This window comes from Ornithodoros turicata, chromosome 2 (assembly GCF_037126465.1).
Source record: "Ornithodoros turicata isolate Travis chromosome 2, ASM3712646v1, whole genome shotgun sequence".
Taxonomy (NCBI): domain Eukaryota; kingdom Metazoa; phylum Arthropoda; class Arachnida; order Ixodida; family Argasidae; genus Ornithodoros; species Ornithodoros turicata.
The window spans coordinates 134633377-134777555 of record NC_088202.1 but is presented as its reverse complement, the minus strand read 5'-3'; the positions used below and the strand labels follow the sequence as shown (position 1 = coordinate 134777555).

The 144179-nt window shown below is 45.7% G+C and overlaps 6 protein-coding genes, 1 long non-coding RNA gene and 1 other non-coding gene across 10 annotated transcripts; 6 read left to right on the top strand and 2 right to left on the bottom strand.

Moving 5' to 3' along the window:
• Positions 1-1991: 1991 nt before the first annotated feature.
• Positions 1992-2064, bottom strand: Trnat-ggu (transfer RNA threonine (anticodon GGU)). The gene has a single exon. It is a non-coding gene; the product is annotated as a tRNA-Thr (tRNA).
• Positions 2065-34666: 32602 nt separating this feature from the next.
• On the bottom strand, positions 34667-37285 carry LOC135386170 (uncharacterized). 2 transcript variants are annotated; one of them, XR_010420625.1, is made up of 4 exons: positions 37170-37285; positions 36870-37052; positions 35889-36017; positions 34667-34778 (listed from the first exon to the last, which is right to left on the bottom strand). It is a non-coding gene; the product is annotated as an uncharacterized LOC135386170 (long non-coding RNA). The 2 variants fall into 2 exon arrangements; XR_010420624.1 differs by lacking the exon at positions 36870-37052 and having other exon boundaries at positions 37170-37272.
• A 122-nt stretch (positions 37286-37407) lies between these two features.
• On the top strand, positions 37408-41538 carry LOC135386169 (protein canopy homolog 2-like). Its single transcript, XM_064615935.1, has 5 exons — positions 37408-37596; positions 37712-37827; positions 38152-38346; positions 39375-39483; positions 41304-41538. The coding sequence occupies exons 1-5, from the start codon at positions 37500-37502 to the stop codon at positions 41339-41341; spliced, it is 555 nt and encodes a 184-aa protein (XP_064472005.1). The 5' UTR covers positions 37408-37499; the 3' UTR covers positions 41342-41538.
• Positions 41539-43998: 2460 nt separating this feature from the next.
• LOC135384105 (putative ammonium transporter 3) lies at positions 43999-60997 on the top strand. Of its 2 annotated transcripts, XM_064613330.1 has the most exons (9): positions 43999-44223; positions 46978-47752; positions 51880-52100; positions 53121-53443; positions 56684-56755; positions 56821-56880; positions 57444-57520; positions 58567-58883; positions 60764-60997. In XM_064613330.1, exons 1-9 carry the CDS (start codon positions 44158-44160, stop codon positions 60938-60940), a joined length of 2088 nt encoding a protein of 695 aa, XP_064469400.1. In that variant the 5' UTR covers positions 43999-44157; the 3' UTR covers positions 60941-60997. The 2 variants fall into 2 exon arrangements, with proteins under 2 accessions (XP_064469400.1, XP_064469399.1); XM_064613329.1 differs by lacking the exons at positions 51880-52100; positions 53121-53443; positions 56684-56755; ... (2 more) ...; positions 58567-58883; positions 60764-60997 and having other exon boundaries at positions 46978-49157.
• Positions 60998-70000: 9003 nt separating this feature from the next.
• On the top strand, positions 70001-72939 carry LOC135385062 (putative ammonium transporter 3). Its single transcript, XM_064614237.1, has 7 exons — positions 70001-70085; positions 70147-70696; positions 71130-71201; positions 71304-71363; positions 71569-71642; positions 71717-72030; positions 72649-72939. The coding sequence occupies exons 1-7, from the start codon at positions 70001-70003 to the stop codon at positions 72937-72939; spliced, it is 1446 nt and encodes a 481-aa protein (XP_064470307.1).
• A 2535-nt stretch (positions 72940-75474) lies between these two features.
• Positions 75475-84150, top strand: LOC135385060 (putative ammonium transporter 3). Its single transcript, XM_064614236.1, has 7 exons — positions 75475-75598; positions 76234-76792; positions 76861-76932; positions 77010-77069; positions 77154-77252; positions 78068-78353; positions 83788-84150. Exons 1-7 carry the CDS (start codon positions 75475-75477, stop codon positions 84109-84111), a joined length of 1524 nt encoding a protein of 507 aa, XP_064470306.1. The 3' UTR covers positions 84112-84150.
• A 9969-nt stretch (positions 84151-94119) lies between these two features.
• On the top strand, positions 94120-94857 carry LOC135385059 (uncharacterized). The gene has a single exon (XM_064614235.1). The coding sequence runs from the start codon at positions 94120-94122 to the stop codon at positions 94855-94857; it is 738 nt and encodes a 245-aa protein (XP_064470305.1).
• Positions 94858-110418: 15561 nt separating this feature from the next.
• Positions 110419-121625, top strand: LOC135386452 (putative ammonium transporter 3). Its single transcript, XM_064616357.1, has 7 exons — positions 110419-110721; positions 113062-113605; positions 115173-115244; positions 115734-115793; positions 115856-115929; positions 119098-119423; positions 121305-121625. Exons 1-7 carry the CDS (start codon positions 110586-110588, stop codon positions 121623-121625), a joined length of 1533 nt encoding a protein of 510 aa, XP_064472427.1. The 5' UTR covers positions 110419-110585.
• The last annotated feature ends 22554 nt before the right edge of the window (positions 121626-144179 follow it).

The following is a 144179-nucleotide window of genomic DNA, read 5'->3' as shown; positions in this document are numbered from 1 at the left end:
TAGGCGGCGACATGCTTGAGAGTAACATCCACAGGCAGCTACTTACGCTGTATTGAAAGGCGTTTCAGGCGTTGTTCAAGATGCTGAACGCACGGCTGAACTGCTGAACGTATGTATCAAAAAGTCAACATCATGATTCCCACTGCAGCGCATGTTTTTTTCACGGCGTATTTTCTCCGTATCTCAATGTTCGTACATTTCTATAAGGGTTCGAAACAGAAGTCTGAGGAATAGTACGGGATAAGTCAAAGCACAGTCATTCAATACTCGTGAGTATTGAAGAGCATTGAAGTATTGAAGAGTATTGAAGAGTATTGAGTGACCGTGGTCAAAGTAATTCCATAGAGCCCAGCTCATACCCCGCAGTGACCCGCTTTCCGTTTATGAACCTGCAAATAAATGCTTTTCGATCCACTTTCCTCGACGTGGTAGGAGGATAGGTTACAAAAAGTCCGGTTACAAGAAGGCCGATAGGTTATAAGAAGGCGGATTTCAGAGACTAGTCGTGAGTCTATTAATGAGCATGCACTTAGGTTGCTATTTCAGAAAGGATGCTACGAGAACTCGATAGAACTACCTTCCATAGAGGCCTGGAAATAACAAGGATTTCCCCTTTAGCCACATAAACAGCTTTTCACATAGCAGATTTTTTTTCTCCCTTCTCTCTCTCTCTCTCTCTCACGCACACACACACTTGCCTATGGAAAGCGGTCAGGATGTCCACGTGACTAACGGGAAGGAGATTCTGTTTCCACTCCTTTCTGACTGTACAATCGCAATTTCCACAGTTTTCCAACTTGAAACTATTGAATGCAGGGGCTCGGCGCAATATTGTCTCGGGATACAATGGTATTACGGTGTATGGGAAATCGCATACTGCAGTCATTCCGACAGCGGCAATCGCTGCCGTTTCACTGCGTGTATTGAGAAACGAATCGTCGCGTTAGGTTGTCAACAGCGCATTTTCGCTGCGAAGTGATTTAATGGCCCACTTTGGCATTCATGAACTGCTGTCACCGAGAAGCAGGTGGGCGAGACTTTAAATAGGGGTACGATGACTACTCAAATACTCGACTGGACGTTTATCATATCAACACATTTGCAGCAGTCTATACTGTCAGTCTTTGCTCTTCTTCTTCTTCCTGTGTGTGCGTGTGTGCTCGTACAAATAATTGCGCCGCATCATGGCTTGAAATTAAAGCGACAGATCGGAATCAAAACGATAGCTACGATACTTCTGTTACGTTACTCCGTATTATGATCTATTTAAGTATTTCAGAAACATTTTGAGCCCTGTCGAGCAATTTGAGGTTTTCGCCGCGAGTGCTTCCAGACACCTGTCTCCTCTCTACCCTACCCTCTGCCTGCTTACCAGTGTGCTGTGCGTGTTTTATTGTGTGTTGTGTTTCTGCCTAGCGTTCTTTTGATATTGTCGCGCTGGCTCTACTTAGAGTCACTAAATAAGCTTCGCTTCATAGCATCGACACTGAGGTCCAAGGAAGCGCATGAGCGCCATCTTGTTTTCGCACACACGGGTACCATCCCCAGTTGAGGATCAAAGATGACTAACATAATGCTCGCTGTGGCATAGAGAAGCGTGTATAATTGTTGTGCGATGATCCATGTATTGTCCACCAGAGCATCGCCAAGATGTCAAGGTGAGCTCAAGGCCGTCAACTGCTGCTTGTAAACGAAAGGAACATTTCACCCGCGCACGATAGATGGCATGGTGCGCTAAAGGGCTCAGTGCGCGTGGGAAGCGTGGCGCGGAAACAAGATGGCGCATGCTCGCTCGTGGAACTCAGTGTCGATACTCTGAAGCGTAGCTTATTTAGTGACTCTAGCTCTACTGACTATGGACCCCTATTCAGCGTTGTTCATCAAGAGAGAACTGATGTTCTGAGGCTGGAACAAGATAGAAAGGCCAAATACATATAAAGCCTCAAATTGCCTAAGAAATTAACGATGAAAGATGAGTCACCGAAAAGGTTAGCCAGCTGTAGGACTCGAACCTACATCTTCTGGATTACCGGTCCAGGGCTCTACCAATTGAGCTAAGCCAACACACCTCCCCAGCGACTTCCAAGGGTGCGTCATCTGGAGGGACAAACCAGCCACTCTCTCTCACTCAACCTCCTTTCACTCTTACATTTTTGCTCACTCATACACATATCCATACGACGGGATCGACGCAAGCGGCAACTGTTCAATATGAGAGAACTGATGTTCTGAGGCTGGAACAACACAGAAAGTGATTTGTCCTTTGAAAGAAATTTGTCCTTGTGTTGCATTTTCTGTTAATCTTTTTCCAGGACGCAAGAGGCGACAGTGTGCTCTTTCACCCTCTCACACTGGGGGCAAGGGAAAGACTGGCTTGAAATAAAGAAAAAAATGGTGTTCCTTACCGAAGTTTTTGCGGACGATCTACCGAACGACTTTTTGCTCTAAAAACGGCTACGATATCAGGTCACCGAAATGAACAGATATTCTCATTGGGACAACTTCGTAGCTTTTATAATTAAAAAGTTAATTAACGATTTTTAGGCAATTAGTCATTTGATGGTCGAGCAACATATGGCCAAGAACGGCCGCCGGCCCAGAGATGATAGAATTGAAAACAGCATGTATATAGCCCTTTAGCTTTTTTTTAATGAAAAATCTGTATCGCCTAAAAAAATACACCCTGTATATACATACATGCTATAAGGGGTGAAAGAGATGGATGTCGTGCCCGTCCTTCGCTATACTACAAAAACCTCGCTGTAACTGATGACCGTACGCAAAGACAGTCACCATGCTATTCTCTGTCGAGATCCGTGTCTTACTTTCAGCAGTGTTAGATGTCCTTGCAACGTTGATTCACGGAGATACAATTCTCCCTTCGCATCACACAACATCGTAAGTAACACAGTCATCCGTGCTGTTTTATATGCGAAACGGAAGCCACCGATTGAATCAAGCAGATATTGCACATCGTCTTTGTTCTGACCGCCGATAAGGACATAGCATTCCACTCTACGCACCACCTGCTGTATCAAACTGAGATGGCCTCACTGATTGATGGTCGACGAACAACTTTATTTCGGTGGTCATGGCTGGGGTGCTTTCGCCAAGTCCCCCAAACTCACCTCGGAAAAGCGTGCAACGAAGAAGGCCGCCACTAGATACCCCACTGTTGCCGTTCCGGATCACTTCAGCGCGCTAAGTTTAGCGGCAAAATGTTTTTGTTGTTTCTGCGAATGAATCTAGTCTTTATATGTCCAAATAAAACGCGTATAACAACTTTCTGTGTCGTGTTTCACTTTTTGGTCCCGTTTTTAAACGTGTTGGGCGATCGGAAGGATCTAGTGCACGGCTGCGTGCATCACATAGCGTACCTGTCGTACCAGACGCCGCAGGCGCAGTCGTCCATTTCTCCTTCGGTGACTTGGCCTGGCTTGGATTGTGCTTCAACTGGATCTTTAGCGCGCTACAATGCAACGCAAGCCAACGTCTGGTAACAATGGGGTATCAAAGGGCGGCCTCCGGCATTGCACGCATCTGGATAGGAACAAATACATGGGAAAATGGCGACCTTGGGGGACCTGGCTTTCGCAGTCGAAGTTGGCAGCACTTGACGCGTCCACCTTTTGGAGTCATTAAAGTACTCGGACCGTGGCGCCCCCTGCCCTCCCCCCACCGTATCTATCCATAGGGTTCTTCGTTTTCGGGTTTTATGATTTTTCAAATTCGGGGAGTAAAAATCGGGTGCTATTTACGCACGAGAATTCGGGGAGAAATCGGGCGCTACGATCCCTGTTTTATATGTCATCGGCGAATTTTCTGGTGAAACCAAAGGCATGTGAAACAAGCCATTGCTGTGACGTCTTGGACGAGAAACAATAAACTTTATATTTCCGCTCGGAACTGGGGCAGTAAATGACCGCGGTATTCAAACACCTGCGCGAGCTCAACAAAAGTTCGTCTTTCGCTCCTGCAGAAGGGGATTATAAAAGGAGGACAAATAGGTGTCCAAATGCTCTCTTTGCCGGTATTATGATTCACTTTTCCGACCATTTAGCTAGAACGACAAGTTGAAGAACCATAAGAATTTCGGATAGATATCGGGTTAAACGATTTCAGAAATTGCACGGACGGCCCACCAGAGTGCCCCGTGTTGCGAAAGCCCCGCTGCACCTTGGGATCAGGGATGGGCAGTATTTAAATACATTGTAATTAAAATACTATTTAAAATATAAATACATGTATTTATATTTTGTATTTAAATACAGACTTGCAAAATGTATTTATAATTATACTTAAATGCCAATTTTCGGGTACTTACTCTTGTAAATACTTTATAAATACTCGTAAATACTGATACACGTATACTGACTCATATCTGAAAGTCGCCTTGCAATTGACCTTTCCGGAAGAAGGGCGAGTTTGGGGCGCAGTTATACCATGCACACTTAAAAATGAACTTCACCGCATAGCACGCTCCTAGTCAACCATCATCAAGAATGATATCGTTATCTGCCCTAATTTGTTGAAAACGGGAGGCGTACGCGTTTGCGCTAGCGTATGGGCATTCGAAAGACCATTTTAGATTGCAAGTTTTTCACTCTTGTTGCAGACAGCGGTCGCGACTACCCAATTACCTTGTTGTACGAAGCAGCTTCGTCAAATTTAATACAAGCATTTGTTCATCGGCACCTGTGGAGATGCTGTTCTCCTTTGTGAATCTGATTCTACGGCCGAACAGAAGATACCTAAAAGATGCAGTCTTCCAGAAACTCCTAATATTAAAATCGCCATGATAATCTAACAAATAAATGCTATATTGTTTCTTGCTGATTTGTTGTTATGATCATCGTTATTTCTGTAGTTCCAGATGACATTTTCCTCACAGTATTTATGGCAGTAGTTACGGTATTTAAATACTGTATTTATATTTTGTATTTAAATAGTCATGTTGAAAAGTATTTATGAAGAGTATTTCAATACCCCTGTCAGGAAAGTATGTTGTATTTATATTTAAATATTTAAAAAAATGTATTTATGCCCGTCCCTGCTTGGGATTTAGTTTTCATGAGTCAGAGAGAAGAAGAAGAGCGCAAACGGTTTCGGTTTTCTCTCTCCTGCACCTCCCGCACCATCGAGCAGCAGGCAGACGAGCACGAATGTAAACCATTTCCCACGACGCATTGCGCGATGCGCGTGACTTGGGCGACGGAGGGCCCCCGTGCGGAGCACAAGGGCAGTATCTGAAATCGCCTAAAACTTGTTCGGGGGGGAACTATCGTGAAAAATCGGGTTTACCCCGGAAACGAAGAACCCTGTATCCAGCGTTCGCCGCTATGGTTACATATTTCCGCGACCTTGAAGCGGACGAAGCGGGTTTGATGCACGGTGTCAGCTCAAATCGGTCGACGAAATATTACCACCCATGGGCACCCATACTCACAAGACGATTTCTTCACTTCTACACTCATTATGCTGCATCATCCCCACCCCAACCCCTGGGTGGTTGATATCAACCGCGCATTCTACAGACTAACTTCACTGCGTGACGTCATAACGATGCGGCGGCGCTGCTGTCCTGCTTGGTGGGCAGAAATCGCGTAATCATCGAGTCACTGGGAGTTTTCGGTCGTTATTAAAGGCATGCCGCAAAGTGGTGTAGCTATTGGACGGTGCTACGCTGTACAGAAAAGCCAAATATTCCGTATACACCATGCGGTTTTCTACTCCCTTCTGCCCACCAGCGGCGTCTGCTTTATGCGCATGCGCAGGTATGCGCTCTTGTTTACAAACAGAAGTGGGTATCCAGCCAGCCTCACACCCAGCGCTTTTGCAGCCAGCACAAGCCAGAGAGAAGGAAAGCCATACCAGGACACCAGGGAGGAAGCACACGGCACGTGTGCTTTCCTTCTCTCTGGCTTGAGCAGTAAACAGCTTCCAACGTGCTCCCCCGCCTAGACGGCGCTGCGCTTCCAGTATGGAGGCGTCCACGAGAAAACAGCATATTGCGGTACAAGTGCAGTGAAGTAGCCACTTCCATTTGTGGAGCCACAATCTCCATATTTCTCTTCAAATCCAATTCCATCAATCCAGACGTGAAATTCTATCCCATCGCTGGGGGTAATTTCATGAAAATAGAATGATGACACTCACAGTGAGGACCGAAGTACTTTTACGTTGTCCAGAGAAGCTAGGAAATATTTTAGGACAGAGCGTGGGTGGGATAGATTTGATCATGAACCAAGTAATTCGTGAGCTAATTAAGTCACATTGTGTCGCACCCAATGAATTAATACAACGTCCTAAATGATCGACGAGGTTCATTATCCGGTTCCCGTGTCTTTACATCTTTAATTCTTTCGTACCAGTTTCATAGCAAAATGTTCGTTTCAGAGCTTAATGTAAATCATTAAAGGCCTTGCGGGCTGTTCGAATGGAAAACGTCTCGTGCTAAGGCGACTGCGCACGAGAAAAAGAAAAAAAAAACATATGCTGGGGATCTTAATAGCTCTCAAAGTTGAGCATCGGCATCTCAATGTGTCAGGCATTCAATAGTAAAACACCCTTGAAATTATGGTAATACTTTAGGACAGGGATACGAGGATGTACGGGCGATAAACAATTGCTGACTGGATCATTTGGGTAACGTGTGGAAAAGTCTGACGTCACTTCCACGTCATGAAAGAAGAAGGGGGCAGTCTTCCCTGCGTTACCTCACTCTCAGTGACTGTCGTGGGAGGGATTTTGTGAAGAAATCTTACGTCTTCCGCCAATGTTAGTAATCCCCTTTTAACGCCCCCATTCCACCACCCACATTCCCTCGGTTCCTATTTGCTCGCTTCAATTTCGTCACAGCTTCGATCTGTAAAGAGTTTAATTAACGTTTCACCTTTTCTACAAATAAGCGCACATCCTCTCAGAGTCACTACCACCTCAAAATCTCTCATCCAGTGCACGACTGCCCTTATATTGGTACACAAAACCACGCTATCCTTTCGCAAACAGACGCTGCATGGGTGTCAGCGATCGATCCCAACCGTTGCGGTCAGCGCAGTGTGGGCCGCTCAAAGAAGAGATTCCGCAGCCCACATTAATCAACGAAGACAAACAAATTTCTCTGTTAACAAGACGGGCGAAAGTGACAAAATTTAATTTAAAACAGTGCACTTTCCAGTGCAGACATTGAGCTTCAAACACAATCTCCTACCCATGTGTTGGGCAAACAAGATCCCACGCGGTAATGAAGAGACGACAAACAATCCGGCGAGAGTGCAAAGGTGGAAATAAGCAGCTGCCGGTAACATCTGTTTTTTCTTTTTTCTTTTTTTTTTAGGGGGGGTGATTAAACCAGTTTGTTTGCTGATTCTGTTGTTCCAAATGAGTTTCAACAGAGGGCAAACATTGTAACGTGAATTGGGTGCACTCTTCTGAATGGCTTCATTCAATTTCCCGATATGCCGCATCAATGCGATCCGCACAGAGCAGAGATGAAAGGGTTTTCAAACTAAACAACAACTACATCAATGACGATGGGATGAGCATGTTTCACCGTTTTTCAAATAAAAATCTATAACGCCTCCGGAAATGTTATTAACGAAAGCCGCGATGAAAGTCGTGAAAAAAAAAAAAACCCGTGGGCTGCAGTGTCTCTATTTATACTGCCACAGAGTGTTGTACCCGCTACCGAAGCTCTATCAAGGCGAAACGCTGCCTCCAGTGAAAAGTAGCGCAATACTATAGGAACGAAGAAATGTACGGAATCGTTCCATCGAATAGAAGTAACGCAGTGAGGAGTTTTCGTAAATAGAAAGCACTATACGAAAACGATATGGTACGGGAAGCTGTCAAATCAAATATTAGAAAAATGACCTGAGCCACCTCAAAAGAATAAGGCGATTGATTTATCATCTTTACCGAACCACTATTATTTTCCGCGTTCCTCTTCTTTTTTTTTTTTTTTGACGGTACATAAGATGTGTGGAATTTCGGCATTCTAACATGATCGAACATCGTCGTGCTCTGCAGTACTTCCAGGGCCCCCGATCTTGAACATTCACATTGCGATCGTTATCGTTATATTTAAAGTTCGCGCGCTCTAACGCCGCTTTGGTAGGCTCGCGCAAGATCTCGTGGCGAATCACGGGCCGAAGTGATGCATTCTGGGATAACGACAAGTTGACGATCTTTCTCCGTGACATTGGTCTCCTCTCTATCCTATGATGTGCCTGCGTACCCCTGTGTGACGTGCGTTGTGTAGATGTTCACATGCTGAAGTCATGCACGCTGCACTGAGCCTGCATACCTCAAAGCCATCAGACAGCACAATCACGCACTGTGTCACTCACAACCAAGGTGAAGACTGACAAGAGCAGCCACTGCGGCCACGACGTTTTATCAGACAGCATAGGAAATTTTCTCAGACGCATGTCCTCAGTACGATAGTGCGTGAAAGAAACGATATCCCGAGAGGAACATTAGCTCAAGGTTATTCCCTCGCATGCAGCTCTGCAAAGTGAAGCGTCACACTGATAAGTCACCTGCCCACCGCCCCCATGAGCCTCCACTTTCAGTAGAAATTGTGCCGCTTGCGTCGAAGCAGAGTTCTGACCTCTGAGTACCGTATTTTCCAGTGTATAACGCGCGAGTTATACGGTAAAAAAGTGCTCTGAAGACGTCCTGCGCGTTATCTAACGGTGCGCGTTGTACACGGAAATGTTTCCTGCAGAGTTCATTTTCAGGTTGGTGACGTACGAATTCTAGCCTCCTCCAGAGTGTGCTATAGCTCTCTCCCGTATCTCTTAGGGTCATTTGACAAAACCGGAGAAAGGGCACTGGAGTTCAGAAAAGGTTAACGATGCTGCTTAAGGATGCTATTCAGGAGTCAATAATCTTGAATTTGTTTCAGAAGAATGGCGTGATTGAGAAGGGACGCGAGGAGACGAGGAGAAGAGAGGAGACTGAAGTATACTATGACACCAACGCTGTTGCATCGGAGTTTAACGGATTTGACTAAATGTGTTTCAAATATAGCATATGCATATATGATACACCGCGTTGGTTTATTGTGTATACTGGTGTTAGTACAGAAGCTTGTAGCACCATTGCGGTGCGCGTTATGCACCGGTGCGCGTTATACATCTAACATTTTCAAATTCGGCCCGTTTTTAGGGGTGCGCCGTGCGCGTTATACACCGGATAATACGGTATGCTTTCTCTCGTTTTTTTATTTTATATTTTTTCTCTTTGCTCGAAATATATTCGAACGTCTGTATCTGAACTCCAAAATGCGAGTTTAATAGCAGACATTGAAATTACGGCCCATTGCTGTAGCTATATTTATCAACCTTTAACCTGCTTACATAACGAACACGCGAAAGCATATTGTTAGCGGAGCACTTTCCTTTTGCCGGCCGGTTCTGCATAACACGAACAAAAATCACGGTGCATCTGCATCACGATGAGTGACATGACAGACCGCAATACAAGACTGTTTTTGTTTGACTACCGTCGACGCAATTCCGTAAAGTTATACGGAACTTCTGAACCGGCGAAACAAGTCAAATATGAACAAAAAAAAAAAAAAAAGAAACGCTTGCACCAAATTCTAAACATGCACAAATGACATACTTCTAAGATGGCATCCCAAAGGTGACACCGCCCCCCCCCCCTCACCCATAAAAAAAAAGTATAAATATTAGTTTCGGTTGCTGATCTGTGTCCTGCAACAAAAATATGAATGACGCAGCACTTCCACGGGAGTTTCCTTAATAACTATTTCCATCATCGGTTCACCCCTCTCCCACTTTCGTTCACTCTGCAGACCAACTCGTTCTCCGCTCCTTTTATTCCTTTTAATATACTGCGTCATATTAAGTGCCCCCCCCCCCCCCACCAGTTAATTGAGATGCTAAAATTATAGCACCATATCGTTCGCAATATGTTAGCTGCTCAGGTTTTAAAGCAATAACTTGCCTAACGTGTGTAGGTCCGTCCTGCGCTTTATAGGGACCACGTGATACTCCATGAGTACGTGACGCGGTCACGTGATATATCACTAATAACAATAATTGGGAGCAGATTTACACGTAAGGTGAGTCCGCCCACATTTATGTGGCTGCATGCTGCACGTGCCGAAGGTTAGGACTGTGGATAATTTCGACCACCTGGGGATCTTTTGACGCGCGCCAAAAACCTCCTACACACGGTGCTAGCAGTATAAATCTACCGCATTGAAACAATGTCAATATAACAAACAATATCCAAAGATGAGTCAATTCTTTACGCAGTATTTACGTTTACCTACCTCGACGGGCCACCAATCAAGGAATGACGGCGAACGAATCTGCGTACGCGTAACCTCTATCGACTATACGTGCCACGAAAATGTATCACACTTTACTTTAGCCCTGTTTAGATACACGCCATGCTTCGAGAACGGTCAGTGCCACAGCAGCGCTGTCATTCCCACGAAGGCGCTGCACCGAGAACCATTTCCTTCGTTGTGACGGCGGGGAGCCTTCTCACCAGGTGGGCCCCCAAAGGTTGAGGCCCCCTCCGTTCCCTAGAACCGTGGCGCCTTGGAAGGACGTCTCCCATATCGGCCTACGTTGTATAGTTTGATTTCATTCTCGGCAGGGGTGTCGTTCAACTTTCCACCAGAGTTGTACGCCCCCACAGACTTTCTCCTTCCGTCGTAAACAGCGGAGGCCCGTCGTCGGAACTTGTCGTTACTCTCTAGTTCTGTCGCACAGCAGAGTTGTTGGAAAGGAAGCGATACTCTGAAATACGGGGTATCCGAACCGATAAGGTGTAAAGTGGACAGACATGTACAAGATACTCAAAAATGTATTTAAGATAAGATAATAAATACTAATGTTAGAATGTAATTAAGATAGAGTATAAATACATGAAAATTAAAGTAATTAAGATAGAGTACAAAATACTTCAAAAAGTATTTGAAATACAATTAAGATACTATTTATCCTTGAACGCAAAAAGTCACTGGTCAATGCGGCAAGTCGCTGCTATGTCACATGAATAACCTAAACCCCGCGCACTACGCTAGCCGCCGCCGTGTGATAGGAGTCATCTAAACACAAGTCCCAGAAAGATGACAAAAAGATACCACATAAGACATAACTGCACTAACTATATGTGACCCAGAACAAAGCAAACTTCTAGCAGATCCCTGCTCAGCGAGGTCAGAATGGTCACCGCGTCAGGGCACTCATAATAAGAACCCTCACTGGCCAAGGATTAGCACACACGGGGCAAGATCTCTAAATGGAGTCTTCCAAGGAGGGCCAATGTCCGGGTCTAGAGCCACTATCCGGGTCATGTCCGAGGGACTCAGAAAATTTCCCCTGAACAAGCAAGATAATGGAAAGACGAGACACAAAGTTTGAGAGGGAGATCCAAAATATGTAATTAGAGTATTGAGTGGAAAATACCATAAAATGTATTTTAAATAGAGTACAAATACACAAAACAAAAAGTATTGATAGAGTACCAAAATACCGCAAATTGTATTTAAAATACAGTATTTTAAATACAATACTCCAAATACGTACAAGTCAAAGTGAATTTAGTGGGGCTTCTACTTCACAGGTAGTTTCTTTTATGTTGCAACGCTCCTTACGATTTTTTATAGAATGGTGCTGCGATAACCTTTAGATACCATTTTTGATACCGCATAAAATTAGGCTGTAGTGAGAGTGATGTTGTATTTGTATACTCCCAATTTTATAATTTTATGCGGTATTGTGTGTAGTATTTTGGTCCCGTGTGATAAAATGCGCCTACTGAGCGTTCCTAATAGTACATCAAGTAACACATACCCGGGATTTGATTAAAAATTCTCCGTGAACCGGAGATTAGGCCCGCCGGTCGGCCATCGAGTAGACTCTGGTGAAATGCGCTTCACGGCAGTATAACGCTGGGACAGTGGATCCAGTGGACAGTGATCCAGAATAGACGACTTAAGATGCCAGTGCTCTTTACGCAAGCATTGCATCCTGGGAGCTTGTTGAGCGGGGGAACGCTAAGAATAATCCTTCACATTTCGCTTTCGCTGACCTTGGCACGTCGTGCACAATGGACCGGTAGGGGAGAAATCGGGACAGTTTGGAGGCCACCTGTTTCTTTTGTATTAGTAAACTCCCACAGTTCAATGCGGCGCTAAGCACTCTGGGACTTTCTGAACTCGTCTATTGGCGAGCGAAGGTCCACGTGATCGACTTAAACCAGACGCCACTAAACCAATGGTTTATCTAAGTTGGTGAATAGGGCTGACTGAGTTTAAAGTCCTGCAAGACATCTTTTAGATTACAGTGTTTCTCAAACTGGTGTTCCGCGAGCCTTATCCTGAGGTTCCGCGAACAGGATACTGTTCAGCAGCCCACAATGCCCTAGCTGCGGGAAAGTATTGTGAAACAGTTGAATGAATCCGGCAAACCTAAAGCGACATCTTGTGACGAAAACAATAAACAATTAAGTAAATTATTATTAAATAATCACTTATAAAGAACAAAAATTTGCTACTTGTATACGACATCTAGTTCGCCTCACCCACTTCTACCCAGTTGCCCCAGTGTATAGTAGGTGCCTTGAGGTCGTGCTGGCATGATCAGGGGTTCCCTCGAATGACAAAACTTGAGAACTACTGCTCTAGAAAGACTATTAAGGCGGATTTACGCTGCTGCGTTTACGATTGCCACTTGCGTGTTACGTCCGCAGACAACGAATCATTGCAACGGAACATCCTTCCGGATGGAACGAAGGTACACGTAAGACGCTGTACGTAGTAGAGCCCTGCAGGGGCACGGGCCCCCGTCCCGGCCCGCGGGCCGGGCCGGGCTTGTTATTGGCTGTGTGCTCCAGGCCGGGCCGTTAAAACACGCCATCACCGCGTGCCGAGCCGGACCCGGGCCGACAAATATGTTTCCCAGGTTCAGGCCCGGCCGGGCCACGCAGCTAATTCCACACAATGGAGATGCATTAGTTCATATCATCATGCGCTTGCGTCATTCCCGTGCATATTTTGCAAAGACAAGCAAGGGACACTGCATTGTGCATATGATTCGACCCTCTAGAACATTCTCAAAGCCACTTTACAATGCTCCTGACTCCTCACGTATTTCACAATCACCTTGGCAAAGCTTGGTGAGAGGGGTGGGGACTGGGTGAAGGAGTTTGTTGACAGCATCCTCTGTCTCCGCAAAATCTTGACACTGTAACGATAACGCCCATGCCCGCGTGCGTTCTTGATTTAATTTGGCCTCGTGCGGTTACGGTGTTGAACCGCCATCACTTGTATGTTTGTCTTCTCTCCTTATAAATTTACTTATAAATTTGTTTGATAATCGCCAGAAACGCGTACGTCACGGCTGGAAATACTAGGCCGGGATCTACTCGCCGAGTCACCGGGCCGGGCCGAGCTCTACTCACTGGGCAACCGGGCCGGGCCGGGACGGGCCGCATACAAATATGAAGGTCCGGGCCCGGGTCGGGCCCGGACATTTTTCGATGCGCCCGGGCCGGGTCGGGCCCGGAAAAGTCCGCCCGTGCAGGGCTCTACTACGTAGCCGTAAACGCAGTAATGTGAATCAGCCTTTACACTGGTCACTGTTACAGTTACACAGCTTTCGCGTAATAACACTCGAAGGGGACGTGCGATACGGCTTGTTTGCGTTTCTAACGGTATGCTGAAGTTTCATCCTGTTCCCTTACCTAAAGTAAGACGCACTGCAAAAAAAGAAAACGCCGCGGTTTCGAGTTGCTCCTCGAAGTGACAAAACGCGCCCTGTACGTTAATCATTTACAACACAAGCTCGTGTCGCTAGACGGCAAACGAAAGTTATCAATAAGCGTGATTAAAACTGGCAAAGATATCAGGTCAAATTCTAGCATTTTACGAAGGCATTCAGACACCACTTAACGCAAGGAGCTGCAACCTGAAAATAGATCTCCTGTCGCTTTCTAATCTCTTGCAACCCAAGTTTTTTTATGTCTGCGTCAGCGCCAGAGCTACCCATTGAATGCAGTGAATGGGAAGTGGGATAAAAGCGACAACCGCACGTAAACAGATCAAATTAGAAATTACTGGAGGAGAGCATTAATTACGGGTCACGAAGTATCAACTTGGCGACGCGGAAATCGCGCCGATACCAAGGACCCCACTAAGCTCCCTTTAAAGCAAAGTTCCGAAAGCGGATGTTTTGAAGGCACCCACGCTGGCTGCAGGATAAATTTGGAAGTTCCATGTGTGGCAGAAGTCTATACGGACCACGAAATCGATCCCGAATTTGTTATTGAAACGCATATTTCATATGTGGAGAACCTCGACGCACGCGTAGTTTAATATGTGCCTTCCGATTTCAGAAAACGCGCGTGTGTGACATAATTTTGCCCATTTTATATTCCTGCTGCGCACTAGCTGATATTTTTGTAGGTAAACATGCGAGGACGCAAATAGCGAAGTCGCAAAAGAAAAATAACGGAAGCTTTCGCAATACCTAGCATTTTGAACTTTGAGAGTGCTGTATACAGAGTTTAAAAACTAATAATAATCATAATAAAGAGAGAGAGAAAATGATAGAGTGCGCACCTTACTCGTTTGGCAGCATGAGGTGACTTTGTCGCCGAAATAACTCCCCTAAGTGTCATATAAATATGGTTCTGCAAAGCCTCAACTGGAACTTCATTCAGACTTTACTATTTAGGGATCTGGAAAAGAATCTTAGGTGTATATTTTGTTTCCTTCTTTACTTTCTATCTTTTTTTAGCGGTTTCGGTCAGTATTGTCGGCCAATGGGGTTCAAACACTAATCTGTTATCGCTTATCTGTGCATCAGCAATATTTTTTTTGTGTGTTGCGTTATCTTGTCGGGCTGTTGTCTGTGTCGTTGCCACTATTTACACAAGTATTTTGTAAATTCCCACTCCGTTCTGTAATACCTTCAAGTGAGTGCCTTGAACGTACAATAAACAAAACAAAACAAAAACAAAACACAGACGTTGCTTAAATACAGGGTAGTCAAGCAACTGAGTAAAGGTATCAGAGCACCCGTGTCCTGATACTTTCTTGTGTATCGTGAGAAAAATATTAATACTATGTGCCTGTATGTAGTTACTTTTTTGCATAGCTTTCAACCCTATTTTTTTAGTGTTTTTTTCTTGAGATACTGAAGAAAAACGACAATCACCGACAATCAATATAAACGAATCAACATAATCAACATCGCCATTGAATGTTAAGAAATGAGTAAAAGCGTGGTAATGCAAATATAACTTTACTATGACCTGCCACAAAGCGACAGGCCTATAATCCATAGAACAAAAAAAAAAAAAAAAGAATTGCGTCTTTAACTGAGCATGGAAGGGCGTGAAACACTCTGAATTCCGACGAAGAGAAAGCGTTTTTATTATTATTATTCTTACTTTTTTTTTATCTGTCGAGTGCATCGTGTTCTCGCTTGAAACGTATTTATCGGGCATCTGTTAGTCATGCACATCAAGCTCGAGGTCACCAAGCTTTGAACTCTGCATTTCAAATTCCGATGTCCTCTGTTCCGCTACGTCCCTATTGGAATATAGTCCTATTGTATACGTAACCTCCATTTCCGTTACTGACATTTTTTCGTATGTTACATGCATGATGCATGGCAGAACACCGGCATTCGTGAGCCGTTGAAGAGCGACATCGTCATAGCGATCCAGTTGTACAGCTTGAAGCAGAGTTAACTGAAACGTGCCTCCGACCTGCGGAGGAGGGGGAGGCACATTGTATAGCCGTACTTTGAAGAAATAAAGGGAAAGAGCGTTTGGACTATCCCACTCGTGCTACAGGGCTGTCCGTCGTTAGCCAGGCGCTGTGAATGTCGAGATTACGAGTGTTATTGCCTTCAGCTGTGGATGAGCTGTGTTACGCTCCCTTATCTGGGAGTGGGACCAATGACGTAGCTCCGCGAGCAACACGGGAGAGAGTGAAACTGAGGAGCTGCGCAGACGATTGACCTACTTGAATGGAGTACTACATTACTAACCGAGAAGAATTGGGGGTAGGGTCACTGTACAAGTTCAAGGTAAGAGGCATGTGAAGGAATGCTAGTAGTTTCACACTCTAAGAAAAAGGAGTAAAAGACGGAGTAATTGCATCTTCTAGTCCCTTAGATTGCAATTACTCCTTATTTTAGTCCCCTAATTCCGACTTTACTCCCCAGGACTGCAAATTGTCACTGAACTTCGGAAATGGTCTTCCTAATGCAACAGACTATGTATATATATATGTGCTCTTGGTCAGTTCGATGGCATAACGCTGTATAACTAGGCCAACTTAGAGATTTTCCACCTACACAGAGTGAGAAACACTTAGGGCATCTTTCGTGGCAAATCGTGCCCGTGTATGTAGGAAGACTTTATATAGGAATACTTTATATATATAGGAAGACTGGATATATAACTGTTGACGGTTTGATCCGATGTATTTTCATGCATGCGCACTAATTACCTGGAACTGTTAGAACAGAGCGCTTAATGCAGTCTCCACTCTGTGACATTCATTTACTCCCCTACATTTACTCCCGAAAGGGACTATCTTTTGTGGCAATGCATTTAGTCCCCAAAAGGAGTAAAATTACTCATTTTTTCTTAGAGTGTAGTTATTCTTCCGTCGACAAAAGTATCCCAATAATTGGTCACTGAGATGCGTATATTCTACATGCATCTCAGCTCAGTGACCCATTATCGCTTTTTTTTATAAGTTGGAGTTTTTCGCGCAAATAAGGAATGCATTATTCAATACACCAGGTGACCCTAGAATATGTTTTCCATTTGGTGAACTTTTGGAGAGGAGTAAAGGAGAAAGCAGACGACAATGCTGGGTCACGTCACCGAATCCTCCTTCGGACGAACCACCGTATAGTATGGAGCTCTGTTTTCTGCTCTTCGCATTTCGATTTCGGTTTGCTATTCTGGAAAAATTCTGGCGTCTGAGGCTCATCAGCACCGTTGGTGGTGGATGTGTTAGTAGCTTACAACCTTGCCTACGAAGCAGGGCACAGGCTGGTTCTCCAATTGGTTCCAGCCCATTGCGATGTCGAAGGGAATGAACAGGCCGACAGCGCCACAGAAGCAGCTCTCTCGTCTCGGAGACGGACGCGTATTGCGCTGCAGAGAGAAGATCATCGGTCCGTACTTCGACACCTCGTGATGCCTCTGGCTACACGCCAGTAGACCGCTGACATTCTCCACCCAGCCATGCTGAGCAGAGTTGATCCAGCGCTCGCTTTACGCATGCCTCGATATACCTCTCGTCAAGATGCCGCGTTATAGTTCATCGAATGCGCCTCGATCTGGCTTTTAGAATGGCGTTACCCCTCGAGGCAAGTTGACTCTCCCCAATGCAGTCACTGCGTTGCTGTAGAAGATCTAGAACACATTCTCCATTGCCCACGCTACCAACCTTCCCGAACCGTACTCCCCGGGTCCCTTAACGAGCTAGACTCTCGCCCCCTCTCTCTCGCAAAATTGTTTGGTCCCTGGCCACATCCAGCCCATCAACGCTCTGCCCTCAAAGCTCTCTTCACCTTTCTGAATACCATAGGACTTCGATCCTTATTGCGAAGGGGCTCATTATTTTATTTCCCCGCATCACCACAAGCAATGGGGTAGAGTATCGCCCCTGATGATGAAGCTCCCCATTCACCATCTTGTAATAAAGTTGTTGTCATACAAAGCGCTGGTAGGCAATGACCCTGTTATTCGGTGAAGTTGACAAGGCTGACAAGGCTGCTATAATGGCAAAGGAGTATGTGTAACGAACAGAGTGCTTTAAAGACGGTTGTCCGCGCAGTTCCTCTGAAGTCGGTCATTCCTTGCTGCTGTTCTCTCGACATCTGTCTACGACTATACGCCCGTAGACCGCTCAATGCCAGTGTTGCTTCGAGGTCCTAACGCTTGCAAAATACCTCTCTAGTACACGAGTCACTGCACAGAAGACTTTAATCTGAAGTCGTGGCGACCGTCCTGTTACATTGTATTTGCCCAAAGAGAGGATTAATGCACCCGTTGACAGCAGTGCCTCCTGATCCTGTCTTCAAAACAACGTTCCACTAGGCGTTCCAAAGACGGAAATCCGTGTGCAAAGTCACATATTGCACAGCTATAGAACACCCCCATACCGTGCAAGCGTCTCAAGATTCCGCGCTCTTGAACTACAATGCTTGGTCAAGTTAATGTGGCCACCAATAAGAGTCCTCAAGAGACGCACAGTCGTCATAAAGGTAAAACGCGCTCTCACACATTCGACGAAATCCCCGGAACACGAAGAAAGAAAGAAAGAAAATTTCATTTTCTCCATCCTGACCACGTATGTCTGCGAAGTCGCAAAACAAGGCCCTCTCTCGCCTTCACTCTTACAACCGCCGGAGAGTTACACATTCCAGGCTAACACTTTTTCCCATTCGCCTGCACAATGCCCTTCCAAATCACCCTGAATAACGCTCTTGTACTTCGAGGCCATGCGGACCACTTGTGAGTTAAGCTTTCGGGCTCTCACCAGTTGGCGGTTTCATTGTTTCCATTCCCCCCACCGCCACGTTCGCCCTATCTCAGATCAGATAGAACAAAAGGAAGATGGCGCGTCGAACGGAAGGTCAAGAAATTAATCAGTCTATTGTTCTTGTGCGCCTTCGCCATTCATGTTGAGCCTGCTCGTGCAACATCTGCGTAGGTGGAGGAACTGAAAGTCTTGTCTCATCATATTGCTAATAAGGATCGAACAATAAAGCCGACCTAGTCGAGATGAATGAGGAGTCTGTGCTCGAGGAGTCTGTCGTGTAGCTTGATGTTTTTGACGAGAGGCGTTCGCATGAAGTTCTCTTTAGTAGGGTTCTATAGATGCATATTGAAATACTTGTACTTAGTAAGATTGAAGGAAGAGAGACCGCTTTTCAAAACTGGGGTGCATGGGCTTGGTGTGCGGTACGAGGAGGTCATACAGAGCAGGCACTTTAACAATATTTATTGAACATAGTCGATTATATATCATGAACTGTCTAAGAAAGTAATAACCTTCAACAGAGGTTGAATTTTATATTTTAGCAACGTTCTGTTTAATGAAAGGTGATCATGCATGGTTATCGGCGTTAAAACAACTCGCATACACTAGTTCTAAAATGCACCTGGATAAATTACACAGTTGTACATGTATAGGTTTTTCACAATAATATGCACGTTATACAGTATAATATGCATTATATTGCGCAATATAAGTAGGGTTCGGCGACTATTCGGTGTTTTCATTTGGCAATAGTAGGGGGATGTTCGCCGGAGATTTCGATTTCTGATGCCTTTCGGATAAACTCCGAAAAACTCCGAAATTGAGGGCCTCGATTTTTGCCAAGTGAAAACACCGAAAGGCCGGGTGATTAAGCTGCTCATACGTTTAGGTTGAAGCAGCTGATAGTGTGTAAGAGGGCGAATATTAACATAAAGTACGGTTGGGTGAACGCTTTTATGAGACCATGTGAGACGAAGGCTGGTCGTGGCATCACTCTGGGATGACGATGACGATTCGACATCGGTGGATGTGAAAAGGGGGCATGCAAACAGACGAGTTGACATTGATATCTGCATTATCGTCTTGATCCATTCCACGTTATCAGCCTATAGGTCTCTTGGACTGCTGGAAAGAGGATTAGTATGATGTTTTCAACTAATCAATGAGGTAATAATGGAGAGGAACACGTGAAAAGGCAACGTAACAGTGTAACTAAAGCGCACAGAAATAAAATCCTGCACGTCATTTCCAAGGCAACATCAGCTCGAAAACGGCATCGCCTGTGCTTTGCTTTGTAAGTGCATGCGTGGAGGTGTCGAGCAGCTGTGAGGCCAAAACCTTCGTGAGCACGTTTCTACACCCTTTCACACATCAGCCCTCGGTCAATGTGTCATAATATTCTCACCCTTAGGGGAGTACGACGCTATATTTGACCCATGGTGTGAATGAAAGACATTGGTCGGCGCACTCTCTGTGCTGTACTGAAGGAGTTTTCTCAGACGTCCTCATATTCGATGGGACCACAGAATACAAGCAATAAACAGTAAAAAAGTAAAACTGTTCAATGTACGCTTGGTTTTCCAACATCCTATATGATTTAGCTATTACCGTTATATTTAGCTACTCGATAAATGCGGTGAGCAGGCAACGGGGTAACTTCCTCAATCATCTTGGCTGTCACTGTGGTGCAGTATGGGGTGCTCGCATGTTTTCTGTGGTGGGTAGTCCTGCGAGACTACCCGAAACCCAGAGCAACAGGCACTGCTCACCACGCAAGGGGCGGCTGAAGGGGGGGGGGGGTTACTGTAGACCCCCTGAATTTGTCAAGAGGGCGCAAAATTCCCATGGAGGTGAGGCGCCAAAGTGTTATCTCAGGCGCCGCATGCGAATAAAATGCCATAAACCCTTTTCCTGAATCGATCAAATTGCCAGCATAGTCAAGGCTTTGTCGATGCATGCGGTAGAGCTCACGACGACATGACCTGAAAGTGGGTTCCACGGGTTCCAGGATGTTTTACACAACTCTCACCGGTGTGCCATGAGCTGTATAGAATCGAAAGCTGCACCACCCCACATTGCGGCGCATACAATTCCGGGCTCGCTGGTTCTCGTCCGCGATGACCGCCTTCCGAAAAGCCGCCACAGAAAAGACAGAGACACAAGAAAGAGTCGGATGCTGTAAGCACAGCTGCACTACGCCTAATCTTCGCCAGCACGGGCGGTCAAACGGTGAGGACATGAATTGGTGGTGGCGGTGGGGGGGATGAAAGGGGCGCCGGTTGGGATCTGCGGTCCCCCTGAATTTAGGACGTTGCGCCGCCCCTGTGTACCACCATCATCTTTCCTCTCCCTCTTTTACCCTTCCCCTTTGGCTCACCTAGCCGCCAATTACGGGCAGGGTAACAGCACCTCCCCGACACATCACCCACCCTCCTCGATAAATGATATGCACTTACTTCTAAAAAACGTTCCTACTATATCTGTGCAAAAAATCAGACCTGGGTAATAATAACTAATAACTGAGTTACGAGCAACAACAACAACAGATAAATTAATGATGATGATGTAACTGTAATTAGTTATTTTTGAGTAACGAGTTACTTTTCTGGGAAAGTAAGCTGCAACTAGTTAACAATTTCGCTTAAAATTACTGTAAAATGTAAACTAGTTACGACTCGGGTAGCGCCCTTTTTGTCATGCGTTTGCACGGTTTAAACTGCTTTATCATCGTGAAAATGATACAGGCGTTCTTTACAGCGCCCCTGTTGAACGGCTTGTTAGTGTGGGAAGGGATGTGTATGGACTGAAGCGATGGAAGCTTACTGGTGGTAACTCGCCAACTCGTAACTCGTCAAAGACTTAATAAATAATCGACACGTGATGCGGTTGGACAGTACAACGCTAAAATGAAGTTCTTTAGCGTTGCATTTACTCGTATTTCGTTCCATAAAAAGCTAGGAACTGTAACTGCAGTAGCTAAGTATATGGTGGTAACTGTAACCATAAATAGTTGCATTTCGAAAATAGTAACTGTAACTCAATTACTATCTTTACAAGCTAAATGTAACTTTGTTACCGTTTTAAAGTAATTTACCCATGACGGCCAAAAATACCCCACATTCAAAAGAAGAGAGAGAAAGACAAGACAGCGAACAAAGGTGGTCATGAAAAAAAATATATATAGTAATAACGCCATAATAGCGAAAATTATCACTGCTGTCCAGATGACACCGGACTTCGGTCTCCCCAAATATTTCCCGAAAACTGAACACATATGTGTCTTGATGATGGATGAAAACTGATAGATCTCGAATTACGTGATTACGAACCTCATTACGTGAAGTTGCTTGGGAAAAGCCGGATGGTTGCATAATGTGTACGACAGATGGCTCGTATGCCATTGTGTATAAATGGTAACTCGATAATAGAGTTTTAGCAAACCGTTGATAGCGTGACTTGCATCGAACCGTATCAACCGGAACCAATCAGTGGATAAGATTCTGAGTCACACATGGCTGCGATTGGCTCCGATAGGCACGATAACCTTACCAACGGTGTGCTAAAACTGCCTAATAGTGTTTCAAAGGTCCGCCATCCCGCAGATTGCCGAAGAGCTTGGCGCTCTTTGCCTAATCATGATTGCGTAATAACGTTCCGGTTTGGACTCGTGTCATGGACAGACCATGCGGTTGGAACGGATGTTTTGAAGGTATTGTAAAATAAGTTGTTTTTGGGTACGCAAGTAAAAGACATTGCCAACAAAAGGCATTTCAGCAGACCCTTTTGATTTTATGGTAAAAGACATTTCAACATCGTGTTTCAGCCCGTGTTCTCGACCGTTGGGAATTCGAATGGAACTGAGAAAATGTTTGATCCGAACATCCAAGAAGTTTCTCTGCTCTACATGAGCAAACAGGTACACAGTAATTTCTTCTTGAGCCCATACCTATTTACCCCACACAGTGCGTACACTATATCCTTACTGTACTCACCGCTCATACGACACCCACTCGCTGGGTGTAGATCCCGGGTGACGTTAAAGGCTGGGACAGCAATACTTCAGACGTGGGATGGAATCCGCCATCGGTATTGCTGTCTCATGCACTTTCCATTCAAATCTTGGTACATATTTGCTCCAGAAGTCTCCCGCACACCAATACCTCGATCCTGCATTCCTCTCTCCACCTGTCTGCACGAGCCCCAGGTGATTTGCGGCGCCTTCACATGGAATTCAAGACCAGTATTTCCTTTACTATACCGAAACACGGAAAGAGCGGCACATGTCGAAATCGTACTAAAATGGGGTATACTTGCGATTTGTAAGGTGTTTCTCATCTCGGTTCTTGACTTTACGAAACTCCTGTAGACGTTGAGCTCTACTGTCCAGGCGGACATTACAAAATCACAGGAGAGGCGGTAGCGGCTTTTGACCAGATACGTTGTAACCCTGAAGATGGATCACCCTACAATTCCCCTGACTTCAAGAAAGATGATGAAACTGGGAGAGAGCTCTTCACATCGCGCCAGTCAAATGGGCGGACTTTTAAAGGCTTTTTACATTGTGTTTACTCTATTTCTGCGGTATGAAGGGGGCAAAAAATAAGTTTATGGGAGCACCCTGTTGGTTCATCCACCTCCCAATTTCCGGAACCGTAGATCCATCGTTCCCTTGTAGCGATTAAGTTGTCACCCGTCACTTCGGCCGAAGATTCCAGAACTGCATAGCGATGATGAAGCTAATACTATATATGCTGGCTGAGAGGTTTGAGCACAATCGTGCAACTCCAGTATACGGCCACATCAGATCAAAATTAAAATATGTTATAGAGCAAATTTACAATTGTTATGTACGTTCGCTACCACCTCCAATACATATTTTTCGTTAAAGTTTTCGCTCTTCAAGCTCTGATGATCTATCCTCCTTCTGCATGGGTGTGCCTGGGTCAGAACCAGATTTAGCTGAGCGCGAGGCGTGAGCTGTTATAGCTGTTCTTCGTTCCTGTACGGAACATTCTGAGTTTTTATCTATTTTGTATTGTTTATTTTTCTTTATTTATCAGTCATTACGTTGATAAAGCAATATACCTGATTAGTGCCACAATTTATACAACGACGCGATGAAAGATGTGCAATGTCCGAAAGAGACAGAGAAAAAAAAAACAATGTCACCATGCACGGAAAAATCAAGAAACATACGTCATGAGGTCGTTAAAGTTTGTATCCTATTAATAACACCGCTAACGCATTCAAGGGACACAACAACTGGTGGGTAGCGCGTTCCATTCTTCGGTTGTTTAACAAGAAAACAAAACAAAATGAGTGCTCGAATATATCACCGCACGTAGGAAGGGATGAACTGCGTTCAGGTAATTGAGTCCGGCGTGAAGAAGGTGCGATGTCAGTGCCCATTAAATACAGCCATAGAGACGGCCATTAAATACAAATAATAATAACAATAATAATAATAATAATAATAACGTACATATTTTCCTCCTTACACTCACGGGTTCAAGGTTTGCTGGGAAAACCGGCGAACTCCGTGTCTGACGCCGCGGTTGGAGAGGGCACCGGGTTTGAATCCGCGCACAGATTGTGCTCTTTTGCTGCTTTCCCTATTTGCTTGTGTTTTCGGATGCTGTAAGGCAAATGTCGGCACAATTCCCTGTGAAGTCGGCCACGGACACAACATCACCCTGCCGCCACACCAGCAGGCAGATGGCTTGGCAATAACACGCCACCAAACCAAATCTGTGTGTGAGTCGTGTTTGTCTCATCTGCTTTCGTCGGCTCCTTCACCGTAAGGACTGTCGTTTTGCAGCTGGTGAGTCTTCTACTGCGAAGAGTCGGCGAGTCTTCTGCAATTTGCAAGATCAATATTGCAATAATGTTCGTTGGAGGTCAGGGCCACCACATCTAACTTCGGGCCTCAGGTGTTGACATGTCCCTACCCTCTACGTTGGTTTCTCTTGGTATTATGAGAGTTCAATGTTTGCGAGAGAGTTAAATAACGCTTCTGTCGTCGCAACTCTACGATGTTTGCTGTCAGATCTCAGGCTTCTTTTCGTCAGGAATTTATAGACCAGCTTCCCTGTATTTAGGTTATTTCATCTGACATCATAAGGACAGCTCAATCGGCTTTTTTAAACGCTCAAACTCAATAGGCAACACCGGCTCTTCTATGTTATATTGCACGGGTACGTGAGATTTGCGTTTCGCGAAGTGTGGGAAAATTCGCGAACCTCTGGGAACTTCGGCGAACTCGACAAGAAATTGCAAAGTTCGTCGAATCGTGCGAAATTATGGAGTTGTGAGCAAAGTCAGCGCGAGTCACGCAAGTCAGCGAGAGTTTGTCACAAGCATTTCGGCTTAGACGGGCCTGCTGTATTTCGAAATTGTACATAGTAGGGGGGAAATAAATTTATTATTATTATTATTATTATTAAAAAAAGTTGCGGTGCGACAAAAAATCACTACAAGCCAAAACTTCCCAAACACGTGTGCGGGCTCGTTTGGCTTTGCGCGTGTCTCACGCATTCCTGCACAGGCGCTGCCCTCTATGGAACATACCAGCAACTGCGCAAGACAGCACAAGACGTTTGCTCGCGCCCTCTCGCCGACGCGGAGTGCAGCACATATATTAGCGGGAAATTTACACGTGTTCATGGTATGTCAGTGGTTCTCAACACGATCTCAATGAACCTACTACACTGGTGCGACTGTGTAAAAGTTGATGAGGCGAACTAGAATGCCGATAACATGGTCGTCGGGGCAGTACCGCTTGCGGTGCTGTTCCGGGAAGATCTTTTCTTTATCTATCTCTAGCTTTTTTTGTGTGTGTGTGTATTTTTTAAAATAATTTATTTACTTTAATTGCGTACTGTTCGGTCGCAAGAAATACGTCGCTTCAGGTTAGCCGGATTCTTTCAAACGTTTCACAATACTTTCGCGCACATAACGCACTGTGGGTTGCTACTGATGACTGTAGTAAATCCAATTTCCATGTAGGGAGGAGAGTAGTTCCGACTTTCCAATTGCTTGTAATCCTTCCGAACATGTAATGCTTCCGAACATGTAATGCTTCCGAAACACAAGAGAAAAGCAAAAGTGGGGTGCGCCAAAATCGACGGATTGAATTACAGGTGGGGCCAGACTTGTACAAAATACTGGGCAAAAGTATTTAAAATAAGATACTAAATACTCTAAGGAAAAAGTATTTAAAATAGAGTACAAAATACTCAAAACTGAAAGTAATTTGAGTAGAGTATTAAATACTCTAAGAAGTATTTAAGATACTATTTAAAGTACTTTAGTATTAGCAGTAAGAGAAACACGTATTCTGAACGTGGCCTTACAAACGAAAGGAATAAACTTCATCAGCCATGCATATCTTTCATTTGCAACGTCTTGGTGTCAAGTAATGTTTGGTGAACTTTGGTGAACCCAAGTAAACTTTGTTGATATGTTCTGACCCAAAACTTCGTAATCCCTCCTGTATGTCGGTTCGGGTCTTTCAACCTCTGGCACGTGTTTATTGCTTTGATGACCAAGGAAATAAATGCCGGGATTATCTTGTACCTAATCCCCTGGTGATTCACCTGGCAATATGAATAGGAACGGTTTTCTGACGAAGCTGTCTATTGAGAAGCAAGGCCAGGCTTGGGACCAGCCTGGCGACCTAAATGACAGATTGGCGAATTCCCGAAAAAAAGAAAACGAAGAAAAAGGGGGTTAAATTCCAGTGAACTGAAAATCTCGGAACGGCGGGAAGCGTGCTGGATATGGCTTGACGAGGAAGGAAAGTATTTTGAGTACTGAGTAGCAAATACCGAAAAAAGAATTTTAAATACATTAAAAATACTTGTCGCAAGAAAGTATTGAGTAGAGTACCAAAATACTGGAAAAAGTATTTAAAATACTGTATTTTGAGTACGTACTCAAGATACGTACAAGTCTGGGTGGGGCCAACCTATGAAGACGACAGTTGCTGGCTCTACCCTTTGCAATGACCGTCTGCCGCGGCTACCTGGTCCTGCGATCTCAATGTCAATCCCGAGCACTGTCCGATAACTGTTCGAGAATGACCCTTAGTAGGCGGTCAAGTTCCACTCGCGGGTGCTGAACAGTATCCTGTTCGCGGAACTCCAGGACATTGACCATTGCTCGAGACCCCGTTTCATTGGTAACGCGGTTTATCAGAAGTCACCAATGCACAATATTTTCACTCCGCTGGGAGGTGGATGGTGACGATGAAGAGGCCGGATTAACAAACTTACTTTCTTAATGTACTTATCGTTTCCGTGGCCTTGCTCCGATAAGCGCCCGACTACCGGGAAACAGCGGAAACAGCAATGTACCGGTCGACCGCCACATTGGGGGTGGTCGGTTGCGGGTATATATGGTACCGTTTACTGACAACACCTGTAAGAACAACGGCCCAAGCGCAATGAAAGAAGCCCCAGGAAATCATTCAGGCAAGTCTCAGGTAAGCAGTCTTCTCTAATTATGCTTCAGTCGTTTCTTTTTCTTTCTTTCTTTTGTCACACGTGTTGTCAGCAAGTGATACCATGCCAGCACCCGGACGTCCCCACAATGACAACCGACCGGTCCAATGCCGTTTTCATCTTTCCCCGATTGTCGAGCGCTTATCGGAGCGAGGCCACGGAAACGGTAGATTGGTTAACAGTGGCCACGACAGTACATGTACTTATTTAATATGGCGGTACTGGTGTCCGCACGCCACAGCGCCAGGTGTACAACAACAGGGCTGGTGTCTACATTTAAAAAGCAATAAAAACCGGGCTGTTTGGTGGTACATCTAAAAGCGATAAAACCCCGGTGCAGGGGACACAAAGAGACAACACAGACGAAGCACTGTGTCCCCGTGCTTCGTCTGTGTTACGTGCTTCGTCTGTGTTGTCTCTTTGTGTCCCCTGCACCGGGGTTTTATCGCTTTTAGATGTACCACCAAACAGCCCGATTTTTATTGCTTTTTAAATGTAGACACCAGCCCCGAGGCTAGGTAACAACAGAAGCGCCGATGTATGCACGCGATGAGCGGCAGCACTACATACGCTCACATCCCGCTCAACTCGAAAGGACCAAGAGCCTTGGTATGGTAACAGCTGAAGAAACATGCTCCATTGGTTACAAACAGTACACAAATGGCCTAAAACATTTGCGTGGTTACATGACATAAATTGCAGAGTTCCATTTCGTCACTACTAACAGTCTTCGGATTTCTTGTTTGTTTGTTTGTTTAATACTAACGTGTCCCCCTAAGTAATGCATCACGTGAAGAATTGCAGGGTGCACTGAGTCTGGGGCTACTAAGGACATCGTCCTGAAGGAATATGGCGGTAAAGGAACTCGCTGACGAGGGTAAAAGGAGCTCGCCAGTCTTCTTCAGAGGCTTGCTCGAAGAAGTTGAGGCATTCAAGATCCTGACTCTGAAGATCTTCTAAGGACTGATTAGACTGTTTGACAGCACGTGATAAGTCTGACAGGCAGCCAGCAACCACACTTTGACGGTATTGGTAATTCTGAACGGCATGGGTAATGTCGTCCGTGTAATGACCTGTGTCATCTTTATGTTCCAAGAAGACCGGATCATGCGTTTCAAAGACTGGCTGAATTTCGGACTGTTGGCTGGTGGAAGCTCGCTGTAGACTGGAGTTGAGATAACAGCTGTGGACCGGGTTGAAGACGGTAAGTCGGCTTTAATATCCAGGTGAATGGCATACCAGGGAGGCTGCAGCTCGGAAGGCAGAGGATCCATTTGATGACAGTCTTTGAACTTGGGGACTTCAACAAGGGACAGGCAAGGCAAAACGTTTGTTGGCAGGTATACGTACGATCTTGTGATGCGCTCGGACACTGGCGCCGGAAAGGACATGGTGCAAGTAGGTTGGTTTACGTGATTCGAAAATCAAACGAGCTTTGGCTGCCTAAGTTTTCACCTATGATGTGCGGTAGAATGTTGTAAAGTGTTGCGACTTTGACTAAGGCACAGCTATTTCCGATGATGAGGTGCGCCGCCGGCGGGGAGGACTGAAGAGGAGAAGAGTAGTAGTGCGGAAGTAGTGAGTGGGAGGCATTAGATAACTGGAGCCTGCGTCTGGAAATGTGCCAGATTTGCTGACGCCAGAGATGGTTGCACCGAAGCAACAGTAAGCAACAGTTAAGGAACAGTGTAGCTGGCTACCATCAAGTATGGCTAGGGGGCTATGCAGTGCATCTGAAAGTGACTACCCAGCACGGCTGGCTTGTAGAGGAGCTTGAAATAAATGCCACTCCTTGGCTCACTAGGGCACTTGGATGCTACGTGTCCGGGTCTTTTACATCCGTAAGTTGCATGGATAGCTTGCAGGCGAAAAGCTGGTGTTCCGTGCTTCTCGGATATCTGTCGGCATTCTTCTTCTTGTTCAGCTACAGGTAGGTCGGAGATACACTGACGACGGTTGCGTTGCTGGAACAAGGGCTGCGGGTTGACCTGAATTCAGATGCTGTGTTGCACTGAGTGGGAGCTGCGGTAACTGTAGTACTACAATGAACCTTATTGTTGCTGTGGTTCGGTATGGAGTCAACTCTAGCTGAGAGGTTTTCAGCTCGGCTGTGAGCAACAGGGCTGCGACAACGTCGGGCATATGCGAAGCTGTTACCAAGGTCCGTGGCAATCTCAATGAAATCGCTATAAACCTTGGGCGCTGGGCCACAATGGCCGCGATGATATTGTGGTCAGGGATCGGAACCGAAACTGAACCCGAACCGAAAACCGGAAAAAACCGTTATTTTCTGACGAACCCGAACGATTTTTTTGCTTGTCCTGAGCCGAACCGAAACTGAACCGAAAAAAATTGATACGGTTACCGGTTCGGGAATCGGTTCAGAGGTGAATTAATTGTACTACTGACCGACCTTTTTTTTGCTCACCTGAACGGTTATCTCACGCCTTTCTCTTACAATCGTGTACGGTGAGCGTAAGCTTGCTTGCACGTAGCAAAATTACTGCCCGTGGACCGGTTAAACCGAGGCCGAAAAAAGTAACTGTTCCAGTCCCTGTAAATGCCCCGACCGCTGACAGATTTTTTTTTTGTCTGTGTATGTGCGTGGGGGGGGGGGGGGGTTCTCCCTGAGCCGAACCCGAACCGAACCGATATACCTGAACCGGTTCAAGCTGATAATTTCGGTTCAGCGGAGCTAAACCCGAACCGAACCAATATACCTGAACCCGAACCGGACCGAAAAAAATACCGGTTCCGATCCCTGATTGTGGTCAACGAGGCTCGCTGCTTCTCGGTCGAGGAGCTTGAGTCCCGGGAAGATGTAGTCGTCAAGTGATTGACCTGGAGGTTGGGTGCACTCGCTTACGTTTGCCCTTCAACGGCTGTAAGCATGGAATGAACACTGACACTGCTAGACTCTCCTGTGTATACCTTGAAACACCTTCATTCCTTAGCTATGACACACAGGTTTTATACAAACTTCCTGCACCGGTCTCCTGAGTGGGAAACATTGTGTTGCATCAACACATGGTAGTGGAATGATGCAAATGGTTCCGGGAAATGTAGGAATCATCATACTAGCATCTGCGCAATCCTTGACTTCAAAGCTACAAGAATTTCAAAGTTTTCTTGAAGTACCACGACTCATAAAGTTATGACTTTTTTACATTTGTGCTTAGTTACAGATGTATGCAATGTAGGGCATACCAGGATAAAGAGCAAAAAAAAATGGTATTGTAAAAGAATGTAAAATGGTGCCCACCTAAAAGCGCAGGCGCGAAAGGTAGGAAAAGGGAGCAACAATCTGCTACGCTTACATCTTCACCCATTCCAGATACGGTGAAAACTAAAGCGATCGCTTAACCGATCGTGTCATGACTCACACTAATTATGCCTCGGCAGTGCACAGCAAATATAAACCAGTCAGGAAAAATGCAGCAAGTCTCCTGATTATTCCGTGCATACGTCTTGCATTGAAGTGTGTGTTGCAATAGAACATATGACTTTGAAAATTCTATGCTCAGTGCAGTAGGTTCATGCAAGTCCTGGTCACTGGCTATTTATTGTCTTTTACATGCACTAGGCTTCTTTAATGTTCAACTTGAACTTCAAAACACCTGCAAACTTTCATGCACATACGCTCAAGTCGGAGGTACATGAATATGGACACCACATCAAAAAATGTGCAGCACCACCAGATCAACGTGAAGTCCTTTATTTCCAGCAAGACCTATAGTGTAATTCCTTTTTCAAAACAGCCACAGAACAAAAACACCAGGGCAGATAGCATTAAGTTTTCACAGAAAACAAAAACTTCATTCATGCAACCTGCAAAGTTGCATGGAGCCCACTTCAGGCCATGCTGCACGCTCAACAATGCTCACGGAGCTACACGGGGCATGTATTTTGCAGACAACTTCTGCCATAAAACTCTTGGTTATATAACAATAGACTGCTGATGTTTACGAGACCTTTTATGTTCCATTGCCTCTGCTAGAATGATGAGATAAGATTTTGAACAGATCGAGTTATTCACAAGCAAAACTGTTGTTGCCTCCCATGTTGGTTACATGCACAGCGACAAGCAGCAGTTACGGTAGTGATCCTCCAAAAGTCTGAGTGCTTCCCCAGAAACACTGTAGCAATGGTAAAATGAGGAGACTTTGAATGTGCTTAATGTATTTAATGTAAATGTTGCATATATTATATGCATTATCGTTTTTATCCTAATTGTTTAAAGAACTCGTTTTTTCCTCTTACGATCACCATGTGGAATTGTTCGCCACAACAAACTGTTGATTATAACTCATTAGTATCATTTACTAACCTTGTTGAAAGTGGTTCGCATTGAATTTTGTTAGATGTGTGAACTTTACTAATCAAATTGCAATTAAAACTATGTAGTCTCAATGTTCAGTGTATTACCTACTACTTTGCATGACACTCCTTCTATGACATTTTTAATGTCAGAATTATTCCAAATAAATAAATATTTTCCTCGTGCAATGTCAACAAAGTGGCCTACAAAATTGTAGCATGCATAACACATGCAATAGCTAGGGCTGCGCAAATATTCGACATTTCGAATACCTGTAGAATACTTTCAGTATTCGATTCCACAATTCCATATCCGTGACTTTTGAATAAACCGATTTTCTTCGGATATTCAAGATTTCCTGAATGCCCGAGCCTTAGCGCTAAACACACACAGTGTTTTTTCAGCAGTGCTGCGGTGTGCTCCGTGTCAGCATCACTCGACATCACCAAGCACATCTGCAAACGATTTCTCGACAGCATCTCGCCTGTTAAGCAGGATGTGCGTCGTCTGCATCCACTCTTGGTAAGGAGCCTCCACTGGTGAAACGCACGCGACAGATGGCTGAAATTTTACGTGAGAAATCCATATGTAACACTCAGAAAATGCATAGGTGTATGAACAAAACTACACACGTGCGCAGTCGCCACTATGCACTCCCAGCCGTTTCGTGCAGAGTTGGTTATCTTTTCGCCGCTCTTGCGCGTGTTGGTGTCCAGTGGCATGCACACTGAGGGCTCTGTGTGTGTGCGTTGCACAGTGTGTAAAAGAGAGACTGCCAGTTGGAATAGGTGAAGGCACTGCATGAGCATACCTAACGCACAAATCGCTGATTACGTCAGAGCTTAATGCTTGTCGTCAAATCCTCCAAACACCAGCAAAGTGTGGAACGGTGTGAAACAAAAATTCAAGGTACTTCCAAGGGCACGGTCGTCATTTTTGCCCGGGATATGAAAAAAGGCTTATGACTAGACCCTGAAGTTTTCGGGTTTTATTTTTTTCCAAATTCGGGGGGTAAAATTCAGGTCAATCACTTGATGCCGAAAATTCATGCAAATTCGGGCGGAAAAATTACCGTCAGACTGAATTTGGGGATAAATCGGGCTCTATTGTCGAACAAACGTTCGTTGTACAGCCTATCCAGAGTATCAGACGTTGAGATCAACCGTGTATTTTGTGAAAAATTAGTATGTCATTGCCGTGAGGTGCCTAGCTTAGGTGCAGTTTTGCGGGTAGAAATCGGGTTTAACCCTAAACCGGTGAACCTTGATTCGGGGTGCAAATTCAGGGAAAAATCGGGTTTAACCCTAAAACTTCAGAGTCTACTTATGACCAGGGCTTAAACATTTCACAAAGGTATTCATCATAGATTGAGAAGTTATCCATCAAAAAGAGCTCATTGCAAGTTAAGTTACCGTGTGCAACATGTAACTAAGTTAATAACGAAGTCCTTCAGCCTGGAATGTAACTGGCAGTTACCGAGTTACTTAAAAAAAAAAGAACGAGTTACTTCCAAGCTACTTTGGACACAAAATAGCATTACGCAGGTGCAGCGTGCGTGAGCAGTTGAGTTTGACCTCGAGTTGCCTGCCGAGGAGTGCGACAGGCTTAGTTCCTGAGGGCGCACAATGGTTCAGCTTCATTTCAATGGCAACGGTTTTTTACTTCCTGAATAAAATACTGTAATTGATTGAATATCACGTTTTATGGCAAAAAAAAATGCCACGAAGGAACCGGAGAGAAAGCACAAAAATATGTGGACGTGAGTGAAAAGCGAGTTAAAAGTAACTTGTAACTTAGCTTAAGTCACTTTGGCAAAGTTACCTGAAAAAGGAACGAGTTCCTCTGAAAGTTACCGCGGCGCAAAAGTACCGAGCTAAGTTACAAGTTACCAAAAAAAGGAACTTAGTTACAGTAACGAGTTACCTCGAACTCTGGTATTTATAAGCAACAGTTTGCAGACGACAGAACACACGGGGACCACGGAAATTGGGACGAGTTCGTTCAGGGACCAATGGGAACCATGCCAAGATGCAAAAGAGGCATGCTAAACATGACCGGGAGCCTGTCACACTGCATCAAATATGTAGACCCTATAGAGGCAACGTCCAATTTGGGGCATTAATTCGGGGGAAGAATCGGGTTAAACCCTAAACCCAATTTTTACGTGGCAAATTTCCCTTTACTGAGATGTCTGTAGGGATACACACTAATTTGTTTGGCAGCAAATGCACTTACATCTTCTTTTTGAACCAAACCAGTATGGTCAGTTTGAGTAACTGAACCAGATCCTTCACCAAATTTAGCATACTGGAAGTTTTTTCACCCAAATTCACATGAATTTAGAGCACATGAGCGATTTTTACCCCCGCATTTAGAAAAAAAATACTTTACAAATACAGCACTTCCCCTTGAGAAACTTCACAATGAGTGGGATACACCTAGAACTGTAAAAGTAACTGTAAAACAGTAAATTGTCTTGTGGGAGTGGCAACCTTTTCCTCATCCCTTCATAGCTGGTGCTTTCCTTGTGATTATTACATGTGATTGTATATGCACACTGCAATAAACGAAGTTGCTTGAAGTCGTTACGTTGTATTTATTCGATTCAACATTAAAAGTCCAAATATGTATTCCTATTAGACATTTTTACTATTCGCACAGCCCTAGCAATGACCTAACATATGTCAACTGTGCCAAATACACCACAGTATCATGATGCGAACGCCTCATATTCACGTCTCAGAAACGCAACAAAATAAATTAAATAACGTAATTAAGGACATCACCATCGAGGCAAGTGTCCCATTAAACTGTGCACACATATGCGCTAAGACTTACTAGACAAAGAACCTACGTATATTTACAACAGACAGAGCACCTGCAACAGTCCTGCAATCTATTTAGTAAACTTTTTCCTGCAAATATTTTCTAAATATAGTTCTTATCACTTTCTTGCAAAATAGAGACCACCTGCGCATCACAACAACATATCAAAGCGGTCGTGCGTATCTACGAAATTCGACTAAATTCGTCCCTGGTAAAACAACATGCAGCATGTGGCCCAGGCCCCTAAGCCACGCCCTAGACGCTCGGACATGTCTACAAATGTGGCAGGTGAGAAAATGGATGACTTTTATGCACTGCGAAACATTCGGCAGGCAGCCCATCCTAACGTCCTACTGGCTTCACGATTTATCCTCTCCGCCTTCGAGCTGACGACTCCTCCTGCGCTGATAGTGGTGGTACAGGTTGTAGACCATGCCAATAGTTAAGCATCCTACAACTGTGCCTTGTGCTGCTACACGCAACTGCATCATGTAGATGGATGTGGACACAAACTTCCTGCGGCGGTACATGAAAGCGCCGTATGCCACAGCACAGATGCATCCTCCCAGTCCTGTTGGAAAGTAAAGTTTCAGGATTAAAAGGTTGCTGCGAGAAATTCTTCCCCCTGCCCCATTCTATTTTTTGCACACATCATAAATAGAGACTGAAGTTTTGGGGGTTTAACCCGATTCTTCCCTGGATCGAAGGTTGCCTCTTTAGGGTGAAACCACGATTTTTACCTGGTGAATTGCCCTCACTGAGACATCTGTAGGAACACATACTAACTCGTTTGACAAGAAATGCAGTTACAACACTGTTTGTACCAAACCCGAGCAGTTAGTTTGAGTAACTGAGCCCGATTTCTCCCCAAATTTAGCGTAACTGCAAGTTTCTCCCCCCGAATTTGCATGAATTTAGAGCACAGTTCTTTTTACCAGATTTTTACCTCCTAAATTTAGAAAAACAATATTTCCCCGAAAGCTTCAGGCTCCAATCATAAAGCAGGTTCAACTGGGCGTTTCTTTACACAGACTTTGCACTGTGTATGTGTCAGGCAATTGCAACAAAGTACACATGACTACAGCCTGTCTTTGTCTGCAGCAGCCAGTGTGACTTCATGAATGTGGTGCTCTTAGAAGAAATGTATATAGTATATACCCTCAAAATCCATAGTGCTTCATGATGCGATCTCATGAGGAGCACTCATGTAGATGGATTGTTGCTAGAAAATGAGGCTGTACTGCAGCAACGCGAACACTAAAGAGCCCAAAGAAACAACAAAAACGGGCACAGTGCAGGAAAAGACAAACACAAGGAAGAGGTGGAGACAGGACATGCGCTCGTCCTGTCGTCATCTCCTTCTTGTGTTGCTCTTTTCCTGCCTTACGCCATTTCCACAATCTTTATGCAAATGAGCCATGAGTGGGAGATGGGAATGGGGGTTGTGGTGTGAACACTGGCAGCTGGAGTAAAGGCGCTACGGCACTGCTTGAATGTAGAGACCCACGCATGCTTTGTGAAGACAGTCAGTTTTACACGCATATTTCTGCATAATTTTTAAGGATCCCGGGGGATTTTGATCACCATGTGACAAAAGGTAAACTGCAACGGGTGAAAGAAGAAAAATGTTTTGTGCTATGTCAAAAAGTGTGTTAGAGCTAAAATGCAGCGAAACACTTACCAAAGACCATAAATGGGGATTCCTGAAACTTCCTCTTGAATTTACTCATTGATGTTTCAGGCACATAAGTCTCCGGATCAAAAGTGCTCTGTGTCGCCATGTCGGTACTACTCTTTACCATATATATGCCTGGAACAAACAGCCATAGATTAAAGATTATGAATGGCAGGTTAGATGAAAAAAATATACCCGCCCTAGTGTGTAAGTAATAATCCACATCACTTTTCTTTTTTTGATGTTGTCGCTGTTCTCGAAGTTTTTTTTTTTGTATGTGTATGTATTTACATGGAGTAGCAAACCCTCATCCTGTGGAATGCTTTTTTTTTGTGCGTGTGTTTATAAGCTGTGTTGCCCCCACTCCAATATATTCTTAGGATAACCCGCACCACAACACACAACGCATATGTTTCTATCAATAATGACTGGGGTAGGTGATAATCTTGTAGTACTCAAGTGGGGGGGGAGATCAGGCACACTGCCAATCTGATGCAGCATTTCCAATGGCACTGGGTCAAAAGGATAATGCATCTGGTTGTGGGAAGAATTAAATGACTCAAGGTCTGCTTCGGGATGTTTCGCACACCGAAAAGTCATGCGCTATGTCACTGATATGCTACAGTATTATGTCAGTATTGCGCGAAAGAAGTTCGGATGACTTCCTGCCTAAATGGGATCGTTGTGAGCTTAATTATCAAGCGGGTATAAGCAGTTGGTCGTTCATTAAAAAAATAAGACAGGAAATTTAGCGAGTAATTTTATGGTCGGATAGTATACGTAGTAATCTATATTCGCTGGTGCAGCAAAAAGCATTGCATCATAAAGTGTTGCGAAAGATCCTGCAAACGAAGGCGGATTATGAGTCACGTGAGCTTCAGAAACCACACTCAATGCGAAACTTAACTGTGACGATTTGCGTTATTCACAAATTTCCCGTGCAACCGACGGGGCATGTCACTGAATTAAACCTAGCATGGGGCTCACCTTCAAGGTCGGAGACCTGATGCGTTCGGCTGCGACGCACACGCAACTTTCACAGAAGAGACAAGTCTCAAGGTGTCCCACGTAGCACTTAATTTCTACTTCGATCTTACATCAATCGAATCCTCTCGTCATTCATTCATTCCCCAGTACACATACCGTCGAGAAGCCGGCTTCTCGGCAGAGCTGCACATTTCGAGAATTTCGAGATTGTAAATGACGCTACGAGTGGCCGAACGTGTCCTCGCTTAATTTTACGACAACTAAGCAGTGCATTGCAATTAAAAATGCAAGAAAGCTTACCGTCTAGGAGTCTGTCTGTCTTGCCGTCCCGCCAGTAGGTCAGCGTGACGAATGACGACAGTGAGTGACGTCAATGCCGATAGCCTTGCAGAGTGAACAGTGTGAAGTCGTCCACTTTATGATAGCAACGCAAATCAGATTTTTAAGCTTTGACGAATCATACGATTAAATTGCACATTACGAGTTTGTTACAAAAAAGCAATTCTGACGTTGTTTACAGGTGGCGCAGCTACTAGCAAATCTGACAAAGACACGTGTAAAAGCCGGTGAGCAGCTCTTCGCGGTGCTTAGTTGCTGTGTTTCACTGTTGGCTGCTTCCCCAATATCAAGATGTATGACTTCAGAATTTTATTATTCAGTTGCATGGTTTCCGCACTTTGTTATTACTGTGACGCACAGCCAACAGTGAGGGAACTAAAATGCGAAGGTAAGTTCTGCCAAGCAACCTTCTGATCGGTTGGTCCATTCATTAGTAGGCTTCGTTATACCGCAGCTTTCTGTGCGGTACTGCAGAAAACCAAAAAAGAAGTACTCTTTTGCAGTGTGCAGAGCAGTGATCAAAGAGTCCATAACTGCAATAAACAGCGCAGACCCTAAAAAGGTGGTGCAGATTGGCAGTTTTAGGTTACAAGGAGACGGAACTCAGAAGCAAAAAGCGGTAACGTACACCCACTTTCATGCCATCACATTTTCTTATACTTACTTGCCTTCACACATTCGTGGGATTCTGTACAAGCTGTTCTACGTTACCTGTCTGCTATGATGCGCAATTCGTATCTCAGGCACGACCAAAGAAATTGGTCTTCATGCAGAAAAAGCTGGAGTACACATTTGACAACCTTAATGATTGTGTACCTCTCCGTAATCGGCATAACGGAAACCTTACAGCTCTAGAACTGCATGCACGCTTCTATGATCTAGATGTAGAAGTCGTGGATTTTCACGCACAAAAGAATACCTTGCATGATCTGTTGTTTTGCAGGTTCAGTATGCTGGATCAGAAATACACATGCACGATGTGTTGGAGGAAGTTTGCTCAACAATGGACAATTATGCACAAGCCACACACAAGGAGACTGGAGAGTTGGCACTTATAAACCTGTCTAAGGAAGTAGAAAAGCTTAGCAGCTATACCCTTCTGCCAGATCCGGACTCCAACACAAAGCTGAAGAAATACGTTAGTATGCCTCGCTGTTTATGTTCATCGATATCTTGTGTCGCAAAATGTGGGGTGGAACAGGTTATCTGTATTACACCCATCATGTTTATTAGGTAATCTGTATCACACTGTGACATAAAGGGGCACCAAACAGCTCACCGAACGTTGTCATGAACAAACATGAGCATGAAAGAATGCACTGAATATCGTGCTGGTGTGGAGGCTATATGTCCTCTTTTGCACCAATATATATTTGCCAGAAGTTCCATTACATATGGGTTATGTGGAGGACGTTTATTAGGGCCATCCAAAATTCGAGCTCGAACTGAATAAAAAAACTTTTTTTCAAAATGTTTTACTGAGCTTCACATATCTCCTGTTTACTGAGGAACTTGCGATAATGGTGATAAAGGATTTTTTTGTCCTCTCTTCATAGAATGATGTTGCCTGTTATGGAGCTAAGGTATTGTGAGTTAGCCCACTGATATTGCGGCTTCCTTCACATTGTCTTCATCACTTTCACCTTTTTTGTCTTTGAGGAAGTGCTGTCAGTGACGAAAACGTTTTCGTCCCTCTGGACTGTCCAAGAACTGACCGTTTCGACCTCATATAAGATGTATCAACGCTATCTTATTGTCTAAAAAAAAAGGCACCTGACTCCCATTGACACTCTCACACATCTCCACAACATTTGCATCCAGAACTCATTTTCTGGACGCACATTGCAAATTTACGCAAACACCCGGTTTACCAATGTAGCAGTTACGACTCTGTCTTGCTATGTTTGTCGTTTGGTGAATTTTTTCCGTTCTGTGGTACCCTTTCTTTTGGTAGTAGTGAAGCGTAGTATAGTGTGTCTATGTAGTGAGAGTTTAAAACCCTGGGAATTGATGATGTATTGACACAAGTGTCAAGTTGTGTTTGTACGTGTTATTTTTTTCTTTGTGGCATTCTACTGCATTTCATTACTATGAAAGCAGATTAGCATCAAGCCCATTTTAGTCTCCATACACTACACTCATGCACACCCATTTCATTTTTAACAGTGTGAAGACATGCTTGGTGAATATGAAGATGACTTCATCAGGACTTTTTCAAAGAACAAAATAAGAGTGGAGCCCCAGGCTTTCAAAATGCTCTGTGAGAACAATGAAGGTATGCAAGTTCATGAAATCAAACATGGTAGACACTGATGAAGCAACGTTTGACAGCAAAAACGTAGGCCATGTGACTACGTTCTCTCGTGTCGTGTGTTTTCGCTGTTCCTTTTGCAATTGTAGACACTACTGGAAAACACCATAATGTCTTGCATGTCATTGTTAGGCAACGTGCTCTTAATACCGGATTTATTTAGTGTATAGTCTGCACTTTTTTTCACAAAAAAAACATAGTGCCACATAGCGGGCGCATGCAATACGTGGGTAAAATATTTAATGACCGCACTTTCGGTATTTAACCCCCACCTTTATTCAGAGTCATTGTTGTCTGACTCCTCGAAACACGACGCGAGTCTTCTTTGCAGACACAGGGCTCTCGCTCTGTTTTCTGCAGTATCACACTTTTGCTTTGTTCACTGAAAACCGTTGAGCAATGTTGACGATTTCTGCGTTGTTCAGCTTGGCTGATTGCCGTGACCCTGGACATGCACCATCTCACCGGTCTGACCATCGCCAGATGAAACCCCAACGGACAACTCCGAGCACATTGGTTGACAAAATTCAATCGTGCGGTTAATGACTGCTCTCCCTCATTCGTATTCAATGTGTCCACCTCATTGGTTGTCGACTGTGGCTTTGCTTCTCCTCTACGCCTCCTCATTCTCTACTTCGTTCCTGTTGCATGGGGGCTCGCTACGTTGCCATAATACGAGCCGTTCGTGCCAGTAAAGTAGGAGCGTTCCATATGTGGGGGCAAAAAAATACCATAATTTAGGCACTCAAGTCAGTGATATATTCTACTATATGCAAGCGCGTTATATAAACTAGTAAATACAGTAAGTATCTGTGGTGCTGGTTCCGTCGACTAACCGTTGCTATGCAAGCTAGTATTGCAAAGGCAGCTTTCAAGTGCCACAGCGTCATTATCCTCTGGGAACCTTCGACAAATTGATAGATTACATTTAGTGCACGGACAGCATAGTTTATGCAGTTCCATGTTTGTCTGTGATTGTACGTGTCACCAATAAGAAAGATGCGAGGCCAAGCTGCTGATTGAAGCCACAGCAATCACGTCATTACATACATTGTTTTCCAACTGTGTGGGTATTTAGACTTGCTGGAAGGTGCTGGTTGGGTCGGAGCCCACCCTGTAGTTGTCAGGCTACAAAAGTTCAAATGAACCGTTGCATCTGATTCTGAAACTCTAGCGTCATTTTATTCCTCGTGGACCACTGACCACGATATCGAAAACCCAGTGCGAAATAGTGGCATAGCTTGACTGTTATTCGATGGTATACACGACGAGCAGACGATGGACGTTGAGAGCATTCTGCAATTCCTTTCTGGAAAAAAAAAGAGAAAACGTCGCTGCCTAAGAACCAATGAGGGCGTGTCCTAGAGAAAACGAATGCCGCAGGCGTCTCCGAGTTACGTAGCATCTACGCAGTGCCTTTCTCCTCTTAGTGCCGCCGCCTCACGTGACAAGTAAGCAGGTGACGCGTATTGGGGAGTGACGCCACAGGTTTACGCAACGCATAAGCTGAGAAGAAAGGAACAAATAAGAAAGGCACCTTTTCAACATCGTGCAAGCATCGTGTCCGCGGCTGCTTTCTCTGACTGCTTCGTCAAACACCCTGATTTTGCAGAAAATGCCACCTCATTGCTCCTTTAAACATAGTTCCGGATTCAGGTCTGTACAATAGCCACTTTAAGAATGTAATGAGTTGATCCCTTCCACCACCTACAGGGCACAAAATTGACTTGTTGTGCATGAAAATGATCGATGGATACTAAGTCGGAATTTTTCATCTCTTCCAGATATATGTCAAGTGTCATCAGCAAAGTCAGAGTTGTAGTCTCAGCACCAGTAGCGTTGCTTCAGGCCAGCACATGTCCGTTTCCAGCCGTTTTGTTGGGATGCATTCGGTCTTTGTTTTCTACTAGGGCATTTTCTTTATTTTAAATCCTTTACCTATTTATTCTTACCCTGTTGGACAGCACCATTCCATACTGTGATCATTTTGTTAATAAAAATTTGCTCAGTTCTGCAACATGCCACGTGTATACATATATTAATAATGCCACGAAATAGTACTTGCGCAAAAAAGCCAAATTCTGTCACAGCTATGTTTGTTAGTAAATTACGTACATATTTACATACAGACAGGGTGTCTACCAACCTGGAAAAGTCAGGGGATTGTCAGGGAATTTGGCAGAAAAAGCAGCTGGAGTCAGGGAAAATCGCGGACAAGTTGCTGTGATGATACGCAGCGAATCGCGAATTCGAATCGAGTAGCATTTCGCCAGTACAACAAGCTCTGAGTCAGAAAAGTAGGGTATCCTCACTAATACTTAATAAATGGTCTGTTTTGTGAGGAATCTGTATGAAAACATAGGAGCAGGCACCAAGTTCCCTTTTGTTTTTGTCAGGGAATTTGCGTGACATAGTCAGTGAAAACCCGGAGAAGTCAGGGAGTTTGAAGGCTGCAATTTGGTAGACACCCTGACAGATATTCGCCGGGAAACCTGTTCTCAACATAACACAATCAAAAGGGTTAAGTATTGTCATCATCTGCAAAAGGCTAGGACAAACCCTATCCTAATCCCTTCTGAAGGTGTGTGTGTGTGTGCCACATCAAGAAATTTACTAATGCCCATCCATATTCCTGGAACATGGTGCTTTTGCTTTTGGCAGAATCTCCCATTATGACAGACATGTAGTCAGCACGTGTTGAGAACAGTGGCGGATCAAAGGGACTTCGTTTGAGCCTTCGTGTTTGTGTTTTGTTTACGTGTCTTGCCCATCGCTCAGGCTTGCCTATCATGGAATTTATCCACCAGCTAGCCTGCAATTACGCCATTCTGTCGGATCAAAGGGGGTGGTTGGGCGATCGCCCCCCCCCCCCCCTCAGAATGTCAGTTTGTACATTGGATTTCCCTCCCCCACTATGCGCTCCGACAAAGAAACTGCCCCCCCCCCCCCAAACCGAGGGTCTGGATCCGCCCCTGGTTGAGAATACCGTAGAGCAGCAGCCGCATTTACCTTAGACATATGTACATCACGAAGGGCCACACAGAAAAGAAACCGTAATCGCCATGGAATACCGTAAAATGCCATAAAATAAAACTATACACAAGGAACAGGAGCGGTGTACACGGACAGTATGCCTAAGGCCCTCGGTTTGCCGTGATTCAGCGAAAGCTGGCGAAATTCGGAATTAATTGCAGAATCCTTGGTTTGGCACAAGGAATCTTTTGTTTTTAGGGGTTCGCGGATACTTGAGTTCTCGAATTCAGTATCAATCACTCGAAGTATTTGATTCACGAATCGAATACCCAATATTCGGGTTTCCGCATATTCGACTATTCGCCGAATACGAACGACACCTCCCGAGAGTGGGCTTCACCCGACGCTTCCCTGCTTGAGGTGAAGCCTGCTTTACAAAATTGTTCAAGCTGCAGGACAAACACAGACAGACTGTAGTTTAGGTTAAGCTAACGTTAGCAAAAGTTTATTGCGCATACTTCGCCCGAGGAAGGGGGTGGCGTCCCCCACGTGTGCAGTTTAGCGGTTGAGGGTATCGTGATTCCTAAAGATGTAACATGGTAACAACGATGGATTGTACGGCCAGGTGGAAATTCTATGGTAGAGCGTATGTGCTTACTACATAATAACAATAATAATAATAATAATAATAATAATAATACTGAGAGTTTAGACTAATAAAGATGACTAATGACAATTAGATTAAGCGGAGCAAGTCGTAATTTATGACCACACTTTTTTTTTTAGATGTCCTGACACACGCGCGTTCTTTGAGATATTCAACTCCAAACTTTGTTATGCAAATGAGCTGAAACCATAACTACGTACGTCAGGGGTGCAGGGAAGAGACCAGCTTCGACGTCGACAGTAACGTAGCTAGAAAAGTATTTAGGGAGTGCTTCTACGGGACATGGGGGAGAGGACTTCCACCAGCAAAGGTACGATTTCACCGGGGGTTGGAACCCTCGAAACGCCAACCTCAAGCGACGCCACCGCGGACTTCCACATCTTATGTATAGGCTGCGGAGCAGTTTTATCTGTTCTTCCTGCGCTCACGACGTGCTTGGTTTTGGTTTCGGCGCATTTACGTTAAAATACCTGGCTGCGCATATCTGGAAGTACGTTTCAGGATATTTTAAGGGGGGGCTAGCTCTAAGTAATAATTTATTCCAAGTCTGCTATCTCAATTAGGAAATAGGACATAGCGCCGCCACCCAATTAATTAAGTTTAGTCAGTTACGTAGTCGTCTAGTAGTTACATACTCACTACGACAGAATGTCCGGCTTGTCACGTTAACCCAGCTGCAAAAAAAAAAAAAAAAAAATCATCTATTCTTCTTTCGTAGCTTTTTTAAAACAAGCATTGACTTCGAATAAAAAAGGCACACCCTGTATGACCAGGAAAGAAGATGCAATCGCCCTCAGTGGCTAACGGCCATTGCCCTGAGGTAGAAGAAGAAGAAGAAGATGCGGGTGCTGCGTGCATTCGAACTTGCTGAAGAGCAAGAGCTGCCCTGTGTGGCTTGTGACCACTGTGCTTAGTGGGGAAGAAGAAGAAGAGTTGCCAAGAAGGAGAAGAGCCTGTTTTCGACGCGGTTCGCTGAAAGGGCAGCATCAGCGCTCACCATGCTGATATTCCAAAAGACAGGCTTCTTCAAAGGCTCGGCCAGCACTCAAGGAAACAACAAGGGTGTAAGTAAACTGTCCTGATTTGGTCACCATGACACACAAGAATGGAGCAAAGTGAACCCATCACGCCGTTCTGTGACGTGGTTTAGCCTGCGATGAACGATTGTGTTGTATTTGACGAGTATTTTGCGAATGTATCTCAGTGTGGGGGGGTACGGAAATAGCGCTTAATGACCTATAGGAGGTAACTACAGTGCTGTAAATTGGATTCTTTTGCAGTCGGCAATACGGATAGGAAAATCTGTCGCGATGTTTGAGGCTCGAACACTTTTTTCGATGAAATTAAAAAAAAATGTTGATAGTGCTATCAACGCCACCCCTCAACATACTGCGCAACGAAGAAAGAAGTCAGTGTTCCAGCCTCAGAACGTCAATTACCATCATACCGCGCAACGTCACGGAACTGTGTACACGCTATGTTCTTATCTACGAATTTGGCCTACCTATTTCTTTTTTTTTTCCCTGGAAGATACGATTATTGAGGGCTCCTCACCGTCAGGGACGCCGCCACGGGGCCAATGGGGCAACTCCCCACCACCTGCCTTCAGCAAGTAAACATTGCCGTCGCAACACATTCACAAATTGTGATTCCCTTTTTGTCTTTTTTGTCTCTCTACGTTCCAGAAACGTAAGGTTTCTGAGCCAAGGCAATGTCAATGAAAAAATGGCTAGGAAGCAAGCGAGCTGGTGAAGATGATGCATAATGTAAAAACCCCGAGACTAGGGAACACGAAGGTGTTGTGTCACGAACACACGTGTTGTGTCTGTCCCTTCGTGTTCCCTAGTCTCGGGGTTTTTACATTATGCAAGGCAATGTATTTGCGGGCGCAGACGACGCACAGAATGAGATGCAGATCCCGTACCGTGAAAACCATAAGCCCAAATATTCTGCCCTGTCCCCCCCCCCCCCCCCCCCCCGCCCGAAGAAATCCTGGTGGCGCCCATGCGCACCGTACTGATCCTCTGAGCCATAGAAAATGCCGAAACTGTGCGTTATGCAGTGAGTAGAGTCACTAAATAAGCTTCGCTTCAGCGTATCGACACTGAGGTCCAAGGTAGAACAGGGACGCCATCTTGTTCCCGCACCACACCTGTACCATTCACAGTTGAGGATCAAGGACACCTAACATAATGCTCGCTGTGGGATAGAGAAACGTGTATGATTGTTGTGCGATAATCCGTGTGTCGTCCACCAGAGCGTCCAGGGGATGTCAAGGTGAGCTCAAGGCCGTCAGCATTGATGAGCTGCTTGCAAGAGAAAGGAACATTTCACCCGCGCATGATAGATGGCATTGTCCGCTAAAATCCGCCTGAAGTGCGCGTGCGCGTGGCTACCGTGGCACGGAAACAAGATGGCGCATGGTCGCTCTTGGAACTCAGTGTCGTTACTCTGAAGCGAAGCTTATTTAGTGACTCTAGCAATGAGGGCAGATTTCAAGGGAGAAAACCGGAAAATGATCAAAATGTTCGCCGTATGAGTTGTTCGTGGAACATCGTTTTCCCCTTCCTTTCGTCTGGCTCGCAGTTATTTTTATTACTGCGTGTAAATACGATCCCGGTTTAATAAGCTACTATGGAGGACTTGGGACATCCTCAATGCCAGGTATGGAGAGGTAGCGACCTCAGCCTAAAAAGGGTAACAGACACCATTGGGCGTGCACTATGGGCAGTAGCGTAGCGACAGGGGGGCTAGGGGGGGCTCGAGCCCCACCTACCTGCCACCGACCGACCCACACAAATTGTGCAAATCCGAGGAGAACATAATATATGGGGGGGGGGGGGGATCAGTGTGACGATCGGGAAAGTTCTTGCAGTTCATGGCGTTTATGAATGGTTTTCAAAGTATGAGATTTTCAAAATACTTCAAATCTCGTTATGACACCCTATTGTAACCGTATTGTGAATGTCCAAATAAACTATATTGCTTCTTTCTTTTTTTCATCCGCCGTTTGCAGTGTGCAAAGCATGTGTGTGTTGTCGCACACAGAATCAGCGGGGGGGGGGGCAAGTTTTCGTATCGAGCCCCCTCTACCTTGGAGGTCTGGCTACGCCACTGACTATGGGTGTGAACGAGCCCGTTTCTGCCCGCGGCCAGGGTGTATAGCGCCGAGGAGAGAATTTACACCGCTCGCGCGTTTCGTAATCTTTTGTCCACAGCGCTGTACATCTGTATCGTTTTGAAACTGTCGGTCGACCAAGAAATCGTCACGCGCCACATTTGGAACCTTCCTTGATAGAAACTTGGTATTTCCTTTTTCTGCCCTCTTAAACGTGGAAAGTAGTCGCTGCTCGGCACTTTCATCGCCACCGCCACTCGGAAAATTCCGAATACTTAATGCGAAAAACCTGCTCATGGCGGCTGAGTTGCGTCCGCATCAGAGTTATGTGCTTGGACGAAATGGTCAGATCGGCTGCAGATAACAAAGGCGCGTGCAATAGACCTCAAACGTCATCAAGACGTTGGTAGAGAGACTGAAACAGAAACAAATCGGAAGGCTGGGTTCCACAAATGGGCACTTGTTAGCTGCCTACTATTGAAAAGAAAAGTAGGGCCGCAGGTCGTGTCCCTTTCAGGGACCATCGTAATCGCCTCAAGACCGTAGCTTTCGGGCGCGACCTTGTGCGCCCCCTAGCTTGGAGCGTAGTTGAACTCTACCAGATTGGTGGGCCCTGTCGAACACTATGACGTCATTTGTTTGCAAACAGGGAGATGTCTATTGTGGTAGTCATGATACCACTTTCCTTTCCTATCCACAGGAGAGCCCGGAAGCGAAGCCAAGAACCATCGGGCCTGAGAAATGCTTAATGAGGACAGGAATCGTTGCATCCGTCGCCGTGCTCACCATAATGGGCTACGTTTTAATTGCCCCGGCGTTCAGTAGATTTGCCGGAAAAGAAGACAACGTGTGTCGCACGCGGGCGTGTCTCCTGTACGCGTACTATCTCGAAAGATCCCTCAACAAGACTGCGGATCCCTGCGACAACTTTTACAACTTTGTGTGCGGATTCTGGAAGACTCCCAGAAAAGGCCTAACGTCCGTGGGCGAGGTACTCTACAACCACGTGGTGAAAGGGATCACATCCAAGGCGCTTAACCACGATGCCTCCGGGCTAAGTCGGGCCACTTTCAAAGCCGCGATCATGTATATGGACTGCTTAGCGGCGTATCGTGACGCGGAAGGCAACGCGAATACCCTGAAAGACTTTATGCAGGCCAACCACCTCTCCTGGCCCAGTCCTGAACCCGAAGGCGTGCACCCGCTGGACGTTCTAGTCAGCCTGGCGACACGGTGGCACATTGAATTCCTCTTCAAAGTAGCATTGCACAAAGCTGGTGAGAAGCAGTTCGTGTTAATCTATCCAGGATTCAATGCACACGAATTTACGCACCAGAACACGGAGCCGGACAACTTTCATCAGTATGTTGAGCTGCACGCAAAACTGTTCGGTTCCGCTAAAGCCGTGTCCGCTGAGCAGCTACTGGAAACTAGGATTTTGGTTCTGCAAAAGCTGGCTCCTCTGCTGGGGAAAGGTAAGCCAAGAAGTGCTGTGTTTCCAGTTCTCTCTATCAAAAATTACACAAGCACCGTCGATGGGGTTACGTGGACAGGTTTCTTGAACAAGCATCTCCACAAAGGCAGTTATGCGCTGCGATTTCATAACGTTACCGTGAACGACGACGTCTTTACTAGCGACCTACGCGTATTGGAGGCGATAGACGCCCTGCTCAGCATACCTCATCCTCAGCTGTTGAATTACATCACCTGGAAGTTTGTGGAGAGATTCGGAGAAAAGATAAGCATGAACATATCGTATTTGCGCTTGCCAGTGGCGGGATTATCTTATGAGCGGGGCTGTAGCACGTTCGTAGAGGAGATTTACGGGTATGCGTTCACTACTCCCTACACGTGGTCCAAAATAAGGGAAGCAGAAAAAAACGCTATAAACGCTTTGCTTCACGAAGTGACCAACGCGACTTGGCATTTCGTTCGTGCTTCGTCCTGGTCCACTGAGGCCAAAGACAGTGCCGTAGGAAGAATTGCTGACATGCAGACATGGCTCTGGGTGACGGACAAGACGGATTATTCCACAGACTTAAACAACCTCTACCGTCTGTTTGCGATAAATCTCCGAAACTTTACCGGGAGCTGGATTGAAGCCGCAAAGGATCTGTGGTACAAGACAAACACCCGAGACTTCATTCGGTACGTAGCGACATCGTACCCTTCAGGCTCCAGCTACTTGCACTACCTCAACTCCGCTATACTTCCAGCGACGTTGGCATTTCAGCCCTTGTACGACGCGGACATAATGGACGTCATCAACTACGCTGGGCTGGGATCGCTGTACGCAGAGACCATAGCCCACGCATTCGACTCCGCTGGCATCATGTTCGACAGCGCAAATAACGTGAAGCCGTGGATGTCGGGCGAAACATTGGGGACCTACACGAAGAAGCTAGACTGCTACGGGGATCGCCAAGGCACGCCCGTCATGTGGTCCTCGATAGGAATGGAGAGTTCGTTCAGAGCGTCGAGAGAGTCGCGTTCGAAACAGCCGTATTCGGCGATGGTGAACCTGACTTCGTTTAGCGTCGACCAGTTATTTTTCGCGGCATATTGCTTTCCTGCTTGTGGCGAAAGGGACCGCACGCCGAATTTGTTCACGGTACGAAGCAAAGAGGCCTGCATGTATGCTATGCAGAATTCGCAGCAATTCGCAGAGGCATTCTACTGCGCTCCAGGCACGAAAATGAACCCTGCTAACAAGTGTACCTTTTGGACGTAATGCTTCTGTTGGGAGTGAATTTATAGTTTGCCTATTACGCTGTCTTCTGTATAGTACTCAAAGAATTCTCATAGGAAAAGTGTAGTGGAGCCACCAGTTGGCGAATATTGCTGCTGAAAAAAACGTTACTATAAATGAAATTACCTGCAGTTGATGTTTGGGCATTTCATCTAGTCAAAGCATTTTTAATGACCCAATTAAAGTCGTTACGGAAGTCCAGATTTCTGGGTGCTAGGTGCTGCACTGCCCTTTAATGAATAGCTACCAGGTTATTAGGCTGTTTTTCCTCGACGATTCAGCAGAGGCGGCCTTGAAACTAGTCAGCAAACTGTACTGACGTGCACGCCGTAAACTTATGGTGAAGTTAGAGACCTCTTTGCTTGGAACGATGTCTTCGATGAATCATTAATGCGCCACTTGCGGAGAAACCAATCTATACCCGGTGCCGCGGTCACCGTAGACGACCCGCCTATTGTGCAGAAATCAATGGGGCTAGCAGCGTTGACGTGAAACGCGTTCTCTGGGCCATTGGAGAAAGAGGAATTTCCAGGCAGTGCACGGGATACCAGTTCGGCGAACAGCGTTGCATGATTACTGTGATGGCAACTGAAGCTGCGGAATTCGACAACAGGGAGGACGCTAACGATGTTGTGTGGATCCTAACCAGTTCTTTTCTTATCTTCACCATGCAGTCAGGTCAGCATAGAAACGCTGGAAACTTTGTTTGCAGATGTTGCGAATGTCCTGTATGAAAGAAACGCAACTCTTGACTGAACGAGACCATTAAAGTGGCGTAAAGTACGTCGAATACGAACCAGATCAGCTCTATTCGTATTCAGTTATTTGGCTGTGTTCGAATACGACACAGCTATTCGGCTGTATTTGTGTACGAAACAGCGATTGGAACTGAGTTATTCGATTGTGATTTTATACGAACCCGCTATTGGTATGCAGAAAGGCAATTTGAGCCGCACACAAGGACGTGTGTCTACTTCATTTTGTCTATGTTTTGCACGCTGATCTGTAGTGGGTTACAGCTATTGTGTTCGGTTATTCGACTGCGCGTGTTTTGACTGTATTACGGTATTACTGCTGTGCCTCTAGCTAGTATCTATGGTACATACAAATCGGGTCATGAAATAACTTTAAAGGACAACGGAAACGAAATTTGTCGATTGCACGGAAAGGTCCGAACAAGGTGTAAATTTTACATAGAATTATGGTGCCACCAGTATTTTGTGAGTACGGTGTACGGATGGGCATATTTTTCACGAGTACTAGTACCGACACGATTGCCCACGGAGCGCGCAGGCTGTCGCAAAGCATTGCGGAACAAGCTGAGGAGCGCGTGACGTCAGACGTTCCTCGAGCTCCATGGGAGGCAGCTATTTGAACGGGATAAACACGGCGAATTCCGAACATCATCTCAAAATGTTCGACTCAGAGATCTCGTGGAAGTGTGAAGGCGACATCTCTGATGAGAGATGGGTTCGTGCATATTTTTCTTGTTTTCTTTTATCCGCAGCAGGAATCAAACGTACGCCAAAAGGCCAAGTGGAGGTGAAGATTTGTGCCTTATTCCGTTTCTGTGAAAATACAGAACGAACCGTTCCTTCTTTCAGCCTGCTGTACTTCGTTATGACAAGCTAAGGCTAATGAGCACCACCGGATTTGTTTTGAAGCAGTCGTCAACAAAATGCGCCGTACATTTGTCCTGTTTCACATGTCTCCAAGTAGGCCTAGACGGATTCACATATTCGAATATGACAGTCATCGAAAAAAGACAGACATCAGCGGGATTTGAACTACGCATCTCTCGATTACCAATCGAGCGCCATGACCAGTTCGACCACGGATGACAGACCATAGTAGAGCGTGTCGCTTGTGAAACATGCTCTGGCCGAGCGCAAGGTGAGACAACCAACAATAATGTGAGCGGCAAATCTCTCAACACTAGAGAGAATGAGGTAGGGTTGTCTTTGTAATAAACGTCAGTTGATGTTTGACGCTGTGTCTGTGCTGTCCGTCCGTGTGTCGTTGGTCCAAGAAATACCCTGTCCTCGCGTTGCCGAAAGGAAGGCGACAACACGCTCTAGCACGGTCAGGAAAAACTTCACTAGCATGTAAATTTTTTGTTTGCCGCGAAAATCAACCGCGAAATGAACGTCAGGAACTCCAAAAGGGGCCAATAATATGCGTCGTTTTTGTGGTCTGCTACGGCGGCGCGGCGACGCTCACCAGGGGCTCAGAGCGCTCCGCGGCCGAATTTTATATCGCGATTATGGCGGTATTTCAACAAATATACGTAAATCTCAATCGAATTCCGCGTTATTTTTTTTTATAAACACCGCAATACGAGGTAAAAAGCTTTGCGTCCTCTTATTTTCGCTTCCGTCATCCTTTAATATCAAGGCTCACAGCAGGGAAGCGATATGGCACCATACGTACTCGACATATAACGATCATGGACTGTAAGACATCGTAAGCCGTTGACGCCAGTAGTCTTGGTGCTCGGTGCAGTAGATATTCATAATCTGTTTATTACAGTTGCACAAATTGTCCAAGATACCTATTTTGCAAATGTTAACCCTCGTACAGCTCAGTCCTCCTTTCTACTCATGACTCGTGAATTGCAGTGTTTACGAAACGGTAACCAGGGTTTTCTGTACTTTTGCAGGCACTATGCCGGCATTTCTAAAAAAAAAAAAAAAACAGTAAGACAAACTGTATTCGTCGAAAAGTTAAAAAAAAAACATACACAGGTTGGTTACGGTTGTGTACGCCAGTTGCAGCGATAGCTGTTGTGGGTGAATGTTGACAGTTTTATTGCTGACGTAAGGAGAACTACTTTAGGGTAGCCAATATGTGCAGGATACGGTCTTCTCGAATCTGGCTTCGTGTCCCGGAAGAACGAAGTGAACATTCTCGTGAAGAATGCAACGACTGTTCTTTTCGGCGGCTTCATTTTCTGGATTATGGGGTACGGACTGAGCTTCGACAAAATGAAGAATCCCTACTTCAGCTTCGGCCAGTTCTTCACACATGCCGACGAAAGTCACATGGGGCAGCGTTACTCTAGATTCGTTTTCCAGGTGGGATGCCTTCTTTTTTGTTTGCTTTGTTGAGGGCAACAAGGGCATGCGGAAAATCAGCTTTAGTTCTTCATTTTGGGGGGTAGGTCACATAGAACGGCGAGCGGCTGTGGGGAAGAGAGCTAGGTGAGCACTAAGTTGTGCTACACCAGTTGCAGAGTACAGGAAACTGATAATAGGAATTTTAGAATAAAGTACCGAGGCACTTTGAAGCCCCGAAGAAATAAGGGGTTGTAACAACGCATGCGCAGAACCAGCCAGTGTTTATGCAAGGCGCGGTGACGATTGCTTATTTCTTTCGTGGCACCCCAAAGCCCTTCGGGAGCCTATTCTTAAGGCGGACTCATGCGATCTAGTCAACATTCGCTTCCGGTGAGTGTTGACTGCACCGTCAAAAAATTGTTTTCTTCGTTTTGCTTTTCTCTAGCGCTCTAATGAAGTAATATAATCGGCGCCAGCGTGCAGAACGTGCTAGCAAACGACAAAGCCATTATTTTCATTCGCAGGGATCTGGAAAACCGCAGCAAGCTTGTCGAAATTGTTGACTGCAATCAATCCCCAGGCCGTTACTCTAGGGAAGGACATCATTTTGGTCCAAATATGAAGCGCGGGCGGGTCGAGAGAAGCGATTTTGTTGCATCTCCCATAGACTCCCATGTATTGAAAATTTGACAAACTTTAATTCGCCAAAAATCAGTGCATCGCGTCAGGCCTTCAAAAATGTGTCATTCCCTAGATAAACGCGAGCAGAACACGCCTGTACTTGTTTCGTGTGGAGATTTTGCGAGGTTTACGAGAACCCTGCGAACAAAAAATCCCCATAGACTTTCTTAAGAAATGAGTCCGCCTTAAACTCTCTGATGGAAACCTCATGACGCACACAGCGGTCCAACGCCATACGTAACTTGTAGGTACCGAAAAATAGTGGCATCCAAGAAAGTCACTAGAAACGAGGATACTTGATAAATGAATGTTGTTTTACTGCGGGATAGTCACATGTGTACATATAACCTCTTGCAGTTGGCTTATGCAACCACCTGTACCACTCTCGTGTCCGGCGCCATGGCTGAGCGTACAAAGTTCACGTCCTACTGCGTGCTCTCGACCCTAAACACGCTCATTTACTGCATTCCCGCCGGGTGGTTGTGGAACAAAGACGGTTTCCTGGCCTCCATGGGAGCTGTTGATATCGGGGGCTCTGGTATCGTTCACCTCCTGGGTGGCTGCGTGGGACTCGTATCGTCCATCGTTCTGGGTCCGCGGCTGGGAAGGTACGACCGTGGAACTGATACTCTGCCACTGGGAAACCCTTCGGTCGCACTCCTCGGGCTTTTCATGTTGTGGTAAGTGCGCTAAATTATTGTCACTACACGGTTTTCGTGAATGTTCAACTGGATTCGGGTCGTACCGAATTCCGTCGGCTACTTATAGCAGACGATTTCAGAAAATCCCAGTGCTCCTTGCGCACGCGTTGCATCCTGGGCGCTTACTGAGTGGGGGAACGAAGAAAACTCCTTCGCGTTTCGCTTTCGCTGACCTTGACACGTCGTGGAAAAACACTGGACGGTAATAGAAGTAACGCCCAAAATATTAAGTTTATCGACGAAAAAGTTCGTCACAGAAATAAGCTAGCTGGGACCTAAGTATGCACACCTGGCGATCTACGGACAATACAACATTCCTTAATCTTAATATGTTATGAGCACAGCCCTTCAATGACTGGGAGCGACACATGCTTATCTAAGTTATAATTAGGGTTTGTGGTTTTCGGCATTTATTTTCAACCCAATTCGGGGGGTGTTTATTGGCATTTATATGGGGGACTATAAATCGGATTTTTTCGGCATCTATATTCCGCCCAAAAAATAAATGCCCGAATACGGGCATCTATTTATTTCGCATGAAGGAAAGCCTATTTTGCGCGCGAAATAAGAACGAACCGAAAAGAAGTGAATCGATTCATGGTTTCATTAACAATGCCTTTTATTGCCTGTGCCAAACCAGCAAACAAGGAGACTACCTCTTGTTGTAATAGGTGCAAGCGTACATCATCATGCTCGCATCTGTCATAGCGGCTCGCTCCTTGCGATTAATAACACGCAGTTTAGAGAACGCGCGCTCAACATTAGCGCTAGAAACAGGAATAACAAAGGCCATATGCTGGAAGGGGTCGTCCAAAACTGAATAGGAGATATATCCATCTGAGGGGCAGGGCATGCAGCATATTCGAAAACCTCGCGCTTTATATCATCCATACGAGATTCATCTCGTAGAACAAATAAGAATAAGTCCTCATACAGTGAAGTGCCTCGAAGTGCCTTGAAGTGCCTCAGGAACGGAAACAAGGGTCACTCCAGTTGGTAACTGGAGCGGAGTAGATAGAGGAACAAAAAGAACACAAAAATGAGCTAGAAGGCTAGGGCAGGGGATCAGCGATCGGCTATTGAAACCGTTTGGGAGCTCCGTACACTCGTGATCTATTTTTAACCCGACAACAACAGACCACAAAGGTTCTGAATAGTAAATTCACTAAAGATAGGTGTGTCACTAAGTACGTTGTGCTGCCAAAGCTGAGGTCATCCTCCTATAAGTGCTTAAGCACAACGAAACAAGGGCACAGCCCGAAGATAATGCCACACTCGAGAAATACTAGACGACAACGGGAGATTCCAAGGGGATTTCCCTTTGCGGTTCCAGGAATGGCAGCTGTCAAGATACGAGAAATTCGAATTTTTTCGGAATAATCCGAATCTGAAAAAAATCATTCGGGGGTGTTTTCCGGCATTTTTCGGAAAATGCCGAAAACCACGAACCCTTGTTATAATGTGCTTAGATTACCTATAGCATGCCGATTACCTCACGTGCTCATCATCATCATCATCCATGTGTGTGTGTGTGTTGCCATGCAATACACATAAGGGACAAAGGGCCTCAAAGAAGAGGACAAACACGTTACCGTCGCTTGTTACACTAGCGCTTTACGGACAACTGCTAACTGTAATACCCCTGTCAGACGGACTAATTCAGTGTCACTTTAACGAGTGACACTTGCACTTAGTGTTATTCGTGTAGTGTCACACGGCATCTTTTAGTGATACTCGGCAGAACGTGCACTAACGATTTAATGAGTTCCGCAAACTCACTTCACTTCTCTTCGGCGAACCGAGTGTGTAGCCTCGACAGCAGGCTTTGTGGTACAAGTGAAAATATTGAGGAAAAGCGGGGGCCCCCGACACCAAATATTTTTAAATAAGTATTTTCAACAGCATGTTTATTTTAGTATACAATGTGACATTGTGCCGAAGAAACACGGCATTACTCACGTTAACAGCCTGTGAAAACTTCGCGGTCTCGGAGATCTTGCTGCGGCCATTTTTGTTGTGGCACATGTTCTATGTTAGAACAAGATTTGCAGAAAATGTTTCTAAATAAAAGAAAAACATTCTCAGGAAGGTATTGTGGCGCACACCTAAAAATTCTGCCGCCGTTTATTCTGATGTATGGTAATTACTATCACCCTTTAAGTGACACTTATACTTAAGCCATGTAGCAAGCACGTAGTGAAAGCTTAGTTTGAGTGCACTTCACGAAAACGACACTAGATTAGCCCCTGTGACACAGTATTAGATAACGCCTCAGTCGTAGGGGGTGAGACGTCGTTTTGCCCGTCATTTTCTTACATGAGGTCGTGTATTCGCTCCTTCATGGGTGTGACACATGGACAGTATGTGACGCCCGTCGCAGAGAAGTGAGTCAGACCCTCCATTATCTTCTCCTTGTGCTATAGGCTACCTTTACGGATTGCAAAATACGGGTTAATAAAATTGAGGCGAGCTCAGTCGTGTCCGAGCTGTGGTGTTTTACATGAAAACGTCGCGATCTGCGATCTCCGTCTCTGACACACTGCACGCATGGCCAAAGGCGTTCGCCTCGAACGACAATGGCGAAAGCGGCGCGCGCCGCCTCCCATCGCGTGGGGTTCTCTGGCGGATATTTTAGTTTCATACATGCCGACATTCTGGCAAAATTTTTATATTTCAACTTTGCAAATTTATAAAAATTTGGTTAGAGTCGTTGAAGCCGATATCGCTTAAGGTGCAGGTAGAACCTCTCACGCGCTTTCCAACGATACTTCGATCGGCGTCCTAGCTTCACGCGTTCTCGAGATAGACTGCCCGCAAGGTACGGGTACCCCTATATTTCCGACTCTCTCGCACGCGCCCGCCACACCCAGAGATTGCGTCAGTCGCCGCAATGACCTTGTTAGCTAGAATCTTACACGTGTAAGCTATCTGGATCTAGCCGGTTGATTGCTATCGGCTTATTACTGACAGAGTTATTGCATCAATCGGCATAATTTCGTTGCATTGTGGACTTTGACCTAGCTCCCAAACCGAACGACGTTTTCACGGCAAGAATATGACTTTTCGCGAGTTTGTCGCGAATGCCGAGGAACGTTGATGGCCCTCCACGTTTTAATGGCACTATGATAATGTAATTCCATCACGCAGCTACGTTAAGGTCGATTTTCTGGTTACAGCAGCCTGTCCTGGATTCACATTCACATACACATTGTTTTCTAGGTGGGGTTGGCTTGGCTTCAGCGCTGGCAGTACGATGGGTATCGTTCGGAACAAGTGGAAGTATTCGGCAAGGTAGACAAAATGTGACTGTTTCTGCAAGAAGTTTCTGCGTTGTTGTACGCGATACTTTCCTGCAGGGCGTCAGTGACTACAATATTAGCGTCCATGACTGGCGGTTTTGTGGGCATGGCAATGAGGTGAGGTGTGCTTTTATGCGTTTCTGTGACGTTTCTAATAAGCGCATTCCGATAATAAGCCACCCATCCTAGCACCGTAATAAATAGCGTAAGAAAAAACGGAGCACATTTTGAGAATAGCAAATTGCGTTGTGAATCGTTTAAACTGATCATAGTTAGATCTCCTCAGATACGACTCTTCTTCATGGTGTAGAATTCGCCTTATATTTGAGATTCCGAAACGAAATACGTATCGACTGTTGTGTTTTCGAGAAACTTTTACATATAGTGGCGATGAGGCGGCCTCTCTATCGGGTTAGTTTCCAATGGTTCGGGCGAAAAATCATGCTGGGCGTTGGTAACATTGCCGTGAGTCTCGGGAGAAGAGTACAAAAGACAGGCAGAAACGGATCACAGCTAGCCTAGACTCTAGACTACACCAGCTTGCTCACATCGTTTCTTTGCTCTCCAGTGCGCTTGTAGTAGATAAGTATACTACGTGCGTTTGTCAGCAACTATCTTTCTAATAGTTTACGCGTAGAGTGCAAGGATGATTTGTCATCTCACACGTTCGTCTTGTGCAGCTTCGTCCTGAAGAAAGGGAAGCATGATGTGTCGTGGCTCATGAACAGCGTCATGGGATCACTGGTTGCTATTTCGGGTGCGTTCACTTCATTTTTATCATTTGCTGCACTACAGGGTGCTTCTCGAGGGAATGGCAAAAAGTTTCTAAATTCATTATTCATTTTTTCTTCGAAAACTGCGCTGCATATGTACTTATTTGCATCATGACCTGCTTCGATATAATATTGTTTTAACAGCTAAACGGCTAAATGAGCTTTCATAATTACTCTTTAAATTTACTCTAAAGTGCTACTCTTCAAATACACTCTTAAAAACCACTGTTTACTACTCTTTAGACACTGTTTAAATAAACAAACAAATAATTTGGTTAATTAATAAAATTGGGACGGTGGCTTCAATTAGGAAGTTGTACCAGACCCATGGTTGTACAGAAGAGCCCTGAGGTCTGAAATTCGCAAAAACAGAGATTAATTCTTTAATTATGGTCTTTCGTGTAAAAGGAAGATAACAGGATGGAAGGCAATCCTCGCTGAAAGTCATTCTCCCTTTTTTAAAAATTCCCGCAACGAGCACGTACTTTGAAATATACATCGCCGGATCTTGCAATGCAAATGAGCCCGAAGCCACGTGCATCAGGACCGTATGACCTTCGCCATCGGAGGCGTATTTGGGCCGCAAAGCTGTTGATCCGGCCAGCAGATCAGCACCTACTCCAGTCACCTCCATCGCTCCATAGCATGTCGGCATCTGACGTGAAATGAGTGCTGTCCTCCATGCGTCACCTGATCCATCCTGATCCACGCGGTTCCGGTTTCGGTTCATTTTCATCGTAAAATTCGGAGCTGGACACTTCAACGTACGTCGTCGTTTCGCGATTTTTGAAAAATAGAAGGGCTTTTCTCAAATATTATCTCCCATTATGTTATCTCCCTTTGGCCCCAAAGCTCCTAATTTCATCGTTCATTAATGAATTTAGATAACTAGTCATCTAACAGTTACGTACTCTTTGAGACGATGTCCAATTAATATATAACTAAAAAGCGTATGCCGGTTTTTCCCTGCACGCTGTCATCGAAAGCATATCAACGTTCTGCAGACGTTGCGTGTCGTTTTTGGTTGTAGGAGGCGCTCCCATATTTCGACCGTGGGCCGCTCTGGTCGTCGGAGCCGTGGCTGCTCTTCTAACGCTCGCCTCCATACCAATCCTGGACAGGATCGGCATCGACGATCCCACTGGAACGTTCGCTTCTCACGGCGTTTGCGGTCTCTGGGGACTTTTATCCATTGGACTGTTTCCAGAGAGGGACTCCCTACTGGATTACACGCATGGTCGCTCTGGACTCTTCGTCGGAGGTGACTGGAGACTTCTGGCGATCCAGGCTATGGCTGGAGGATGTATCATGGCGTGGGCTATTGTTATCTCGGCTATAACTCTCCTCGTAAGTACGTTGGAAGGGTTGGGTTCGAAGCAAATTTACTATAGGGCTGTGCGAATAGTAAAAATGTCGAATACGAATCGAATACGAATATTGCAAATATCTGATTTCGAATATTGTGGCTCTGTGGCTTCATCATAATCATAATTCGTGGCTTTATATCGCGAGACTGTGATCATGAGCGACGCCACAGTGGTTGGTCTGTGGATTGACTTTAACAGGGTTCTTTAATGTGCGCTGAAATCGAATATCGAATCGAATAATGACTTCAGGCAACCCTGTTTACAGCAATGTGCACATACAGCACATACAATCACCCTTTGATAATCACACAATTACGTTGGGAAGCATCAACCATGAAAGGATGCGGAAAAGGTGGCCACCCCCGTAAGACAATTTACACTAGAGGGAAACTGATGTTCTGAGGCTGGAACAACATAGAAGGGACAGATACAAACAAGGCCTCAAATGCCTAAGAAATCAACGATGAAAGATGAAAGTCACTGAAAAGGTTAGCCAGCTGTAGGGATCGAACCCACATCTTTACCCACCGGATTACCCAGTGACTTTCATCTTTCACAATTTACACTGCTACAGTTTCAGGTGTACCCGACTCATTGTAGAGTTTCTCAAGGGCAGATGGCGTATTTGATGCAGTGTGACTGACTCTAGGAGAATGGCCCGGGCTTAGTCTGTTCAGGGACTGACTCTCTAAGTCATGTACCACATGCTTAGCAGCAACATCTTTTGCTGGATGTTGGGTGTAGGAAGGTAGCAGGGCAGACTCAAAAAGCTATGGTTTGCTCACGACGTTCGCATATCACCGGTAACGTTATCGCGATGGTCTCGTGCTTAGCCGGCCCTCTGGTGGTAGAGACGAGGCACAACATCTCTCGAAAATGACGTCGTTGTTGGCTAAAGCCTGGTTCACACTATTGCGTTCCAATGGTCCAATTGGGTGAGCCACTGCAGATGTCGAAAAGAAGGAAATCCTGCGACCCGGTCAAGTTGAAATAAAAAGCAGGACGTGAAACCCCGATATTTCGACCGCCGCCGATGTTTTATTTATTTAGTTGTGTACATTCCTCAAGGGAAGGGCGTGGGTTATAGTTTCAATGAATGATCCAATCGTGGGGGCACACATGAAGCAGGCGAAAGAAAATGAGGTAGAATATTAGAATATGGACACCAACCAGGAACTTATGAAACAAGCAAAGGCGAACGTATCCTCTGCGGAGGTCAAGGTCGGGAAGTTCAATACAACGCTTAATAGAAGAGATGAAGAGATATACTACAAGGGTAATGGTAAGTATTAGTGATAAAACGTGCGGCACGGTTTTGGACGCTTTCGAGGACGTCAATTAGGTTGGCTGTATGGGGGCTCCAAATACCGTAACAATATTTCAATTTTGGTCGCCTTAAGGCTGTATAGGCAAGTAACTTTACAGTAGGAGGTGCTAATGTTAGGTTTCGTTTTAAAAAGCAAAGTTTTCTATTAGTGATTGATTGATTGATTATGTGTTTAATGGCACAAAGGCATTAAACAGGCAAAGTTTTCTATTAGTGTCATGTGTTTAGTCTATGTGTAGTAGTAGTAGTCTACTGTCATGTCTATTAGTGTCGGCCTGTGTGTATAGCGTCCGTTCGAAACATCACAGTGTTCTGACCTTAGGAGTTTGCTTAAATATGGGATAGAGCATTGCGGACGGGAGGTTCGACTAACGTGCTAGTGTACTGCCTTGATGTCGCTTTGACATGCCCCATTCTTGACATGACGCAATAGACTGAGCTTCAAAATTTCTTCTCTAGTTCTTTGTTACTGTACACATAAAAATTCGACGTGACCTATCGGGTTCAATAATGTCAAAAAAACGATGTTCCAGGCGGTCAAGTACACAATCGGGCTCCGCATGACTGCAGAAGAAGAAATTTTAGGCCCAGACCTTGTGGATCACGACATCGTACACGATTACAACAGCCCTTTCCTCAAAGCCCTCCAGGAACAGCGCACGATTGTCAACGGGGAGTCGAAGATGTGTTTGATCAATGCTTTGAACTAATCAGAAGCCGCGGTGCTCTCACATTTTATATAGATCATTAAAACACAAATGTTGATATTTGAACTGTTTGTACAGCTCCTGTACTTTCATCATCTGCGTGTACTTTCATCATGTTGTACAACTACCTCGGCTTTTACTCATGACAAGTGACATATTGCCTCACATAAGATAGTGCTGTTTAAAATATTGCTGATAGTGGTGCTCTCGTCCGCGCCGGATCTTACAAATGCTTAGGTGTAGCGCTAACTGCAGACCTTTCATGGTCCCAACACATTTCCCGTATTGTCGCCGACGCTAACCGTTCCATTGGCAGTGATGGCCACTAACTACTTCTACTACTAACTACTTCGCGATGGAGTAGTTTAACTAGTAGTTCAACTACTTTTCAGGGGAGTAGTTAAAACTACTTTAACTACTGCAATGTAATTTAACTACATCTGTGACTACTTAACGTTGTCCATCAACACCAATCCCTTGTAGTGTTCTTGGACACCTAAATATGAATCACACGGAATGATAAACTTTGGCTCAAGCCACTGCTACGACAGTCAAATACAAAGCTTGCGGCGGGATGAATCTTTCTGTGCCTACGCGATAAACTAAGTTGCAGAATTACTTCACAGCAAATGAGGCTTCACTGGATAAGCATTAAAAGTGAAGATTTACTACACATGCACGACACAATTGCTCTGCACCTCCGTTCTCATCAAACAAGTAGCTCAAGGTAAAAGTCGGAAGCACAATCGCGCCGTAAAGCTTGCGGAAAAATCGAAAGTAGTTTGCGCCTTCAGTAACCTAACTACTGTAGTTAACTACTTAAAATAGTAGTTTGCAGAAATGTAGTGGCAACTGCAAGTAGTTGATAACTACTTTTTAACTACAATCTGGTAGTTTAACTAGTAGTTTAACTACATGTAGTTAACTACTGGCCATCACTGTCCATTGGCTTCCTTCAACGCTATCTTAGGCTTGCGCCCTCTCATATAAAAAAGCTCGCTTACACGACTTTCATCCGGCCAAATTTGAGTATGCTTCGCCTATCTGGGACCCCTACCAGGACTACCTCTCCTCTGCAGTTGAACGAGTACAAAATCCAGCAGTTCATTTTGTCACTAACTCATATGGCTATGACACTAGCGTTTCCGCTCTTCGAAGTGACGTTGCTCTTCCTACCTTATCGTTGCATCGTATTCAATCTGGATTTTCGCTCTTTCACAAAATCTATCACAACCCTTTCTTAAGTACATCTCTATTACAGCCTCCTTCCTACGTATCTGAACGTCATGGTCACGAAAATAAGGTTTGCTTACATAAGTATAACACCCTTTACTGCTTCCAGTCGTTTATTCCCCGATTGTCATGACTCTGGAACGACCTTCCCCGCCATGTAGCACTTTTCACTAATCATCCCCAGATTCAGGCGGCCATCACCAATTTGTTATCTCTCCCCTGACTCTTTTTTTTTCTTTTTTTTTTTCGCACTGTTGTTCACAGGATCTATATGTGTACATCCTTGCTGTTTTTTGCATTATGTCTTGATGACTTTAGTGTTGTATTTCCTTTTTTTTAGTATATCTGACGTTTCTTTTGTTGTTTGCCGATCAGGTTAATTATTTGTTTTTTCAGTTTTTACAGTGTTATTGTCGCCCAAATCCTGCGTTATGTTGTATCCGTTTGGGTCTTTAACGTATTCTAAATAAATAAATAAATAAATAAATAAAAAGCCACTACCGACCAAATCTTATATCTTCATTGATCTAACCGAACTTATAGGCATTGCAATTCATGTGTCTCACGTTGTATTCTCCCAAAATACTGTTTCTCTCTGTGAAAAGGAACAAGGTTAAAAGGAACAATGAATTAACTTCTAGCTTTGAGAAGTATGGCTTCAGAAGTTGCAGAATCTTCAATGCTTTTCTTAAATCCCGTTTTAGCGCCACGAAGCAACTGTGGCTATGAGCGGCGTACGGATGTCGACAGATGGAGAGAGGACAGCAGGAAGGAGTGGGGGGACAGGGGAGTCAGTATGCGTCCTGGGCAGACTTCAAGGGAACTGTGCCGACATTCGTGCGGCGAGTCTGCCGGAAAAGACCAGGGAAAACCCCAGACAGCACAGCCGGAGCTGGGATTCCAACCCGCCTCACCTCCCAGTCTCGGCGTGGAAAGGGGCGCCATCCTATAACCACTATGCCGCGGGAGCTGGTGGAATCTTCAATCCGTCTGGCAACATTTCTCCCCGGTAGGCAGACGGTCGTCCCCTGACCACAGCTGCTGGCAGACTTCCAACGTTTGATGAAGAGGAGGAGGAGGTCGCGCTGTTGCTAGGAGACAGACTCCGAATCCCGATGACGTCACCTACTCTGGGATAATCCGAATCTTCCGTGGCCTCTTTGGAAAATTCGTTCAAGCGCGTGATGTTCACTGACTGCATTTATGTTTTGCGTGCTGAGTCTTCGATCGAGGTTGGTTTATAATATAAAACTTTTTTTTTTTTGTTAGTAGGGAATGGCGAGCAGAAAGTGAAATATAAGTGCAAGCTTTTACTCCTCCGCGATGAACTCGCACATAACGCACAGAAGCGTCCGCCCATTGGTGGTAGCTGGTACAAGTTGCTTAGACACGCCGTCTTCCGCGAGGGACGTTAAATACGGGGTGCCTTGTGGTGAGCTTTCATCGCACGTGAAAGAACCCTCAGGTGGCCGCAAAAGCAATCCACAGACCGACCGCTGTGGCGTCGCTCACGATCTTAGTTGTCTCGCGACGTAAACTCCCAATGATTATTATTATCATTGGTGGTAGCCAGGATCGTGCTAAAGACTTGGAGGTGCTGGGTTAGAATCCCACCACCGGTTGTTCTGTCTCACGTTTTCCCTGGGTTTTGCGTCAGACTTTTCAAGCGACTGTCTGCGCGGTTTCCCCTAAAGTCGGCCCAGGACGCATACTAAACCCCTGTTCTCCATTCCTTCCTTCTATCCTCCCTGCATCTGTCCATTTCTGTACGCCGCTCATAGCCACAGTTGCTTCGCGGCGCTAACACAGAATAAAAAAAGCTAAATGATAACGAATAGTGTTGAGAAACTAAGTAACAGATTACCGCTGCTTGAGTCCAAACTTGCGCAATACGAGCGTCGCTACAAACTAGAAAATGTAGCGGGGTGTCGCTACCACTACCACGTAGAAGCAACGTAAATGCTTTTCTGCAATTTTCCACCACATACCCACGGCGTTCAGGCATATAGTTGTCCGATGTATCTAACGATTATCGGGCTAAATTCCTCTGATTAACGAACATGCAGAATAAAACGCGCAAGTTATAACCAAGATACTTAATTGATCTCGTTCACGACATTAACACTATGCAGATTTAGAACCGGGTAGCCATGCTCTTTCAGGCCCCGAAGTAAGCGGTCGTCACTGCGCATGCCCAGAAAACTTACAGAAACTTACTGGTTTTAGCACACGTGAACAGCGGAACGTAGCATCTGTCGGTGCTGTTGTCCTTGTGGTACAGTGAACTCAAGAAATGAATTTCTATGACGTCAAAGTGTTTACTTCTTGTCACCGTATCTGCCGGCAATGGAGGGACGATTGTACTATTGTACATGCTTCCTTACAGCTCTGTCAGGTCACGCAGCGCCTGGTGATTTTGTTTACAGCCTCACGTCCTGAACCTCATCGAATAAAGCTCGCAGCCTTTCTACGTTAGAGGAGTCATGGACAGATCGCATATGAAGTAGAACAGGACATGTGGTCATCAATAACGAAGTCCTTATTGTCAAATCTCTGTTTCCGAATGTCTATGGCAATGCGGTAGTTCTCCTCTCTTTCTTCAAGCTTGAAGCTACTTCTGCTTTACCCATGAGGTAGATCTTCAAGCGCTTGGACATGTCAGTGTTCGGCAGCATGGTATCCTCAGTGATCGACGAATCAAACGCATTCCAAAACGTTTGCCATGAACGAATTTCGCCGTTGAATTTAGAAATCCCCAGCTTCGGCAGCTTCATTCCGATAGCGTCATGCCCTGCATTTCTGACGTGCAATATTTACGACCCATGGTTCCGTGGGCCTGAGCTTTCAAATCACTCTTGTCACTGTTATGCTGATTCGCTCTTCATGCGCTTGCGAGAGCGCTAACTCTGTTTGAAGTACGTCAACTTCAATCACGTTCTCAATGCTCCCATCTAACTTCTGAAGCTTACCTTCATTGAGAATTGAATGTTCAAGCTCATGGACTGGTGTCATCTTCGTGGTTAGCAGGCTAATGACCGCGAAACGGCTTCTTTTTCTCCTTCAGTCGATCAGCACTGGCTATGGAACTCAATGTTGCACTTCCAGTAACATCGTGAATTCCTTCAGCGTTGCGGCGCAGCACAGCCTAGCTTGTTCCCGATTTTCGGCGCCGGAAACCATAGCAACACTTACTCTTACTCTTGGTGGGACAAAATGGCGAAATGAAAAAAAAACGAAAGAAAGAAAAAGAAAGGAAGCGAAAATGTCATGGCTCTCATGACGTCATCCCCGTGGCAGTGACTCCCGTTCGAAAATTCGAGGATTCAACACTAGAGGCGCTGGAGAGTCGACTCCCAGCGACTCTCCTCTCGATGCAGGTCGCTGGAGTCGATGACCTACGATGACTCTCATACGTCACGACACCGACACGCGGGTCGTGCGAGTTGAATAAACGAACACAACCACGGAGGGAAGAAGCATTGACCGTCAAATCGTCGTTCCACAGACCGTCAGCACGCTCACCGCGCGCTGTCCCTTTTTTGCTTCCTCCGCCTCTGGCCGTCATCCACCAAGGGAGATTGGCCACGGCTAAACTGTTGACATATATTCGAATTCCGGTACCGGCTGTGCTGTTTGGGGCTTTACCTCAGACGCTGTCAGACATATGTCGGCACAGTTCCCTTAGAAGTCGGCCCAGGACGCACACTCCCCCAGAGCGTTAGTCGTGACGTTGCCCACCTTTGTGAGGCCGACAACGACGAGCTCTTTCATTAGCACCATCACCACCAGAGGCGCTGAGATGCAGTGCATTGTGCGTTGGCAGTCCTAACCTGCGGCACGTGCAGCATGACGCAACACAAATAGGCTGACACACTTTTTGGTCTACTTACCTTGCTGTGTGGCCTACTGGCCTAAAGTGCTTGGCTGACACTTGACTTTACCTTGCAGTGTGTGAGCGTGTGAGGGAGCACTTGAAACATGAGCAAGTACAGACGTTAAAAGGTCTATGTTACCTAGAAGCGGTGAGAGCGATGAAGAAATGATGTGATGGAAGATGCCACGCACCGAATCCACGTTCCTGTGTGAACTGCCCCAAACGATAGTAACGAAGCTTGTAAAAAGGGACTCCAATCTTGCACAAAGGTACGACGAAACAGCTTTGACGGAGGCGATAAAATATTCGACAGTGTAGTAGGAAATGCTCTAGTGTTTCATTCCTCCCACAGTGGGTGCACGTTCGGAGTGTGCAAGTTCCTGCACGAGTTCTTGCATATACAAATTGAGTAGAGGGGCATGTCACAGAAGGCGCGTCAAACAAACCCCAGTCCTCCTGGGGTTCAAGACAATCCGGCTGCCAGGGGAAGGACAGGTGGTCGTAACCAGGGCTAGGAATACGATGCCAAGATCGATCCAACAACCGCCTATATCTTGCTCAAGTGAATTCTGCAAATGCTGGCAGGACTTCAGCTATCTATAGTTTACTATCTTTGACAGTGTCTAGGCTGTCTGCTGTCTCGTTGAGTGGAAGCCCACGGTGACCGGGGATCCATGTGATTACAGACTCGGATATGTGACGAGGGTCAAAAATGTATGTATTAATGAGTCTGAGGGGGTGGCCCAAGCACATATTACTGATAAGGAACCTGACAGTATGAGTACCTTCCCAGGGTAGAACAAAACAAAAGGGCACAAGCGAGGTGGTGTACATTAGGTGGTGATGTGATCAAGAAAAAAAACGGGGATGTGAGTTCCATCACAAACAAATTATGTAAAGATTTCAAAGTACAAACAAATGATGAGATGATGAGAAACGAAAGAGATGATGAACAGATATGATGATGGACTTCAGCATGTAGTTCAAAAGTTTCGACCAAGTGAGCGTTAAATGTCGGAATCGCTCACATCCAGCCCACCAACGCTCTGCCCTTAAAGCTCTATTGACCTTTCTGGACACCATGGGACTTCGATCCTTATTGTGAAGGGGCTCATTATTTCATGCCCCGCATCACCACCAGCAATGCGGTAGAGCATCGCCCCTGGTGATGAAACTCCCCATTCATTATCTCACAATAAAGTTGTTGTTGTTGTTGTTGGAACCTCTGGAGGAGTGAGTGGGAGGAGTGTCGTTGGGAAAGGAACCTCTGGGAGCACACACAGCACGCATTCTGCGAGTCATAGAATGTCCATAAGCGTGTGGTAGCACAGAAGGCCCATAGAGAATAGATGCCCATAGCATAGAATGTCCATAAGGTTGCGTGTAGAAAATCTTCACGAGGCCTCAGCGCCTTGTCGGACGACGGAGGACCTAACAGTTTCGCGACGTTAAAGGCTCGGGTGTATACATTAGAGAGTGGTAACATTACTTTGGGTCTGGGAAAAACGACACATACGGGAAACACGCAATTGAGCGACACGATATTTTTGAGTCTCGTTCCGTCGTTGCGTGTTTCCCGTCCGTGTCATTTTCCTCAGACTGTAGGAAATGTTACCGCGCTCTTTACCGTCCCCACGTTACTATATAGGGGCTTTCCGGAGACCAATTACTCGTGGCCAGAAATTCACTTTCGGAAGGAGGGTTATAATCCGGAAGGTGTACGGGAAACTGATAGTTTAACTGATGAATGAAGATGCCGACATCAGAGCGCTCCTCTGAGACAGAGGTCTGTTGCGATTACAAGGTGATTAGGAAAGCGATCTAGATGATTCGTTTAACATCGCTTTTGCTGCTCAACAGCGACGAATCATGAACATCGTCGCTTTTCATTCTCATATAATACAATAAAAACATTAGTCCAACATTGATAACGTGCATACACAGTGATGACAATGACGTGCTATTAATCGATATATCGTACAACAAAGCAATCCCCGACGCGCACACAGTGCAAACCAGCAGGGTGATCTACATCAAGAAGAACCCCAGCAGACGTCACACATCGTCCCTTCTGGCGATCCGATGACATCGCGTAATCCCTGGAGAGAGTGCTTCGTAGAGAATTCTTTTTCTACGAAGCAGTTATTGGATCTCGGGTGAAGACGTACCCCAGGGATCACGGGAACCAACATCATTAGACTTTCCATCCGCCCAGTAAACTGTTGCCCTTCCCAACGGTACTTCGCTTGGACGTTCTCCTATTCGCACTTTCGTCGTCCTTCGCTTTCTCCAAGAGACTTCCCAGTGCAGGACGGCGTTATTCGGCGCAAGACGACAGCCTCGTGTCGGTCACACCACGTGGTTAGTTCCAGTTATATATATATGCTTCAGTTTTGCCTGTTTCGGTGTTGCCCTGTTGATATCGTTCGCATGCTCTGCGTGTTTGTTGACACACACAAGCTGACATAATGTATTCATGATTTTCGTATATGCTCTCTGGCCTTCGAGAAATCGCAGCTATGTGTATACGAGTAATCTGAACGCTTCACGTCTTTCTCGTGTGCCGCCACAGCCATAGGCTATGGGCAGGGACGCGATAGGTGGTATCGAGCCTGGCGTCACAACAAGATTAGATTATGTCAATGTGAAGCGCGTTCTTTGAAATTTAAGCATTATTTCCGTGTTCGGTTTTGTTCGACACACTCTCGAAGGTGGGCGTCTACGTTCCGGAATAGGCGATCCATCGTACGCCACATGCTAGGAAATCAGAAAAGTATATGAAGAGTCGAATGCCCGGAGGGAGAGAACTTGTTCCCAGATTAAGAACACGCTGCAGAAACAATGGGAAACATGCGAAGTATGGTGCTTTCAATTTCCTTTCACACACTAAGAAAATGAGTAATTTTAGTCATTTTGGGGACTAGAAATCGCCACAAACACTAGTTCCTTTCGGGACTAAATCACGCAGGTGTATGCGACGTTTAGGGACGACTTGTTGAGTTCGAAAGTAAAGCTGTAATTGCTCCCCAATTTTACTTACTTTTTATACTTTTTACTTACTTTTTACTTCCTATTTTACTTTAATTTTCCTCCATAGGAGGAGGAAAAATGTGTAAGAAACATGTTCTGGCATCGGCTCATTTGCGTAGCAAAGTTTGACAGTTCATATCTCAAAGTACGTTCGCTTCTCAGGGTGTCCAACGAGGACGATTGATTCCAGTAATTACCGGCTCCAATTCTGCTATCTCGCATTCCCCAGAAAACATCTGAACAATAAGTTTTGTAAATTTTGTCTAATTAGTCGTCCAGTACTTCTAAACGGTTTCCGACAGCACGTCGGGCCGGCCGCATAACCCGTCTGCACAAATGGCATCTTATAAGAACTCTGTGATGAATTTAAAAAAGAAAAAAAAACACTCCATATGTTGCATTCGCTCCGTAGTTCATTGTATAGTAAAATCTTAATCATCTTATGCAGACGGGACTCTACGAGAAAGTTTATCACTTATAAATATTTTTTTAGATGCTTCGCTCTTTGTGGTTTTTGCCGTTCAGTTGTCCAAGTATGTGCGCATAATGCTGCACAACGAACCGCTTTAAGAAATGTGATGCTGGTGGTACAGAAAATATGCAGATGTTAAAAAAAATGTTGTTGAAGGGCTGACCATCAAGTGCTCGGAAATATTTGAAGTAGAGCTACGTATTTCAATTAATACAGATTCCAATCCCCGATTATCGTAAACTATATCCTGAGGTGTATAAACTAAACTTGTAAGAAACACCAACATCGTTCATACTTTACAGTGGATCAACTTTAAGGCGACGGACGCTTTTGTAACATGCCGATTCCTGATATGTACGAAATAAGTCATTCATGCTGGAAACGCAGTTCCGAAGACCTGCGCGATTAACAGTCATCCCTGAACAAACCGCATACCCTCAGCGGCAACAAAAGAATGCTCACACGGGATGACAACTTCACGTCGGACGACGCAACCTGGATGCTGACGGCTTCCTTTGTTATATTCACCATGCAAACAGGTAAGTCTCACGCGAATAGTAACACCATAGCAGCGAAGATGCAACCTTCAATGCTCACTAGGCTTTGGGCTTCTGGAGGCTGGAACAGTGACCAAGAAAAACGAAGTCCACATCCTGATAAAGAACGCCGTAAATGTCATCCTGGTATCCCTCAGCTACTGGTCGTTGGGATATGGCTTCCAAAATGGAAAGGATCGTGGCACAAGTCCTTTCTGCGGCATTGGTTCCTTCCTAATGAGCACGCCCGAAGACAGCATGGGCCGTAGCTACGCCACTTTCACGTTCCAGCTGTCCTTCGCAACTGCTGCTACGGCCATAGTTTCCGGATCAATGGCGGAAAGGACAAACCTATACACCTACGGCATATTCTCCACCGTTGATACACTAGTCTATTCCATAGCTGCAGGTTGGGTGTGGGGAGATCACGGCTTTCTGAAGAAGGCCGGAGTTGTGGACTTCGCTGGTTGTGGTTGTATTCATCTACTTGGAGGCGTGTCTAGCCTTGTCATCAGCAGGGTGATCGGACCACGGCTGAGAAGGTCAACAGCAAGAGCAGGGAGGGTACGAATGGGAAATCCTACTATCGCAATCGTAGGTGCTTTTACCTTATGGTGAGTGTTATAGTTGTGGACTCTATGGTGCTTGCTATTCCTATAGAAAACGGGCGAGAAATTGAATGCGGCCATCGTTTTGGAATGTCTTAAAGATGACAAATGCTCCTTGGCATAAGTGTGACATTTCCCCTAGCACAAAAGAAACGCTAACAAAATAGTTTGGGCAATGTTCGAACTGAAATTAATGGTAGCACACCGTTCGATATCAAATGCAAACAAAAAGGCACAAATCGGTGTGTAATGCCAAGGTGCAAGGTACCGATAGTGAATCAGACTGCCTGAGCACTTTTGTAACAAGAAAGGTAACGTCAACAGCTGTAACTGTAGTAGTGGAAATTTGTTATGCGGTTCATATAGCGGTCCTGCTGTAAAGTACGTACACCATACTGTCATACATTCTCATGGCAAGTTCCGTGTTATTCTTGTCCAGGTGGGGATGGCTTGTCTTCAACTGTGGCAGCGTCTTCGGCATGTCAAATAAACGCTGGATGTACGCGGCTAGGTGAGCATCAGCAGGTGAAATGCTTACGTGCCAGATGTCTTTATCTACCTACATGGTTCTTTCTTAATACTATGTTCATAATTTCCTTTTGTTTCATTCCAGGGCTGCAGTGACTGCACTGAATGCTTCTATCGCTGGGGGAGTTGTTGGTGTATTTTTCTCGTACGTGTTCATGCATTTTGGGGAAGAGTGGCAAGACAATTGTTTAGATGTGCTAGATGCCCACATACATGTGCCCGTTTGTGTCGTCCCCGAACGTTTTTCTGCAAATTCATTTGCGCGTACGTGCGCAGGCAACGAAAACATGTAATCGCAATCGGTTACGAACATGACGTTAAGCATGTAACATTGCTTGAACCCACTGCAGTTACATTGCGTACAAGAAATTCTACGTGGAAGAACTTATTGGCTCCATACTTGGGGCACTGGTCAGCGTTACAGGTCTGTCTGCAGTATACGCAATAAAATGGCTGACAATCAATCATTGTAATCTTGTGGTCTCCTCTCTGTAGCAGGTTCAGCCTTCTATCGCGTCTGGGAAGCAGTCGTCATTGGTGCCCTAGGTGCTGTCCTGGTATGCAGCGTAATTGCGCTGATGAACAAGCTCAACGTGGACGATCCGCTGAACTCCGTGGCCATCCACGGCTGCGGCGGCCTCTGGGGCATGATAGCCGTCGGACTCTTCGTGGAAGCGGATAAGCTGCTTAAACTGACGAACGGCCGGATGGGGCTCTTTCGGGGCGGCGGGTTTAACCTGCTTTGTATTCAGCTCCTAGCTTGCGTCTGCATTACTGCTTGGGCTGTCGTTATGACGGCACTCATACTGAAGGTGAGGGTGTGTTTAATAACATCAAATAATATAAGCGTAAAAATTGGCTGAATCTGCACACGTTTGAAAGCGGTAGCCTTATAGGGCGATGTTTGATCCTGATCTTCCGACGCCCCCAGTTGGTTTTGTATGTCACACTAGCCTTGTTCCTCCCCTTTACTGCCCACAACTACTGAGGATGAACCTACACATGGCTGTTGACGTTGGTGTACCCTAATAAAGCCATCGCGTTAAAGTATGTCTATAGTTAACTCTCCATTTATGAACTGCTAGCGTTCTTGGAAGAGTCGTTCATAAATCCGAGGTTTGAAATGAGGTTTGAAACCCTCCGACGCCACTCGCTCAAACGTCGCCCACCTACGCATTGCCGATGATGGCCCAATGAGGCCGAAACAGCTGTCCAGTGCTGGTGTAGCGACGTTTGGGACTTATAAACATATGTATATAACGCGTTTGCCTGAAGCGGACATAAGAATTATTGTAGCTTCTATAGCTACATGTATGAGTAAATTCGATTACGGAGTCCTGAAATACCTGCCCTTAACGATATTACGACGCTTGCCCCCATGTACATTCTTGCCTATTCGTCCTTCGTTAAGTTTTCCCTTTTGAAAATAGGGCATCAACTTGGTGACACCAGTACGAATAGCTCCCGAGGCTGAACTTCTCGGGGCCGACTTCATGGAATATCAAATTCGTTACGATGGTTACGACTACGACACAGTGATGGCCGACCTCAACTTGGACAGCATCCGAGCTAACAGACGCCATAGTGCCGCCTACGAACAAAGGGATAATGATTCCACGGTCACGGAAGAACTGCCACTTCAGTCTTCTCCAGAACAGAACGATCTTGATTTTGACGCTGAGATCGGTATCCGGACTTTCGACACGTGCTCTATCTTGTAATCCTTTAACAGTCGCTCGTGATGTGTACTGTCGATAAATGTGAACTTATCTGTCATTAATACAGAGATATGACGCGTGGCTATAGTTCAGGCCGCTACATGAGGTCTGACTTGTCGAAGACGGCACGGCATGTTTTTTGAAAAAAATTAGCTAAAAATAATGTCTGAGCTGTTATTCGTACGTTAATGACGCAACGATGTACGAGTTGATATTTCATTTAGTAGCTTATCCCTATCGTTGCTGTATTCTTGTCTGGTACACATGGTCTGGGGTGCAAAGAAGGATGTCATTGATTGCTATTAGAAAATGTTAAAAAGATAATAAAGTTACGAATATTAGGGAGCCCATTCATTGTAGAATGGTGAGAGGTGGTGAACGGTGGTGATTGGTGGTATGCACTGAAATCCGACCATTCGCTAATTTCGAGTTGTTCCTTTGGAATAGGTAGCCGTTGCGCGAAAAAAAAAAGCCCTCAACTTCATAATCATCATCAACTTCAAATTGTTCTACTTGGTGCTGCATCAGTCTCACATGAATATCTTCTTCAGTTCCATCACGGTTTGCAGAAAGTCCTATCACGAAGTTGCAGCTAGTCCACACTGAACATCATCTGGCCACGTGTCCAATGTATGGGGCAAAGCTGTTGGAATATTTTAACTCTACATATCCCCCGCAGCCGTCAAGTGTTGTACGCGTATCTAAGAGCACCAGTCTTTTTGTTATTATGTATTATATTGTGCCTCCAGAGCACTGGAGTGGCGAGTTCTCATAGCCTGAGCACCGCGACACAAAACTTTTTTTCTTTGATAGAAAAATAAATAGAAAAGGGTGAGATTAACGAGTGATATCAATCGCAAAAGAAAAACGTTGAGAAACCCTGGTGTAACGCCAGCTATCCTTTTAGACTTATGCAAAGCTTCCGCTTATATCATAAACTAATACAAACTTGGTCAGAAATCAGAAGCCGACATGCTCATTAGGTCTCACATATTGAGGTGCCTCCTGCCATCGTCGGACATCTTGTCTCCTCTCAATTAATCTGAGTTAATCCGATATATCGGCACCGCGGTGTCCCGCGCAAACCCTCTCCTAGACGTATTCATAAACTCTGAACTATGTACTCCTATAAGTCTCTGTATGTACTGCGGTCTTCCTGCGCAGAAAAACGGACACAGTGGCAAAAATCGCTCTGTCAGGCGTGATATTATCTGTGCCACACCCTGTCTGGTCGACGCAGGATCTCAGGGTTTACTTCGTTGTTGTAGCTCTCAATGTTTGTCACGTAAGAGCTATGTTGCCTCGTGAACGGAAAAGTGTCAGCGGGGTAGCCACAAGAAGACAAATGCATTCAGAAAAGACGCGTATGTTCCTTTTCATTTCATCATTATTCACTGAATATGTGTAATAGTGTACAGCGTGTCGTATGCTCGAGTATTATGTATCAGCACGGTTCTGTACATTCTGGTCCGTTGGAAAGGCTCAAGAGAGAAAAACGCAGCGTTTCTCACTTTGCCCTCAGGATACTCCTCCACAAGCATTAGGTAACTTGTCGTCTGCGGTACTGACACCAGTGTCGTCTGCTGCTGTTCCAACACCACCTAAATCAACACGTCACATCGTTGCACTGTGCACTGCCGGAACGGCGGCTTCTTCCTCACTTTTCTTTTCCCTGTCCCTTCTCTCTCCTCCCGTCCCGTCCGGGGCATCATGACGTCCTACTAATCTTAAGAATACGCGTTCCAACCTGAGCAAGGACGCCGGCTTGGCGGCAAGGTATATAGTTGAATATAGACACCTTCCTGTCTTCCGCAAGGGACGTTAAGCTGAGAGTTCAGCGCACGTTAAAGAGGTCAGAAGAGAAGTCCGGTAGGCAAAACTAAGCCACAGACCGAATACTTGTGGCGGCATTTATGCTCCCACTGTAGTGTCGCAATGTAAAGGCACGAAGTATCAGTAATACAGTGTTAACAGACCTTCGACAACGTGGCCTTCGAAATACCGTATCTCCCACGCCCAATCAACGACAAACGTTCTCGGTCACGCACGGTGTGATTGGTTCCGGTAGATACGATAACCGTACGGTGACATTACCAACGGTCTACTAAAGTGTTGTTATTTGGGCTTGTTGTTTATTCGGCATCACAACACCGCGTAGCACACCTCGACGTTCCTGATTGCATAGTGATGGCGCCTTCCAGAGCTGATCTTTGGCTCAGACGAAAAAGGACATGAAGCGGCCTTTGCACATGTTCATTCTTTGGGTTCAAAAGGGACGAAAGGAACCTATTGCAACTGACCACATGTACCATTGCATGCTTCGCATGAAGAACTTTGTAATGATGAACGCCCAAATAATTTAAGGTTTCATTCGATCGGTTCGGTGACAGGATGATCTGAGGCACGCTATTACACGCTCTTGTTGAATTGATAATGCCGTGCAACGAGTGACCATAAGTAGGTCGGCTGATAGGTATCATTACGGCAATGGAAAGTCCGTAAATACGATAACATGCATAGGATGGCATGTAGTACGAAATGAACACCGTTGAACAGACGACGCCCCTCACGAACTCTACGGTACCCGTCGATGCAGAGTTTACGTACGATGATGCCACTTGGGTTCTTACTGCAGCAATCGTCATCTTTACCATGCAAACTGGTAGGTTTGCCACTGCCTTCGTCATTAACTCTTGCAACTGTAGGCAACAATGTGATTCTTGAAGCTACGCGCGTACGCGTCCAGACATGGGCAGGCGTGAGTTTTATGTGCACATATAGGTGAGCCAGTGGCGTGTAGCCAGAGCGGTTTCGGGGGTTCAACCCCTGCCTCCGATAACATACTTTGGTAATGCATTTGGGAGAGGGAAAATGACGTTTAATCCTCCCAACATGTAAAGTTCGCGTACCCTTCCGAAATGCTTTTCTGGCTACACTACTGAGGTGAACTCGAGAAGGATTTCACAATACAAGAGTTGAGTAGCCTGTCCAGTACTCTGAATGCATATTTGCGAATTTTACAGCATCAGAGCGTATGTCTTCGATGTTTGTCGCATGTTGCAGGAATAAATATTCTTGAAAATGAATCAGTGTCGCAGAATTTGCTAGCGTCTCGTACACAGACCTCAGCCAAGAAAGCGAGGTCGGTTGAGAAAGCTTCGAACACACTTCGTATTCGGACCTAATGTGAACATACATGTTCAAAGACGGTTTTTGTCGTGATGCTTCCACATCTTGCACCGAGGAACTATACTAAAGCAGACAACAGTAAGTGTAATGGTCTTTGTGTTTTCGAAGGATTTGGACTCCTGGAATCTGGTTGCGTCTCGCAAAAGAATGAAGTGAACATCATGATGAAAAACGCCGCTGACGTCATCTTCGGCGGCCTCACGTACTGGATGTTTGGCTTCGGCCTCCAGTACGGCATCCCTAATACAAATTACACGACGTCGAACCCATTCTGCGGTTTCGGCCGTTTCCTCGTCGACGCCGAACCGGAGGATATGGGCGAAGTCTTCTCGACATTTATCTTTCAACTTTCCTTCTCAACGACAGCGACTACTATAGTCTCTGGAGCAATGGCGGAGCGCACAGATTACAACGCCTACTGCATATTTTCCTTGTTGAACACCATCGTGTACTGCATCCCCGCTGGTTGGGTTTGGGGAGACCACGGATTTCTAAAGCACATGGGAGCCCTAGATTTCGCCGGCTCTGGTTGCGTGCACCTTTTGGGAGGAGCATCTGCCCTTGTGGCTGCTATGCTTCTGGGTCCACGGGACGGCCGCTACGACACGTCAGAGAAGCCGCCGATGAGCAGTCCAACTAATGTAATGTTGGGGACTTTCACCCTGTGGTAAGTTGGAGTCGAATAGTTCGCCTGACATGAACGTAAAAGTACTTAGTGCGATTACCTGGTTGCAGGTGGGGATGGCTCGTGTTCAACTGTGGCAGTTCGTTTGGTGTCCGTCACGAGAAGTGGAAGTATGCTTCTAGGTAATGCACCAGTGTTTTTCGTTTGTTTGTTTGTTTTCAAATATTTTGCAGCCCCACATTTAACGATTTCCCTACAGAGCCGCAGTTACCACAGTCAATGCTTCACTTGGGGGCGGCGCTGTAGGGGTGTTTTACTCGTAAGTAAATGTCCACAAACGACAAATCTAATGTACTTGTGAAGAATAATAGGAACAGTTACGCATTTACTTTCTCTTTCTTAGCTACTTCACAAGCCGTAAGTTTTACGTCGATGACATTGTCAACGCGATCCTCGCTGCCTTGGTCGCCGTCACAGGTACGCTCGTACATGCCATATCAGCGTGGAGGACATTGGACTCTAAGCGAGTTATTTCACAAACCACATCTCTCGTCTGACTTGATTGAATTGATCGATTATTGATGGTGCAAAAAATGCGTTTACGACGAACATTATGAGACTTTTTTTTTTTCTTGTGGCTGCGTCAAATAAGACTCTAAAGAGCACGTGAGCCACGTGAATCACGTTCCCGTCGTGAATCACACACACAAGCACACATAGAGATGCGATGATGAGATGGGGGTGATGCCGGCCAGCAGGCTGGGCGCTGCCCCAGTGCCACTTGTACGTGATGAGAGATGATGATGGAGATGATAAGGGGTCCGGTAATCAAAGCATGAATCAGTTCACCGATTGTGGCCAAGGGAAGCTCTACTGTAGCAAATGCATAGGGGAGTTTCCACGACACGGTGACCAATCAGCTAATCTTCTTTTTAGTGAGGTTTGCTGCGATTGCTGCGTAGCCGAAACAGGGAACGGGCATTAGGGCCCAAGAAAGCCATTTGGAGGTGTTCCCGAAGCCTTACACAAACTGCTCACCGCTCCTCTAAAAGGGAGTAGAGACGCCTAATTTATTCTTTAAATAAATTCACATTTCCAAGCTCCGAGACGCTTTCTCGTATTCATGCACTCTATCATCGTGGGATTTTTCGAAGTTGACGTCACTGCTCCAAATAAAGAGTCCACAGAAGCTTTTATACTTCGTTTTTTTAAGGCTGAACTGCCGCATCCCTTATTGTTTTCTTGTCTCTTTCTCTCTCTCTTTCTTTTTTTTTTTTTGAATCAAGCTGGCTCCGGGTTCTACAGTGCCTACGAGAGTATCGTGGTCGGAGCCACTGGCGCCTTGTTTGCTTGCTGGGTCCCAATGGCGATGGACTACTTCCATATCGATGATCCTGTCGGTGCAGTGTCGGTGCACGCGGTAGGAGGCCTCTGGGGACTTCTTGCAGTCGGTATCTTCATCGACGCCGACCATCTGCTCAAAATGTCACGTGGTCATAAGGGAATACTCAAAGGAGGAGGTTTCTACCTTCTGTGGGTGCAGTTCCTGACATCTGTGTGCATCACTACCTGGAGTGTTGTGGTCACCTACATCTTGCTCAAGGTCAGTCGCGTATTCGGAAGATATCAGCAACACGCACGCATGCACACGCACAAATGATATGGATCTACAGTGCACTGCCGGCATGTATGCCGGGTGGTGCAGGTTGCTCAGGTGGGTAAAGGATATGAGAAGGAAATCTCCGAGAGTGAGTGAGTAGCGCGGCAGGGACGACAGGAACTGTGAAGTAACTTAGTCACAAGTAGAGTTACAGGGAGAGAGAGAGAGAGAGTTAGAAGGGTTACAATTAATTACTTTTAGAGTAATTCCTGTACCTAAGTATTTTCTAAATTTAATAACCGTAATTTAATTATATGTCATTTCTAGCTTGTGTTCAAGAACCAGTTACATTTCGAGTTACATTTGGCTTTGGCTTTTTCTACACTGCTAAGTTTTTCTTTTATGTGTAGAGTTCCCAGACTCGCATTCGCATTAATTATGTGGCAACCTTTATCCACCAGATGTGAATAGCCAAAGAGGACGACGACGGCAATAATAGTAATAATAATAATAATGGTTGCACGTGCCGCAGGCTGCGGGTAATTTCGACCACCTGGGGTTCTTTTGACGTGCGCCAGAAGTATCCGACACAGGGTGCTGGAGGCAACCTTACCTCCCCCACATTGCTGCCGTCCTCGGCCGGGATTGACAACAGCGAGTTCTACGGCGGATAAGTTGTCGGAGGACAAAATGGAATTACAACGCATTTCCAGATGTGCTGTTGTAAAGTGGGATATCTGTAAACGTAACTTTTTGCATTAAGCGCGCGCGCGCCTCCAATGTGGACCTGTGAGTACCTGGATGCGAGTTGGTTGGTGTCGAAATAACTCATGGCGCAACGAGGAATCAGACGGAAGGCAAACTGTGAGTACAAGCGCCTTCTAACAACTAGTTTGATTTCCTCCTTCAGCGGCCCCTGGAAGGTGGACTTGTTCCGGTCTGTAGCACCCGTGTTGTAAAAATTTGAGTTCTTTTCTTGTCAGTTTCACAGATGGGCAGCTGATGCAGATGGACCTCTGTCAAGAGTGTAACTAGCTTCCATTGGCTCTCTTCCTATTCTGTCACGGTGATATAGTCCAGGCGAGTTGTTTCGTTTAGTTGAGCCTGATACGTGCAGGTCTTGTGCGACATGGCTCACTGGAGATGACTGACTGTTTTTATGGCATTTGCGTGACTTCGTTAGTCGATCGTTTAAACATCTTCCAGTCTGTCGAATGTCAACTTTTTTCGCAGGTGAGGGGCCTCATAAACCATCCCTTACTTTTAATCAACGTGCTTTGACAGGTGTTTATTTTTGTATACCTTCCTTGGGCATTTCATTTTCTTAGGAAGGGCCAATGGCTTACAGGCGCTGCTAAACACGGCGCTGACCCCGAATTGTGGTGTCACTTTACTTATCCTGTCAGATACTTTATGTCACATATATACGGTCGATAACATCGATCTTACGGTATATAACGTTGCGATTTTTTTTATACATTACAGAAACGTCATGCCTTACTACCTGCACTATACAGGGTGTTCAAAATTAAGCTTTCACTAGCACTTTATAAATAGGCGAACCAAAGAAAACTGGGGCTATTTTTTCTGTTCCTTGAGTAAGAAACAGGTGCTACATAATTAGCAGCACCTGTTTCTTACACAAGTAGCGTAAAGTTGTCATCCGGTTCCCTGTCATCGCTGTGTTTGTGTAGCGCTCGTGAAAGCTTAATTTTGAACACCCTGTATATAGTGCAGGTAGTAAGGCATGGCCCGATACAGATCCCCGACGTATGCCGGAACCCTTAATTTACTATTTCAGCGACTATATAGATAATACGGGGTGTTCAAAATTAAGCTTTCACGAGCGCTACGCAAACACAGCGATGACAGGAAACCGGATGATAACTTTACGCTGCTTGTGTAAGAAACAGGTGCTGCTGATTATGTAGCACCTGTTTCTTACTCAAGGAACAGAAAAATAGCACCAGTTTTCTTTCGTTCGCCTATTTATAAAGTGCTAGTGAAAGCTTAATTTTGAACACCCTGTAGATATCGCTCAAGTGGTTTCCGAAAATCTGAGTCGGTGACTCCTGTGTGGCTTGCTTGCATGAATAGGAACCAGGCTTGAAAAAAATCCGGATACTAGTATTTTTAAAAATATCCTCTCCAGTTGGCTTTTTTGGATGAAACCCGGATATTTTTTTGATATTTTTGGAGAATATATACAAGGCTAGAAAGGTAATACAGAGTCAAAACAAATGCGCTTTGCTGTTCTTGATTTCGTATGACCTCCCATAGTTTCCGTTTACGGAACTGCCTGTCCCAGCAACACCGTATCAGTTCCTATTGTTTTCCGAAAAGTGGAGTTTCATGCACGTGTGGTTGAATGGTGTGGATCCATACACGCCTGGATTAGCTGTCGTGTTTCGGCGCACTTCAGTTACAGTGCCTCCAGGAAGTGGAAGAAAGTCCCTCGCTGAATGGTGAGAAGTAGAAGAAAGCGGGAAAAAGTTAAATTTGAAAAGTTATAAGTTAAAAGGTTAAGTTAAAAAGTTACAAAATTAAGAAAAGTTAAAAGCTAATGTTGCGCGTACCTGGGCTTTCGCAAACAGCTACAAGAAAATAAACCGGGAGTTTTCCGTGTGGCGTTGAATTCAGGTTGTCTTTCACATCACATCTGGGGAAACTCTCTAAAAAATCCGGATAAAGTTGTGTGGATAAAATCCAAAAAATCCACCGGATAAAATCCATGTGGAATAAATCTAAACAACCCTGATAGGAATGCTCTAGGACGAAATAAAACGAGTTGTTATAAACTCACCGTTTATCTCCTCGTCTCATTCCTCGTTACGCCATGAGTTACTACAACACGAACGTGGGTGTTCACGCGTCCCTTAACATTCAATGCTCTCTGAACTGAGAGGTCGACGACCAACGATGCACCAAGCGGAAATCGGTAAGACATTGCACGTAGCTACAGGACGCCCAAGCAAAAGGCCATCGAATTATAACACGACGTACATGTGGAACATACCTTGTACAACTTCTCTAAGGCACTCGTAAGTTTATTCGTCACTTCCACCTCTCGTTGTGGCCTTTGTTATTATCGAGCCGAGCACAGGAAGGCTTACGGAGGATATGCTGTTGTTGGGACGAATAGTGCAGTGCTTTAAGCGAGTGTGCTCTGAATCTGTCTACAGTACTGCCTATTTTCAAGGCGTGAGCATTTTGTACGAGTTGCGAGATTTGGCTATTGTCTCAAAGATTTTCCGACACCCCTATCATTGCACTTACTGTTATTGCAAATCTAGCAAAACAGTATTTTTAACTTAACAGCAGTTTTTTTAAAGCCTCAACATGGATCTTCACCTTTGTTTTTGCTTGATCAAATTATTGATGGTCTGTATGCACCAACGTTCTGTCACGTGTGTAGTGCTATAGGCCTAGTAAGGTAGCGCCAGTTGTCCTTATGCGGTTTCGCACGAAGGCGTTTTATTGTACACATGAACATTAGACCATTATTTATGTGTACAATGAAACATACGCTCGTTAGACGTGCAAGCGAAGTGGCGGGACATTCAAAAACACAGGCACGTGACACATTGGGCGTGACGTATGCTACACCGTTCACGTATCGCACGATGAGCGCCGTGCACGTGTTTTACCACGTGCCCTCCTCGACGAGTGCCCCGCCCTTCGTTAGCTCGTTACGCGTGCAACCGACTGGAGAATGCACATCGGCGCGACCTCTCGCCCTTGCTTGCTTGCCTGCATGCTTGCGTGCGTGCTTCTTGTTGAAAAGCCGTTGCCGTGTAGCCTAGCTTCTCACACGATTATGCGCCATCTTACGCAGATTGCCGGCATGATGTCGTTATATTTCTTTCGAGATGCAGCATGCAGAACGGCAATAAACACGTGTGATATATCGAGAGCGCAAACTCATTCACTCAAATCAATGATGATGTTTGTTTACTAAAACAACAACAACAACAGATGCTGACGAGGCTATTTATTATAAACACTGTATATGCTTCCAAGCACGTCTTGCGTTGATTAACCCCATCCCACGCCATTTTTGACTGCAAAGCGTTTCCTCTGTCTCTCTTTTTGGACTAAGTATATGCTATTTCTATTCCATACGTCACTGAACGCGAGCCAAGTGTGAGCGATCGAGGGAAAGTGGAAACTTTGAGTCAAGTACAGTCAAGCACAAGTGACGAAGAGATAAGCACGCCCAAACTTCGGTTTACTGGCGTACAAGCTTTCATACAGTGAATGCGTTTCATCAGGTAGGTATACTGATGGAATGCAACAACTACTACTACATGAATGACAATGGGATGAAGTGATTCACCGCAGTTCACTGGATGAAAGCTTGTGCACCATTAAACGGAAGTGTCAGTGTTTTAATCTTGAGCCAAGTGTGAACAAGTGTGTAATGGCGGTGATCGAGCATTCGCTACACATTCCTTGTTTTGTGAAAAATTCACATCTTCCCCGTCCTCTCTCCCTCGCCCGCTCACAATATTTAAATGGTTTCTTCTGTAATCAGTGTTTCAATAGATAGTGAGCGCTCGTGTTTGTTGCGTTTCTTTTGTTTTGTACGCACTCCTCGTTCCTACGATGACGATGATGATCGGAGTTTTAACCGCGCACAAGGAACTGAGGCTATAGCGAATAAACGGCAGCGTCACACTCGTTATTATGTTCAGAGAAGCACAAAGAAAGAATACAAGAGGAATATCCAGGGGAGAACAATGTCTAGACAACTCTAGACATTCTGCCAAACGGGACTAAATCCGGAAGCGTTACAGGACCCTGCAATCCGGATCCGGATCCGGATATCCGGGCGTTCGCACTCGTTTCGGTGCCGTTTCAACTCCGTCCTTGTTCTCTTAACTCTCTTCTTTCTGTCTCCACAACTGTTACTGACGGACCTACAGGGCTGTCGGCGTTGGTTGTTCCTTTAAACCTGTCGCTTTAAAGTGGATAAGCGAAAGATGAGCGTCAAATAGCACTAAGTACTTGCGCCTATTCTAGAGAGTGTTCCCGCTGAAACGCGGTAGCGTTGACGGTCGAGTTATAACGATGAAAGATGAAAGTCAATGAAAAGGTTAGCCAGCTGTAGGACTCGAACCCACACCTTCTGGATTACCGGTCCAGGGCTCTACCAATTGAGCTAAGTTAACACACCTCCCCAGCTACTTCGAAGGGCGCGTCATCTGAAGGGACATATCCACCACTCTCTCTCTCTCTCACTCATCCTCCTTTCACTCTTACATTTTTGCTCGCTCATGCACACATTCATACGACGGTATCGACGCAAGCGGCAACTGTTGAACATGAGAGAACTGATGTTCTGAGGCTGGAACAACGTAGAGGGAACAAATACATATACAAAGCCTCAAATTGCCTATAGTAAATAAATTATAACACCGTTTCTTCACCTTTTCAGTCGATAAACTACGTCGTCCCCATTCGAATGTCCCTCGTCGAAGAGAAGCTTGGCGCAGACCTCGTGGAGCATTCACTCAAGTATTCCACGTACGACTACGACGCCATCATCGAAGACTTTCGAAGGAAGGGCGCCCTGGTGCCTCCTGTGTCAGAGGACATCACTCATCGCGGAGCTTGGGATGACTACATACTCGCGAAGTATCTCGGCAAGGGAATGGCTCAAAGCGACGCCCAACTGCGGCTCAACCCGAAGACGTACTTCAACAATTATGTTGGAGTTGAGGACAAAATGCTGTACTGGAGGCGATGCGTTATCCTTTAATGAAATAAATAAATAAATAAAGACGTTTCCAACGCTAAATGGGAGCTAATTTTTCCCCCCGACTCAGTTTTCTATGATGCAGTTCGTTTCGCCAATGAGTAGTACCCCTGTGAAATTACAAGTATTTCCAACGCATGACAGCATGTTTATAAAAGCGATAAAATATACACGACGTACACAACGAACTAAAATTAACGACAGACATTGGCGTTTCGGAGCCTATGCAGACCCCCTCATCGGATGAAGCCGGATGAAGGAACACTACGCTGATATCTACAAGAGCGCAGATAAACACACCGAACTGTGTGAACATGCCGCCAAGACTGTATTAAGACTTTCTGTATTAAGTGTACTGGGGTAGCCAGTTTGACTTCGTCGAAACTAACATCCCCATCTTTTTCTTTATTCACATCACATCACATCACATCACAGGCCACCACGTGGATTTAGAAAACCCTGTTATTTTGGCACGTGAAAGTCGTTGGGGAATGCGCAAACAACTTGAATCCTGGTTCATCAAAAGAACTAATAATGTTTTGAACAAGCACCCGAGACTACTACCGGACTGCTACACCCCCTTGCTACGTAACCGGGTAACCGCCTCCTGCTTCATTCCGATGAGGGGGTCTGCATAGGCTTCAAAACGTCAATGTCTGTTTGTTAATTTTAGTTCGTTGTGTACGCAGTGTGTATTTTATCGCTTTTATAAACATGAAAACATGAAATGTAGTAGCTGCGCCGATGACAGACTGACGTAGATAATAGCGTACATTATTGGATGAATGGGAGTAAGAGTATCGTGTAGTATAACGGCTATCGGATACAGCGATGTGATCCCATCAGTGCCAATAGTTCGTCACAACCATCACCTCCACCACAGACTAAGTTCCAAAGAAATTCGCTTCCGTAGATTCACATTCACCGCCCCCGGAGCCCGAAGTTGTTGCGCGACAACTTAGGCACGAGGGAGAGGTCTACTTCATCTAGCTCATAAGTGAATGTGTTTCGCTTTTCTGTCAAGATACTGCAGTACACAACCCTGAATGGCCCAAATACAAGATCACAACAGCAGTCTTCTGGTCAAGAAAGGGAGTCGCAAGTTGTTGAATGAAGTACCAATTTGGGCCTGTTGGTCACACATGCAGCGCGTTCGTCCTGTTTCGTTCTTAGTGTTTTTAACACTGGTTTTAGCGATTTTATCTAGCCAAGTTGTCCCCCCTCAACTTAAAGAAACGAAACAAAAAAGAAAAAAAACTACATCGTAATAGGCAGTTTTAGCATGTACCGTTGGTAAAGTTATCGTGCCTATCGGAGCCAATCGCAGTCGTGTGTGACTCAGAATCTTATCCATTGATTGGTTCCGGTCAGACTTGTACAAAGTACTGCGCAAAAGTATTTGAAATAAGATACTAAGTACTCTACGTAAAAAGTATTTAAAATAGAGTACAAAATGCTCAAAACTGAAAGTAATTTGAGTAGAGTACGAAATACACTCAGAGGTATTTAAGATACTCTTTAAAGTACTTTAGTATTAGCAGTAAGTCAAACACGTATTCTGAACGTGAAAGGAATAAACTTCATCTGCCATGCTTAAGCATATCTTTCATTTTCAAGGTCTTGTGTCAAGTAATGCTTGGTGAACTTTGGTGAACCCAAGTAAACTTTGTTGATATTTTCTGACCCAAAACTTCCTATACCCTCGTGCATGTCAGCTAGCGACTTTCAACCTCCGGCGCGTGTTTATTGCTTTGGTGACCAAGGAAATAAATGCCGGGATTTCTCTAGCACCTTGTCCCCCTGGCAATATGAATAGGAACCGTTTTCTGACGAAGTTGGCTACTGACAACAAGGCTAAACGTGGGACCAGCCTACTGTACAGGAGTATAAATACCAGATTCCCGAATTCCCGAAAAAAAAAAAGAAGGTTAAGTTCCAGTGAGCTGAAAATCTTGACACAGTGTGGTTAATGAGGAAGGAAAGTATTTTGAGTACTGAATAGCAAATACCGAAAAAGGTATTTTAAGTACGTTAAAATACTTGTCGCAAAAAGTATTGAGTAGAGTACCAAAATACCGGAAAAAGTATTTAAAATACTGTATTTTGAGTACGTACTCAAGATACGTACAAGTCTGGTTCCGGTTGATACGGTTCGACGCAAGCGACGTTATTCACGGTTTGCTAAAGCTCTCTATTGTGCGGTGCAATCTGGTGTCATATCCAGACTCCATATCATACTGATCAAAATTCGATAAAGGCATCAAATGTTATAGGTTGAATGTGTTCGCATGGGACCTGCAAGCAGCGAACTGGCTGTGGTGACTCCACGAACTGGCGTGTCTTCTGATCGACCCCCACACGACTACAACCACAGTTGTTTTGGGATGCTGAAACGTAAAGCTAAAAAAAAAAGTTGGGAATAAAGAATTTTATTGACACGCGCATGAAAAAAAAAAAAGTGTTACAAAGTAGCAACTCACGGACCTGAAACGTTATCATCGGGCTTGCGCACCAATCTCAGTCCCTCCACAGGAGCCATTCTGTGGCTTTCCATGGTCATATGTAATAGAGCAGGGTGTAACTTTCTGGTCCTTCGTTTGTGACAAGTGTTCCCACTAGTTCGGAATGTTTATCTCCCACCCCCACGTACTGAGTTTTCTCCCTTCATTTCTGTTGATTTTTTTTTCCAACTAACTGGCGACAAGTCGTCAGGGGCAGCCAGTCTGACTTCGTCGTGATTCACGTCCACATTTCATTTCTTCCTGTATCACATCACACTGCAAACACCTCATCCGCATGTCATCAGTACCCTGTATCTGTTATTGTTCTTTCCAAAAGCGATAAAACCCCAGTGCAGGGGACACGGACAAACAAAAGACACAGACGAAGCGCTGACTGACAAACACCTTTAATGGCAGAGACAACTGCACACAACCGACCCCTAGTGGTAGCCAAGGTTTTATCGCTTTTAGAATGTACCACTATGGTGAGCTAGAATGACTGGTGTGCTTACCGGCCTATCCAATGCATGGGAGCGCTTGGTCGCGGCCTTGGCACTCGACCACGTGCGATTGTTTACATGGATGCGCTGAAGCTCGCTGCGCGCCTTGCGGAAGGATTTTTGTGGAGATCCGAGGTACTCTTCTGTTTCGTATCACATGACCTTTCCGAGAAATGCAGAGGATCGCACCGCGCCGGCCGAGAAACGGAACAGTGGCGATGGGTGGTTTATCAAGAGCATCACGAGCTCAGTGCAAGGTCGTTGCTTGCTGAGGTTATCTCTCACTCTCTTGCAATTGATAATTTGTTGATCACAACAATGATATAAGCGATGCAACAGTGGTCGGTCTGTGCATATCGCCGTATTCTCGCTCAGACTTGAGGGATATTTCCGCTTCGGGGAACCCTTCAAGTAGGATTGGCAATGCGTTGGGCGTTCGCTCGCAGCGCGTGCACAATCTATAAGCAACTTGTACAACTTGTACCCCGCCGAAAAGCTAATAGCCTCCTCAGCCGGAATTGTATCCATAACCTGACCCCAAGCAACTGAGGGTTTTAGTAAGGGGGCCTCCATAAATCACTGATTGTAAAATACGCGTACAGTTGGTTAGACGAAGTGCGATAGCTATTCCTTGCAATCTAACCGTGCTTGTTTTCTCGCATTCGAAAGCGGCTATCGTATAAGGACCGCGTCCAGGCGCAAGTATGCAAGGATTGTGTATCGAAGGCAAGGGAAGGGCCGTTACAGGACCTCACAGTATTACCCGAGACAGCACGGTTTCAATAGAGAAAGCAGCAGCAACAAATCGTATATTTTCTCATTTCACACAGTTTTCAGAAACCGTTTCTCGCAGTGATTTACAGGTTAGAGCGCATGAGTCGGATTCGTGCGTAGTGCAAGAATTAAGGGTTTGTGATGCATATTCTTTCGCGTTTTATTAGGCCGGTAAGTGGCCGGGATAAGTAGGGAAGCGCACCAAGTGTGCGGATAAACACTTTTCCACGGTTTAATCACGGGTCAGATAAACCCTCGTTGCCTCAGACAAACGTAGGACCACGCAGTGCTTTACAGACGATTGCCTCATCAAATACCGCGATCATATGTACTACACCGCAATGTAGCTGATGCGATATAAATTACATCTAAGCATGCGACATTATCTTCATTTGTTATCTCTTAACGATAAGCAACCCGACGTTTCGTTGCTTTTCTATTCATCCTATTCTGAACCCCTTAGCTGGTGTACGTACAAGTGGAAAGAACTTCGGCGATAATGTGCCTGCTGGTCACAGTCACATCATAACTACTGCTTGTTGCTCGCTATTTTCAAGAAATGAGACTCCATGTAAGAACCGAAGGAAGTGTGTCTGGGGAACCCACTCATTGTCTTAGCCCGTACTTGTATGTGTACATCTCGCGCTTTTTTTATTGTACACACCAGCATATAAGGCCAATAAAATTTCTTTATATATAACGGGTTTGTTGAATGCCAGTATTCAATAGCAAGCAATGGAACAGCGTCGCTAAAGTTGGAAGTAAGAACGACAAGATATAATCTGCAATAAAATAAACGTTATACCGTCCTTGTTTTCCGAATATTCACCAACTGAATGAGTGAAAGTGCGGGTAGTCAGACAACAATGCCGAATTATGCAACAGCTTCGTTTGCAGCGGACACAAGATGACGAAAATAGCAGCCGCGCTCGGCATGTATCATGATACCTGATAACAGCGCGACGATGTCTTTCTGGAAGTGATAAAGATTAGTGAAATAACGGGGGGTAACCCTGAATGCTGTATCAAAATAGGACGGTATACACTGTCTGCGTAGCATAAAAGGTGGTGGATACTACCGAGCGACCTGCCTGCCTGTATGGTGGCACATACTGCTCGGGCGGGGGCGGTGGGGGGGGGGGGACGTTCTGGACCGACTTCATAGGCAACTGAGCTGACATTTGTCTTAAAGTGTACGAGCCCAGCCTCAGACAGCACAGCTTCCTCCGAGATTCGAACCCGGGTCACCTCCCAGTCTCGGCATGCCATGTCAGCATAAAGGGCACCTCACATTCTGACACATAGTGACCCCCAGCATCAGGAGGGACGCCGCAGATTTACCAGCGTTCAGGGAGTGGCCCGGACTTGACCCCCTTTGGAGTTGCTGGTTCTGTTGAAGCTATCTTCCAAAGTTTGGGCGGATTTGTTAGGAAGACATCTGCCTGAGCACTACAGTTATGAAAGATATATATCTCTCTCTTTGTCAGTCATGATGTACTTTGCGAACTTAGCTGCTCTGTGGTGGCGTCCATGAAAGCAAGGTACAGATCACTGCTCAGCATGGAGCGAACACTAAGAACTGTTGTGCTGAGAATGCGCCCCCGTTTTTAGAGACGCTCACCTCAGCCAGTATAGGACGAGTCTATTCTGCTGGAACTGTTTTTGTTTTCCCCTTTGGTACGGGTACCAAATTTACAAAGCCGGGAAAGGGGGTTTCGGTAAAGCCGGGAAAGGGATGGAGCAGTGACATAGTGTATAAACCCTGTTCAGAAATCGTAAGCAAAAACTATTGCTTCTACGACGAAGGTATAAAAGAGACAGTGTTCCTACAGGTTGTGACTTTCTGTCTACACAGGATCTCACCTTCTACTACCTCTTGTACGATGTTCACGCGTACATAGTACACCCCGACTTTTGCTTGTCAAACGACGCGATTACACGTTACGAGGTAAATAAGGAGATGTTCTTCAGCTTGTATAATTTGATGTCAAGAATTGGCTGAGGTATCTGACTGATTTTCCAAATACTCTGCATCTATTAGTACATAACGCTGTTTTTGGAAATGGCGCCTTAAACAAAAGTTCAGGGCCATGAGTATGGAATGATTTGTATGACTTTCAAAGCGTGTGCCACGATGGTCAGTCTGTCGCGCCCAAAACTTTATACATTGTGCACCAGTGTATCATTGCATTATATCACAAGCGCATCATGTTGGATTGTACAACAATGGCGTGTAACACATCCTGCAGCCAAAATTTTAGCAGCCTTCCAACATGTGTCAAAACGGAGGTATTTTATTACCAAACAGGGGCTGGGCATATACACACAAGCAGCAAGCAGCAAACCAGTATGTACTTTGCTGTGAGTGCAAACTACCTCAAGTACACCTTTATGACTATCGAAGTCACTTCCATGTACATTAATTTATACATAACGCATCTGTGTGATGTACCCAAGGAGACTGGAATGGAATGCCTTTGTGCTACCTCACAAAACATGTGAGAGCTTCACACAGAATTGTACATAACGATGTGATGTGATGTGAATAAAGAAAAAAATGGGGATGTTAGTTTCGACGAAGTCAAACTGGCTGCCCCAGTACACTTAGTACAGAAAGTTCAATCCGATGATGAGATGATGAAAACACAAAGGGATGATGTCCAGAGACGAACAGAGATGATAATGGAGTTCAACGTGTAGGTCAAAAGTTAGAGTAGAGAGAGTGTAGGTGTAGAGCACATAACGAAAATACTCTACTCAAGTTACTTTACCTTAAGTGCTTTTGGGAGTAACTTGGTATCTTACAAATACTTTTAAAAGGCAGTATTTATTATCCTGACTTGAATACTTTTTTAGTATATTAATATACAAGCTTGCAGCAGTCCACTCCATTCCTCCCTTTTATTTATTTATTTCTTTTTTCTTTGAGTTATATATGGCTAGGCGAACACCCTCTCGAATAAAGTATGTAATTACAAGGTCACTAATTACCTAAATTCATTTACTAACCTCTTTAATTAAGGGATTTCGCGCAGAAGCGATGTAGCAGAACCAGAGATATTCCTTATCCCCCGAAGAGAATTATCTCCCGATTATCCCAAGAAGGAATCGAAAGGCATTGAAACACTGCATTTACAGCAACATTCCAAAACGCGAACTTCTCAGTCCGTCGTAATCATATCTCTGAAGCGTGACGTATCAGCACGCCCACATTTTTTCTCCCTCCCCCTGTATCTGCCAGATTGCTTCAATTTCGGCCATCGCGGGAACTCCCTGGCGCTCCCAGGTGCTCTTTGCGCATGCGGTCACGTGGCCTTGAGGGCGCAAGAAGCGGCAGCGGGCCGAGCCCTTGGTAGCCACCTATCGGCAGGCCCGTCGTCACGACCCGGTTTCAGTCGCCGTTCAGCACACCATTCATTCTAGCTCACCATAGTACCACCAAACAGCCCGGTTTTTATCGCTTTTTAACCTATTGTTCTTTCCACGCGCCATTTACGGTGGCAGGCCAAAGTTCGTTCTCTAGTATTAACAAGTATTACCTCGCAAACGTCCAATCAAACACCCCCTTACACAGAGCCACCTGTTGTTAGCTTATAGCATGTCTCGCAAACATCAATCACATAACCTCTTATTCAGAGCCAGCTGTCGTTAGCTGATATAGAAGGTGACACCTTGTCACTTTATCTGGGAGGTAAGGGAGAGACCCTGGCCTAATAAATATATCCCCTTCCTCCCTCCTGAACATATAGCTGACATATAGCGCTAGCGATAAAAGCCCGCGCTTATACAAATTAATGAAACAGGCCCGTGTCCGTTGTCGCTTTGCAAGTCATACGCCACAACAATACAATGACCGAGATTCACCGTTCCAGTCGGACGAAGATGGAAGCAAGCGTGTACGACAGCTTGTTACTTCAGGAAAGAAAAATACACCGCCGGTAGTGCAACAGAAAGACATGGTTCTTTTTTTTTTTTTTTTTTTTTTTGTACGAAGGGACCAGACGATCGTCGAACTGTCCATGCGAAACGATTGAGACGACTTGGTACCACCACTCCTACACAGGAAAGAAAAAAAAAATGAGAGGAGCGACATTTATAGGAATTATAGTTTCTGGTTGGCCTGGATTATCTGCTCCCGTAACGTTGGAAGAGTTAGCCCGGTCTCGTTCCGCTGAAACGTGCATGTTTTTCTTTCTTGTTTTTTTTTTTTTTTTTTTCCCTTCTGATTGCTGGTCTATACGCGAGTAAATAAGTGTCCATTCACTTATTCTCGCAGTCTAGCCGAGAAAGTTTCTGTCCTTTGTGGTCGAATTTTCTTTCCACGTCTTCGTGACGTCATCGTTTTCTGTGGCGGTTCCTCTCAAACTGAAGTAGTATATAAGCTTCAAGGAAGCTTGCCACTGTGTATTCTGTGGAAGTTCCTCGAGCTAGCAAAAGCTCAGCGTGAATCAAGACATGGTAAGTTGAAGATTCTTAAGTTGTCAAGCCTCATCGTTGGCTGGCTTATGGCAGCTATTTGTACGAATTATGAACGATTTCAATATGTAGAAGAAACTGGGTAACTTGCCAATGTTGTCATTCGCACGCGCTTCGTCATTTTCTTGACGGGCTTCCACTCTTGGCTGCTGAACTGCATTCTGTGGATTCCAATCCCAGTGCTGATGTCCTTTCATCAGCTGCCGTTCTTTGACTTGTACGCACAAGTTTCGGATCTACCCCAATGCATATTCTCGTGCAGCAGGCGTGAAGTGTATGCATCTCATAACCGCATTAATGCGAGAAGCATGTAAAAAGGGGCTGTGCTGGGCGCCATGGTGCTGACGTATAGGGTCTCTGTTTTTCTTTCATATGCTCCACGTGCTAATGCGCGTGCATTCTGTCTGAATGAACGTGTTTAGCTTAGAATTTGTAGTGCGGCGATTAGTCACGTAATGCATTAGAGGCGGAAGACAAAGCTACTCTTACCCATCTCAGCAGTTCTTTATGTCAGGCGGTCTCGCGCGGAAAGTTGTCTGAAGCGATTCGCGCAGATTGAAAGGTTTCCTCACGCAGCATCTTCAACGCGCGGAATGAGTATCACGAGCTAACGGTGCTTCGTGGAATCTCCCGCCAAGTACTTTTATGTACCTCCAGTAAAATAGTCGGAACGTCATCATTTTGTGTGTGTTGTCTCGATGAATATCTTAGTGATATATATAAGCTAAAAGGAAGCTCGCTCTTACAACGGCAAAGAAGTGGTGATTCTCGGGAGCTAAATGAAGACTTCGCTTGTTATGGTGCGTGACTTTTGTGTACCAATAGTTGCGACTATAATTGTTTTTTTGTTCTAAATAGTTGAAACCGAAGTTTCCCGCGGCATTGGCTATGTGCATGAGGTACACTCAGGTAGAACGGAAACCCCACGTTCGCTGCGCTTGAGGAAACGCTATTTACGTTACATATCTAACAATGCTGAGGAGTGCTTATACATGTATTATTTCGTTCAGGATATTTATGATGTGTGTACTCACTGCCAAGGACGTTATCAGTTTTCTCAAAATTTGGACGACACCCATAGCTCTAGAGCCCTCTATCTCCGACTGGTCAAAATGGGGCTCTCTGACAACAGCACCTCAGTTGTTTCTTTCTTCCATCTTCTATTCTATCTTCCTCCAGCTCGGAGCAATCCATCCGACTTGGAGCATTGGTACAGCCAGTCGGAGATACCATTAGAACAAAGAAGAAAAGTCAGGCAGGTGACAAACGGCAACTATTTTAGCAGGCTGGCTGCCCTACAGGACCTTCACGTAGTACCGTCACGTTAAGCTTTTAAACTCTTGGCGGGCCTGCTCAAAAAATCTACTAGCATCGGTGTTTCCGTAAAATACACTGGATACAGGAGGAGAGATAGATATATTGCATGTTTCTCTCTGTCAGCGCCCGAAGGTTGTTTTTACGAATTCCCGTATCCAATTCATCATTTACTGCGCTATTAGTTTTACTTACATTCACTCAGTACAAAGATTAGCTGGAAATGATCACTCGATGCGTTTTGCAGAACGTAAAACTGACAATTCAGTTATGGTGGAGATCACGTGCAAGACTACTATACGTTTTGATACGTTAGTTATCGACGTGCGTATGAAACGGCAGAAGTGCACTTATTAACATGTTCAGGAAGGAATGCAGTATTACAGTAAATCGTATCATGCACACTTATTGCGCATGCGGCTATTGAGCACTTAATTAAGAGCAATATGTGTTCAACGTTGCAGAACTACCTGATCGTTACCTGCCTGGCCTTGACGGTTGTGGCTATTGCGATGGCGATACCGGGTGGCTCTGGTGGTTACAGTGGAGGATTCGGCGGTTACGGGGGCGGTAGTGGAGGCTATGGAGGAGGCGGTGGACACGGCGGAGGTGGAGGAGGCTACGGTGGACACGGTGGCGGTGGAGGAGGCTACGGTGGAAAAGGAGGCGGTGGAGGAGGCTACGGTGGACACGGTGGCGGCGGCGGAGGCTACGGTGGAAAAGGTGGCGGTGGAGGAGGCTACGGTGGACACGGGGGCGGTGGAGGAGGCTACGGTGGACACGGTGGCGGAGGAGGAGGCTACGGTGGACACGGGGGCGGTGGAGGAGGTTACGGTGGACACGGTGGCGGTGGAGGAGGCTACGGTGGACACGGTGGCGGCGGAGGAGGCTACGGTGGAAAAGGTGGCGGTGGAGGAGGCTACGGTGGACACGGTGGCGGTGGAGGAGGTTACGGTGGACACGGTGGCGGTGGAGGAGGCTACGGTGGAAAAGGTGGCGGTGGAGGAGGCTATGGTGGACACGGTGGTGGTGGAGGAGGCTACGGTGGTCACGGTGGCGGTGGAGGAGGCTACGGCGGCCACGGTGGCGGAGGCTATGGCGGTTCTGGAGGAGGTGGATACGGCGGAGGTGGATATGGCGGCCACGGTGGCGGCGGAGGTGGTGGTAAAGGCTACGGGCGCTAGATAAAGCGGACACGCAGCAAATTCATGAGCTTCATTTGTGTTTTGCGGTATTATTCTGTTTGGGGCATATACTACGTGAAAGGTGCCATTGGCCGTGTTTGGATACTGTGTCCCTAGTCAAATGTTACAAATAAACATTGAAAACCTGACTTCTTGCTTGAATTCATCTTCACGTATCAACCTTCAAATTTGATACTAGGGCATTACGGAGTTTTCGCTGCATTCAAATATACGTGCACATGACATTTATTTTGTTGTGCTACATAAGTATACACTAGTAACTAAGTTACAATTAAGTCGCAACTCCAACTGGTTACTTTTCCACGCGTCCGTTCCGTAGTGTCGTTTTGTCGAGGCCTCAAATACGCTGCCGTGTTCCCCACCAGGACTTGTGAAAGATTATGTAATCGCATACGCAGCCAGGATGAGTGGCTTTAGACTAACGCCGACAGTGCAGACTTGAACAGTAATCTGAGAAGAGCAATTAAGTTTCGTATTTTAAGTACTCTCGCGAGTAACTTGGTTTTCTGCAAAATACTTTCAAAGAGCAGTATTTAGTAATATAACGTAAATGCTATTTTCAGTAACTTCTACTCATTTTCCAAGTTACTTCGAAGATACTTCTCTGTGCGGGAAGCGTAGGTCGAACGAAAGATTCTCTTTTCTCCCGGCAATGCGCTGCATATGCTCTACCGTCAGAGATATTCGGGACATCCGCGTCCTTCTTGGAAAAGGGTAGCGACAGCACTTCGGGTTTGGGAGCGCGCATGAGGCGATGTGTTGTCCTGAAGGGTATATGCTGAGTAAATCATTGAGCCCCTATCACTCGGGATTAGAAGACCAGTGCCGAAAGCCGTAGCGAGAGACGGCACGTAAAATATTAATAACTCTTTATGAGGTTAAAGCAACGATAAGCAGAAAAGCAACAGTGAATAATGTCTTTTCTGTGGAGCATTCATTCGTACCTGAAGAGAGCGCCTGCATGCTCAGTATTGGGGCTAATGTGCAAAAAAGAAAGAAAGTAAAGGAGAAACCGGCTATTAGATAGTAATTTTCAAAACCAGTTGTTCCTGCGAATTAAATCAGCTTTTTTGTTCATGTCATTTTCAACTTCACGATCTTCCATCTGTGACGTCAAGGTATCTGAAACTACAACGAGTTACTCTTTTAAGAGTAGTTTATACTCTACCTTAAATATTTTTAAGGCTTGGTATTTACTACTGTACTCAGTTATGTTTTCTGTGCCCGGTTCTCAGTAACTTAACTTAAATACTTTTTGTGAGTATTTATACAAGCCTGCCGTGCTGTTAGGGCTCATAGAAAATTCTCTGCTTTCAACACGGTATAACTATATCCCTGGACAGTACAAGTGAAAAAAAAAAAGTGTTTGATGGTTCATTTAGTCAGCTTGTTTTTCTTGATAGGTAACTGTAAAGTAACGAAAGGCACGGCAATTCCAAAACATGCATAAACAGCCATTGCAGGCAAGTATGCACTCACGTGTGAACCGTCAACTTCTGAAGATCACCGCGATTGTCAAAACCATGTTCCGAAGAGATGAGCAGCATGCAGTATCTAAAAAAGAAAGGAAACCGTGGACATGAACGAAAAACAACAACAACAGATTTATTTCAACATGATGAATGGGGAGTTTAATCGCCAGAGCCCCTTCAGAGTAAGGTTTGAAGTCTTATGGTGTCCAAACAGGTAAAAAGAGTTTTGCAGAGCGCTGGCGTGCTGGATTTCTCCATAGAGCAAGCAATTTGGATAGATATAGTCGGCGAGAGTCCAGCTAATCTGGATGAAAACTCTCATCCTAGTTATAAGTAGCGGGCACTGTCTCAAAATCGCCATCTACCAAAGACCCCTAAGTGTGCAAGAGCAAACACGTGTCAGTCGCTATTAGTCTACTGCATTAATGACAGCTGTTGCGGCAGCCAAGTTTTACTCTTCGTCTAGTTCCCGGTAGCTTCCATCTCTGTGTAACGAAATTCCAGTTCCGTTTTAGATACCTTATATAGACGGTTTTAATATAAGCGCGTTAAACTAAAGGAAAAATTACACCAATTATCCCATACAGCATTATTCGTAATTGAAATATTCGTAAAATGCTGCAGTATATTGGTCAGAAATCGATGAATCCTCTGGAATACCAGTCGAACAAGTGCAAAGCGAGGAGAAACCCAACCCTTCTTTTCCCAACTTGGGAAAGTGATTAGGAGTTCTCGAGGCTGTATGGCGCCCCTAGCGACGGAGTGAACCCTGATAGGTTTCATTACACTACGCTGGACATTTCACGGGAGAAGACCCCTCGCAAACGCTCGAGGACGACGACCCAGACGGGAAAGTCGACGGTGACGTGCTCGGCAAGGCTTTTCGCACTGCTGCTCACCAAGCAGGCCTCTGAGGACAAAGATCATCGCCTTTCAAGGCGGCGAGGAGCGTCGAAGGACGCGCGTGGCAAACCTCTACACAATAATTGATCATTTTGCGGTCGAAAAATTATTTTTGTGTGTGCGTGTGTGTGGAAGCTCAAAAACAGTCAGCAATGCAAGGGAACAGGGTTGCGGAGTTGCCACTCCGGAGTTGGAATGATTCCGGAATCGTTCCAGATTTAGCAGAGCCCGGAGTGGAATTGGAATGGAATGGCGGAAACTGTCCTAGGAATGGAATGGAATGGAATGGCGGAAACTGTCCTAGGAATTGGAATGGAATGGCGGAAACTGTCCTAGGAATGGAATGGAATGGAATGGCGGAAACTGTCCTAGGAATTGGAATGGAATGGCGGAAACTGTCCTAGGAATGGAATGGAATGGCGGAAACAGTCATAGGAATTGGAATGGAATGGCGGAAACTGTCCTAGTAATGGAATGGAATGGAATGGCGGAAACTGTCCTAGGAATTGGAATGGAATGGAATGGCGGAAACTGTCCTAGGAATGGAATGGAATGGAATGGCGGAAACTGTCCTAGGAATTGGAATGGAATGGCGGAAACTGTCCTAGGAATGGAATGGAATGGCGGAAACAGTCATAGGAATTGGAATGGAATGGTGGAAACTGTCCTAGGAATTGGAATGGAATGGCGGAAACTGTCCTAGGAATTGGAATGGAATGGCGGAAACTGTCCTAGGAATGGAATGAAATGGCGGAAACTGTCATAGGAATTGGAATGGAATGGCGGAAACTGTCCTAGGAATTGGAATGGAATGGCGGAAACTGTCATAGGAATTGGAATGGCGGAAACTGTCCTAGGAATGGAATGGCGGAAACTCATAGGAATTGGAATGGAATGGCGGAAAGTGTCCTAGGAATTGGAATGGAATAGTCTGGGTGCCCCGGTGGCAGTTTTGGTTTCAAGGTGCTGGTTTCTGCCCTCGCGCCCCTTGCACCGCACCTACACACGGTCAAGAGTGAAATAACCTTGCCTTTGTGCTTTTTCCGTGCTTGGTAATGTCAATCTCCTCTAGCACTGCTGCACTTGCCAGTACGGTTACCGGTCCTTTTCTTTCTCTAAGGGAATTAATGAAATGGAACTGGGTTGCCAAGCCATTCCAGGAGTGGGAATTGATCATACCTTTTCATTTCGAGGAATTGAAAGGAATGGAATTACCACAAATCTCCATTCCTCGGAATGGAATTGGAACGGAATGGGAGACTCCATTCCGCAACTCTGCAAGGAAAAGTAATGCCAGTCTTTAGCACGGAAGACGCCAGCTTCGTAACAACTACATCACGCATGTGAGGAAAGGACACAGACAGAACGGACACCGGAGAACGTTTGAACGTAGCCAAAACGCTCCATATGCTCTCTCTCTGATAACAAATGCATCTTCAAAAGGTGTGGAACAGCGCACGCTCAACGTTCGATGTGTTCGTGAGTTTTAGTATATCGTACGCTGTCACCATTGCGTACGCAAGGGATAGCGCGGTGGTTCCGCGCAATGCGCAACGCTCTTTTTTTAAGTATTGCGCGTGTGCATAACCACGAGCATTATACCTTACGCACGCAAAGGCGATAGCGTACGATATGCTAAAACTTATTATTAACTCATTAACGCCTGTGCGTATTACCAAGTAGTAATTATGTAACGATAGTGGGATGCAGGGTTGCGGAGTGGCCATTCCGGAGTTGGAATGATTCCGGAATCCTTCCAGATTTATCAGAGCCCGGAATAGAATTGGAATGGAATGGCTGAAATTGTCCTATAGGAATGGAATGGAATTGGGCTTTTTTTTTTCGCAGGCGGAATGGAATTGGAATGGACTGGTCTGGGTGCACCACGGTCAGGGGCGAAATAACCTTGTCTTTTTGCTTTTTCCGTGATGAGTAATGTCAATCTCCTCTATAGCACTGCTGGGCTACCCAGCACGGTTACCGGTCCCTTTTCTTTTATTGATGGAATTAAAGGAATGGAATGGGGTTGCCAAGCCATTCCAGGAGTGGGAATTGGCCATACCTTTTCATTCTGAGGAATTGAAACGAATGGAATTATCACAAATCTCCATTCCTCGGAATGGAATTGAAATGGAATGGGTGATCCCATTCCACAACCCTGGTGGGGTGTGTCGCAGATATTCGCTTCGGGTAGGCCAAAGAGGAGTCAGATTCTGGCTGTTTCCAACACTACTGAGGCACGGCCGTATACGACCAAGGAGATTTCCTGCGAGGAATAGTGCCCGTCGAAGCCACCATGCTCCCTCATGTATCTCTTACGCAAACGCCAGGTCAACGCCAACGCACAAAACCAAAATATCTGTAAGGCTTTGTTTAAAAAAAATAAGGAAAAGCCGATCCTCACCTTAGTCATTGACAATAAATGCACGAATATTTCAACAATGATGGGTTAATACCGCCTTCTCTTTTTTTTCTTCTTGTGCTTCTCCATGTGCCTGTCGCCTGTGCTGTCATTTTTAACGCCATTATTTAACTGTCATTATTTCTACTAAATTTAGCCGAGCGATAGCTTTTTGGGGCCACGTGACACCATGTTACAGTGCAATCACCACGTGATCGCCAGACTGTGTTTTGCGGTGCGCAGAAATTGCGTACCGCCACTGTAATAGTGCAAAAAAAGAACTAAAATATTTCACAAAAACATTGAAACCCTTTCAATAAAAATTTCACACCAATTCCAAAAGAGTTTTGCCAACGACGGCCCCATAAGGCCTCCAAGGATGCAGCCATTTTTTTGTGGGTGTAAGTCTGCCTGTCTTGGTACAAAAACTTCTCTATTTGTTCACGATTTTTAAATGAGTGGTCGGTATGTGTTTCGGCTTCTACGGCACATGCAACGTGTGTGCTTATGCAATTGTTGTTCCCCTCACAATCCTACTCAACCACATTGACGTTCACCACATAGCGCGTTTCCAAATGTTCAGCCACCCGCTTTATTCTCACGAACTGTCTGACGCTCGATCGCAACTAAGGAACCGCAAGGAGCAAAAGACGCGCGATGTCTGCTGTCGGAACTCGATCTTCCCTTGGAGGAATAATTCAACGTTCGAGAATACCGCACACAGAAACAGGGGAAAATATGAAGACATCTAGATGCATAATGAAACAGTGTCAACACCACGTGACGTGTTGCTCACGTCATGGTCACTAACCAACGTAATTCGAAACCAAACGACGCCCTATGGGAGCTGATGCTATCGCTACAATCTTTACTATGCAAACAGGTTTGTGTTGACGATTGTTGTTTGGCTTGACGTCGGTTCGAGTTACGCAGAAAGCACCCAACATCGCACCCTCACGACGTCATACTCGTGGCTCTATCCGACACCGTCTAAATACAGAGCACCTGCTTACGCATAGACGTGACGTAACAGCTAAGAGTCAACCAATCGGGATCGTGGTTTCAACGGCCGTAGCCAATCACGAACGTGCATTAAGCGTCGTAGCCATGGAGACGAACCCCTGTCGTCTGCGAGTAGCGATTGAACGTGTTGTAAATAAAGCGTGTTGCACTTTTTGTCTACAGATTCAAGTGTACAGGTTCTAAGTTAGGTGCAATCATTTGCGTGTTCTCGAATTCGCAGAACGGTGAATCATAATAGCAGACGTAATTCTGACTCGATATGTCCACGTAGCGAAGGAGAGAGAGGAGGCAATGAGCAGGCCTTCTGTAACTAGGTGGCGTTACTCTATCCAGCTGCTGCCACAAGCGAGCCCGTCATCGTCCCCACAAATAAGAAACGAGGTCTTTAAGTCGATCTGCCTAGTGGAACATGTCTCAGGAAATTACATGACTTCGCATTCCTCTGCTTGATCACGCTCGGGGTCGCCAGCAACTTGGTGGCAGCAGAGACGTTTATAGGGAGAGTTTGGCCATTAGGAGGAGCCTAACTTGAAGCCCGTCATGCGACGTCACGGCTAAGCGACCTCCCAAGCCGCCCTCTAGTGTTGACCCGACAACAGCCGATCGCCGACGCCACATTGATGCTGATTGTTGTTTATGATGCAAGGACGAAAGACAAGTGCGTACCTCGTCCTTCGAAAGCCCTTCGTCCTTGAACTCTTTCAGATTGGCAACAAAGCCCCCCTTATCACAGGTGGCTGTGGGTCATAAGCCGGTTATTCCTGTAGATTGCATTCAGTGCGACAACAAAGCTGTCGACTTGCTCGCGGACAGCATCCAAACGGCGCGCACCAGATGGCTAATAAGCGGATTCTGCTTGGATTCAGGCTTTTAGGGCGGCGCGACGACGACTCTGACGTCAAAATAGGCTCCACCGATGAGGCAAAGATAAGAGAATGGCGAAACTCTACCTATAAATGGCTCTGGGTGGCAGGGAACAATTTGCGCAGTCACGCCGCCAGGGTCGTTAACTATACGGTGTGTCGCGTGCCCTGAGATGTCGGCGCACGTTAAAGAACCCTCAGTTGAGCAAAATTAATCCGCAGACCGACCACCGTGGCGTCGCTCACTGTGATAGCTCTCTCGCGACGTAAAAACACGGTTCATTATCACCGTCAGGGATCTGGTGTTACTCGAAGTCAAGTCGGAGACATCGGTAGTGAATGGCATGTTCAGTGTGCAACTTAAGTTAAGCAGTTGTGTCCTAGGCGATGCATCGGAGTATTTCCCCCATTGTGGTAGGAAGTAATTGGAGTAGATTTATGTTTGAGGTGTGTCAGCCTATTTGTGTGGCGACATTACTGCACGTGCCGCATGATGGGACTGCAGGAGAAGCAAGTCTGTTCGGGAGTATGATGGCGTCCACCTGCGACCACATGCGCCGGAAATCTCTGACACACGGAACTGAAAGCAATGTTTACCGCTACACAGATTCCCACCTTCCCGTTCGCGGGCTATGGGCCTGTTGCTCTGGGCCAGGTGGCGCGAGTGAGCAGCTACATCAGCGCCCCAAATCATGCAACACTCCCCAGTTTAGCAGACGACGCGGCACTTTCAAGTACACGGTTTCGAGTTGTTCGCGCTTTTCAAGAAGCACCGCTTTTTCTGTTGATTTCCTACAGGTTTTGTAGCTTCCTTGGCACCATACCGTTTGACACACCATGCAAAATGCGCTGATGGAACTCCTTACTGTTGGGATCCGCGGCCGTTTGGGCCCGAAATGGCGCTGTGCAAACTTCAGTGCAACAGCCCTATACCATGTAAACGGATTTCGGTGCCCAAGAATTACGGAACGCCATCATACTCCCGAACAGACGTGCTTGTCCCGATTCTGATGAAACTACCTACGACGCAGCATTTAAGGGAGCGGTGACCACTGGTCCATAAACTTTTTGTTCTTGATTTCGTCGCGTTGTGCAAAAAATAACATGAGCCCTTGCGGGGGAACGACTAGCACACCGCGTTGACCTGTTGTAGCTCTAAAGGGCTAAATGCGCTGGGAAGAGGCGGGAAGGAGATGCCATCCGCGGGTATGCCGTTAGGAGATGGACAAACGCACACAAACGTCAGCACAGAGTAACTTCTTTATTGCAACAAACTTTCGAGTTCGGGGAAAAGGAAAAAGGAGCCGAGTACACCAACAGGAGGGGTAACCCGACACCACGCGTGGGAGCGGCACAGAAATGGGAGGGCAGCGACAGTTTCGCTAACGGGTGTGAGCCCCCCGTGACACACGGCCCGTAAGCAACATAGCATAGACAAAAGTAAGCATAAGAGTAGCAGTAGTAAGTAGTAGTAGTAGTAGCAGTAGTAGTAAGTAGTAGTAAGTAGTAGCAGTAGTAAGTAGTAGTAGTAGTAGTAGTAGTAGCAGTAGTAGTAAGTAATAGTAAGTAGTAGTAAGTAGTAGTAAGTAGTAGCAGTAGTAGTAGTAGTAGCAGTAGTAGTAGTAAGTAGTAGTAAGTAGTAGTAAGTAGTAGTAAGTAGTAGTAGGTAGTAGTAAGTGGTAGCAGTAGTAAGTAGTAGAGTAGTAGTAGTAAGTAGTAGCAGTAGTAAGCATAAGAGTAGTAAGCATAGACAAAAAAGCAACGTTACGAATGTGTACCAGGCACGCTAGAATAACAGGAGAAGAAGAAAACGAAACAGTTGATGTTCATGTTCATGTTGAAAAACGAAACAGTGTTTTTTCTCCAACACCCGTATAGCGTGCGAGGGAGACCTCTGATCCGCACACACTCTGGAAAACCACCACTTCTTCAAACAGCGCGTAAGGAAAACGCAGTTCGTTAGTTCGTTTGTCGTGGATCAGTTGGTTCAACTGCAGTCCCCGCTGTTCCAGACGCAGGCCTGATTCCACCGCAGAGCGAAAATATTGTGCATGGTGGGTCCTGATAGACTGCTTGACCAGTGTAACAGAGTTTCGAACCATGTTACATGCCATGTCCTCGCAGCGTTATGGGTGTCTATATTCCACGTAACCTTATCAGCTACATATCGAGCGACGGACTTTTCACGTAGTGGTTTCATAGCTCTGGAACCTGAGAAGCCTATACTCTTTGGAATCATCCAGGACTAGGTATGGAAAATACTGCAAGCATATACGCTCTTCTTGCCTTTGAACCGACACCGACGTCAGAAGTTGCAAGTGTACATGTCTGTAACCAGCATGTGCAACATGTGTGCGTGCAGTGTAATGATCCCTCACCACATTCCTTCCTTTCCTTTTCTTCTCTTCTTTGTCTTCCCCGAATGATATAAACCAGGTTTGATAATAATAAATCCTTGTTCGTCAGTCTGTGCCTGTGTGTTGTGTCGTCTGTTGACTTGTTCCCCGGCACGGGGGTTTTATCGCTTTTAAAGTATGCTGTACCGAGCAGCCCAATTTTTAACCATTTTCGATGTACTGTCTAGTTATATGGGCCATAGCTTGTGTTTTGACAATCCCGTTTGGGAGATGACCTCGAGAAATGTCCTGATCATGGCGAAGCTTCTTCAGACCTCCAATGATTTGGAGGTAAAGGGAAGAATGTTTTCCTTCTATCTAAGAATAGGTAGGTTCCCTGAATGCCTTATGGAGTGCCTGGGACCCTTGAAACCTTCAACTTCACATGGCCGAAGATTCTTGAAGATGTGCAGAAGTGAGGCCTATCATCAAAGCAAGCTCTTTAGGAAAGCTGGTCTCGCCCTAGCAGAGACCCTGTGGGGTCTTGGATACAGAAATGAGGGGGCCTTCAAACATCTTCGGAAGTTGAGTGATGAAGATCTCAACTTTAAGTGGTTAAAGGTGTTGCGTTCCTTGCCAGGGAAGGCACCTCGAAGGGAGGCTACGCAAACTGTTGAAAAGATTGGGGAGGCAAGAGCATCACAAGAAACCGTTCAGCTCCTGGCAAAAGGACCCAAGTACACCCCCTCTTCCATAACGTCGAAGGATACTTTAATTGATATGGTCCATCAGGTCAGTAAGAATGTGAAAGAAGATGATAGGAGCCATTTCATTGATGAAGCTATAGTAGCTGTCTCTGGGTATGGTGGGTCTAGAATCATTCTAGTCCCACCATACTCTGGGTGTGAAGATAAGATGAAGAAAAAGAAAATTGACAAATCCACTACCAATGTGGTTAAGGATTTAAGGAAGAACAACTGCGTCCTTTTGGAAGTCGACAAATTTAGTTCCTTTGTTATTTTGGGGGTTGAGGAGTACAAAAATAAGCAGATGGAAGCCATTGCCAATGATTTCGTGAGTGTTAAGGGCAGACCTAGTAGGAACCTAAAAACAAAAGCCAGACAATGGTTCATAGATAATAATTTAGACAAAGTGGCTGGTTTGATAAAAAAGCACAAAGTCAGTATCTTGAGGCTTTTCATACCTTAAAATTACACAAAAAGGGCTTTCCCTTTCGTACTATAATTTGTGAAAAGAATACCTGGCAGGGTGTAGTTAGCAGATTTTTACAGGATAACCTTAAACTTTTGACTCTTGATGATCCTTTCCGGGTAAAAAATGCCTGTGAAGTTGTGGATTTTTTAAAAACTCTAGAGAATCAAGAAGTTAAATTCTTTTCTTTAGATGTTGTTGATTTGTATTATAGTCTGCCTAAAAAGATTTAAAAAAAAAGATGTTTGAAGTCGTTGAAGAGGCTATTGAATTGTTTGGAGGTGTAAAATTCCAAAATTCCTCTGGTTGCTCTGTACAACAGTTCTTACAGTTACTTAGTCTGTACTTAGAATCAACCTTGGTGGAGGTAGACGGAAAGGTTTACAGACAGAGGACAGGGGTTTGTATAGGCTCAAGTATTGCGCCCATTATTAGCGACTTGGTTATGGCAAAAATTGATAGGAAGGTTATGGGTAGCTGCAGCGAATTAGGCATGTTAACTATCATGAGATATGTGGATGATTTTCTCTTATGTGCCCCAAATGAAGTCAGGGAGGTTGAGGTCAAAGAAATTTTTGAAAAAAGTGGGGAAGGTTTGAAGTTTACCCTGGAGACACAGAAACAGGGGAGGTTGCAATTTCTTGACCTTACTATCATTGGGCATGCTACAGGTGCTTGTTGGCAGTACAAACAAATATGTAAAAAGCCTTTAACCCCGTATGGGTCCCGTATTTCAAAGACCGTAAAAAATGGTGTAGCTAGATGCGTAATTAATAACGCTCTGAGCAGGTGCTGCATCCACCTGCTGAAAGCTGGTTGTATAGAGCAAATTCAGAGGTTAAAAGAAGCAGGATATCCTGAGAACATCATTAGGGATATCCTAAACAGAATCATCAGAGAAATAAGTAGTGGCAAAAAAACCGAAAGCCCTGAAAGAAGGAACTTTGGGGTAATTACATATACCCATAAAGCCTCCCACAGGATAAAAAAAGTAGCTAGCAAGTACAGTGTTGAAGTAGTCTTTCGTAAAAAACCCGGCTTAAGATCACTGATTAGGAAGGTAAATCAGGAGCAGTTACCTCGGCGCTCTATAAGTCATAAAAATCAGTTTGTGGACTGTATAGTTGGGGTTGTTTATCGCATACCGTTTAGTTGCGGGCGTGAATATATTGGGCAAACATCCCGGTGCATTGATGTTAGGTTAAAGGAACATCGTTATTCGGTTAGCAGGGGGTATGGAAACTTGGTTGAGCATTTAAAAAGGTGCCAGGGTTGTGTTGCTAAATTCCATGAGACAAAAATTTTATATAAGAGTAATAAGGGCGGTGCTTTATTATATCGTGAAGCTTTATATATAAAAGTATAAGTATAAAAAATGCGGGGTCCAGGTGTGTGAGTGTGCCTTCAGTGCTGATAACTGCTCCAGTCGAGAAGTTTTTGGAAGATTCAAACAGGAGGGACGCAAGATAAGTCTTGTGCTTTTGATAAAGATAAAGTCACTAGGCATGCTGGGGGTGTGACTGGGAACCTTGCTGAAGAGGGCGTTGTTGGTTAGGTTAGAGGATATAAACCAGGTTTGATAATAATAAATCCTTGTTCGTCAGTCTGTGCCTGTGTGTTGTGTCGTCTGTTGACTTGTTCCCCGGCACGGGGGTTTTATCGCTTTTAAAGTCAGGTTCAGGACACGAACCTGGGCCCTCCTGATCCTGATCGGGGATCGATTACACCATGTCGGCATGGCTGGGTTGTATAATGCTGCAAGTAGGAGTTCTTTAGGCTTTGGAGTCTCATGTGTTTATGATAGACCTCCACATGCAGTATGCAGGCCTGAAGGCTTCACGGTACTTCCATTGGAAACTTGTGCCAAACTTAGTTTCCGTACTCACCGCAATGGCGCTCGTTACAGCGCACATAATGTTGGTGATATCATTGGATATTGGATGGCAATAAACATAATGCTTCATAATATGTCTAAGAGTAGTCAATTAGCGGTCTATATCACGCAATTTCAAGAATTCAATTCTAGCAGTAACTGGAACGTATGTCAATGTTCATACGAGGGGTGTTCAAATCAAACCGGGTCTTTTCATTTTTCGCAAAAGTAAAATGAACTTACAGGCGAGAAATTAGTTTTATTTTTCAACGTAATCTCCAGTTGCACTAATGCACTTGACTCAGCGTTTCACGAGGGCTTGGTTGCCAGCAGCGTAGAAATCCTAACCGGCGCGTAGCAGCCATGGTCGGACCGCATTCTTGACGTCGTCGCCCACCTGAAGTGGCGGCCCCCAAGGTACGCCTTCAGTGGCCCGAAGAGATGGAAATCGTTTGGGGCGAGGTCTGGACTGTAAGGGGGATGTGGCAGCAACTCCCAGCCAAGTTTCTGTAAGGTGCGTGTCGTGAGATGCGCGGTATGCGGGCGTGCATTGTCCTGTAGGAGGAGGACTCCTTTGGTGATGAGGCCCGGCCGCTTTTGCCTCCGCTCCTTATGCACATCCCTGATAACCTGGCAGTAATATGCACTATTGTACCACTGGGCAGAAAATCATGAACAACGCCAGCCTTGTCCCAGAAAACCGTGGCCATGACCTTACCCGCAGACGGGGTGCTTCGGAACTTCTTGGGAGCTTGCGAGCACGGATGGTTCCACTGTTTTGATGCGCGTTTAGACTCAGGAGTGAAATGGTGCACCCACGGTTCATCGCTCGTGATGATCCGATCAAGGAACGGTCCTTCAGTGTCGAAACGGTACCTTAGCTCCTGGGAGATTTCCAGTCTTCTCTGCCGGTCAAACACGAAGAGCTGCCTCGGGACCCAACGGGCACTAACTTTCCGAAACTGGAAGTGTTCATGAATGATAGTGTTCAACGTTCCCACAGAAAGGTCTGTCTTTCGATCCAGTTCGAGACATGTTATCCGTCGGTCCTTGAGGACCAGGCGCTCCACCAGTTGGATGTTCTCAGGAACTCTGACACTGGGCTCTGAGCCGCCCCTGCCGGGATCGTCCTGCACTGTTGTACGGCCGTCTCGGAACCGTTTGCACCACTCAAACGCTTTGCAGCGGCTAAGTGTACCGTGGCCATACTGAGCCTGAAGTCTTCTGTGAATTTCAGATGACTTTACGCCTTCATTCACGAGGAACTTCATGACAATTCGCTGTTCGATGTGCGCGCTCACCTCGTTGTCGGCCACCTTGTCCAGCACGCGTCTTCTATTTTGCAGAAACTTTGGACCACCACGTGGTGAACGCGGAGGCCTGTCGCGTGTGAAAATGACGAAAAAGAAGTAGCGCGAGCAATTTGTACTCTCAGGAGACAGAAAGTCCCGGTTTGACTTGAACACCCCTCGTATGTGTATTTAATTATACAGGATGTTTTTTTATCCTTTACAGAATTTTTATTTAAAAAAAACTAGCAGAGCAAAATAGACGTTGTTCTAGCTGGTGGGTTATACGGCCAGGCGAACATCCTGTATGACAGCGAATGCAGCTACTGGAATACTAATTAGTTAAAATTAATTATTTTAATGAAGTTATTAATTAGATGTTTTTTGGGAGCTAGTCATTATTCAGATGCATCGGCCTTATTAAATACCCTAAGAAGTAACGTACTTTGAGACATAAATTGCCAAATTTCGCGATGTAAACGGAGATGACGATGATTAAATATTTATTATGCCAATATCGTTCCAATTATCAATATTATCACTTGCAATTCGTCTCGCTGTTCAATACACTTCCGAGAGTCAAAATATATTTTCACAGCAGGGCCATTCCAGCCGAAACCATGCAGCAAGAGATGCAGCGCGACCCTTTTAAATTTCGCTGAAAAAACAAAACAAAATACTATGCATTCCCTTAAGGGTGTGTATGTAGGATATAAACTTTTTTCTCAAGATTGTTTTCTTGAGCATTGGGACCGCCTCGAACTTCGCCCAAACATGAAAAAGTGTTGCCCGTTCAGCGCGTCCTTTTGGCGCATACAGACGTCATTTCTGCGCTTTCCTCGTCTGGTGTGTCAGAGGGGAAGGGTCGATCTAGCTTCCCGAAGGGCATATGGAACGAGAACAAAATCCGGTGACGCGTTTAGGGACAAGTTTACGATCAAGTTAGCATTTCGGCAAGTTAGCATTCTCGGAGGAGCCCGAGATTTCTGCTCATAAGCTACTTTATGGAGAGTAGCTCAGGTAAAAATTTCAGGTAAAGGTAAAAAAAGTAAAAAAACGTGAAAAATAAAATAGGTAAAGGTAAAAAAAAAAACGTTTTTTTTTCGGTGAAATCTAAGAGGGTCAGCTACACCTCTGGTTGGTTTCGGCTGGAATGGTCCAACAAGAAGAAGTACGTGAATAACGATGACATGAGGTGTTTCACCGCAACAATTGCGGTACCATACCTCAATGCATGTGGGACCATATATGATTGGGATGATGATGCAAAGGATGAGGCATACACACACGCACACACACATGACACACGCAAAATGAGATATCACACACGCGGGTGCGTCGTAACTGATGGTGATGGTAGTTCATCCGGTCGGCCACCGGTAGGGTTGCCACCTTTCGTAGTGAAAAATACCGGTTGAGGGAGAGGAGGTGGAATAGAGGGAAAGGGAGAAATGTTCGCGGGGAAGAGAAAGTAAGTGAGAGGTGGAGAATATACAGAGAGAGAGAGAGAAAGAACGAGCGTACTGGCTCAAGACAACAATGATAATAATAAGAAATAACTAAGAAAACGACTGACGACTACGGAGTCGGGTCTGTGCTCCAGATCTATTCAAGCTGTAGTGGAACGTTGGAAGGAAAACAGCACCAGCCACAAATACCGGCAAAAGGCTGCCGGTATCACCTTCCTACCGGCAACCGGCAGAGCGAGCAAATAACCGGCCGTGCCGGTATAATACCGGCCTGGTGGCAACCCTAGCCACCGGAGATGTTGTGCTGTGAAGATCACATCTCCGAATTCATGTCAAAAGCTCTGAGGTCAGAGGAGTTCAAGCAGGCTGGCAAACGTAAAGAACAGATAGAACGAGTACAGGCATTGACGGTGGTGCACATGAATTGCACACGGCTCTAACTGCAGGAGGCAGAGGTATTACGTACAAAAGACACCTACATTAGGGTTACATAAATATGTGACGCAAAAAGGGACGCCAGCTGTTCAATAAATGATGCAAAGCCCACACTCCATCTCTCCCTATATTGCAAAACACCTGCAGCAACGCCTTCTTCCTGCTCTTCGCTTCCGTTCTCCTTCCTCAGCGGCGCTCTTCGTGCCTCCCTTTGTGCCCCGTTTCCCCCGATGAAACCACTCACGTTCTATTTCCCGTCACTCTTCGACGGCAGAGCTGAACAAATATTTTCGGGATCCCGGCCACTTCTGGTGTGTTAAAAGGCGCGCGAAGCCTTCCACGGGTTACCCGACCTCTCCCGAGTGAAACGATCGACAGAGCGGGAAGCCCTGCAACAAGTGCGATACAAAGCGACGGACGCACTTCCATAGATGAGAAAAAAAGGCTTTCGAAAGGGCTCCGAGTCAATAGCGAGTGACGCCATGATCACGGACCCGCGCAATTTGGAGCCAAAAGATGCCACGTGGGTGTTGACGTCATCGTTTGTCATCTTTACCATGCAAACGGGTGAGTACTTACGTAATTTCTTGTTGTGATGCGCTATAATGTGTGTTGTGCATGGCAAGCCTTGCAGCTTAGGAGCAATATTTCAACTGTGAGTTCTAGTAGTACTACATGATGACCAGCATCCACCGCCGATTTTGGCTCCCTCATGCGTATAGTTCTGGCGTGCCGTCTTACACTCAAGTGGCAGATGCCCCTGATAAATGTTACTTTCTTGATTCGTTACTATCTACTTAGATACGCGTTCGTGTCAAAGAGGTGTTCAGTTTGTTTATGTGATCCTGCGAAAATGTAACTTTCAGTGTTATCACAACGCCGATAATAATAGTATTAACATAAATAAATTATAATAACGGTCTCTATTTATTCAGAACCGCGAGTCCATATGAATGCAAACAATATAACTTGAAGTGCACCTCTTAAAGGCAGGGAAGTCAGAAGGTCATATACACCAATCCGCGTAGACCCCGTGAACCGTCCACACAGTCAACAAACTTTCAACATCGCACCAGTGACTGTAATGAAACCGCGAACCTAAATATCTCTAAAGCAATAAAGGGAACGAGGAGGGACGATAAAACAAAACAAAAAAACGAAAAAGTCGACAGACACGCTGCCCATTATAAACTTATCTGTCTAGTCGTGTGGGAGTAGATCCCGGGCTGTGCAGCATCAAATAAAATCGTTCTTCGCCTGTTTTTACGAGGCTGCTACATCTGCAATACCCCGGGCTGTTTTCAGTTAGTCCAGAGCCCAATATTAGTCCAGCCTATAGCTCTAGGCGTCTTTATTGTAGACGTGTCCGTGCACGCAGTATACGATTCACGGAGTGCAAACGAGACCGTATGAAGGGGGGGGGGGATATACACGTACTAAAAGGAAATGTCTGCCAGACCAAGGTCGGCATGCTATTCCATAAAAAAGAAAAAGAAAAAGAAAAAAAAGTGGGACTCCTGGAGCGCGCATCTCAGAGCTTGGAGGCTGGGCCAGTGCACTACAGAAAGTGCAATAGAGCACTTGTGACGGCCCATTATTGGTGCTGAGGCACGGGGCCAAGAAGTGCGGCCAGCGTCAGTTGGTTGTGCCCGAAAAGCTCCAGGCAGCGGGAAAGGGTGGCGGGGGTGACCGTATGAGCTTGACCATGCAAGTGCTCTTTCGTGCTAAGCACCATTTACCTTGGTATACTTCAGCGCATCCAAAGGGGGCTAAAAACGCCTGTCTATATCAGTATATTCCCGATGACAACTTGTGATTTAATTGCAAGAGAAGCAAGATCCCAAAAGATTCTGGTATGCCTTGGAGGGCACTGCGAGGCTGTCCAGAAAAACAGTACAGGTTGTCCGAACACCAATTTACAGTTGTTTCCGCGTTTCCTGCAAAAATTTCGCGTTTATCGACAGTAAGACGCGACACATAAGTGAGGCTCCATTATATCATAATAGAACTAGAAAGTGTGAAATTTCTTACCTACACCTACTTCTATGGGCAGTGCCATCCATACGTCAACGAGATATTGCGTAGCAAAGCTGGCGTCATTCAGATGGGCCTCCGGGCAAAGTACTGGGCGGCAGCTTTCGAGGAGTGTCGATAATGCCCATAGTGCAGGACACAAAAGGAGATGACAAACGGAATCGACAAAACGGCTTGGTACGTTAATTAGAGGATAGCTAGCACGGTGGAGCTCTGGTAGGAAATCGATATGTGGGTTCAAGTTCCGCTGCTGGTACCTTTCTAGAAACTGATGTATGACATTCTTTAGCTGACTTATGCAACTGGGTAGGCCAAAGTACTGCTCTCACCCATCGACGTTCCACTGCCCCAGCAACGACTACTAAGAATCCAAGCGTTGCTAGCCAATAATGCGGCAGTAAAAGACAGCGCAGAAGGAAGGCGCATAATATATAGGTCATGAAAAGACGCAGGGCAAGGGCTGAACCCTAAGACTGTGTAGCGGTACCGAACGAATATGAGAGAGATGACAGTCTGCCAAAAGCAAGCTGCTGCCGGCGGGTGAGATTGAAGGTGATAAGGGATGTGTTGCGATTTACGTACGTGCATCATGAAGATTTCAAATCCTGTAGGGTCTGTCGTAGTGAAAGAAGAAAATCCTTGTAGTGCTTTGCCGTATCGTAGAATATGTCATCGCGCCTGTCAATATGTAGTACCACTTATTTCCGTTTTCCCCTTCCCCCTTTTTTCTTTTTTTTTGGAATAGCTAGCCGGCTCTTTGCATGGCTAACCTTTCCTTTCTTTTTTTCTTAATAAACATATCCCCCCCCCCCCCACACACACACACCTATCATCTTCGAGTTACTGCTGAAAATAGACACGGCGTTTGCACAGGTTTCGGTCTCCTAGAGTCTGGCCTCGTGTCCAACAAGAACAAGGTTAACATCCTGATGAAGAATGCCGTAGACATCATTCTGGGAGGCCTCACCTACTGGGCCATCGGGTATGGACTGCAAAATGGCCGTGGCTCTGGCACCAACCCATTCTGCGGAGTGGGCTCCTTCTTCCTCGATGCGAACTCCGAAGCTATGGGCGAAGAATTCGCCATGTTCATATTCCAGCTGTCTTTCTCGACAACCGCCATTACAATAGTGTCGGGTGCCATGGCGGAAAGGACCAACTTCAACGCTCACTGTATCCTGTCTGCTTTGAGCACGTTGACGTACTCCATTTCTGCGGGGTGGGTGTGGAGTGCTCACGGGTTTCTGTACAAGTTTGGGGCCATCGACTTTGCTGGAGCTGCTTGTGTCCACCTGCTTGGAGGCGTTTCTGCTTTGGTGTCTGCGGTGACGCTAGGACCGAGGCTCGACTGGGATCGGCATCGAAAGCCTCGGATGGGAAATCCAACCAACGCAATGATAGGAACATTCACACTGTGGTGAGTACCATTATTTAATCATTGAATTGAATGGAATAGGCAGAGAAGAAGAAAAGAATAGATTTGAAAGAGGACCATTACGGACGATGAAAGAATGATATATCTTTTATGTTTCTTTTTTTTTTAATCAACCTCGCTCGAAGGTTCAGTGTGCAAAATATAAAAGCCGTCAGTGAATAACAGTGTGTAATAAAAGTAAAAGTTAGTAACGTCACACTTGTCGGAGGATATCCGTGTCGCATAGAGAGAAACTTTTGAGGAGAATACGACGTGAGGCACGTGGATCGCCACGGCAAAAAAATCGGTAGGATTCTGAAGACACGAAATTTATTCCGTTGTCGGACTTTAAGAGGGTCAAACGTATTTAAACATATTTAATCGTATACAAGAGGATCCAATATATTGCTTCTGGCAGCTTGTAAAGACAATTGACGGGTACCTGTCAGGCGTACACGGGAAGGAGACGTGGCCCCGCTTGTCGGGGACGGCCGGCGATGGTAAAAGCGTAAAAGGGGTGCTCCATATGACTTACCCGCTTAGCTAGACGAGACCTTAAGATGGAAGAACGAATCAGCAGGCGTATTGAAGAAAGGCAAGACAGAGGTTTAGGGTGTAGTTCCGTATCTGAACCACTCGTTTTGAAAAATTAGTGAAACGGTCAGGAAAGTAAATATTGTATAGAAGTGCAAGAAGATCATATACTGAATCTAAAAATGTAGGAATTATAAAACTCTGTGGACAAGAAGCTTTTTAGATGCATTTAAACAACCCCATCTCATTCACTTTGAGCGCAGGAGAAACACGGGAATGCTAAGCCTAAAGGATTCGAAACTTGCCGTCTTGTGAAAGGTAGGGTCGTTGAAATGGGCTAAATCACCTCCGATTAAGTTAGGTTCTACAGATGGGGGGGGGGTCTGGAGGGCGCCCTCCAGTTACAGGGGTTACAGCTGCACAAAAGACAAATCCGGGAAGCAGTTACAGTAAACAGTACATTCACAAATTAACGACAACTAAGGTAACTAACTCAAAACTGGTCTTCGGGAAATCCCCCCAAAAAAAACTGACTGACCAAATTACGAAGAAAAGGGAATGATCTTGCCTTGGTACCCTATGAATATTTTGCTGATCCTGTTGACTGAGCCATGTCAGACATAAATGGGAAGACGACGTGGCACCTGACATACCGGATTAGGCAGACGAGATCTTGAGATGAAGGAACGTATCAGCAAGAGAGTTGAAGAAAGAAAAGACATGTTTATTGGGGCTTTTTGGGTAGTAAAGGGCTGAATTAAGAGTTCGTGGAAGATGGCTGTATTGTTGACTGATTAGATGAGCCACAAAATTAGTGACACCATCTTCCTTGACGATTTACATGGTTACTCGTCCACGATGCCCGATGAACTCCAGGGCTTGCGTGGCGCTATTTGCTTTTACGCGTTGCGTCACTAGCTGTAGGTATGGTGGGCTACTGCTGGGTTGCCGCCACAATGGTGGCGATGATGATGATAATGATGACGGGTCTGCGAGGTGATGGTGATGACATTGTCGCTAACAACTTCCACTGCAGGTGGGGATTGCTCGTGTTCAACAGCGGTAGTACTTTCGGGATAAGCAAGGGAAAGTGGCACTTCGCTGCAAGGTGAGATTGCACTTCCCACAAACAGTACCTTTTCAGACGCACAGTAGGCACAGCGCACAATACGAGTATGTGTAAAACCTGGGGGGCAGTTTTGTAATATTGAATCGTTTGTTTCGAAGGCAGCTCTGTTAAAATGTGAAACTGGCATCCATAATGTTAATTTATTAAGTATAGTTTCATCGAAACAAGCGATAAAAGCATAGTCCAGAGCATAGATTAAAATTTGAGGACACTACGTGGTCATATAGATAGAACACGTTACAGACAACCACCAAGGAATTGTTCGCGACACACAAAGAGCATAAACTTTTTCCCTTCGACATTTCTTTACGAACTTGATAAGACGAGCAGAGTTTCAGTGCGTAATTGAAAACATGCGTTCCTCAGGATCGTTATATGGTGTGGCCCAATAGGCTTTGTGTACACGCCGCTAGGGGAACTGCAGCGGATACATGTGAAACATGAACGGTGCTCTCTTTCCTTTTTCAGGTCCGCTGTCTGTACAATCAACTCCTCTATTGGAGGTGGCTTGGTTGGAACGGTTATAACGTACGTTTCGCTCGTCGCATTTCGTTATATTGGTTTTAACATATTCTGTTGCGTGTTCCCAGTTACTTGGTGCATCGAAAATTCGACATTGAAGAGATGATAGTGTCTATTCTAGGAGCTCTTGTTTCAATAACAGGTGAGTTTGCAGCGCAGCGCCTATATAACAAGGAGGCAAACATTAAAAACAGAGTTGAGAAAGTTATACGACAAAAGGAACTCGTTACCAGTTAAGTTAATGTGCAAAAAATGTAACTAAGTTACTAACGAAATTACAGGTAATGAAAATGAACTTTGAGTTCCTAAGCTACTTTGGAAAAGTAACGGGTTACTAATACAAATACTTGCTACCTAATATAGACTTTCTAGTTATTGACCTTTCAATAATTAATTGAGGTCTTCATCTCACAACGGGCGTATAGCAAGACGTTTTATGCAAATAGCTTTATTTATACGAAAACTATACCAGTATTTGATGTCACGAAAGACGTGTACCTTTATGGGCTTCTTTAGTGAGGCAATTTGATGATTTTGATGTCGTAATCAGGTTCTTCAACGGAGCACAATGTAGCCACTGAAAGTTTAGGTTCCATGAGTTGTCTTCTACAAACATTTCGTAGTACTGCGCCAAATTTTAATCTTGGTACACAGTGCCCTCTGCCATTATAAATACACAGCTCGTCGCTATGATAAACGTCATCTGAGTGCACAGCCAAAACAGAATTTTATTTATTTACACATACTGCTGCCTTGTTAAGGCTATGGCAGTGGGATATTCCTGTTAGCACCAATAATTCAATTGCAACAACAACTTTATATAATGATGATGATGATTGAGGAGTTTCATCGCCGATGCGATATTGTACCCCATTGCTAGCGGCAATATGGTGAAATCAGAGTTCGAGGTAACGAGTTACAAGTAACTCGTTACTTCGAACTCTGATTTCACCATACGACTTTCACGAGTTACAAGTAACTCGTTACCGTAACTAGGTTCCTTTTTTTGGTAACTTGTAACTTAACTCGGTACTTTTGCGCCTTGGTAGCTTTCAGAGGAACTCGTTCCTTTTTCAGGTGACTTTACCAAAGTTAAGTTCCAATTTTTAAGTTAACTTTTAACTCGCTTTTCACTCACGTCCACATATTTTCTTGCTTTCTCTCCAGTACCTTCATGGCATTTTTTTGCCATAAAACGTAATGTTCAATCAATTACAGGATTTTATTGAGGAAGTAAGAACCGCTGCCATTGAAATGAAGATGAACCATTGTGCGCTCACAGGGAGTAAGGGGAGCAAAGCGTTCAAATAGACCTCTACCAGAGAAACGTCATCATGGCATTGGTAGACAGACTGAAACCGAAACAGATCGGAAGGAGAGGGCTGGGTTCCACGAACGGGCACTTGTTCGCTGCCTACCATTGAAAGAAAAGCAGGACCGAGGGTCGCGTCCCTTTAAGGGCCATATCGCAATCCCCTCAAGATCGTACGTGGCTTTCGGGCGCGACCTTGTTCACCTCCAGCTTCGAGCGTAGTTCAATTCCCAAATTTGTGGCGCTGTCGAACACTATGACGTCATTTGTTTACAAACAGGGAGAGGTCTATTGTTGGACATAAACGAAAACGATATAAGCGTGTTGCGCTCCTACGTAGGCAACTCAAGGTCTAACTCAACTGCTCACGCACGCTGCACCTGCGTAATGCTATTTTCTGTCCGAAGTAACTTGGAAGTAACTCGTTCTTTTTTTTTAAGTAACTCAGTAACTGCGAGTTACATTTCAGGCTGAAGAACTTCGTTATTAACTTAGTTACATTTTGTACACGGTAACTTAACTTGTAACGAGTTCTTTTTGATGAGTAACTTCTCAATCTATGGGCGAGATGGAATAATCAATTCCATAAACATTTTGGTGAGTGGGAAGAAAACTGTATTCAAACACATCTATGAGCGGGCTGAAGGGTACGGTACTCAGCAAGTGCGCACTTCGCAGTGGAGAACGTCCCGCAAAATTGAAGTATAACGAGGAATTTAAATTGATCCGTTTGTTGACAATGAAATGGAAGTACTTCAGCCTTTCAAAAGCTCGTTGCTTACGAAGCGGCATTAAATTTATAGCAACAAAAACAACAACTTTATTACGAGATGATGAGTGGAGAGTTTCATCACCAGGGGTGATAGTCTACCCCATTGCTGGTGGTGATGCGGGGAATGAAATAATGAGCCCCTTCACAATAAGGATGGATGTCCTGTGGTGTCCAGAAAGGTGAAGAGAGGCTTGAGGTCAGAGTGTTGGTGTGCTGGATGTGGCCAGGGACCCAGCAAATTTTTAGCGTTTAAAGTACAACCACAGGAAAGCGGAGTCACACGCGCGTGCACGTGCGACGGCGCGCACGTGGCTGTCGTCTCTTTAGAGAGAGAGGATGCAGCTTGCGATATTTGTATACCAGAATCAAACAAAAAGAACTTGGAACTTACCCCCAAGTTACTTGGGTTTCTCAATAAATTACTGGAGCTCAAAAGAAACGAGTTGAGTCATATGTCACCGAAAAAGTAGCTTAGTTACAGTAACGCGTTTCTTCTAACCCCCAAAACTGGCTAAAAATAGGCACATGTGGGCGTTCCGTAGGCGGAATCACGTGGGATAAAGTTCTCGCCTTAATACTCCTTGTTCAGTGGCTCATTTGAGATCACCTTGCAAACGTGCATGTGAAGACACGTACGAATATTCTTCAGCCTTCGTGCAAATTGGGGTGCTCACCGTGAATAAATCCCTTAGTTGTCGTGAAGGTATTCACAGTGTGTTAAACAGATGCCGTTTCAGGTGAAGATTTATGCGATAGTGATCGAGGTCTATCTGTAGTATGTCATCTATGCCAGCAGTTTGCCAGAGACCCATAGAGGCCACAGATTGCCCAGTACCGTTTACCGTGCACTGTTTTAAGCCAAGACGATTCCAATTAACAATGGTACATTCTTCAATGAATACATTTTTGGTAATTGCATGGCTTGTTACATTTTGTCGCAAAACCTATATTTTTACTATTGTTACGGTATAAAGGCCTTGAGGTAGTACATGGGAGAAATATAACACTTGTGCAGGCGAACATTATATTTTATTATTATCACATTATAATTATTATTATTATTATACATGGTCTGCAGCTTGATGACCCGTGGAAACAAAGCAGGGAGTGGCTCACATTTCTTGGGGATTATCTGAAAGACAGCTATTGTACCGGGGATACATAACGCAGTGTACGCGCTCAGATCACAAAGCAAGTGCAAGTGACGTTGTTATGCAACGTTTCAGCTGGCTCGGCATATTTCCGATCGTGGGAAGCCCTCCTGATCGGAGCCATAGGTGGCTTGTGCACCTGCAGAATGCCATCGCTGCTGCGACGCTACGCTGGAATCGACGATCCAGTCAACGCCATCGCAGTTCACGGCATAGGAGGACTGTGGGGCATGTTGGCTACAGGACTCTTCATGGACATCAGCAGACACACGGATAAGGGACTACGACACCGTCGCCAAGGACTCTTCAAGGGTGGCGGGGCGAGTCTTCTTGGAATTCAGCTTCTCACATGCACCTGCATCGCCACCTGGAGCGCTTTGGTCACATTTCTGTTCCTCAAGGTGTGTATGCGATTGCGGCGCGGGGTAGGGGAAGTACAAGTCACTATAGATACTTCAGCACATCCGCAACGGTGGTACTTGTGCTATATATCATGGGACATGAGTCTCTTGTGAAATTTGCGTTCTGGAACACGGTTTTCGTCATAATACAAGGAAAAGAAGGAATGGAATGTGTAACAAAAGTGTTCGGGCCAAGCTCAGCAATCACAATTAAGTTATCGTTATGAATCATGATGTCGTGCGGTGTTTTTCCCGCTCACGCTGCAGGACCCCACCGGACGCAAGAAATCCTCATGTGAACGTCGATGTCCAGGCCGTCTGAAAGCATTGCCTGTCTTTTGGCCTATGCTAAAGGCGTTTGCAAAAAGACAGTAACATGTGCAAAGCACCAAGTTTCATTGAGATATTACTCTTCTTTGAACAGCAGGGTGACGCAGCGGGTGCCGTGGCTATGACCAAAATTCTGTCACACGCGTGTTTACTGATTTCAAGCAGCTCACTTCGCAATAACAATCTCTTACTTGAGAGAACTGATGTTCTGAGGCTGGAACGACATAGAAGGGACAAACACATACAAAGCCTCAATTTGCCTAAGAAATTAACGATGAAAGATGAAAGTCACTGAAAAGGTTAGGTAAGGTTAGGTTAGGTTCGACTCCTACAGCTGGATAACCTTTTCAGTGACTTTCATCTTTCATCGTTAATTTCTTAGGCAAACTGAGGCTTTGTATGTGTTTGTCCCTTCTATGTCATTCCAGCCTCAGAACATCAGTTCTCTCATGTTCAACAGTTGCCGCCTGCGTCGATCCCGTCGTATGAATGTGTGTGTGAGTGAGTGAGCAAAAATGTAGGAGTGAAAGAAGGATAAGTGAGAGAGAGTGGCTGGTTTGTCCCTTCAGATGGCGCACCCTGGAAGTCGCTGAGAAGGCGTGTTAGCTTAGCTCAATTGGTAGAGCCCTGGACCGGCAATCCAGAAGATGTGGGTTCGACTCCTACAGCTGGCTAACCTTTTCAGTGACTTTCATCTTTCATCGTTAATCTCTTACTTGTTTTCTTTTCTGTAACTATAAAGAGGTCTTCCAGATTTTTCGCATTTCTCCGTAAGTTTGCTTGGTCCGGTTATCCGGAAATTCGTTATCCCGACGAAAAGGGAGGACTCCGGAGGTGTCCGGATAACCGAGACATGACTGTATTCCTACATGGCGTTGTAGAAGTTACAGAGACTCGTGAGCACACTGCCTTTTTGCAAGGACGTCAGAAAAGCGAGAGCTTCGGTCTTTCCTATTGGTTGTCAGAAGCACACGACCTCTCCCAGTGGCGTTGTCCGCGGACACCGGAAGTTTGCGGAGGCGATGCCGTGATTGCAAAAGCTGCGTCACTGTCGATACTCACGCTGCCAACTTCACACGCGTCTGCGGCTCCGTTTGTTGTGAAGTTTGGACTGCCGGTTCAGGTCGATGGAAGTGACCGTCTCTTACATTCAGCCTGCAGAGAACTGTCGCAACCCGTGCAACGAAAATTGGCTGCATCTTTGGGCTTTGTGCCAATGCGGTAGCTTTATAGGGTCATCGTTGGCGGTAAATATTGCCGGTTTAAAATGCTATTAAATTTGTATGAAAAGTCATTCAAAGTTTATTTTCACTTTTTGCACATCTACAGTAGCGTTCGCACAATTTCAGCGTAACGGAAACAGTGTGGCGATCACGTGGTGGTGGCACTGTCGCGTGACCTTGCAAACGCACGGGCCTACCTCCAACGGTGGTTGATCCTATAAAGATATCGCTTTAAAAATACTTTTCTTAGCAGTTAATTATTATACTACTACTTAAAATAGGGTGTGAAGGTCTAAACGATCAATTAACTCGTGTGCTCAAATTTCAGGTTATCAACATACTCATCCCTCTACGAATGACTCCAGAAGACGAAGCCCTGGGCGCCGACTGGGTCGAACATAAAATACAGCCCGACAACGGCTGTCACTCGCAATGCCCCAATCACCAAGGGTTCGTGCTGAAAGATGGCATGTACTACATCGCATCCGGAGACATCCAGCGACATCGAAAGCTCTCTCGCAGTGCTGAAGCAGAGGCAGATCAACAAAGAAGAGAACAGAATCACCCCAAGCCGGAGAGTGGAGTGGATGACACCACAGAGAGAGACGATCGAGGCAATCACGCAGACACTCCATTTAACCCAACCTAGGAGTAGTTATGACGGTGCCAGGACCTGATTGCTAAGATCTCCGCGTATGATCAATGTGCAGGGTGTCCTGTGTATTTGTACTGATTGTTCGGTATACTGATTGCAGAGTGCCCTGCGAAAATGAAACCAACTGAATATTGTTGGCAGTCGTGGATCGTAGTATTTTTTTCATTGCACCTAATTAGTTAATTAGATTAAATCGATTCTCTAACTTTTGAAATGTTGGTTTAAGGGCCGAGATGTCAATTGGAAAGAGTGGAGCGCTTTCAGGTGAGCCCCGAGTGAGGAGTTTCCAACAAGGGATTGCTATTTTTTTTTCTTTCGGCCTAAAAAGAAAGCCAGCGCAATACAAAAATGTACGCCATATAGGCTTTTTTCTAAAAAAAAATGTTTAAATGCTACATAGTGTTAGGAGAGAGTAAATATGTATTTAGCATAGTATCATACCTGTTATGTGTGTTGTCATCAAATAGGGAACGTGCCAAGGTAGTCCCTGTTGTATGTTCGCTCTACCTTTGTGTTTGAGGTTAAAAACCTGTTACGTACGAGGTGGAATAAATGATCGACATAATGGTCGTACTTCACGGTGTGATACTGCTACGAATTTTAGCTCGCTTGTTATATATTTCTAGTGTAAAGGCATATACTCAAATAGCTTGCTCGTGACAGCATATGAGCTCATTATCTTAAATGTGGATTTACAGGCGTAGGGCTTTTTTTTTTTTTTTTTTGTCGCTCACTATTCTTACTGCGCTTACACTCTTACTGCTGCTCTCACGCGTAGCTGCCACTAACACATTCACTAATAACTAAATATTGGCGTAGAATAAGTTCTTACTGTGGATTAGCTTCACTGAACCAGCGAGACTTGAACTTAACCCTTCACTTGACTTCGTTCCGTTTTCGTGAAAAATAACTTCAGTGCGGCTGATGCAACAACAACAACTCATAAATTAATGATAATGAATGGAGAAATTCGCCACATGAGGTGCGGCCCACTACCGCAAGGCACAATGGACGGAATGAGATGTGTCCTGATGATGAGATGATGAACTACGCTGAAAAGGGGTCGACAGTCAGTGGAGTCGGTGACACAACATTAGTGGCGGCGAAAACATCAACAGAACGCTAGGCAGAAACACAACCCACAAGCACACATACACAGGTACGCAAGCACATCATAGGATAGAGAGGAGACCAGTGCCACGGAGAAAAATCAGGAAATACTCCAGAGCTTGACGATGTTCGATCTGGTTAGACCAAGGGGCGAGGATAGTTGCCAATGTGAATGGTGCGGCCGCGATCGATTGCAGGCGACACTGCAGAGCTGCCCTTTGGGAGGTGTAAAGGTGGCAGTCGAGAAGCACGTGCTTAGTATCCGCCCGGCGGATGCAGCTTGAACCAGGGTCCTTGGATTGTGGTGCCTTACCACAGAGCTTTTGAAGTGCTTTTGAACGCTCTGCGCTCAAAGCTCTTCTGACATTTCTGGACACCATCGGACTTCGATCGTTACTGTGAAGGGGCTCGTTATTTTATTCCCCACATTCCCACCAGCAATGGGGTAGAGTATCGCCTGTGGCGATGAACCTCCCCACTCTCCAAAGCCAAAAATAAAGTTGTTGTTGTTGAAGTTTGTTTTTTCGTTTTTGTCCACAATCAAGTTTATTTACATACCATGCACGGTCATATACATGACTCACGGGCTCGTACGCCAGATACAGCAACAGTCCAATACTTACAGGTATTAATACTATGTTGGAGACACCCTAAGCAGCTCGAGCATAAACCGGCCTATTGTGTGTGTGAGGAAGTTGCAAACCCAGCCCACAGAGTGACAGTAGAAAAAGTGACAGTTCCAGAAATTAGGAGAGGGAAGGCATGATCTCAGCGGAAGCCGGACTCGATAAGCCATGCCTGTGCTATATCTTTCTACGATGCCAGCGTGGGGTGGGTTTCCAACCTCCTTCGGTCGGACTGATAACGACTGCGCTGGAGAATGCTTCGCGCGCTATCCCCTGGGAGCTTCTTGGAACTCCTTTGGAGCCCCCCGCCACATCGCTATGATCGCTAACACATATCGCTTTCGATTAGCAACTTTGATAGTATTCAGGTAATGTCTCATTCAGCTCGAGGTAGGTGTGTTCTTGCCGGTACGTTGTCAGACACAATCCAGTGAAATGTGTCGCAATGCCGCCGCCGGCAAGTCGCTGCAGCAGCCGTCCTCGCGCCGTGTATCCATTGACCGTTGCAAAGATCAACTGTTGACAATCCATTGACTGTTGCAAAGACAAACAGAACCAATCAATGCCATAGACCACCGCAATTCGTGGTCAACCTACCAATCATCGAGCTAAGCAACGAGAATTAGCCGAGGCAAACTACAAACATGGACGGCACAGAAACGCCAGTTGTTTGATTTCATCCGAGCTGTCCCGGCGCCTTTTGTTTGGTTACCACATGGCGACCGACAACGCCGGTTAAGCTTGCATCCGCCGACATTTAAGGCATTCCACCCTACGTCGTACAGCTCATCACTCTGCATCTCTGCAGAGTCCCAATTTCGCACTCTGAAATTGGCAACACGTGTCGATATTTCGCAGACACTTCGAAGTCCTCCATTATTCATCACTTGACAGGCAGAAAGTAACGAAAAAAAAAAGAAAAGAAAACCGAACAGCGCTGACCTCGAAGAAGCGCGGTCGCACCTTTGAACCGCAATGACATCACCGATTACTTTTTCCTCCTCCTCCTCGTTTGACCCTATGGAGCGAGTCGAGGGGGAACGCGCGCGGCGATGTTCGAGTGTTTCTTTTTTGTTGTTTTTTCTATATGAAAAATGCCGCGTACAAAGAAAATTAGTGTGTCACTCATCAAGCCAAGTTGCCTGCTTCCACAACGCCTTCGTAACTGAAAAATTTTAGATGGCTTTCTGTGCTCCTTTAAGCGCTGGGCTGAAACATCCACTGTGCCACCTTATCTACCATGCCAGGTCATCCATCGTACTGCACTGTTCCATCCACCGCGTTTTGTTTTTACCAAGTTTTAGCGACTCTGGCGTCACCGCGTTTTATGGGAAAATAAAACCCGTATTTTGCTGTGCAACCCTATATGAATACGAATACACATATAAGTGTGCTGGTACGGGATAGTCATATGGGGAATTACTACACACAAGAAAGGTTAAGCAAAACTAAGATGTAATGTCTGCGTAGTATTACTTCATATCAAACTAAATACTACACCACAAACAGCATAACACATAAACAACGTAGGTGCACATAACTCAAAACTTGCTACTGCCACAGGCACATCGCTCTTTCTTTAGAGTCCGGGGATACTGGCACAGACCTCCGGTCTGTGTCCACATCGCCGGGGCGTGCAGGGACAGACTCTTTTAGGCGACCGATAGCACGACCGAAGTCAGAGGCCCTAGCGGTCTTCGTCGACGTGGCGAAGGTAGTGAAGAGGGTGCAGAGTAAGGTAGCGTGCGAGAACGAGGAGGGTTGCGCCGTCCCGCAGGACGTCGACCGGCGGTTCGCATTGCATCGGCTAGGACAGAGTATGCCTCGTTGGTCGAAGGGACTCCCAAGCAGACGCGGAGGCTCCTGGCTTGGCTAAAGAGGACATGTCGATTTCTGCTTCGGCTGAGGCCGTGCAAGATGGGAAGGCTATACCGGATAGAACCAAGTACGAGGGATTGGTGGACACGAAGGACATCGGAGAAGGACGGGCCCCATCGCGAATCAGCGAGGCAACGAAGAACCGCCACGTAGCTGTTTATCTTGCTGGTGAGAGTCTTAATGTGGTGACACCAGGAAAGGTCACGGTCGAGTACCACGCCCAGATACTTGCAGTACGGGACAAATGGCAGGGGGAGCCTTCAATGAGGAGCGGAAACGTCTCGAATGATCGACGAGTGAACACCATGACCACAGTCTTGCTGGGTGAAACAGAGAGGCCGCAGTCGGCGAGATACGCGACGATGATATCTAAACTTCACTGCAGCCGATGCTGAATGGTCTCGCGGCGAGCGGCAGATGTCTATAAGCAGATGTCGTCGGCATATAGCGTGAGACGCGGGTGGTGGGGCAGGAGTGCAGGAAGAGAGGCCATGATAACATCGAAGAAGGGGAGCACCTCCGACACCAGTTTCTTGGAGGGTCGCGATGTTGGCACTATGGAAAACGCTGTCGTACGCTTTCTTTACGTCCAGGAAGACCGAGCCAGTCATGCGATCTTCAACTCTTACCTGCGTCTCAGTCACTAGGTCGATAACATTATCGCCGACCGACCCTATTTGGTGTCATCTACGTATAAAGAGCATATCACGGAGGGCGGGATAACATTGGCGACATAATTTTAATGAGAAACAGCGTGACACTTAGGACAGTCCTTTGTGGAACGCCGTTCTGCTGCAGAAACGAACGTGACAGTGTTGTTCCAAGTTGAACTCGGAATGTTCGTCCTTCAAGAAAATTTGCGATGCATCGTCGAAGACGGCCTTGTGTCCCAAGCGAGTGGAAATCCAGCAAGATGCCGTATTGCCATGCAGTATCGTATGCCTTTTCGAAATCGTAAAATACCGATAGGCAGTGTTGTTTTCTGACATAGCTTTCACGAATAGTTGTTTCAAGGCGAATGAGATGATCCATTGCGGAGCACCCCATTCGAAAACCACATTGATATTGTGATAAACAGTTATTTTCTTCAAGGTAGTGGACGAGCCGATTGTTGATCATTCGCCCTTGGAAACATTGCCACGTAAGAAAGTATACCAGCGCCCTTCTACACATAACGTGGGGTGGTGCCCAGAAAGTTCTGGGTACCCGACATTGGACCTCGCTTAGAAGAATCCTTGATCTGCAAGTGATTGTGCGTTTTTACCGGTTTTCATATTACACACCGGTAACATATCCCAACATACATTGTCTTGGTTGTCAGCATACCACTATATATAACATACCACTGCAGTGAGCGTTGCTCCGTGGAGCGACCTTGGCCCCAATGCCGCGCCAGAACTGCCATTGGAAGACTCAGACTGTGCTCTCAACCTGCCAATAGAACAGAATTGCTGCAGACAGAGCAAAATTGTAAAAGAAAGCGGAGAAAGCCCTCTTCGTTTTCCTTAAAGAAAGCGGCATCGCAGACGACTTCTAAACCTGGACTCAAAAACATGAGACCCAAAGCAAAAGGGTCACGTGTCATTCACTCAAGAGTGACACATGCTAAAGACTTTTCTATGGATATCACCTACACCACCTACAAGAAATGGAGCTGCAGGCGACATATGAGGTCACGACATAGCGCCAGCAAACACACAGTTAAAAGAAGAAGAAGAGCAGCTAGACTTGCTCCGGAAGATGCTTGCAATCCACCATTGCAATTGAACAATAGACCAGTAACCGCAAAAACTTTCGCTATCTTCACACCAAACCCCCCCCCCCCCCCACCATAATATCATTTATTCTCTTCGGATCTGCACGATTTGCATGGGCCAGCCCACGGAAAGTAGGGGAGGGCGAGAGGGGAGGGCAAGTAAGGTGCGAACGGAAACGCAGATCTTGCAAAGATCCACTTCAACGTGCAGCCGAGCCTCAAACAAGGGAGTTCGGTGTCGAGATCGGAACGTGTGTGCCGCCGCAGCATAGGCAAAGAGGCGTGAGAGGCACGAGAAAGCCGAAGGAGACACAAAGGGCTCCACTAGGCAGTTCATGTGTCGTCTGTTATTATTGTCTTGTTGTTGTTATTATGGCTATTATTTTATTCATGCGTAATTGAAACGCTTTCGAGAAATGGAGCAGCGTCGGCGCAAATTGTATCTTCTTTCATCGACGCGTTGTTGTTGATCAATCCGTAGTCTGGCCAGCTGGCGGGCTTTTTCTGCTCGCTGTGTGAAGTCCAGAGCGTCGTTTTCCACATCACTGGGTTCGTGGGGCAGCATCGCGTCCAGCATAGTCGATGCGTCATGGCCGTGTGCAAGGCGGAACGGTGTGAATCCCGTTGTTTCCTGGACAGCCGTGTTATAGGCGAACGTGACGTAAGGCAGTATTTCGTCCCGTGTCTTGTGCTCGACGTCGACGTACATCGAATTCATGTCGGCAAGGGTTTTGTTTAGGCGTTCGGTGAGCCCGTTCGTCTGCGGATGGTACGCCGTTGTCCTCCGGTGAGCGGTGTGACTGAGTCGAAGGATTTCTTGTGTTAGCCTGCTTGTAAATGCCGTTCTCCTATCGGTGATTAAGGCGGCCGGAGCTCCGTGCCGTAGTACGATGTTCTCGATGAAGATCTCCGCCACTTATGTTGCTGTGCCCTGTGGAAGTGCCTTAGTCTCAGCATAGCGTGTCAGGTAGTCGGTGGCGACGATTATCCAACGATTTCCGGAAGACGAACGTGGGAAGGGCCCGAGTAGATCCATCCCAATCTGCTCGAACGGCGCCGACGGCGGTGCGATTGGCTGAAGGTACCCAGAAGGTCGTACGGGCGGCATTTTTCGTCGTTGGCATTCCCGGCACGTCCTTACGTAGTGGTGTACGGTATTGGCCAGTTATGGCCAGTAGTACTTTTCCCTTATACGGGCCAGTGTCCGGCTGTATCCCAAATGACCTGATGACGGTTCGTCGTGGCAGGATTCAAGAATCTCGATGCGCATGTCCCCAGGCACAACGAGAAGCCACGTAGCGCCTTGTGGTGCGTGGTTTTCTTTGTAGAGAACACCATTACGTAGGGAAAAACTTGGGAGCGATCTTCTGAAGATGGGAGGAACATTGCCGGCGCGGCCCTGCAGATAGTCGACGAGTGTCTTCAATTCGGGGTCGTTATACTGCTTGGTAGACATGGTAGTCGCGCTCATTCGACCGAGGAAGGCGTCGTCGTCCTCGAGGCTGTTGTCCTGTCGCTGGAGTGGTGCTCGGGACAGGCAGTCGGCGTCGTTGTGTTTTCTTCCTGACTTGTAATAAATCTTTGGATGGTTCATCTGCTGGCTCCCGATGATGTAACACTGGCGACGAGAAATCCAACCCACGGCAGGCTCCATTCTCCACGATGTCTCTGCGGCTACACGAATTCAGCGAAGGTGCTGACTGGTCCTCATGGATCGAACGCCTGGCGTCATACTCCTGTAATCGGAGGCTCCATCTCGCTAGGCGTCCTGAGGGGTCCCCTAAACCAGCCAACCAGCACAGAGAATGGTGGTCTGTTACCACCTTGAACGGCCGTCCGTACAGGTAGGGGCGCAACTTTGTGATGGCCCATATGAGTGCAAGGCACTCTTTTTCGGTCGTCGAATAGTTCTTCTCTGCCTTGGTTAGCGTTCTACTTGCGTAAGCGATGACACGTTCGACGCCGTCGTGAAATTGAACGAGCACGGCTCCTAGACCATCGTTGCTTGCGTCGGTGTGTGTTTCTGTTTCGGCGTTTGGATCGAAGTGGGCAAGCACGGGTGCGGTCTGTAGACGCGTCTTCAATTCACCAAACGCCTGTTGCTGGGCTTCACTCCAGATAAACGTGGATCCGTCCTTCGTGAGGGCATTCAGGGGTGACGCAATTCTTGAAAAGTTCGGAATGAACCGTCGGTAGTAGGCGCGAAGGCGAAGAAAGCTTCGAACGTCTTTCACGTTAGAAGGAACACGGTAATTTGCGATGGCCGCCGTCTTCTCGGGGTCGGGGCGTACGCCGTCGCTGCTCACGAGATGGCCGAGAAATCTGAGTTCCTCATAGCTGAATCGACACTTCTGAGGCTTCGACGTCAGCCCTGCAGTTCTGATAGCCTCGAGGACTTGCTTTAGCCGTTCAACATGTTCTTCGAATGTTCTTGCGAAGACGACAACATCGTCGAGGTACACCTAGCAGGTTTGCCACTTCAACCCGGCGAGAACTGTATTCATAACACCTCTGGACACACAACTGGAACGTCGCTGGTGCTGTGCGAAGGCCGAAAGGCATAACCTTGAATTCGTAAAGTCCATCCGGAGTGACGAAGGCAGTCTTCTCACGGTCCCGTTCGTCGACTTCAATTTGCCAGTACCCCGTCTTGAGGTCCATGGAAGAGAAAAATTTTGCGTTTTGAAGGCGATCGAGCGTGTCGTCGATGTGCGGTAACGGGTAGACGTCCTTCTTCGTTATCCCATTGAGTTTCCGGTAGTCGACGCAGAACCTGAGTGTTCCGTCCTTCTTCTTCACTAGTACCACCGGCGATGCCCACGGACTCGTCGACGGCTGGATAATGTCATCTCTTAGCATCTCTTCTACTTGCATTCGGATCCTTTCTCGCTCTTTGCAGGAGACCCGGTACGGCATGCGGTGAATTGGACGGGCCTTGTCGTCGACGATGTCGACGATGATGCGGTGCTTCGCAATGGGCGTTCGTCTTACTTTCGACGATGCAGCGAAGCAGTCACTGAAATCGTTGAGCATCTGGAGAAGGGTTTGCTTTTGAGTTGTATTGAGTTGAGGGTTTACGTCGAAATGTTCGGCCTCGTGTTCCGTGGTGACCGCGATGCGAGCAGTGTCCATCAGGCAAACATCCGTGGTGGAGTATTGGTCTGCGATGACGGCTATCTTCGTGCCGTTCGCCAGGTGTTGTGGCTCCGGGCGAAAATTTGTGACGAGGAGTTCGAATATTCCGTTTCTTACGGGCACAATTCCTCTTGCTATCCCAATTCCTCGTTCGAGGAGAAGTTGCGTGTTGCCTTCAGCCAACAAACAGCCAGTCGGTGCTCGATCGCACGTAGCGGTCACAAGGACTGACGACAAGGGAGGCAGGTTGACGTGCTGAATCGTGACGGCGGTTACGTCCGTGTTTGCGCGTTTCTCCGGGGTTATTCGTGCCCACCACTTGTCTTCTGCTGTTTCCGGCGTTTTAAAAGAGATAACTCCATTTGTGAAGTCGATGATTGCTTCGTTTTCGACTAGAAAGTCCATTCCGAGTATTACATCCCGTGGGCAGTTCGGCAAGACGGCAAAGCTGACGATGTACTGGATGTCACACACTTGTATGACTGCCGTGCATCGGCCAGTCGGTGTTACGACGTGTCCACCAGCAGTGCCGATGTTAGGCTCATCCCACTTTGTTTGCACCTTGCGAAGCTTCTTAGCCAACCTACCACTTATAACAGAGTCGTCGGCTCCGGTATCGATTAACGCAATCATCTCATGGCCGTCGATGAGTATTTTCAGGTTATTGGTAATTTTTCGAGCGTCGTGTTGGTGCTGCGTTGCTGTTCGTCGAGTTGGAGGAATTGTAACTTGTCGTCGGTCCGCAGCTTCACCTCCCGGAGCTGCAGTCTTCAGTTTTCCTGGTTAGGGCTGTGCCACACAGGTCGTCTTGCCGGTGACGGTGAACGTGCTCTTCCTGGCGACCTGCTGCGGTGGGGAACGCTCGGGGACAGGTCGCATCGCGAGCCAGCAGAAGCATTCTGCTGCCGTAGATAGTCTTCAATTGCGGCGGGGCGACTACCGCGCTGGGGGCGGGGGGCGTCGGGTGAAAAACCGGGAAGGCCAAGTCGTCGGTAGGGACATCGGCGATAGACGTGGTTGGCCTCTCCGAAGTGGTAGCAGAGCGGTCTGAAGTCGGGAGTCCGCCAAACGTCCGTTTTGCGAAACGGCTGAGAGTGTGGCGGGACGCTCGGAGTAGGTTGGACAGGCCGAGGACGCGTCCAACGGTTTCCGTAGTACGACGGACGAGTAGGTGGCACCTGTCTCACAGCGGCGGCGTAGGTTGGTCTCGGTACTTCGGCGTCGGGGTTGGCGGTTGACGATGTCTGGATTGCCTGCTGAACCTCGTCCTTGATGATCGCACCGATCGAAGACAAAGGATCTTGAGCCTTCTCAGGACAGAGGAGAGCTCGTTCTTCTTCGCGTACCACCTCTCGAATCAGCTGTCTGAGCGATCCGACGTCGAGGCCAGCGGTCGTGGAGAAAGCCTCGTAGCCCTGGTGTCGTTCGTTGACGGTAGCGCGAGAGAGCAGGGTCCTCTCAATGCGGACGGCTTCGTACAGAAAAGCGTCGGTCGTGGCGGGTGGATTCCGGGACAGGGCTAGAAAAATTTCTTCTTTTACGCCCCTCATGAGTCGCTGAACCTTCTTCTCCTCAGATGCTTTGGGGTCAGCTCGCCGGAAGAGCCGCAACACATCTTCGACGAAGCCTGTAACGCTTTCGTTTGGCAGCTGGATCCGTCTCTGGAGCAGATGTTCAGCGCGCTCAGCTCGTTGTTGAAAACCGAACGCCTCGCGGAGTTTGCTTTTGAAGACGTCCCAGGACGTGAGCGAAGTCTTCCGGTTCTCGAACCATGTCTTCGCGGTGCCTTCCAGGGAGAAATAGACGTTGACGAGCTTCTGGTCGTCACTCCAGTTGTTGAACTTGGCGATCCGCTCATAGTGGTCGACCCAATCGTCCACGTCGTCGTAATACTCCCCGCTGAATGTCTTCAGCGACCGTGCAGGGGCTATGGGCGTGGCAGCAGGTTGCGCCAGCAGGTTGCGCCACTTGGGTACTGGTCTCCGCAGTCATCTTCTTCTTGCGTTTAGGGGGTTCTAATGGACCGAATTCTGCAGGCAGACCAAGCTGTCTTCTGCTTTGTCGCAGTTGGTCTTCCAGGCCGTTGGACAAGGAATGCCCCGCACCTCCACCAGAAATGTCACGAAGCGAAATGGGTCGTCGAGTCGTCGAATAAACAGCGAACGGTTTATTAGACTACTTGGTAGCAAAACACAAGAGTGATAGCTCTCTGAACACAACTGAGTCCAAAGAATGAATGCTCCAGCTTGGATCGCACAAGCATTTAAGCGTCGCGCCGAAAAGTCTAGAAACAGCACGTGCGTTTGCCAGAGAGCAGGCGATGTGTCTGGAAGCTTCTTGCTTCTTCTTCAGCATGCGCCGGGATGAGATGTACCGTTTCGTGCCTGCCTTGGAAGTTTCGCGATGATGATTCGTAGCAATATCACAAAAATGCGTTCGGATGATGTTTGGATTGGAGTGTGTTACGCGCTGAGGTGAAGTTTTGTTTTAAGGCTATATCTCAGCTTTGAGTGTGATACACATGGCAAGCGAGAAGATTCCTGCACAACGAAGATGAAATAAGATGCAGAACAACGCTTTTACACACAGCGTGCGCGGACAACACGGAGACAGACTACATATTTATAAACCACGCGAGTGGGACGGGACGCTTGCGTAGCGGAAGCAAATCAACAAACTTTCACTGATCGATATAAGCAAGTTCCCGACCGTGAAGAAGAAAGAAAAGAGGCGAACCTCGCTATTAACCTTCGCCGTTCTCGGCACAACACACGCCACGGGCATGGGGAATTAAAACAGAACAAAGTCGCGCGCAATCCCACAGCTCCAACGAAGGCCGCCTACACGAATCCGACAAAGCAACACGTGTCAGCGCCTACTTCACATTAGCACCGTTGCTTGCAACCACGAACAGCTTTTGTGTCCATTTAGGTTGGTCGTATATTCTTGCTGTAGTGCATTCAGATTGTCACGCCCTTGCTGGCTACATTACAATGCATAAATAAATCTGTCCACATAATCCGAAGTCCACAACGCCGGTGTGACGTTGCCATGACTACGCTGACCACGCCTTCCTGGAAGCCCCGCTCTCTCTCTCTCTCTCTCTCTTGCGCGCTGCTCTAGGGTGCGAGGATGTTGATAACGTCACCAAGTTCTTCTCGAGGAAAACGGAATCAATCATGATCAAAAAAAGGATGGGGTAGTTCTTCCAGAGCTGGACAAATGCTTGTTCGTTGCGTTTGCTGTTTTACTTAAGTCATTGTGACGACTCTACTAATCCGTCAGTACTGAAACACGGATTGTTGTTGGTTGGATAAACGCTTTGAGGTGAGATTTTTCTTTGTTTGTGCATTCTGTTTCAATATAATTGGCAATGAAAAGATGGCTAAGAAGTAAGCGAGCTGGTGAAGCTGAAGTCTGTTGAAGTCTTTGAAGTAAAGTTTTCAGCTGCGTTTTAGACTTGGTGTTTGTATCTGTCTCTTCGTGTTCCCTATAGTCTCGGGGTTTTACATTATGTATCGGTATAATTGGGTTTTCGTCCATGTGAGATGTAGTCACCATTGACGGGTGGGTAAATGTTTTTTTTTTCTCTCTCTCTCTCTAAATAACATTGGGGGCGCGAATGGGGGCGCGTTTTATCGTTATTGGCCTATCTAAATGTTGCGCGGGTTTAAGAACAGGGCACGTCGATATCTTGCTATCTAATATATCTGTAACGCGAATGGGCTCAACGGAGAGGTGACGTAGGGATTCAGATGCAGTGTTGCCATGGTTGTCAACCCTGCTTTCTGGTACAGTAAGTCATTTTTGTGACAACTTGACGTTGGTTGCTAATTAGGTGGATATTTCTTATAGTAATTTATAAGAAATAATTATGCTCATGAATGAACTCTGCATAGAGTGATATAAACTTTCTGAAGAGCGCTGCAACCCACTACGATAACAACAGAAAGTGCGAGTCTCGATCATGCCTATGGTGTCCTCGAAACAGCCAGACAGCTCGAAACAACTGACATCTCCTATGGCTACCGCCGAAGACAGCCCCCCTATAGCTGAGTGGGGCGAGACGCTGTCTGGTGTCACTTTGCGCGCATCAGATGTTCTGTGCGATTATATCACACTTTTGCTTTGAACCTGTACGTCTATTCATTACCGTCCTGTTCAAACTGTATCATGCCATTTAAGTGTCACAGAAAACATGTTGAGGAAAATGTTCACAAGGGGAACATATTTTTTCTCGACACCACAACCATATAGGCAGGATAAACTCCCCATGGTCCCGTCATGGGCTGCAAAACAATGACTGTAACGCTGCCATGGAAAGCTCTAGATACTGAACGATCAGCAGAAATAGATAAGAGTGTAAAGTAATTCAGATTGTCTACCGTACGATTGAATATTGCACTGTCTGTGAGATGGATAGAAAACCTACCCGTTTCGGGACCTATGTGCATTTATGAAGCTGATGTCGATACAACGTTATCGGATTCATTTTAGATTTGCTGAGGAAAGCGAAACTGAGTAATATATCAATACAAAAACACACATGACCAGATTTCGCTTGCAATCTGGTTATAATTATGTTACTGTAACTATGCTACATAGTTACATCATGCATAGTTTTAGTAGTACCACACTCTTAGAAAAAAAGAGTCTGAAAAGGTGGTAACTTCTATAGTTACCACCTAAGTCAACATATAGCGTCTGACGAAAGGATGTAAAAGGGAGCTAGGCAACCTTGCCTGTTACGGGCTCTTTGCAGGTGCCGCACAAAATGTGTGTAAAAGCTGTTAGTACAGCCACAGAAGCAGTGCGCCTTCAGGGAATCTTGCTTTCCGAGCACTGACAGTGCAGTGGACATTCAGCACATTTTGTATACAACGAAGATAACTACAGCTAAAATTAGTTTTGGGATTTGCACTAATCTGTTGTGCCGACCTCAACCAGGCACTAACTAGAACTAACTAGAACTTTGCGGTCTTTTAGGCACAACATATGCGACAACTATTACCTCCTAAAAGGTGTAACTGTTCTACATGGTTATGCTGTAGTACATAGTACATACAACCGTATAACAGTGTTGAAACCTGCCATTCTACAGATGGTGACTTGAAGGACAAGGGCAGCTACCGGAAGAAGTTCCACGGTGCCTTCCCCTAACTTGTGATAACCCTGTGAACAGCTTGTATACTGCACGTTTAGTGAGTTCAAGAAGGGCATCATGGTTTGGAACTGCCCAGTGACAGAGTCTTCGAACGCTACAAGTGGTGATACGCGCCCATTGCACCACGGGATTTCATGGGATGACGCCACTTGGATTATGACAAGTTCCTTCATCATTTTTACCATGCAGTCCGGTAAGTCAAACCAAGAACAAGCAGTGTGTATAGCTGTAGATATGTGGTCCCGAATCTCTTCTAGCTTTCGGGGGCCTTAGGCAGCTCGAAGTGGGAATCTCTCCTTGGGAGACAATACTTGGGGGACGATATGGAGCCTTATCAGAAATGATAGGTCCTGAAAAGGTCCTGCTGTGCCTTCCTGGAAATTCTCGAAACACACCCCACTGTGCTCCTATACACTGATAAAGTATCCGCGTCTCTCCCTCTATAACCCCAAATGTTTGAGGACACCCCTCCCGTTCTAATCCCCGTACACTCCCTAATGAGTAGAACAAAGGCTGTTCTTCTTCTGCGCGGAAGAAGAACAGTACAGAAGAGGAACAATAACTATTCGAAATATCGGCGGCTCTCGTCCTGAGGCACTTCCCTTGACACTCCCTATAAAGGGGGCCTTTGTTATTTCGGCTATAGACGTGTCAGCAACGATGTATAACCTGTTACGCCGTAACTATAACAATGACCCTGTGAAGGACGACGATGGATGGGTCTCGCGCTTTATATTATCGTGCAAAGAATCCCCGTTCATAGGGTCATTCTTTCCTGACTCTTGATCACGGAGTGAGAAGTTACTCGGAGTAAGGAGTTACTCCGTGCTCTTGATACAGTAAAACCTTATCTTGACGTCTCTCTTTGGCTCATTCCTCTACTCAAACAGACTCCCTCTACCCCCAATGTTTTTCAACACCTTCTCGTGCTTGCGATTCTGGATAAATCACTGCTCCTCTGTGTATAGAGCATGGAAGACATTTGCACACTGTGAATATCGCAATATCGTGTAGCGTACGTCAGTGTAGCTCGACTCAGCAAAATAACGCAGATGGACGAATGGGTAAATCCGGGCAAAAGAGCCTTAACTGTTATGTTATCGCCCGTCATGTGCGCTGACCACTTCGCCACATCGGCACAACAGTTATGTGAAATAAGGGGTTCTGCGCCGACTCATGTGAAATACACAGCGTAAGAAAAGAACATGCGTGCATGAAAGCTTCTAATCGAACGGATGTTAGAGAACGCCCAAAACCCGTCCAAAGCTTCTGATGAGAATGAAGTGCTTGTTTCTTTGTAAGTAAAAAAAGAGGAGAAATTGAACTCTTCTCCCGTCGTGTTCTGCTACTCCTAACATAAATAATCAACCTGCCCCCCCCTCCAAAAAAAAAAGGAAAGAAACAAAAAACTTCACAGCTGCTCTACTGGCAAGTTCTCTAAATTCACTATTCACATTTCCACAAGTGTGCTGTTAACGGTATCGTTATGAACAATGTATGCGAATACTAGTAGCTAATTTTTCTGAGATCTTTTCTCCGACCATAGTGAGGATGAGGTTTATGCATTTTACAAAAACTGCAAAAATGGTAAATCCTGTGACTGTGACGACCTACAAGTGAGACCGGTCAAATTCGTCGTTGACATATCTTATTATCTTACGAAAACCCGGCGACCCAAATAATCTTAGTAACTACCAGGCCCATATCGGTTCTACCAGTATTTTCCATGGGGCTTGAAAAAATAATCAACGTAGGACTAACTAGTTTTTTTCTCAATACATAACGTCATCACTCGTTCCCAATTCGGCTTTCGAAAGGATCATTCCACAGAGGCCGTTCTATTGCATCATAAAGAATTAATAATTCAAAACTTGGAAAGGAAACTGTACACACTAGGCGTTTATATAGATTTTACCGAGGCTTTTGATTTCCTGGATCATCGTATACTACTGCGGAAATTGCCCTTACAAAAATGGCTGTTGACCTTTTGTTTCCATACTACAGAACTTAGTCAACAGAGAGCACAGACATTTAGTAGACTTTCTATTAGCCTCGTGTTTACCTCACATATTGATTTTATGTTGACTTATGGAACTTTAAGTCTTGTTGACAATTATTCACAGGAAGGTAACAGGTCCTTCTGTAGACTCTACATATACTTTACACAAATTTCCTGTGACCTTCATGTTCATGTTTAAGTCTTGTTATATGTGATCTCAATTTCTCTGTTGACTTTGTTGTGACTCAGCTGTCACGTCACCCACGAAACTACCTCCGTCCTTTTTTAAAAGGCTCGGCGACCGTTTCGTGAGGCACTCGGTATCTTCTTCTTAATCGAGGAAGATACATGATTTACTGAAGCCCGAATAACACCATCCCCGTATGATGTGAAGACTTTGTGTAGACACTCTGTGACTTAAGCGAAGTTGAATTTCCTCGTTGTATTGTTCACTCAATCGCAGCACGCATAAAATACACCAAATGAAGTACTGCAAAACTATATATGTATCTACTTTATTCCGAAAATACATACCTCGAAAGTGGTATCCAGTGTCGACACAATTATACAAAACATCCCGCGCACACAGTAGCGAAGTATTCCACACGTACACATGCTTTATCCCACACAATGTCGCGTCGCACAATAGACAGTCAATGACCGGTTGCGGTCTGAGTTCTTCTGGCGACCCACGATAACGGTGGACTTCAAAATTCACTGAATTTCGGCGAAAGCGACGTCTCTGAAGCGCTGGAGAGAAATGTGTCTGAATAGGGCGTTCAATCGCAAATTAGCAATGTTCAAACGCGAGTGAGTAAAACCAAATAAAATGGTTATAGCATCAACAAATTTGGTTCACAATCAACATCGGCCTCGAACTGATACTTGTACACTTACCTGACGGGACGCAAAACTGGAGCCGCCGCTCGAAACATACAAAACCCTGCAGCACAACAGTCGTGATATGAATACAAGTGAAGCTTGATCACACACTTCTATCACACAGCTTACCCCTTACTACGCAAAATGATATCCTCCTTTGTTCTTTCATGACCTGCAAAAACGAGAATGAAATTAGCCGAACCAACACCGGCCACGAACTGATACTTGTACACTTACCTGACGGGACGCAAGACCGCTGCCGCAGTTCGAAACGAACAAGAAAAACCTACAGCAGAACAGTCATCGTATGAATATAAGTGAAGCTTGATGACACACTGCTATCACACAGCTTACCTCTTATGACGCAAAATCATATCCTCCTCTGTCCTGTAATTGACGTGCGAACGCTGAGAGCCTGAGACAGTTGAAACATCTTGCAACGACATTCCGATGATGCTAATGGCAATGAGCAATGACTCCTTCGTGATGAGACGAGGGAGAGGCACGGAGGCGCAGAATCTTCTTCTTCTTCTTCTTCTTCGACCAATGAGATAATGGCCGTGAGCCACTAAGGGAGATTGGCCAGGACAAAAGGGTGAGATGTTTGTTTATGTCTGTGCAGGAATGATGGGAACTAAGGCCAAGTCGGATCCAAGTATCTTATGGCATATATGACATGTGATGACTAATGCAGGAACTGAGTATGCACGTATGTAGGAATATGCGTATGACGACTATACCGGGCCAGAAGGATGGCCGTATGAATGTGTGTGTACGTGAAAGTGTATGAGTGTAGGAAGGAAGTGACTAGAAGCGGTTGGAGAGCACGATGTAGGATGCAAGACCCGCTACCACAGCCCTATGACAGAGCGCAGTGTGTGTGTGTGGGGGGGGGGGGTGTCGAGGTAGCTTGCCGTTGTTGGCCGCACTCAAGTGGGCATCGTCACGACTATAGCCAAAAAAAAAAGGAAAAGAAGGTGGGAGAAAGGGGAGTTGAGGACTTCAAAGTGATGTAGAAGCAGGATGACCGGTACTGATGGGACGGAAGCACACTGTAGGTGAGAGGTGCACTAGAGTGGTCTCTCCGCCAGCGCAGTGTGTGATGCTCCGAGAGACAACACTGACGCCAATGAGAGAGGGGCTCCTAACAAGCGTAAGGGTGTCCAGATATATCTGCGGCGTAATTGGCCGAGAATCAAAATGGGCAGCAAACCTGTCGCATGCGCATGATCCTCATGTGGTCGTATAAGTTGGAAGTATATTGTGTACTGAACTGGAGTATAAATAATACGAGGAACCGTCTTCTCAAAGCCATCGAAAATGTATTTAGTGTTTTAGCTAAAAGGTGGCAAAGTGGCGTTCAAGCTACTACATTTAATTATAAGTTCAGGTCGAAATACCGCTTTGTTTAGAGAGCCGATAGCATGGACCTCTCCACCTCCCATGAGTGGTGTACACCCCACACGGTTTTTGAAACACACCCAGAAATTGTTGATATTACCCATACAGCTTGCCTCCCAATGAATAGAGCCACAAGTATGCCTCTATATACATATCCCCCCCCCCCCCCACCCTATGGGATGCTTGGTACCCCCATGAGGTCGACCTCTCTGGACATTACTGTCCGATAATGCAGTAATTAATAATACGGAATTCATTTATATAGAGAAGAAAAAAAAACGGTTGAAATAAGTACTTGCTACATAGGCGTATAGAAAGTCCACAAACTGTCAACAACAACATTTATATACCTTGTCCACAAAAGGTACACATAAGGTAGTTCAAGAGATTGTCAAAATGATGTCAATAGCAATTCCTGTTGACTTGATCAACAAGAAGTCAAAGTCAACACACTGTCACGACAGGAAACAAGAAGTCCACAAGAAGTCTGCAGAAAGGAAAAATCCATTTTCATAAGGGCGGCGTGCGCGGAGTGGCACTCTCCCTAATGACGTCTTACTTGCTGAATAGGGTGTCAGTATGTCTGGAACAACAACTGTCGATTGAGTATATTAGGCATTGTTGCAGGTGTGCCTCACGGGAGCATCTTAGGACCTTTATTATTTAACGTTTATATAAATGACATTGTTAACACATCTAAGCTTGCAAAATTTTACATATACGCCGACGACACTACTTTTTTTCATTTCTGGAGATGCATTACCTGCTATTGCTAATTATACTAACGTTGTTCTTGAGCGTATCATTTTTTTCTTTCAATCATCACCATCATCATCGTATCAAAACTTGGGCAGACACGAATCGCTTAAGCATTAATGTAAATAAGACCCGTGAAATTTTATACAGGCGGAAAAACAAACCTGTATATTATCCTTCAAGTGAGGATTAACTTAGATGGTCAGCAAATTCAGATAGTGAATAAAGTGAAACTCTTAGGTGTGATCTTCTCTGAAAAGCTAACATGAAATAATCCTGTCTCCTACCTAAAAACTAAAAATTCCAAAGGCATGAGAATATTTAGAGTCTATAGGCACATGCTACCAAAATTCGTCAAAATCATAATCTACAGAACGCTAATAGAATCTTACTTTAGCTACTGCCATCTAGTGTGGGGTACCACTTCCAAAAATAACCTTCAACGCTTATTGCTTCTACAAAAGCGTGCAGTCAGATTAATTGCTGGCCGGTGCACCACACCTATCCCACACAACAGGCATTTTCAGAGAACTCCAGATTATAAGGATAGATAATTTCTATCGTTATATTCTTTCGAGGACATACATCTCTGCTGTCAGACATAATAATACTACATTATTACCATTATTTGGTCTACAGCCACAGCTGAATTTGAAGACACGCGCTGCAGGCTACTGGATTGTTCCAAGGTCACGAACGCGGTACGGCGACCAATCGTTACCTTTTAATTTTGAATGAGTATTTGAAAAAAAGGTATTGATTTAGTGCAGATGTCTCGAGTCTCACTGAGGGACCTTTTTGTTAGTTGATATGTCAGTTTTAAATTGATATTTGGTTATATCCAATAGTTGCATGTAATTTGTGATTTTAGGGTGTTGTGTAATTCATTTTCTCTTTTTCTTTTTCGAGTGTATGCTGTGACTCTGCTGCCCCGAGTGTTTCACTGGGGCTGTGCCCTCGTCAAAAAGCAGCAACATGTGCTGCTTTTTGGCCACCCCCTGTATCGCTTGTGGTACAATAAATGAAATGAATAAAATATAAACACAAAAAAAATTAAGACGGTTCCGGATGTTTTTGCAGACAACATAAAATACCTAAAAATAACTAGTACAACCCCTAGAACGAGAATCGAATACGAGTACCATATCGAAGTATAGTAAGTAGAAGTATATGTTACAGGCAGAACGCAAAAACGTGCATTTTATTAAATGACTGAACGATTCCGGCCATTTCTTGAAATGCCCATTTCGGTAAGTCATTTAACGAAATGCCCCAAAAGGTCTTGCATTTGGTTAAATGTACACAGAAGCGACCCAGGCATTTCGTTAAATTCCCGTTCGCGTCAGGCATTTTGCAAAATACTTTGGGCGTGCTATGGACGAGCAACAAATCATATAGATTAACGTTTTTTTTTTTTTCAACGAATGATGTGCGCAAAACGAAAAACTAAGAAAAGAAAGAGAAGGCGACAGCTATAATAAAGTATGAGAGCAAACATACAGAAATTTTACGACTTGCATTTATTGGAATGAAGTGACAGAGTACACTCGTCAGCTCGGTCGTAGAGTCTCATCATCACCCGGTGTATACGTATGTGTTGCGTTTTTACTCGATGAGCATAACAGGAGTATAGGCAGGCTAGCTGGATACTGGCTTGACGACCTTAAGATCTCCTTCAGGTTGAGGGAAAACACAGGACGAAAAGAACATACGACAGACTCACAGTCTCGCCCGTGTGTTCTTCTCGTCACGTATCTTCCCTCAAACTGAAGGGGATTTTAACGTCCTCACGCTCTCGCCAGTTTAACAACGAGACGCGGAAACGAAATGACAATTCGGGATGGCCACCGATCCATTGCCGGCTTGGGCATTGTTTTTGGTAGGCGCCACCATTCCGCATCCCGGCTTCACCCTATTATCGAAAGGGATTTGGGGAGGCAGACTGCCACAGCCGCACTAAACTATCCTAACTTATCACTGAACTAACCAATAGAATAGAATAGAAATAGAAGGAAAAAAAAAAGAAACGTAGGTTGCACTGGTGCGACGAGCTGTTCCAGGACGCTTGACGTGTGAAAGCACTGGATGATTTAAAAGATTATTTCAGCACGTATGTCCTCGAGGCAGTTCGTCAGTGCACACAGCGCACATTGCTGGTGCTGCCTTGGCCAGCTCCCCAGTATCTTCTCAACTCCAAAAGTAACCAACCAAGTTTATGATGTCCTAGGTTAGTTTACTGATAGGTTAGTGCGCCTCTTGCAGCTTTCCTCGCCTCCCGAAATCCGTTTCGATAAGGAAGTTGGGGTGAGGCAAGCTGCCACAGCCGCACTCACGAAACCTAACCTAATGCTAAACTAATCTAGTTTATGATGTCCTGGGTTAGTTTAGTGACAGGTTAGTGCTGCTGTGGTAACTTGCCTCGCCTCCCGAACTCCGTTTCGATAAGGAAGTTGGAGGAGAGGCCAGCTGCCACAGCTGCAGTCACTTAACCTAACCTAATACTAAACTAACCTAGTTTATGATGCTTTGGGTTAGTTTAGTGATAGGTTAGGTTAGGTTGGTGCGGCTGTGGCAGCTTGCCACGCCACCAACTTCTTTACAATAGCCCGAACATCCCTCATCTATACCTTCTGACACATTCCGGATTTTTCAAAATGCAAGACGCGACAGGTCGTTTAACGAAATGCCTGGGCCGCTTCTCGAAGCATTTAACAAAATGACTGGCTTTTTTTTTTCATTTTACTAAATGCGTGAGCGAAACCGGCGTTTCATAAAATACACAGAATCGTTTAGTCATCTAACGAAATGCCTGATTTTGCGTGTTGTCTGCAAGACGTGTTCGCGCATCGTTCATCACGTCACTTTGTTCGCAGCTTTTCTTTGAGCATTTTTGTACGTACGCATTTGTAACTCTCCATTTCTAGCGAGACTAAATGAGGAACAGATCGTAAGTCACAGTTCCTGTTGAGGCGTACGCAGCTGACCAATCAACGTCAATAACTCTGATATTGAATTGTATTTGAAAAACATGGAGACGGGGACTCCACCTGTACATGGATGCCGGCTACGCTTAGCACCTATAGCGACATGCTGTACGTTAATGAGGGGGGAGGGAATGAGCTCAAAGAGGGATTACTACTTCGAAGAGCAACTGATTGAAAAAAGATCGGTTAACGAATGGAAAATCCAAGAGCCAAAGACCCCCAAGGAGTCAAAATGCTTAGTCTGCCCTTGTCCTTAACCTTGTCATTAATCTTGAAGAAATTTCGGGAAAGTGTCCGAAACAGGGCCAGCAGATTTATCTACGCAAATTATGGTCGAACCTCGAGTGCGACCCAGATGGATGAAACGTAACCTGCAGCTTTCATGTCTAAGTCTAAGGAGGAAAACAGCCAGGCTTATACTTTTTCATAAAGTTTACCACCATAATGAACACCTAAAACACACCCTTCTTCTATACTTCCAACATACGTATCGACGCGACTTGGATCACAGACACAAAGTAGGAATTCATCGTTGCAAAACAAATGCATTTTACAGATCATTCGTCCCCCGAACGTCTGTCGAATGGAATCACCTCCTCGGTTCAGTAGCGTCAATTGTAAACAGCGTCCATTTCAAACATGCATTAACTGCCCACCTCATCACAGACCCAGATTAGGTCCTAATTATTATGTTATATTCTTATTATGTTGTACAATTCTTTTGCTTTGTTGAGTGCAAAACATTTCACACTTGCCAGTAGAACATTCCACACTCACCGCATTATTTTGTAAACCCCACTCCCCTCTGTAACGCTAACGCCCTGAGGGTATGATAAATAAATAAATAAATAATAAAG

Excerpts from the sequence above, each read along its gene's own strand:
- LOC135386169 (XM_064615935.1), top strand. The coding sequence starts at position 37,500 with ATGTATGACTTCAGAATTTTATTATTCAGTTGCATGGTTTCCGCACTT. Across the intron at positions 37,597-37,711 it reads GAGGGAACTAAAATGCGAAG|TGTGCAGAGCAGTGATCAAA; the intron begins GTAAGTTCTGCC and ends ACTCTTTTGCAG. Across the intron at positions 37,828-38,151 it reads GAACTCAGAAGCAAAAAGCG|GTTCAGTATGCTGGATCAGA; the intron begins GTAACGTACACC and ends GTTGTTTTGCAG.
- LOC135384105 (XM_064613329.1), top strand. The coding sequence starts at position 44,158 with ATGCTGATATTCCAAAAGACAGGCTTCTTCAAAGGCTCGGCCAGCACT. Across the intron at positions 44,224-46,977 it reads CTCAAGGAAACAACAAGGGT|GAGAGCCCGGAAGCGAAGCC; the intron begins GTAAGTAAACTG and ends TCCTATCCACAG.
- LOC135385062 (XM_064614237.1), top strand. The coding sequence starts at position 70,001 with ATGCTCACACGGGATGACAACTTCACGTCGGACGACGCAACCTGGATG. Across the intron at positions 70,086-70,146 it reads TATATTCACCATGCAAACAG|GCTTTGGGCTTCTGGAGGCT; the intron begins GTAAGTCTCACG and ends AATGCTCACTAG. Across the intron at positions 71,643-71,716 it reads GGCACTGGTCAGCGTTACAG|GTTCAGCCTTCTATCGCGTC; the intron begins GTCTGTCTGCAG and ends TCTCTGTAGCAG.
- LOC135385060 (XM_064614236.1), top strand. The coding sequence starts at position 75,475 with ATGAACACCGTTGAACAGACGACGCCCCTCACGAACTCTACGGTACCC. Across the intron at positions 77,070-77,153 it reads GCTGTAGGGGTGTTTTACTC|CTACTTCACAAGCCGTAAGT; the intron begins GTAAGTAAATGT and ends TCTCTTTCTTAG. Across the intron at positions 77,253-78,067 it reads CTCGTACATGCCATATCAGC|TATCGTGGTCGGAGCCACTG; the intron begins GTGGAGGACATT and ends TGCCTACGAGAG.
- LOC135385059 (XM_064614235.1), top strand. The coding sequence starts at position 94,120 with ATGTGTTCAACGTTGCAGAACTACCTGATCGTTACCTGCCTGGCCTTG.
- LOC135386452 (XM_064616357.1), top strand. The coding sequence starts at position 110,586 with ATGAGAAAAAAAGGCTTTCGAAAGGGCTCCGAGTCAATAGCGAGTGAC. Across the intron at positions 115,245-115,733 it reads AAGTGGCACTTCGCTGCAAG|GTCCGCTGTCTGTACAATCA; the intron begins GTGAGATTGCAC and ends TTCCTTTTTCAG. Across the intron at positions 115,794-115,855 it reads TTGGTTGGAACGGTTATAAC|TTACTTGGTGCATCGAAAAT; the intron begins GTACGTTTCGCT and ends GCGTGTTCCCAG.